This window comes from Squalius cephalus (genome assembly GCF_949319135.1).
Source record: "Squalius cephalus genome assembly, chromosome: 17".
In the NCBI taxonomy this organism is placed as follows: Eukaryota; Metazoa; Chordata; class Actinopteri; order Cypriniformes; family Leuciscidae; genus Squalius; species Squalius cephalus.
The window spans coordinates 25,384,392-25,500,680 of record NC_137138.1 but is presented as its reverse complement, the minus strand read 5'-3'; the positions used below and the strand labels follow the sequence as shown (position 1 = coordinate 25,500,680).

At 38.4% G+C, this 116,289-nt stretch overlaps 4 protein-coding genes across 7 annotated transcripts; 1 reads left to right on the top strand and 3 right to left on the bottom strand.

Annotated features, from left to right (window-relative positions):
* Positions 1–2,269: 2,269 nt before the first annotated feature.
* Positions 2,270–44,536, bottom strand: siah2l (seven in absentia homolog 2-like). 2 transcript variants are annotated; one of them, XM_079847776.1, is made up of 2 exons: positions 44,006–44,536; positions 2,270–7,371 (listed from the first exon to the last, which is right to left on the bottom strand). In XM_079847776.1, exons 1-2 carry the CDS (start codon positions 44,393–44,395, stop codon positions 6,820–6,822), a joined length of 942 nt encoding a protein of 313 aa, XP_079703902.1. In that variant the 5' UTR covers positions 44,396–44,536; the 3' UTR covers positions 2,270–6,819. The 2 variants fall into 2 exon arrangements, with proteins under 2 accessions (XP_079703902.1, XP_079703903.1); XM_079847777.1 differs by lacking the exon at positions 44,006–44,536 and adding an exon at positions 13,302–14,448.
* An 834-nt stretch (positions 44,537–45,370) lies between these two features.
* On the bottom strand, positions 45,371–51,636 carry taf9 (TAF9 RNA polymerase II, TATA box binding protein (TBP)-associated factor). The gene is made up of 7 exons (XM_079846980.1): positions 51,533–51,636; positions 51,029–51,110; positions 50,439–50,575; positions 50,221–50,355; positions 47,480–47,561; positions 47,144–47,254; positions 45,371–45,708 (listed from the first exon to the last, which is right to left on the bottom strand). The coding sequence occupies exons 1-7, from the start codon at positions 51,566–51,568 to the stop codon at positions 45,545–45,547; spliced, it is 747 nt and encodes a 248-aa protein (XP_079703106.1). The 5' UTR covers positions 51,569–51,636; the 3' UTR covers positions 45,371–45,544.
* Positions 51,637–52,308: 672 nt separating this feature from the next.
* Positions 52,309–57,685, top strand: rab24 (RAB24, member RAS oncogene family). 3 transcript variants are annotated; one of them, XM_079846830.1, is made up of 9 exons: positions 52,309–52,757; positions 53,659–53,802; positions 54,064–54,132; positions 54,211–54,289; positions 55,574–55,641; positions 55,717–55,816; positions 55,909–55,959; positions 56,066–56,125; positions 57,343–57,685. In XM_079846830.1, exons 2-9 carry the CDS (start codon positions 53,686–53,688, stop codon positions 57,405–57,407), a joined length of 609 nt encoding a protein of 202 aa, XP_079702956.1. In that variant the 5' UTR covers positions 52,309–52,757; positions 53,659–53,685; the 3' UTR covers positions 57,408–57,685. The 3 variants fall into 3 exon arrangements, with proteins under 3 accessions (XP_079702956.1, XP_079702957.1, XP_079702955.1); XM_079846831.1 differs by having other exon boundaries at positions 52,352–52,757; positions 57,346–57,685; XM_079846829.1 differs by having other exon boundaries at positions 52,364–52,757; positions 54,064–54,289.
* Positions 57,686–59,464: 1,779 nt separating this feature from the next.
* On the bottom strand, positions 59,465–81,665 carry nsd1b (nuclear receptor binding SET domain protein 1b). Its single transcript, XM_079846828.1, has 24 exons — positions 80,448–81,665; positions 80,199–80,329; positions 78,090–78,666; positions 76,821–76,962; positions 76,496–76,668; positions 74,550–76,407; positions 74,358–74,470; positions 73,968–74,250; positions 73,610–73,710; positions 73,408–73,453; positions 72,236–72,417; positions 71,920–72,051; positions 70,392–70,515; positions 70,101–70,301; positions 68,067–68,246; positions 67,710–67,866; positions 67,421–67,626; positions 65,625–65,737; positions 65,263–65,532; positions 64,585–64,701; positions 64,360–64,501; positions 64,159–64,265; positions 63,216–63,414; positions 59,465–62,716 (listed from the first exon to the last, which is right to left on the bottom strand). Exons 3-24 carry the CDS (start codon positions 78,438–78,440, stop codon positions 62,202–62,204), a joined length of 5,712 nt encoding a protein of 1,903 aa, XP_079702954.1. The 5' UTR covers positions 78,441–78,666; positions 80,199–80,329; positions 80,448–81,665; the 3' UTR covers positions 59,465–62,201.
* Between the last annotated feature and the right edge of the window lie 34,624 nt (positions 81,666–116,289).

Here is a 116,289-nt window from a genome sequence, read left to right as displayed (position 1 = left end):
AGAATGGGATGCAGGAGAAGAAATTTCAACACTTCAACACAAACATATGTAATGTTTATGTCAAGTCAAGTCAAGTCATCTTCATTTATATAGTGCTTTTAACAATGTAGATTGTTCCAAAGCAGCTTTACATTGATAATAGGAAATTAAAGTAAAGTGTTTTGGCTTTATAGCAGCTCTAGATTAAAGTTATTGTCCAGCTAAAGTTAGTTTGATTGATTCACTTCCGTCACAATGATCATTAGTTATTAACTTATGGGCCGCTAACACGACACCGTTTTAACAGAAAACTCTTAAGTTCTTTCTGCGCAAACTTCAAAAACACGAACCAGTGAGAACGCTGATGGCGTGCACATGCGTATTACAAGTTCAGTCTACAGGCATGTGCGCTTGAACACATGTGCGCAGGCGTGTAGTCCTTCCCCACAAATCAACCCTCAACATACTACTTGTCTGGCCTTAAAATAAATAATACAGAATTTTTATCGCTTCCGCGTAGCCACGCGAACCGGAATTATCCCGACAACGCTTTATCTATAGATAGGTAAAGGGAAAGTGATTATTACTTTTTAGTATCGTTGAATTGGACCATCAAAGGTCAGCAACAAAGACATTGGTTAATAAAGTGAGATTAAAGGCACACTATGCAAGATTTGTACCTTAATATAACAGCTTTGAAATCATTTCGATGGTAAACGAACTCGTAGTAGGGCGAATCATCCCGATAGCTGCTGGGAAAACCAGCAATGCAGGTTTGAGAGGTGGCGCCCCGACAAATCTCGCGAGAATCACGACTTGCTTTATGGCACGACGTCACATACATCAACAACATATGAAGCAGCCTCTATGGAAGACATTAGCACGCATTTCAGACGTGAATCATGGCAGAGTCGACGAAGAAAACGAAGAAAGCGCGGTCGGAAGAGTGCAGAGACGGCTCTGCGTGAGTGGTATTTACGACAGTAACGTTAAATACAAGTACTCCACAGCGACTCTAGGGGTCGCTGTTTGAGAAAAACGAAAACTGCATAGTGTGCCTTTAAAGGTCCCGTATTATGCCCCTTTTCACAAGATGTAAAATAAGTCTCTGATGTCCCCAGAGTGTGTATGTGAAGTTTCAGCTCAAAATACTCAACAGATCATTTTTTACAGCATGTTTAAATTGTCATTTTTTGGGGCACAGAAAAACGCGCTGTTTTAGTGTGTGCCCTTTAAATGCAAATGAGCTGCTGCTGGACAGCACAGGGGGCGGAGCTTCATGAGCTCGCGCACAGTCTCTCAGGACAATTTCATCTCACGGAATGATGATAATATCAGAAACTCTCAGTAACGGTGTTCATTTCGAGTCGGACAATAATGCCTACAGAGTCAGAGTGCTGTATAGAGATGAAACAGGTATAGTTTAGTAGTTTAATTACGGTTATTATAACGTATTTGTCATCTGCTTGTAGGCTATGTATCCATTATTTATTAATAGCCTACAAGTCTGCTGTCTGAATGATGATCAAACATATACTGATGAGTTTAATAAAGTTTATTGTACATCACACAAAAGATGAAGCGTCAGTTTTACTTCAGAAAATCACCGTAAGAGCTGAGTAAACACAGTAAGTTATAAGAAGTGCGCAAGTAGCCAGTAGAGTTGAGGGAGCATTCCTCTGGGCGGAGGTTAGTCAAAAAACGGTTCTAGTGACATCATTAAAGAAGGAAGTAGAGGGATGTAGTCCAAACGGCCCGTTCAAAGTAGTCGACTTCTGTTAAATAAAATATCTCGCTTGGCATTGAACTTTGAGCTTTAGAATTTTACAGATATTATTTATGGTCTAACAGCAACATTACACACTAACTAAAGTTTGAAACATGGGATCACGAAGAACGGGACCTTTAAATACATCAAGTATATTTGTATAATTTAACATTTAATTATTGCAGATTTGCATAATTTTTTGAATTGGCATTTCACTGTTTTTATTTACAGGAACACTGAATCTGTTTTTGTGCGAGTGAGATGAGTAAATGCTCACATTTATTCTAGAACTGCGATAACCATCATGTTCATCACACACAACGTCTCTGCACCTCCCTTCCGACAGGACAGCTATCAGTCAGTACATGAGAAAATGGAGGTACTTATTTGAAAAGTAACTCAGATATTTTATTATAAATTTGAAAGTAATGTTTTACTTTACTAGTTACTTGAAAAAAGTAATCTGATTACATAACTCGAGTTACTTGTAATGCATTACCCCCAACACAATTGTTTGACAAATAAATAATCTTTATTTGAGTTTAAATGGTACAAAAACCAAAAATGTCTTGATGAACAGTGTCAACTGAATACTCTAAAATCAAGATGATGCAATCAAAGTACACCAATCATTATGGATTCAGTTGTAAAACTATTAAAAGACATTTAGTTAAGGGCGTGAAGTAAAAAAAAAAAAAAAGTATATCAGACCATGCAGGTTTGCACATTATCCATTTATACCTGTTCAACAGGAAACAGCATTTCATCACTAGTATTTCAAATGATCGCTATTGCCACATCAACATATTCAATAACCTAACAAGAGAGGATAAAACAGAACTACACAAATATACTCTGAAGAGATAAACACACCACATTTATTTGTAATGAACAGAGTTGTGAATGTAGGTTGTTGTGGTGAATTTATCTAGCTTGTCTTTGGACATTTTTTTTATGTCCAAAATAATTGATTTCGGTAGCTAAACGCCAGTAAGCACAGCTTTTTATACTGTAAATGAAGAAAATTGGCCTTATATGTAATATCCTTAGTTACTGCGAGCAGTTCAATTCAAGTCAAATATGAACAATCCATTAATTGGCCAATCAGGAGTATTGCAGATGTGACTCCATTAGTCTTGTTCTGTCACAGACACTAAAGATTCTGTCAATACTCAAGGTTAAAGGTCAAATGTTTGTTTGTACTGTCACTCTCATAAGAAGTCCCTCTTTTCATGCTCGCTCACTAGAGTACATCACAAACCCAGGTTTGATGAAGCTATCAAAAAATAAAGAAGAAAAAATGCTTACACCGATTATTAAAAAATAAAGAGCTGCCATACGTCATCAGGTCTTTGGATGTAGCGGTCTTTTGTTGTTGTAAGTGGCCTTATTATTGACATTTTTAGCCAGTCTCACAGTATTTCCCAAACTAAATTATGTGAATTATTCACCATAAGAATGTTCAAATCAATGTAACATAATATTTCAATGAACAGGTCAAGAGCAAAGCATTAGGTTTCTGCAGAAACACCATTCATTGTGGAAAATTACATTTGAACGCAAAATAAAATACACTGTAAAAAAGTTGCTGCCTTAAATTTTTAAGGACAATCAACTTGGATGTTTAATTCATTTCAACTTAAATTACATTAAATTGACTTTAAAAAATTTTTTTTGTTGTTGTTGAAAATTGCTTAACTTATTTTGGTGAGTTAAAGCGATGTAAAAACATGTCATAACTTATTGATCATATCATTTTTTTACAGTGTAGATTTTGGTGGCAAAGCGAGTCTAATATATTGCAGTAACTGTTATTGAAATAGTTGTTGTTTCTGCGACAGTAGTGCCTCCATCCAATCAACAACTGATTTATCGATAGAACGAAAGTCTCTGCCAAACAATTTATTTTCGATAACCCGTTTCACTCGGATGTACGTCACAATAATAATAAAAAAAAAGTCCAGTCGCTACTTCTGTTTCATCTCAACTTTAACCTTACATTTATCTATTCAATATTGTTTTTCCTAGATTAATGCATTTGAAATAACGAGGGTTAGGGTTTGTCAAATGTGATTGACCTGTAAACTCACACGTGCCTAGTATTTGTATCACTGGGTTGGCATAGGAAACGGGAAAAAGCTCATTTCATCGCCATACATGTTAAGTGTTCTAGTGCTTGATGGGAATTTGTTTATTCGCCAGTTCATTAGGATGTGGTGCTCAATATTGATCATGATGGCTTGATTGAGAGGCATGGCACACGGGTCGGGAAACCACCTGGTGGCTTCATTAAAATGTATTTATTCCGTTTTAGGTTCACTTGGGTGTAGGGGAGTCTGAAATACCATGGGAGTTAGACAGATGGCTGGTGGTCTAGTTTGACATGGTATGCTTTGCTACAACAAGCTACAATTGGTGGTTGGTCATATTAGAATTAAGACCGATGAATATATCTGTGTATTATTTGAAAATTCAAACAGATTAGGCTAAATGTGTAAAATAAGTTTTTCCCATTACTATTGTTTTTATAGTCACACCACCCAAGACTCAGGGCTCTGGGCTTCCTTCAGGGCTTGCCATCTACATGCAGGTACTCCATCCTGTTCAACACACATTTGCTATTTTTAAACATAACTTAAAATGATGGAAGTGCTAGTCACCCTCCATTTGGTTTAACAGCATCATTTTTAAAGGTCTTTAGAGGAATGATCCATGTCCTATAGATACCTTGACATATTTACTGATTTTGATCTGTCATCTACAAAACGTGTCAAAATAGGATTTCAGACTAAGAGAATTAAACGAATTTTCTACTTGGAATGAATGAGCTAGATTCCTCATTAGCATATTTAGTTGCCATGACAACTGCTTGTAGAGAGCACAACCATGGGAACGAGAGTCTGTCCGGAGACATTGACCGCACTTTCATCTCCACATATGGGTCTATAAATGTACAAATTCATCAACAAAACAGAATGCATTTGCTCTAGAACAGATTTATAAAACATTTAATTTACATTTTTAAATTATTACTTTCCAGAGAGAATGAAATAGGGTGTGAAGTTGTGCATCAAACTTGGGATCTCTTCACAGAACCAACCACATTCAGGGATATCAATGCTCTTCTCGCACAGACATCTCCAAAGTCTTCAGAGGTATTTGATAAGAGGCTGGGTTCCATACTTGAACAGTGTAAGTGAAATGGTTACTGTGAACACGCCATGTCCTTCCCACACATAATGCCACTTTGTAAATTCTGTAAAAGTCTCTTTCAAGACACTGGAGGTTTGGAGCATAGTGACCTGAACCTGACACACTTTGAGTCCTAGAAGAAGGCAGACTCGAAAAAAGACTAAGTTTGTATACAAGTAAGGCATTGTGGGTTCATTCTCAAGGGTAGAGTGAGGAATTGCTCAAATCATACAGACAAAACTTCAGTCTAGACTAAACAATCATTTTAAAGAGACTTAACAATAACAACAAATATCAACAAAACTAAAATTGTTTATATATTTACAAAAGCTTTCCTTAATCTTATAGATTACCTTGAATATATAGAAAGAAAAAGTACAAAGACAACAAAACCAGTCAAATTCAGACACTTAATCAATGGGAAAATAACAGATGGGGGTTTGTGCGCAGGCTAAATCTTTTACATACGGTCATCGGTGACAAGACAATTTACGCAAAGGTGGAACACCTATATTAAATGAATAGTTCTCTCAAAAATATGTATGATTTCCTCTACCCTATGGGACACATAAGCAGTCATCTAGCTAAATGTGCAAGCTGCTCTTTTTCATACAAGGAAAGTGAAAGGCATGGTTTTCAGTGTTAAACATCTTAAGTTTTAGGCATTCCTCACCTAATGCGATCATATGGCTTGAGAAGACTTGCAATATAGTGCACAAGTTGTATGGACTACATGTATGGTGTATCTTTTGTCCTTTGGTCCCCATCCACGTACATTGCATTGAAAGAGAACAGCTGAGATATTCTGCTAAACTTCTGCTTTGGTGTCCCACAAAAAGTGTTAAAACACAACATGAGGGTGAGTAAATGTTGACAGATGTATCATTGGTAGGTCAACTATCCATTTAAAAATCAAGCATCATGTACAAATATATCTAAGAATATTATTATGTGGCATTAGATCATGGGTAACAGAACATCTGAAAAGGTTGGCTGTAGTTCTGTCATTTCATGTAGCTGATGATCTTGAATCTGTGTTGATTACAAACCAGTTCTCTCCTCTGGATAAGTTAACAGAAGACCACAAATTAACAAACTTATCCTCATCTACATCTTGCAACATTGAAGACAGATATAGTAAACAAAAAACAAAACAAAAAAAAGAGGTAAGAAAAAAAAAAAAAAGAGAGGTTAGATTCTTGCCTTACAAACATGGTGGCTCTGTAGTTATTTTTGCAAGTGAATTTTATTTCCACCATGCACACTGCATCTCCACCATGGGTATTGTTTTATCAAGCCATTATACAACTATGAAATTCAGAGGATTACCATTTACATTGTCATGGTTCCACTCGATATACCGAGAGGAAAACCAAAGTAGTCAGTGCAGTTTTTGTACACATGGGTTTTCTGAGGCAAATGTTACACATTCATGCCTAGAATCTTCCCAATGTAGCATTTGATTCTGTGAAGCTAGATTCACTTGTCAAGTTCCTGTGGATTTTGGGCCGGACATCCCAGACAATTAATGTGGTCATCCACACCTGAACTTTACCGGAAGGTTCCGAATCAGAAGGTTCCGAAGATTGAGGTGTTTGAATCCTTGGGGTGTACAAGGGAAAAATCTCAATTGCACTTCAACTGGCTGCCAAACACCTGCACACTCCCCTCTTTATCTCGAGAAGAACTCCTGCCATCCATCTACCATACTAACCTACAAGTGAATCTGGAAAGTCTGCGTTGTTTTTGCAGGTGACTCTTGAACAGAAATATACACAAATGTATACGTCTCCCAACCGTTGCCTTCAGAATCCGCAGTCTGTTAGGGAGCAGAGGTTGTCAATTGTTTGGATCAATGGAAAAAGCCTAACGCTGCCACCTCAGCACATGGAGATGGTCACGTTAATACCCAGATTGCCGTTGTCTGCAAACAGGTGAGCAATAGAGGTATCAAATACAAGACAGTCACTGTTCATGATGGCTGCCGCTACACCGTCGTGGATTGAGCGTGGCGTGGCCTCCCACGTGAGCCGCCTACGGTTGCCGTTCAACTCGAGGCGGTAGGCGAAGTTCTCCGCTTGCTTTCGCGTGCCAATGAGCAGAACGATTGCAAAGAACTGCTGGTGTCCCTCGTATTTCTCCTGCTTCTCTAGAACCAGCATGAAGTGGTGGCCGAAACACGACTGCATCATGACCCAGTCCACAGCCCCGGGTAGGTTGATATCCGTGGCCAGAAAGACAATGTCCTCGCCCTGTAAGGTGGTGATGGATTTGTGGGCATGCATGAGATGTGGCATGACGGCCTCCAGGGAGCCCTGCCATTTACAGGAGGCCCCCGGGCATGGGCAGGTGTACGGGCGAAACTCACACACTTCTTCATGTTCTGGCTTCTCGCTGTGGTGAAGGGACAGCAGGCATCCAGCCGAGGCATACTGTTGGGAAAAAAAGAAGAAGAAAAGAGACATTAATAAAAAGGCTTCTGGTTCAAAACTGAAAGTGAAGAATGTTTGGATTAAGAGTCCTTGGGTAAGTAATGGGAAAACACTGACAGAATAGCAGGAACGGCGAGTGGGAGGCTGAGAAATGGTGAGAGAACAAGAAAAAATTGAGAAAAAGTAGGATAAGGGGATTTCAGGAGGGCAGGTGAAGGACACAGGAGATTATATATATAGGTAGGGCAAAGAAGGAACTAGGCCACGTGTCGAGATATGGCAGTATCATTTGAAACGCATCCATAAATTACATAGAGTGATCCGTCTGTTCATGTGTGTACTTGCCATAAAAGCGACGTTGCTACTAATCATGTGTCAAGCTGTGACAACCCTCTCATTCTTTTAATGCACGTGTCCATGCAGTTTGGGGAAATGAGCAGGATGGATTGTGTTGCTTGAAGATGAATAGCACAGTAAGGCTCTCTCTTTGATTATCTCAGGAAGGGAATATCAATGAAGGTCAAATATGAATGTTCCCCCCAATCTGCTCACTTTACTAGAAATGTGCACACCGCATGACTTTCATTGCACACTCTAAAACCAACATTTATCTCCCTGAATGGCCTACTGGATTGGACTTGCATCAACAAAAGGTGAAATCCCAAGATAACCTGATAAATGCCCCTTTCAGGGAATTTAATCAGCTTAGCAGAGCTGCAGTAAAGACAAGGTATTCAACTCAAATTATGGGTGAAGGTTTAGATGAGACCATAGACAAAGCAACAAAGAAAGAAAATCCTAGCATGAATGGGCAGGAAAAAGGAGCAACATACTGGCTTTCTGACAAAAAGCAAGCTCAATTATGTCTAGACAGTGAAGAACTAAGACCAAGTCAAAATGTTCAAGCACACAAACTAAAATAAATAATTAGTTTCCCACTCAAAACCATTTTTAAAACATTATTGGATTCTTTCTTCTGAAAATCCATGTCAACTTTATAAATTACTTTTAAATCCTTGCACCACAGTACAATCGGTTTCTATCAAGTTAGTGCAAGGCTGGAGGTGTGGGCGTTCAGCCCACTCAACGCCCCCCAAGGGTGTGCTTCAATATCTGCCAAATTAATTATTAATCTGAGTGGTAAGTCACTGGCTGCCTAGCAAAAATCAATGAGTGACAGCCGTTATCCAGTGGTCCAGAAGACCCCAGAGGCTGTAACTGCCTTAAAACACTGACATTTATTGTCAAAAGCCGTTAAGCAGCAGCTAGGAGAAAGAATCATTATATCTTCTTCACGTTACACTGGGTTTTCCAAACTGTCTTTCATTAGGACATGGCCTGTGTCCAAATACCCTCAAATTCATTTAGCTAATCCTTCCTCATTACCCAGCCTTTCTTTTACGAATCAAACAATCTGACTTCTAGGAGTGTTGAAGGTTTATGTGTCACATCTCTTCCCTCCAAATCAGACAGTTATCCTCTTATCCACCTTTTTAATGAGAGAATGACAGGATTTTGAGCGGTAATCCTAGGGCCGTACGGTGGAGATAAAGCCTTTTTCTGGAGCTAGTTGGAGCTGAGGGTACTGGCGTATCTGGCAGGAAGGGAACCGTATCAAGTGTTTGTTTAGGGTACGCTGTTGTGTGTGTGCGATTTTATGAGCATGTGTGTATTCAGAACCCTCAGTCATCACTATCCACATTATTCCTATGCCCCATGACGCTTTGCGCGAATTATAGGTGTAACTTTCGTTAAGCTGTAAACAATCAGTGAAAAGGCTCGCTCTATGAATGCAATACGTTAAAAAAATGTCATAATGAAATTAAATTAATCTACTCACCCTTCAACCATCGAACATTAAAAAGGAAATTTAAAAGTGTAAAAGCATCAACAAGGTATTTCAACAGACCAAACAACCCCAAAAGCGCGAGTCTTTCCACAGCAATAATGGATGGGTTAACTATCACTGTAGTAATATGTACAGGGATGCACATAAGTGGTGCGCAGGTGCGCATGCGCTACCCAATTAAACAATGCGTACCAGATGAATTGCCGCAACCCTCATTTGCGTACCTAAGATTTGGGGATAGATAGGTGCGCAATCTGTGGTGTTGGATAGGCCTCAGAACTAGAGATGCACGGATGGGCTATTTCATCCGCAACCGCATGGCAAAACTCATCATCCGTCCGCACCAACGTTTTTGACCAATTTTCAAAACCGCACCCGCCCGCCATCCGCTGATTGGGCAATGCAAGGCGTTGCTGATGACAGCCGCGAGACTAGAAAACTCTCTTACCTCAGAATATCAGCAGTGAACTCCGTCTCCGATCGGCGCACATGGACAAAAATAAATAAATAATTTAAATAAATAAATAGCCTAAATTAAACGAACTTCAGCAAACCTGACCGTACAATATTTTCATTGTAGCCTAATAGAAAACGCATTTTGGCACATCATTTAGGATTTTTCGTTGGTGCGCCATCAGCTAGCCTATGCCTACAAAAGACAGATGAAATTTAATATTAATAATTGATCCATGTCGGTATACACAGCCTAATATTTTACACTTAGGCTATAATTAAAAAATAGCCTAAACAATCAAGATAGCCTATTTACTTTTTTTTTTTATTAAAACCAGGAAATTGGTTAATGAAACATGGATTAAAATTAAGATACAATTAATACAAAACGAAATTCGCTTTAAAGAAAGGCTTTGTGCTTTCTGTTTGAGGTCTCTGTGAAAGTTTGAAAGTCTTTTAGTGCCGCTGCGCTTTCAGAGTGGTCGCGTCCGTAATGGAGAACTGTCACTCACGTAAGATTGTTTTTTCCTCATAAATGACAAAATACTTAAAAAAAAAATAAAAAAAAGACAAACCATCAATTAAAAAAAAATATATATATATATATAAAAAAAGGATGGATTTATAGCGTTTTGGGGGAAAAAAATGGATGGATGACCTTCTATTGCCTTTGTTTTTATTTTCTCCTTTTTTGAGTTTGTCACGTAAAGTTACCTCCTTCGCCGGCGTTGCCATCTCTGATAATAACAAGCAGTCTGCATAGACTCGACTAGGCCATATTAGCCTACTGCCTGATAAAAATTTGACTATTTTAAAGTGTGCTCGATTTATTTATTTTTTTTTTAAATTTGGATGTAGGTATAGTCAGATAACAATATTTAACAATATATTATGCATCCCTCTAATTTGTTCCTCCCGTGAGGTGGGTTAAGGAAAAAAATGTGAGGACCAAGCAACAACCCCAGGTTCTCCCCTGAGAACAAGACCAAAAATGTTATGTGCACCCCTGAATATGTATCTGTATTATGTAACTTATGTTGCCTTAATCAAAAATGTTCATTAACTTCAGCATTACTGATACTATTTCAAAGTGATTTCCGTCATTTTGACAGATTATAAATTGCATTTACTAATGAAAACAAACCTGGATGTAAGGATTTGAGGAGTATAACAAGAGATTCTTTGTGCATTCCAGTGAGTTATTATACCGTAAATTAAATTCGGGAGAACAGACCACAAATGTGCAGTATATGTTGTCCTTTTTCATACTTATACAGCGGATTGCAAAGGGAAAAAAGAAAATAATCACGAGGAAAAGAGAGCAGCGACTGAAAAGAGCTCTTGCCATAGATATTCTTGTTATAACATGTCACGTTAAAATACCATGTATAACGTTATTCTCATGATGTCTGAAAATAAATCATGAAGGAAAATTGACAGCTCATCCAGTCAAACTGACGGATCAGCTTTATTTGTAGGGCAACCTTATGATTTGAAATGATTCGTTTCAGCCTTTTTGAATGGAAGTTCCCCAAACCAGAAGTGCCACCCATAATTCAAAACTCAGTAAGGTTGTCAGGAATAAGGTGGATACCTGAATTCAGCTGTGAACTTCTCAAAACAACCCAGTATATCACTAACCTAGCATTGATTAGCCCTTAGAGCAAACAAATTAACATTTCAACAATGCATTTGAACATCTAAACACCAATATGCCCACAATTCCAAAAATCAATTCCGAAAAAAAGAGCGGAGGACCAACATATTTGCCACTGGTTTCCTACTCTCATTCACTTTAATTAAAACTTTGAATCTATCACCAGCATGCATTGCTCTAGAGACCTGATAAAATAACAAATGAAGTGCTCTCTTTCTGGTACACCCTTGACGCTGTGCCAATTTAGCCCTGTGGAGACGCACAGACCCTGGGCTAGGAGCTTAGCTACTGAATTATTTACACAATTCCACATTTAAGTTGCAAATTATATCTTGCCACTTTATCTAAAAGGGGGGGGGGGAGGGGGGGGGATTGTTAATGCGGCATTTTGATATATGACAAGGAATTTTGACAATCTATTAACTAGTTTTGTAGTGTGTTGACATGAAAATGTATTTTAAAAATCAAATTAACGGCAAATCAGAACACAAAATGGGCATGTAAAAGTCACACTTCATTTGTTTTTTGTTGTGTTTTAATTTTACCCTAGGATAAAATGTTCAGTTTTCAAAACAATTTTAAGCACAAGTGCTGTTAAGTTCAAGGGTACCGTTCCTTGTACCAAATGACTGATGCCTTTGCCTACAATCTTGACAGTTGGGAAGCACTGGGTAGCCTCATTTCAAGAAACTATTGATGTCTCCCATTCACCAAATGAATGAGAGGCAGGCTTATCTCGCCTCCATTAACAAGCAGGAGGACCTTGAGTTGCCATCACCGAAGTGTCAGTTGAAAGCGAAGGTGTCTCCGCATTCAGATCCCAAGAGACTGAACCCAGGACAGACAAGATGGCATCATTACCGTCTCTTTTCCCTTCTCTCTCAAGGACAGGGTGAACGTATATGACATGGCAAGAGAAAGCGCTCTTTGACCAAGAAAGGCCACCATCATCTTGGTCCCCTCTTATAAGGCACCATGTCATTGTCTCTGCACATGACCTCATCACTGCTGGGAAGCAGCAAGACCCAGTTCATAATTACAATCATCTCTGTGGGGGCCTTCAAATAACCCAATCGAAAGGCACAGAGAAATCAGATTTCTCCTGATCAGTGGCAAGCCGTCGCACCCACTTCAACCACTGCAATGGAAGCCTGGACACTCGGAATCAATAGCAATTTAGTTAAAAGTTTCAAAGCTGAAATCGGCCCAGTGAAAGCCAGAGTAATTAGGTTAAAGGGGGGAGGGGAGTTCTTGCTTGCAGCCTTCTCGCTCGGTTCTTCAATTACATTTAATGTTTTTACGGAGCAATTAGTGTAATGTGTCTGTATGAACATAGTATAATTGGCATTGAGCTGGAAAGACATGGAAACTGAGCCTTCTGTAATGTAGGATGACATGTAGCCTAAGTGCGAGACTAAAACAAAAAAATCTACAATTTCTAGAATCAAATCGTAATGTTTTGAGGATTTTTGTCAAATCAAAGTTTAATTTAATAATTTCATAACATTTCGTTAAAAAAAACATTGTGATGGTTTTAAGTCTTTTAGCGTTTTTTTTTGTATCTTTGAGGCTATTTTTTTGTAACCGTCATAAAATTATGAATTTAATTTCATGTTTTATGACTTTTTTCTTAAAACTTATCCTAGAAAAAGTATTCTATTAACATCATACTATTATGAAAGTATTTTTAAAGCAATATTTTAAAACTTTATTCCCATAGGCGGCGCAACTTCATTCCCAATTCCTGTAACATTCATATTTTCCTAAAATTGTCCTTTGGTTTACTCTACAAGTAAATGCATGGGCTTAATGCCAGCTGACATATGAAAACAAGTAAAATAAGTGAAGGGGAAAAACCTATAAAATATTCCTGCAGCAAACAGCAAGTGAACAAGTACCATAATACATAATATCTAACAACAACAACAAAAAAAATTATATATATTGAACTATGATCTTCACAATACTCACCTTGCTCCCTGGAAGTGGCTTGGTATGACAAACTGGTCGATTTGTGCCCGTGACACAAACACCTCGTTGTCGTGGCCAACCGAGCAGGCACCGCAACTGGGACAAATCCCTCAGGAGAGGGAAACAGGAGGCCGGGCACAACATCACCTCAATACAATAATACTCCAGTCAAAATCTTTGGAGATCGTTTGCAGTGTCGTTCAAAATTAGGCTAGCCTAATTCTATCTTCAGTATTCACAAATCAACCTGAAGAAATGCTGCTCAACATAAACAAGAAAACTGTTTGGGGTCTTTCCATTCACAGGTGGATAAAATCTAAATCTTAAGAATCTTACAATTAATGCAAAAAAAATGATTTTGAAATTGTGTGGAATGAACCTACTGACCCTACTAAGAGTCAGAGGCAAACTGAACACGCTGTACTCTCTCACTCAAGCGAAAACAACGTTCCCATGAGTGCATCTGTACAAGTCCAAGTGTGTATGGCAGCACAGTGTAATTATATTCAATGTCTCTCCGTTTACCTCAGATTCTGTTTGTGTGTCCTGAAGGACACTGCCAAAACAAGTCTTACGGACCGGTTAGAGCGACGCAGTCCCCTCGTCTGCTGGCTAACACATGCACATAACAGCAGTAAAGCCAAACAAACAATCTATTGATTCAAAACATACACCATGGACTGCATTGTCCCCTCACAGGACCAGAAAGAGACCTGCGCTGTGATTCAGTAGCCGTACAGAAACTGTCAGTGTCAAAACACCTCAATCCCAATTTAAATTCTGCTCTCATTCCATGCAGACGCAAAAAAACAACACCACGCTTTTCTCCCAGTTCCCAATTCTGGATTTTCAGGTCAAATCAGTTCTTTGGAAAAGCTCTCAGGATAAGCCACAAACACATCTACGAACCGCAGCATCCTGTTCAAATTGATCAGCCTCAATTAAAGGCTTTTAAACGCAGTCAGCTGAGATGTTGTACCCGCAGGAAAGCATCATCCTCTTCTCATATTGTGCAAGATCCTACAAATATAGCTGGCTAAATGACTGCGATCTCTGCAAAACAATCTTTCCTCCTTTCTTTCTTTCTTTCTTTCTTTCTTTCTTTCTTTCTTCTCTGCTCTGTTGTTGCTGCGCTCCGGAGGGTGACAACTCAGCAGAGCTGCGGACGCGGAAAAACATTGTGGACTGCAGCACTGGCAGCACGCTTGCACACGACGGGAGGGGGTGGGGGAGGAGGAGGTGGTGGTGTGTGTGTGTGTGTGTGTGTGTGTGTGTGTGTGGAGGGGGGGGGGGGGGGGTTCTCACCTCCCCATTCCTCCGCTCGTGTTTTTTTCCCCTCTCTCATGCCTGTAGCACAGCCATTTGGGGACTTCAAGCAGAACGTAATCTACAGGTCTTTCATGTTAGATTTGGGCTCGTTTCTTCCCTTGCGGCACTTTGAAGGGCAGATATAAAAACATGCGTATACACGAGTGAGTGAGCCATAGGGGAAAAATATATTTATACATGATTTGTGAATATCAAAATAAAGATAGCCTATCTATATTTTTGTTTTATGTTATGAAAGAAGTCTTTAATGCACGGCACGCCAAGGCTAAATTTATTTGATCAAAAATACAGTAAAAAAAAAATATTACAAAATAAAACAACTTCATTTTAATATATATTAAACTAATTTATTCCCGAGATGGCAAAGCTGAATTTTCAGCATCATTACTCCAATCTTCAGTCTCACATGATCCTTCAATGGATAACAAAACTCATGGTTCGGATCATATTACGGTTTTTAGTCACAGATCGGATCATTTTTCAGATCTGCAAGAAAAAATAAAATGGAGGGGTGAGGAGGACAGGGTCAGGAAAAAAGTAAGAAAAAATACACTAATTATAAGCATAGATAAATACAATATAGACAAATAAAGTAAGGTCCAACAGTAGTACTCAGGTACAGAAATGTAATTAGGCCTAAATCTAAAACAACACTATAGTGTTCACTGTATAAATCAAATATGGATTCATATTTGCTGTGTTTTGTTATTTGATTAACATTAATGACATAGACAGCAGCAGGCATTTGTAGGCTGCTGTCACTTTAAGACCTAATCCACGGATCCAATGCAATGATACACATCCGATTTCTTTCTCAACCGTTTACCCCATTGACTTCCATAGTATTTTTTTTTCCTACTATGAAAGTCAATGGGGTCCATCAACTGTTTGGTTACCGACATTATTCAAAATATCTTTTGTGTTCAACAGAAGAAAGAAATTCATACAGGTTTGAAACAACTTGAGGGTGAGTAAATTACGACAGAATTTTCATTTTTAAGTGAAATATTCCTTTTAGACATAACCAACTGGGTTTATAATACTTGCCTAGACGAGTATTTTGACATAATTCTGTGTGTATGTGTCCATTCAAGTGCAAGGAGATACGAAAGAGAAATAAATTCAGTGTTCACGGCTATACGTACAGATAACAGCGCATGAGAACTGAATTGAGTTCTCTTTCGCCTCTTCTTGCGCGGGAATGGTTTAAAATTGCTTGAATGTGTAAAACCTGCCGTGATGCATTTTTTTCACAATTCTTTGACGGAAAGTTTAAAAGTAGAGCATTTATTTGATGTAGAAATCTTTTATAACAAATTTATTTAAAAAATATTCAATGAATCTGTCAATAGATATGAATCTATCTATAATTCAAATTATAAATGGTATTTTTATAAATTTTCCAGTGAGTACAAGATTTACATTTAATAATTAAAATTTAAAAATAATTAATTTCTGTTATAATCCTGTAATCATAATAAAAATCCTGTTATATTTATGAAAAAAAAAAAAGATCTTATTGTCAAGGATTCATTCATGTAAACACATTTTTTTAATCACTCTGGTAATGTACACGCCGGACATATGTACATAAAAAATCCACAACCGACAGATAGATCCAGGTCTCATCCTACATTTTTTTTTCTTTTTCGATAAACCGTTAATATCATATTAATTGTTCATATCAAATTTTTTTTAATGAAATATACTGCAAATAAATTGCCTATCCCTAATCCTGTATATTCCACGTGTGTGTGTGTGTGTGTGTGTGTGTGTGTGTGTGTGTTTGCCTATAATAAAATCACACCATGCATTGGATTTTCTTTACTTAAGCACAGCTGGCTTGCTGACTATGACTTATTCTCACAGCTCCAGCATTTCATTTTTTTTTTTCCCCCATTGTCCATTTTCCTTTTCATCATTCTCTTTCCTTCACGGCCCTCCTTAGGGTTGAGATGCATCAGATGAACCTGGATGTATTCACACCTCTGTGTGCCTGGAAGTCTGTGGATCTAGCAGTCACTGCCAAAGGTTTTATTTACATTCATGCACAAGGAGAGAGACAATCTGTCTCACTGCATTCTACTCATCTTTAGCCTCTTTCACTTTCTGGGTGAGTGCCTTCACACATACACCCACACATTCACACTAGGCTCATACCTCTTGGTTTCCCTGCTTTGGAAAAGGTATTTTTAGACTGATGATGACTGGCAGGACAATCAGGAGGATACAATTATTGGGCTACACGGGAAGGAGGCTGACACTCGCATTCTTATTTCATTTCAATGGCATGCATGAGCATTCTAGGGTGGGTGGTAAGAACATCCCAGTTTGAGTCATTTTTATTTCACAGTCAAAGTATATATCATGATACAGTTTTCCAGGAAATTTAAAGGTGCTCTAAACGATGTCACACGTTTTTTAGGGCGAAACATTTTTTGTCACATACAGCAAACATCTCCTAATTATATGCTAGCTGCCTGTCCCCTGAACACACTGTAAAAAAAATGCGGTCTCTGTAGACAGACCAGGCTCCACAAACGGCAACAAAAACAAACTGACCCAGCCTGGACCACGAAACATAAACAGTGTTCCAGCCAAAAACCGACAAGAATGATTTGGGGGTGGGGGGTTAGTGCGCGTGCACATGAAGGGGGGTGTGGAGAGAGGAGGAGAGTGAGGCATGAAGAGGGAAGTTAGCTAGAGGAGAGATGTCCTTGACAACAACTAACGTTAGAATTATACTCACTTGAATTTTGATATGGCTGACACACGACCAAAAAAGACGACGTTCCGATGAACAAATAGCAAAGAAGAGGGAAAAGGAGAAGGAACGCGCAAAGTCCCGAATTTACATCGGAAAAGCCTGTTTCAGGAAGCACGGAAGGGAGGGGGAGGGGGAGGGGACGGGATGAGGAGGAGGGAGGGTCGAGCTAGCCTCCGCTTTGTTTGACAATACTTCGAACGTTAACAAGAAGTGACGTCACCCAACATCGCTTAGAGCACCTTTAAACTAAAAATGTGTTGAATTTAAATTCTGTCTGATGTGATAAGCCAATTATTCAAGTTATAACTGTTAAATGGCCAATATTTAAATTGTATACCATTTTGTCTCAATAAATTAAAACAAAACACCAAAAAACTAAAATCATTTTAAATGCTACAAGTTAGGGGTGTAACAATATCCTCATGATACGATATTATTGTGATACTCCAAGACATATGGTAAAAGGTTAACAAAAATGTAGTTAACTAAAATGCTAACTTTGATATTACATTGTGGGTGTAAATGAATAGGCTTGGACTTGGTGCTGGAAACCCAACGCACAGGACAATAGTGACACCAGAATATGAAAAATATTCATGATTCTGAAGCTGAAAACACAGGATTGTTTTAGACGAATATGCTTGCACTCTGTCACTGACTAGATATATTCAAAATAATGTAGACCACTTTTTACTGGTAACATTAGACATTTGGCATTATCAGGACCAGCAAATATTCCCCCATTACATTATTATACATTATATTCAACATTATAGTAGCTGAATGTAATACTGACACTAAAAACTCTGTAAACTGGATTTTTTTTTTCTAACACACGTGAACTATAATGTCACTATCCATGATACATATTGTTGCATATTTGTATTGCGATATATTGTTACACTCCTACTACAAGTCAATTCAGGCATCACAACATTATAAATGTACAGTATGTAAAATTAATATTAATTTTGAGATTTGCTAGAGTGTTTTAAACTATTAACTGCATGCACTGCATAACACAAAGGTAAAAAAATTGGGAAATGAGTTTTCACAATTCAACACCCTGGAAGATAACCAATAAGGTACAATTATATTGTGTTTATCATTTTGAGAAATAGAATAAAATGTTTCCTTGGTGGTGTCAGACTTTTTAAATCATGCTGAGGAGTGAGGATATAACGTAGCAGACAGCAGGATCGGGTTTTTGTTGACATTTAATGTTGACGCATGTTATACACTGTCACACCATACAGTCGTAATAAGCATATGGGCACGCACTCATACACACACACACACACACACACACACACACACACACACACACACAGGAGGATGAGTTGGACAAGGTGTACTTCTCCAGCTAAAAAACCTAGTGTTGTTCCATTTGGACCCCATGATGAGAGATAAAGGATACAGAAAGCACTAAACTTGCCTTGGATTCTCAAAACCAGGCAATTCAATTAAGCGATGCTGCTCATGGATTTATGGGGCATGACAGATTGACCCGTGATAGCAGTTTAAATGTAATGTTCGCTGAGCTGGGACAGAGACAGATCGTATTGATACTGGTTCAGTACAATAACATAAGGCTTTTTATTTCGCAGGAGCCAGTAATGTGTTTTCACAGTAAGGCAATGTCATGTGTAATTCCAGGAACTGTTCAGGTAATCTATTCAAAGTAGCTTGAATAAACAGCTCTCTCTTAAAGTCCCCCTGTATTCAATAATTCTATCCCTTGAAACTCATCTTTGATCACCAAAATGACATAAAAAAAAAAAAAAATTATTCTTGCCATAAAATAGCTTGAATATAACTCTACATTCTTGCCTCATTTAGTATACGTGGTTCTATGAATATGCAAATGAGCCCCGCCTCCACTCACTCACAGCAGCTCAGAGATCCACTTGTTGACGATCACACGCTGACCTGATTGGTTACAAGGTAGTTTGTGACGTCAGAAACACCAGCGATTTCAAACCGCGATTTTGAGACTGTCTTTGGTTCACTGCAGTTTTAAAAAATACACAGCAATGGTATTGACTTATGAATTTGCACATGGTTTGTCTTAAAGCATATTAAAAACACCACATAGACATATAAACAACATTAAAAGCTCATTGCTCATTTCAACACATTGGGACTTTAAACACCTTCTGAACCACACTAGTGAAATTTAAGTGTTAAACAGCATATTTGTGAGTGTCGTGCTTTCTACAAGAAAATATGCATTTATTATCAAGTTAAGTGACATTTCAGACACATCATGGTCTGACTGGCACTTTATTTTTTCTTCTGCCAATAAAAAAAAAATTGTTTGGTAAGAATGCTGCAGACCATAGACACCAAACCACAAAAAAAAAAAAAAAATTAAACAAAAACAAAGTACAACATGAAGCATAAAACAAAACTTCAATATATTGTGATTAATGCTCTGTAATTTAAATCTTAACTGATAAACATTAAGAGTGTGAATGTACACGTATTCGGTACGGGTCTTTCAGTTCGTTTTAAACACTGCACATCCAAAACTTCTCTCTGTGAGGACCAAACCCCGAGTTTCCACCCCTAGGACGGGACAATATTATTTATATCGATATACTATGATGTTGTGAACGCATCTGAAAAAAAAGTGCACGATCTAAAAGTGCACGATATAAGGGTGTGTGTTCACACTTGGTTTGGTGTGATTGCTCTGTTAGTGTGGTTCATTTGAATAAGTGTGAACGCTGCCATCCGAACCCTGGTGTGCACCAAACAAACAAACTCTGGTGTGTGGTTCGACTGAAATATGGACGCAACACAGACCAAAGTCATCTAAACGAACCAAAAACACCCAAAACATTTTTTTATTTTTTCTCATCATAGTCGTGATGTTGCCCATCACAGTTTGGTACAGGCATCAGAAACGCCGTCTTCTTGCAACAGATCTGTGTGTGTGTGTGTGTGTGTGTGTGTGTGTGTGTGTGTGTGTGTGTGTGTGTGTGTGTGTGTGTGTGTGTGTGTGTGTGTGTGTGTGTGTGTGTGTGTGTGACAAAGGGATTCCTGCCGCTGTTTGACTCCTTTACACATTTTATAAACTCTTCACGAGTTCTCAGCTGTTCAAAATGCCACCATATGTGCGCATACAATCGCATTTATCCTAAAACACAGCATTGGTTTGAATGCCGAGTTTAGTCGCAAAATAAGGTTTTTTTTTGTATCTTTAAGTTCGGTCTTAAAAATGACAGTGTGAATGCTAAGTGAACCAGGACTAAATGTATTATTTTCACCTTTTGGTCCGGACCAAAAGAACCAAGAGAACCGAAACTACAAGTGTGAACACACCCTAAAGCCCAATTTATACTTCTGCGTCGAACTCATGCCGTAGCTACGTTGTAGGCTGTGTGTAGTACGCATAGCCTACGACGCACCCTGGCACGCACCTCTCCAAAAATTTAACAACGCGTCAATTCTACACAAACCGCAAGCTCTGTGATTGGTCTGCTAGAACCCCTCCCTCTATGGGTAACTGCATAGAACGACACAGAAGTATAACGACACAGAAGTAAATGAAAACCAACGCGTAGCCTGCAGCGTAGAGGATACGGCGTAGGTCCGACGCAGAAGTATAAATTGGGCTTAAGTTATCTTAAACATGAGATGTTCTTTATATTATATTAAGGACTTCAAAATAAATCATAAACCTGCATGGCTTTCACCACCGTCAGACGTGCGTGTTTAATGCGTTTGAGATGCGTTTTCTTCAGCGCACATCCTACGGTTGTAAAAGTAATGGATATATGACTTAAATGCACTACGTGGAGGCAACAACCCTCCGCTTAGCGACGGGTGGTTCTTTGCCTTTACATTAAAATCATTTATTGCACAGCTAGCCGTAGATTTTCCCGTTTATACTAGGGGTGTGCACGAATATTAGAATATTCGGCCGTAAATGCACTATATCCATGATAAATCACAAGCACTAACTCGCAGTTAGAACTAAATGCACTGGGTGGCGCTGTGGAGCGTGTTAAGTTGTTTGTATTTGATCACATAATGTTGTCGTCTGCCTGGCGAAGTTTGGAATTACTTGAATGATGAAAATGATCTTACAAAATGGAATTACTTTTGATCAAATTAATTAATAATTTTAAGAAACAAATGCCCAGCCCTAGTTTATACCATGGTCATTTGCTAGCATTGACAAGTTAAGGCTGTTATTGACGTGTACAATGCAAAATTTAAATGGAAGGGTTAAAATGATGGGTATTTTAGTCAGCTACCACTCATTAGATCTAGCATTTTGCAGATTTTTGTTGTAGAAAAAGTCTAAAATCACTTGAGTCACAGAGTTCCAGATGCTAAAACTCAGATTTTATTGGAGACAAAAAAGCCAAGATGCCTGAAGAATATCTGATCTTCAACCTATCAGTACTCGAAATGAAAAAAATGACAAAAGCCTATTTTCCACCGCCGGGCCGAAGAGTTATATTATAGAAACAATGAAATTCTTATATTAGACTATCATTTCAATAAATATTAGTACTACATCCCAATAAGTAGACTGGAACTAACTGCTATAATATACATTTAAGCACATGGATGTGTATAATATTACAAACATACCCAAACTGAGGGACAGGCTAGACTGCAGTAGTTATCACTCGCCTTACAACAGGCACCAATTTCTGTCATAGCTGTACCCCGAAGAGCTCAACAGAGAGGACCACCTGTCAATCAATCAACTGCAGCCCCCCAACACCAAGTGCTCAAAGAGCCAAGCGAGACAGTGACGGGATGAGATTGGCAGCCTGCCAGTGTGTGCACACTCCAAAACCATTCCAATTTCCATTTCCCGCACACGCACACACAAACACTAGAGAGAATCCCAGCTCTTAACGCAGACATGAGCAGAATGTAAAGAGCTGAGGAACGTGGAAATTTTAGGGTCGACAGAGTGTGAAATGTAAATGATGGAGAGACTATGAAGGGAAGGAAGAGAGAGAGAATGAATTAGGAGAAATGGCTTCCCCTCCCTGACTGGAATTAGCAGCCTAAATGACTTGGATATTTCCATGTCTGGCATTATACAAATTTATATTCTGCCACAAATAATTTAGTGTCAACACTTTTCATTACGCCGCCTGGCATGGCATATATGCCTGGCTATATTACAAACCACTGATGTGATATCTCAGCGCAATAAAACATTCATCCACAGGAGAACTAAAGGCCATGTAAAACTGCCTACATGTACACATGAGCTGTGTTTGAAATCATACATTACTCCACTAATATGGTCCACTTGAGGGAGTGAAAGAAGGAAGCCAGAAGGGCTGAAGCTTTTGTATAGTTTGTTCTTGTTGTTTAATAATTATTTGAAACTTAGCAAACTGGCAGCTCCAGTAGTAAGATGAAAATATTTATCTTGAACTCTGTCATGGAAACTAGCATGTATAACCCTTAATTAAACAATTTAATCAATTAAAAAATATTTATATTTATACTATATGATATTACAATGTAGCCACATTGGACCACTGGTTTGGAAAATGGATGATTCAGTTGCAGGCGCCATGTTCTGGCGAGACACTGGAATTGATTTGCCGCAACTCACAGACAGTGCATTATGGGTATTCTCGAGCCGTTGAGGGTTACATCGGTTGTACACTCATTATTGCGGTGCATTGTGGGATTGAATGAGTGCACTCGGTAACGTCCACTAAGGTTTCGGACACCACTACAAATGGCTGTTCCCTCAAATAGTACCCAATTTAAAGAGCATCTTGCATGTAAAAAAAAAATCTAAATGAATATATAACCGTGTATGAAAATACCATATGAAAAGATAATGCAGGATTTAAAATGTTTTAAAACGACATAAGGACACCAATTTAGTAGATAAAGTTGACTGCTCGTACAAACCGCTTTTTTTCAACATCGCGTCATTTTACGTCACACAAGGGAGATGTGTGCTGTGCTCTGCCTCAGCTCAGTGCAGAGTAGGTTGGTATTCAGTAAGAGCGGTCGTGAGTCAGTGTGTTTTCACTAGTTTTTGTATTTCAATTTATCATCGTCATGGTAAATTTATGTGTTTGTGGAGCTTGCAAAAACTCCAGCCTGTCAGGACATCGAGTCCACCAGTTTCCTAACAAGAAAAAGGACGGTGCTATCTTTCGTGCCTGGGTGCGGTTTGTGCAGGTGAAGAGACGGGATTTCTCTTCCGCGTCGGCTTCGGAAAACGCGGTCGTGTGTAGCGTTCACTTCAGATCGGAGGATTATCGTCCCGGCGATATGATGGAGTTCAACATGGGATCCCGAAGTAAGAACCGGGTGAGACTCAGAGCTGGTGCGGTGCGGTTCCTTCAGTGCACGCATCTTCGGGTTCTCCCGCCGGATGTATCAACTGGCAAACGCAATGTAAGCGGAACGAAACTGAGCTACTCGTTATTGTGTTTGTGTGGACCGTTTATCAGTTTGGACCAGTGCAGCGCGAGCCTGATCAAGCAACACTGTAACTGCGAGATCCAGTAAATAAAGCATGTGAATTCGCCACTGAAGTAATAACATCGCTGAGAGATCTAGTGAGAAATATTCACATTTCTCCGTTATTAACGGATCAAACAGCGCTGACGTGGATACCAGGAATAAACATTGTGCAATGAATGAACGAACTATCCAGTGTCCACAGATCAGCAACATTCACCATGGCTTTACTGTAGTAACACTCACTGCCCAGTATGCATCCACCTCCCTGCAACACTGACTTTCCTCAGCTGTAAACATTGCCTCGCATTTCCCACACAAGCACCTATGGAACAAAAAATGTTTCAGGAATAAATATCTCTCTGTCTCTCGATGAGAAACCGCTAAGTTATATCACGTAACGTTAGTCTGGGCGGATATTAATGAGCATGACAAACGCCTGATCAAAGCTTAGTTTCTGTTATTGTAAGTTCCAATATGTTCTGTCTAACATTAATCCTGGCCTGTCCCTGCTCTCTTGGCAGCCTAGCAGGCTCATAATTGTATGGCTGTGGTCCGTCAACAATTTCCTCAGCGTCCGAAATGTCATTGCGATCCATTTTTCCCTGTTGTTTGAATCGACCGCTCTCCCTCGTGCTACGTCACGCCCATTTTCAGATGCGGAAGTAAAATTTTCTCACAAAAACGACTCCAGAAGCCACTGTAGCGTATTTATAAATTTTTTTTAAAGAAAATCTAGTTCCTACATTATTTTTCTATACATTGACTTGTTGGGTCTTCTAACCTGCAAGTTGCTCTTTAAGGCTATAGGGAGCGATTTTGGACACAGCCATGGTGTAACAACAACAACAACATTTTACTAAACACAATCACAGCCATCAACATATCATCAAATGTAACAGATATTGTCATTAGCCAAAAGATTATGACCAAATGCCTAATATGCAAAACAGCGCCGACCTCCCGAGGCCCTTGAAGGTGTCCTGTGGTCTCTGGCACCAAGACGTTAGAAGCAGTGGCAGTGCCCGGTTGCATAAAGCACCTTAAGTGTAATTTTCCCTAAAGTTCGCCCTTATGTTTCCCTTAAACCTAAGGGTGTTGCAGAAAAAAAGCCTTAAGTGTTACTTAAGGGTTTCTTTAAGTGAAACGTCATAAACACTTAGAATTTCCCTTAAATGATTTTTTTCCACTTAAATAATCCCTTAAAAAGCGTTAAGTGTTGCATAAAACCCCTTAACGGTCATTTCCCTAAGTATAACTTAAGGTTTGGAAATCGTAACCTTAAAGGGATACTTCACCTCTGGGAAGATGAATGTGTATTTAAAATAGGTCATTTAAGTAGAAGAAATGTGAAGAAATTTTTGAATTTGGAGCTTTCTAGACTGAGAAAAGCCAGAAAATGTATTTTTGGCTTATGTGGATGAAAGACAACAACTCCCAGAATGCACTTGCTTCGCTGCCTTAGGAGGCCACGCCTACCGGTAAGAGTGCGCAGTTGAAAACAACAAGGCTTAGCCTACGTGATGAGTTTGCCAGGGATCTCTAGAGATCACCCAGAATGTCCGGGATTCGGCTTTTGCGTTCTACAGTTGCCATTCATCATGTTTACCGTGGCGAGCAGGACGAGGCTGACGGCCGCGGGAGAATGGCGCGAGACCGGTGGCGTCGTTACTGTGACGCGCCGGGTCTCGCATCTCTCACGGAGGTGCGGGAATTTTCTTAGCAAGGGTAAAACGCACATCAAACGATCACTTGTTTAGCGTTCATGTAAACACTACATTCAGATTCACCAATCGGAATGAATTCAGTTAGATTGAAACAAAAGGTGAGCTGCATGTAAACAATGAATGGCGACCGCAGAACGCAAAAGCTGAATCCCGGACATTTTGAACGATCTCGCCCGCCGGACAAGTCCGGGAAAAGGAGGATGGTTTTCCCTACTTACTCAGCTTTCTCCTACTATTCAGCTTTCTCCTCAGAACAAGAGCCTGCAAGCTTAGCTTCCAAAGAAAGACGGCTGACACTGTGTACATTCTGTGAGTGAGATCCCACCCTCTATGGGCGGGCTGAAAACATGCGGAACAACGCCATCTACTGGCTGTAGTCTTTAGCCTCTGGCCAGAAAATCCTCCGATGACGCAAAATGACGATTTTTGCGTCATCGGAGGATTTTTTCCAGACAAAAAATACATAAATCTCTCCTCTCAGGGGGATATGAGGGTGGAAAGTACGGTAATTCGAAAATACTACAGGTTTTCTACTAATACAAAGCTTAATGCTAAATCCTGAAGTAACCCTTTAAGAGTAACGCGGACAAAAATAAGACGACATGGCTGAATTTATGGAACCAGCTGAAGATCATTATGTGCCAAGAAGAATTTTTAGGGATAGGGAGAACCCTTTGGACCATTTTAGCGATGAAAAATTGTTGCAAGAATACCGATTTGATCGACGCGCAATATTTGCGCAATACATCGCTAACAAACCAGAGAGCGACCTTGACCATGTCACACATCACAACCACTCTTTACCTGCGGTGTTACAACTGCTTATAGCACTGCGTTTTTTTGCAACTGGGAGTTTTCAGTAATGGGATATGTTTTACACGTGCATAAATCGGCTACCATTCAATAAATGTAGGCTACAATTAGTGTGTATCGGATTTTCAGGTGATATTCTCAATTCATTCAGTTAACGGACGCTCTGAGGTAAAGTGTTCAGACTGCAGACTTATAGCAACGATTATATTTAATTGTACAGTACAGTCATAACATAACGTACAGACATTATCTTAATTCCATAATGTCCTTAAACATAACAATATTGCTGGCCATAAACTGAGAAAGTGCGCGTCCGGTGTGTGATACAGTAGTCCTAGACGCGAGGCGGCGTGTTAGTGTTTTGCGTATCTATGGCAACAACAGACTTTTATAACGTGAATCCAGGATCGCTGTCGTGAAACACTTAAATGTTTCCCTTACCTAAGAGAACCGTTTAAGAGATTATATGCAACACCCTTAAGTTATTCTCTTAGGTAAGGGGAAATCGCCCCTTAAGAATCATACTTAAGGGAAAAACTTAAGGTGCTTTATGCAACCGGGCACAGATCCTTCAAGTCCTGTAGGTTTCGAGGTGGAGCCACCGTTGATCAAACTTGTTTGTCCAGCACATCCTACAGATGCTCAATCGGATTGAGATCTGGTGAATTTGGAGAGGGGCAACAGCTTGAACTCTTCATCATAGAGTCATGAATCAATCAACCATTCCTGAACAATGAGTGCAGTGTGGCAGTTTCTTTATCCTGCTGAAAGAGGCCACTTCCACCAGTGAAAACCATTGTCCTGAAGGGGTGTACCTGGTCTGCAACAATGTTTACGTAGGTAACACGTCAAATTTACGTCCACATGAATGGTAGGACTCACGGTTTCCCAGCAGAATATTGCCCCTCAGCCGGCTTGTCGTCATCCCACAGTACATTCGGGTTCCATCACTTCCACAGGTAAACGGTGCACACGTACACGGCCTCATCGGACAAGGGGACCCATTTTCTACTGCCTCAAGGTCCAGTTCCAATGCTCACGTGCCCTTTCAATGGTGGACAGGGGTCATCATATGCATTTTAATTGGTCTGTGGCTACGAAGCCCCATATGCAGCAGAGTGTGATGAACTGTGTTGTGACACATTCTTCCCACAACCATCATTAAAATTGTGTGACTTGTGCCACAGTAGATCTTCTGTTGGCTGGATAGCCTTCGTTGCCCTCGTGAATCGATGAGCCTTGGCCGCCCGACACCCTGTGGTCAGTTTGTCCCTCCTCAGACCACTGTTGGTAAAGTCTCACCACTGCTGACCGGGAGCGACCCACAAGCCTTGTCGTTTCAGAGATAACGAGATAATAATTTGGCCCTAGTCAAAGTTCCTTAGATCTTTATTCCTGCCCATTTTTCCTGCACGTTGATAACGAGAACTGGTTGTTTACTTACCATCTAATCTATCTAGACATTAATAACAACTAGGGGTGTAACGGTACGTGTATTCGTACCGAACCGTTTCGGTACAGGGCTTTCGGTTCGGTGCACGTGTGTACCGAATGACTGAATGCAATATTTTGTGTGCGGAACATAGGTACATTTTCGTGTTTCCACACGAACATATTAAGTGGCGGAAGTCTCCGCGTTCAGCGCAAATCCCGCCCTGCAGCTGATTCTAATGTTTTTTCCTATTAGACATTCTCTGGTTTTACCGGTTTTACCCGTGTTTTACCCGTCGTCACTGTAACAATGAAATAGACTGCAAGCTTTTCCGCTTCGTGTGCGCCGCCGCACTCTCCGTTCCGTGGCGTGCGCGCGCGTGTGTGTGTGTGTGTGTCGACGACCCGCTGCGCTCTCTGCTCAATGTTCGAGTCCGTGTTTGCGCTGCGCGTTCTGCTCTGTCGTTAACGGCCCAAACACTCCAATCATGTACCGATCACGCACTGGAAAAGCAAAGTCCGCTCAAATAAGGTGAAATTTCTCAGTAGTAACTTAGATTTCTGTTTGCTGAGCTGGTATAGTCATGCTGGCAACAATGGTAAAATGACCTGCTCTGATCACATGCTCTGGTAATAATAGCTTTGTACTATAGCTTTGGACTATATTTTATTTTGATAATTATTAAAAAAGTGGGAAAAAAAATCGTAAATTGATTGTTGATTGATTATTGAAAAATAATAATACATTAATATATTTGTTTAATATTATTTTAATATAGGGCTATTTTCTGTTCCTGCTGTAATCATAGTTGTAATCAATCCGGCACTGTAATCATAGTTATTTATTTATATTTTTCATTATATTTTATTATGTGATATTGGTTTGAGACTGAGAGTATTTTATTTAGTGGAGAACTTTGCAGCAGTATTTTATTTCTTATTCTTTTTTTATTTTATATCTATTTTATTATATTTTATTAAAAAGTGTTTAAAAAAGTGTAAACAACTTGTTAAAAAAAGTTTATAGTAATAAACAACCTGCAGTTTAATGTTTGCATTTCTTTCCCTTACTGTACCGAAAATAAACCGAACCGTGACTTTAAAACCGAGGTACGTACCGAACCGTGATTTTTGTGTACCGTTACACCCCTAATAACAACACACTTGTGAATAGTCATAATGTTTCGGCTCATCACCACGCATAGGGCACGACATTGACGCATTTTTTGAAGGGGCAAGTGAAAGAGTGTGTCACATGATCCTTCAGAAATCATTTCAAATTGATTGATTTGGTCCTTATTAATCATATTTCTTAGTATTGATTAGAATTAATTTCTTTAAAAAAAAATTAAATCATACAACATTCTACCTCAGCCTGACCAAATATTACATGCCATGACAGGAGACCTACAAATCACTGGTTTGAAAATCTGTCTAGTGGCATGTCCAACCATCAATATCTTCTATTCCTCAAATCCTAATTGGGTAGAACAAGGTTAAATTGCATTTTCATTCAATTTGAGCCCCATTGTATGACAAACTGCGGTGTCCCCTCCAGTTTAGCCTCCTGGGAATCATTCAGTTCAGGCACAATAGTCCAAGCTGCCTGTCTCTCATAGAGCTCTCGTTGCTCCAAATGGCCCCTGATTAAAAGGCTCCGTTAAGTGAATGGCCAAGTTACTAAGGAAGCAGCTGGATGGGGACAGAGACGGGCTGTAGAAGGAGGGCTACAAAGAGAAGATGATTGAAACCGAGACAATTGAGCCATCCCATTAATCTCGCCTGACTTCCTTTAACCATATTCACATTGAGGAACTGATCTGGGGAGGGAAGATATTAAGCTATATATTTACAAAGAGGATTGGAGGGCCCCTTCACTTAGCTTATTTAACTCATCCATGGATTTAAGGTAAGTGTTCGCTAGTTTAATGGGATGAGGAAAGGTCACCCAGTAAGGGATTGATTACGGCTGGCTAAAGAGCTCATTGACTGCGCTATAATGGACATTAAACAAAGCTTAAGCGATGAGGGACGAAGGTTAAACTCAATAAAATTCAGCAAACCGTCCAGATGCATATTTAACTCTACAGTTCAGAAGCTTTTTTTCAAATAAGAAACCATTGTTGAAACCATTTACAAATGGCGAAAAATCCAATCACAATGTTTGACTTAAAGAGTTCACCCAAAAATAAAAATTATGCTATTATTTATGCACCCTCATGTTGTTTCAAAACCATTATGACTGACTGAATTCTACTATTATGAAAAATGTTTCATTCATTTTTCCCACACAATGAAAGTCAATCAAGTCCAAAACAACAATGGTCCCCGACCTCCCTGTTAACTTTTCATTGTATGGAGGGGGGTTTGGAACAACATGAGATGACATTAATAATTACATTATGATTATTAATTACACATTTTAAATAATTTAAATTGTTGTTTTAATAACCTTTTGTCATAATTTAAAGTACACTTATTTTGATGTCACTAACATACTAAAGCACATTTTAAGAACTAGATGATTATTTTAACTGTAGTGTGTTATTTAGCACTACATTTAAAGTCAATATATTCTAAATGTACTAAATTGTAAATCATTACGAATGTGTAAATACAAATTTATGACAAAAGTTTCAATAGAAATTACACTAAAGTATATTTTTGTTTACCATAAATGCTTGCACATTCGGCAGTACACTTGAACCGTTATTTCAACACACAATAGAAGTAATTATGAAATTACATATAAAAATGTACTTATTACCATGCTTGAGTAAAAAACAACAACACTACACATTTAAGTTCAACTTATTGCATGCATATAATAAATTTAAACTATTATGCAATTTAATTTATTTGTAAATGACATGCAATTAGGTGTCCGAAAACTTAATTATATTCTTATTTCCGTAATAAGTATTCTTGTGTGCTTCTTTTTCACAAAGGTTTTAAGAGGCTTTAAAAGTTGTCACAAAGAGTTCAATTAACCTATTAACTTTTAAATGATTAATTGCTTTTTGTGTGGATCGTTATATTCCATTACCCTGTCTGGATTCCACGATGGGCCATTTTCCTTGTGGCCAGTGAGCCATGATCGCTAGAGAGCCACTGGATGGTTGCGCGCTTCGGGCAGAATCGTACACGAGGCAGATGTCGCATCATTAAACAGGCCGAGCAGAATGTGGTCAAGGATCGCTGCGTCCATCATTAATGTGCAGAAGAAGTGAGGAGCGACGCATCAGTGTGCCCACGGGGCTGATACAAAATGCTGCTGACATGGCACCATAGCTCAATACTGTTTTCCATAGGCGTCCTCACACTGTACAGTGAGAGAGCGGGAGGAAGAAGGAGCTTGGGTGCACTGCATTCCACTGCATCAGATAATCCAATTTGAAGACGGATGAAATTGCTCAGCGCGTGATGAAAAGCAATTCCGTTCATATAATAAAGAGCTGCACAGAAATGTAACTACTGTGCTTACGGGAATGTGCTATTACTTTGTTCTTCCTAATAAAGTGGAGGAGGTAAATGCCTGAAACGGCAACCACATAACAAAAACAAAACAAAACATGCTACTAGAACATGCGCTAGCTCCTGTATAAGGTCTCAAGACTAACTTGGCTGGTTTGGGAAGGCCGAAACCAAAAAAAGGAATGATATTATTATAATTCAGTCATATTTTGTTCCATAGAAATGGTTGACAGTAAAGCTTAGAAACTGAGTGTGGGCTGCAGATGAAAATGTACTGATATTAACAGCAATAACATCTGAAAAAGTACGTTTTTATATAACACCAGTAGTGTACAGTAAACTATTTTTACTTTGTTACTGTACAACTTAAAGGGATAGTTCACCCAAAAATGAAAATTATGTCATTAATTATCAGATCCGCAAGACTTTCATTCATCTTCGGAACACAAATTAAGATCTTTTTAATGAAATCTGAGAGCTTTCTGTCCCTCCTTTGACAGCCACTTTCAAGGCCAAGTAAAGACATCATAAATGTAATCCGCGTGACTCCAGTGGTTTAACCTCAGTTTTATGAAGCGACGAGAGTGCTTTCTTTGTGCAAAAAAACATAATTTACCACTTTATTTACAAAATATTAATCTCCAACACCTGTTCATGCAACAATGTCTGCTGTCGCGTTAACACCACCACACACATGCGTCATGGTGCTCTCATGAATGCGTTTTGTTGGAGATTAATATTTTGAAAATAAAGTTGTAAATTATGGGGGGGCTAATTTGGTAAAGTGGTAGTTGTGTAGCTGTCAATGGAGGGGAAAAAAAAGCTCTCATATTTCATTAAAAAAATATCTTCATTTGTGTTCCAAAGATGAACGAAAGTCTTATGGGTTTGGAACGACATGAGGGTGAGTAAATCATGACGGAATATTCATTTTTGGGTGAACTAACCCTTTAAGTATCTGTACTTTATCAAAGTATTTTTATTTTAAGAAACTCTTACTTTTTACTTCTACTTTAACTTTTACAAAGTACTTTTTACTTTCTATTATTTTGGTAATCGAGTAATCTGTCGATTATTTTGACGCTTAATCGAATTATTTTTGTGGTAATAAAAATAGACTTAAGTGAACAATAGCCTTTAAAATTACTTAAAATACATAGGCTATATAATAATGAGACAATAATAATTGGTTCAAATAATGTATCAAAAGCAAGTAATCGTATAGTTTTATTGAACAATATGGATAAAAATATAAAATGTAATATACATAATATAAACAATCAACTCCTCTACATTATGTATTAAAACAAATGCCTGCAGTGGGCATCAACGGCCTGGTGTTGTTTCACTTTACAGCAGATCATATCCTTGTTTAATATTGGCCAAACATTTAATTCAAATGTCCACTTAATCTTTAATATTTGGCCACTTGTTTACGATAGAAATGCTACATCCACTGTAATTTCTTGGACATGTGAGAAGAACATGTGTACATCAATACATGCAAACTCGAGCGAGGGGTTAAACTTCGAAATCGTGACGAATTACAGTTCGCATGTTTAGAAACATATTGATGTTTTCTCCTGTGTTGGCTTAGGTTTATAAATGATTTACGTTACAAATCTGGTGGAATGACGCACGTTGCGTTCCCAGATGAATGTTATAAGCAACCCAAACTTGCAGGATATGCAGAGAGAGACTAAATCTGAAATTGCAACTTCCCTACTGTATAGGGCAAAAAAACAGTATGTCCGAATTTACAATACTGATAAAAGAGTAGGTAAAAAGTACCCGGATGACTCACTACTGAAGTGTGCATATGACAGACACTTTACTATCCCATGAGGCCACAGGAGAGGATTTATGAATGGCAGTGAAGCGACGCAACTGACACTGGTAGGTCACATCACATGATCAACTTGTAGGTCAATGACAACATGGTGAAAGTAGTACGTAATACACACATTCAACAAAGCTGCTGAGACACGCTCCATGCATATAAATGATGCTGTGAAACACAAAGCGCGTCAGATTTTATGCATTTCCAAAGGCACATTATTGGAAACCTAAACAGAAAGCACATGCGGAGACTGAGTTCTTGTGGAGCAGCATTTACTGTGAACGGAAGAAACTCGTAACCTGCGCTCATGTAAATAGTGCTGTGCTTCACTCTAAAACCTGCAGTGCAAGGTTTTGCTGCAAACTCAACACAGTCATGCTGATATTTCAAGACAGCTTTTCACCTCAATGAATCACCTCAAATATCGTCACGTTTTAATATCACACACCCCTACTAATCACTAGTATGACAAGTGCTGGCTAGTATAAATAAATAAATGGTTAAATCGACCAATACTTTTATACACAAGTACATAAAAAAATCAAGTGCTTTTTGTCTTTTACTGATGTAAAATGGAAAAGTAGTAGGCCTACTTAATACTTTTAATTGAGTAATATTTGATTAGGGTATCTATAGTTTTACTCAAGTATTTGATTTGTGTACTTGAGTAAAACACTTAGCCTAGGCTTCACAGACAGGGCTTAGATTAAGCCAGTATTAGGCCTTAGTTTAATTAGGACGTTTAAGTAGCTTTTATAAACGTGCTCTAGAAAAAAAAAAAACATTACTAGTGTGCATCTTGAGACAAAATGTACAAAATCTAAAAATATTTCAGTGCAAGTTGAGTTCATTTAAAACAGCTCAAACATGCATATTAGCCTGGAACTAGACTTAAGCCTTTTTTGTGAAACTAGGGGTTAATGACATCCTTTCACACAAACTTAAGCGCTGCAGGGTCCAAAGTAATTTCACATGCTCATAGCTTAATGTGACCGCAACCAAAGAAACCACTGAATAATCCATACTAATTTTTATTATTTTTTATGATTTCAGTTGTGGCTATTTAATATGACTAATGGATATAATAGTCCAGACAATGTGTGCACTTCAGTGGTGCTGAGAAGTGTTTATATTGTATTCTGCACTGTATGCGATATGACAAGTGACGGTGTGGAGAAAATATCCACTGAATCAGCAAGAAGCAGCAGTGACAATTCGTTTTAGTTTGCTCATTACCATGCATTCTTCAAACAGATCTAAAACAGCTAACTGTGCATTCTTTCAGCGCTTTCCTTAAAATATTGCTGTGCTGTATAATTGTGTAATATAATTGTGTTATTTATTTATGCATATATTATATCATGGCACTTCCCAAAAAAACTGAATAAATGCATATAATTTATGCCATTATCTATACCCCTCCACCCCCACCCTCAAAACACAGCAATTCCAAATAATAATGAAAAAAATGTGCAAATCAGTGCAATTCCACTGTAGTACGGAGTTGCCATAATATGGTCAATGTTCAGTAAAAATATTGCATGCTAGATGGAGATCAGTGTTATCCAGATTGCTTTTTCAGGAGGGCCTTGACAATTGCAGTTTTAAGGGACTTTGGAAAAGTACCAGAAAGAAGTGAGGAGTTTACCACTTCTAGGAGATCTGCTTAACAGTTTAACACACTTTTGAAAAAAGATGTGGGAAGTGCGTCAAGGGCGCAGGCTAGGGCTGGGCGATATGGCTGAAAACTGTATCACGATATAAGTGTTTCATATCGGTCGATATCGATAATTATTGAATTTTTTTATAACCTATTTAAAATAAGGACCAGTCCAGGAGACAAATATATTACATTTAAAGATTTTTTATTTTAAACTTAACCTACCTCTGATTATAATCCCATCAGTTATAAAGGCAGACATGTCAACACGACCATGGAAAACTCAAAAGTCTAAAATCACAATGAACACTTAACAATTATCTCTTAACATTAAGGTGCAAAATTAAAGAATACGTAAGAAATGCTTTATAAAGGGGTGGGCGATATGGCAAAAATATAATATTACGATTTCTTTCTATAAATCTATTTCTTTCTATTTTCTATAAATTATACATTGATACTTATTAAAGCTATTAATAAAGTTATTAGTCAAGAGCAGTGAGTGATTTTCTCTTTACATTTTGTTGTTTTATTAACATTAAAGGGATAGTTCTCCTAAAAATTCTAATTTTCATAATTTACTCTCTCACGTTGTTTTAAACTCGAATAAGTTTCTTTCTTCTGTTGAAAATAAAAGTTATTTGGAAGAATGACCAACAGTTGATGTACCCCAGTGACTTCCATAGTATATTTTTCTCCTATGGAAGTCAATGGGGACCAGCTACTGTTTGGATACCCACATTCTTCAAAATATTAATATTAGAAAATATTAGAAGGCAATTAATACAGGTTTGGAACAACATTAGAGTGCGTAAATAATGAGATAATTTTTATTTTTGGGTGAACTATCCCTTTAAGGACAAGCGGCAGCGTGTTTACTATTACTACTGTCTCTTTAAGAGCTGCGCGCGACGCGTCTATTATACACGCATTTGACAAGCAGATTTTTTTCTCAATTTTCTCAAGTTTGCTTTCACTTTAGACATATCCGACTAGTTTATGTAAACCTTGTGTGTATATAAGGGCAATTCCACGCAAAAATGTCACATCCATAACGCCAACTAAATACCATGGCATTGTGTTGGTGTTATGGATGTGACAGTTTTGCGCGGAATTACCCATAACAGTATTAGCAAAATAAGACTCGAAAGATAACTTAGTATTCAGGCGCTGGTAGACAGGCTTTTAGTGCATGTGAGCTTCACATGTATGCGCTGAGAAACGCACACGCTAGAACAGCGCATCAGCACGCGAATAACAGAGAAACTGACGACGGTCTTGCATAATCTGCAGATGACATTGGTCTGACTACGGTCGGTCAGACTTTAAGTCAGGCGAGCTGACTTTTCCTGTTTTATCTAGTTACTAGAGAGTGAGTGCCTTTGTTCATGCAATCAAACTTGCTTTGCTGGTTTCTTCCGACGAAAAAAAAATAAAAAAAAATTATCGAACGTTTTATCGAACGCATTTTTTATTGATATTGATTACGTGTCTATCGCGATACATATCGTTATCGTTTTATCGCCCAGCCCTAGCGCAGGCTGATGTTTTAAGGTGCTGTACGGTTTCTTCCAAAATTTGCTTTGAAATCATAGTAATTAGAAACTACTTTCTGCTGATGTGGTCTGATCTGTCTGACCTCAGCACAACTCAAGGATGTGCTGATCACCTTTATGATATTATTGATTTTCTTAGAGGAGGAGGAAGCTAACTCACTGCATTTCCTGTCTGAGAGCATTTCACTGGGAATGTGACTTGGGGGGTTTGTTAGTCTCTCTACAGTGGCAAAAAGACATAAAAAAAATATATATATATTGCTCACTGTTATAATCTCTGCTAGTGTGAACTTCCAGTGCAGAAACAGGAGGTATTATGATGCAGGAAATGTCGACAAACAACAATTGTACTTTATCGACCACACAGATCCTTGAAGAGTCCTACATTACCTCTGGCGAATTAATGTACAGATGCCATTAAAAGCACTCTGCGTTAACCTTAACACTTCACTTCTTCGGTCATCCTTTCTGCGTTCGGCCTCCAGAGATACACAAAATCAGTCTTTCATTTCTGTCATTCTTTGCCCTCTTAAGTTCACACGTCAATATGCTGACCGTGTCCCTTCTCAACACATGCAGCTGCAGAGGGGCGAGCGAGTCACCCCGTGAGCAACTCATCTGTGAAATTAATTAGGGGCTGCTCACATTCATTCCTCAGCTCTTACAGTAGGGGGAGGAAACGCGGTGTGCTAAAATGGTCTTTTGATCCACCTCTCAGCACAGCTCATGTGTGAAAACTGCAGATTTCTCATTAATCCTTCCATTTCTTTACTTAATTGACACTGTGAGAGTCTGAGTGCCTGGAGATATCTGTGCATGACTGTGTGTGTGTGTGTGTATTTTGTATAATATTGCATGTGAAATATTTGTCTATGTGTTTTATGATCAGTGGCATGCTTGGGTTTGTGAAAACACAAAAACACAAACCAACACATTCTCACCAATAAAAGGTTATCCCATTTCTTCGGGAATTTAAATCTCAATGGTTTCACAACCAGAAGCTGCATGTTGTGGCATCATGACGACACGTTGACCGTTGCAAGATGACAGGAGCACAGACGTGTCTGAGGCGATGAGTGTGGCATCTACAGATCTATGCTGACAACAGCCAGCCAAGTGGACATTTATAGAACAATACCAAAAATATCAAAATGACTAAACGTCAGCCTGCCTGATGTTGTCTACATTCTCTAGGGTAAACTAGGGTTATGATGAAGATTTTTGCTAAGAATTATGTGAGAATAAATCTTGTAAACAAGAATATAAGAAATCAAAACCATGCACAAACTGATTATCAAGGGCAGCAGAGCCTTTTGTGTCGTGTACACAGATGCTTGGACGAGTATTTCACTCAGTGCTGCAATACACAGTGGCCCGGTGTCACCAGTGTTCGCCACACTGTGGTGCTCTCCTATTTAAACAGGGTTTGATGAGGATCATTACAAACCTCTAATTCGCTTTGCACCCGCCACTATTCATAGTGACATCAGCTTGTGTCTTAAACCCGCAGAACAGGCTGAAAATAGATTCACATGGCAAAATAAATGCCCAAGCCTGAGGGGACTAAGTGTATCCATGTCTAATCCGGCTGCGTATGCCAGCCGGACACAGAGCCTGGCGTGTGAGGAAAGCATCCCATCTCAGTGACAGCTCTGAGGAACTGCTCTCCTCCTGCCAGACTCTCTGGGCCGAGCTCCAAACGGACATCCTACATGAGGTGTGCTGCTAGGACATCTGACGGGACACTACGACTGAGATCCAAGTCTTCCGTTTCCTTTTCCACTTCTCCCGAAGCGCATGTTTCTTATAAACCGAATAAATCATTTTTAGGAATGTGGAAAAGGATATCTGCAGGGTTTTTCAAATCAAATTTAAGGCGTTTAAGACCTTTTTTAAGACCTGCACATTTACAATGAAAGGGGTAGTTATTAATTACTCACCCTCATGTTGTTCCAAACCTGTAAGACTTTCATTCATGTTCGGAACACAAATGAAGATATTTTACATGAAATTGAGAGATTTCAGTTGCGCCAACTACCAGTTTGTCGCTAAAGAATCTATAAAGAATCTCAACCGAACCTGCGTGACTGCTAGACTCGCTCTTGCAGAAGCTCAAACGTGATGCGTAACACGAGAACGAACCTCATTGGTTCTTGCAGAAGCTCAAACGTGATGCGTAACACGAGAACGAACCTCATTGGTTCTTGCAGAAGCTCAAACGTGATGCGCAACACGAGAATGAACCTCATTGGTTCTTGCAGAAGCTCAAACGTGATGCGCAACACGAGAACGAACCTCATTGGTTCTTGCAGAAGCTTAAACGTGATGCGCAACACGAGAATGAACCTCATTGGTTCTTGCAGAAGCTCAAACGTGATGCGCAACACGAGAACGAACCTCATTGGTTCTTGCAGAAGCTCAAACGTGATGCGTAACACGAGAACGAACCTCATTGGTTCTTGCAGAAGCTCAAACGTGATGCGCAACACGAGAATGAACCTCATTGGTTCTTGCAGAAGCTCAAACGTGATGCACAACACAAGAATGAACCTCATTGGTTCTTGCAGAAGCTCAAACGTGATGCGTAACACGAGAATGAACCTCATTGGTTCTTGCAGAAGCTCAAACGTGATGCGTAACATGAGAATGAACCTCATTGGTTCTTGCAGAAGCTCAAACGTGATGCGTAACACGAGAATGAACCTCATTGGTTCTTGCAGAAGCTCAAACGTGATGCGTAACACAAGCATGAACCTCATTGGTTCTTGCAGAAGCTCAAACGTGCTGCGTAACACGAGAACGAACCTCATTGGTTCTTGCAGAAGCTCAAACGTGATGCGTAACACGAGAACGAACCTCATTGGTTCTTGCAGAAGCTCAAACGTGATGCGCAACACGAGAACGAACCTCATTGGTTCTTGCAGAAGCTTAAACGTGATGCGTAACACAAGCATGAACCTCATTGGTTCTTGCAGAAGCTCAAACGTGCTGCGTAACACGAGAACGAACCTCATTGGTTCTTGCAGAAGCTCAAACGTGATGCGTAACACAAGCATGAACCTCATTGGTTCTTGCAGAAGCTCAAACGTGATGCGTAACACGAGAACGAACCTCATTGGTTCTTGCAGAAGCTCAAACGTGATGCGTAACACGAGAACGAACCTCATTGGTTCTTGCAGAAGCTCAAACGTGATGCGCAACACGAGAACGAACCTCATTGGTTCTTGCAGAAGCTCAAACGTGATGCGCAACACGAGAATGAACCTCATTGGTTCTTACAGAAGCTCAAACGTGATGCGTAACACGAGAATGAACCTCATTGGTTCTTGCAGAAGCTCAAACGTGATGCACAACACAAGAATGAACCTCATTGGTTCTTACAGAAGCTCAAACGTGATGCGTAACACGAGAATGAACCTCATTGGTTCTTACAGAAGCTCAAACGTGATGCGTAACACGAGAATGAACCTCATTGGTTCTTGCAGAAGCTCAAACGTGATGCGTAACACGAGAATGAACCTCATTGGTTCTTGCAGAAGCTCAAACGTGATGCACAACACAAGAATGAACCTCATTGGTTCTTACAGAAGCTCAAACGTGATGCGCAACACGAGAATGAACCTCATTGGTTCTTACAGAAGCTCAAACGTGATGCGTAACACGAGAATGAACCTCATTGGTTCTTGCAGAAGCTCAAACGTGATGCACAACACAAGAATGAACCTCATTGGTTCTTACAGAAGCTCAAACGTGATGCACAACACAAGAATGAACCTCATTGGTTCTTACAGAAGCTCAAACGTGATGCGTAACACGAGAATGAACCTCATTGGTTCTTACAGAAGCTCAAACGTGATGCGTAACACGAGAATGAACCTCATTGGTTCTTGCAGAAGCTCAAACGTGATGCACAACACAAGAATGAACCTCATTGGTTCTTACAGAAGCTCAAACGTGATGCGCAACACGAGAATGAACCTCATTGGTTCTTACAGAAGCTCAAACGTGATGCGTAACACGAGAATGAACCTCATTGGTTCTTGCAGAAGCTCAAACGTGATGCACAACACAAGAATGAACCTCATTGGTTCTTGCAGAAGCTCAAACGTGATGCGTAACACGAGAATGAACCTCATTGGTTCTTGCAGAAGCTCAAACGTGATGCGTAACACGAGAATGAACCTCATTGGTTCTTGCAGAAGCTCAAACGTGATGCGTAACATGAGAATGAACCTCATTGGTTCTTGCAGAAGCTCAAACGTGATGCGTAACACGAGAATGAACCTCATTGGTTCTTGCAGAAGCTCAAACGTGATGCACAACACAAGAATGAACCTCATTGGTTCTTGCAGAAGCTCAAACGTGATGCGTAACACGAGAATGAACCTCATTGGTTCTTGCAGAAGCTCAAACGTGATGCGTAACATGAGAATGAACCTCATTGGTTCTTGCAGAAGCTCAAACGTGATGCGTAACACGAGAATGAACCTCATTGGTTCTTGCAGAAGCTCAAACGTGATGCGTAACACAAGCATGAACCTCAATGGTTCTTGCAGAAGCTCAAACGTGATGCGTAACATGAGAACGAACCTCATTGGTTCTTACTGAAGCTCAAAAGACGTGCTGCTGATTATGCCATTTCTTGGATTTGGGTTCCAAATGGGGACGCAAGTTAACAGGTTAAGGTATATAAGTTGTGTTGTTAAAGCTTATTTATAGTACCGGTAAACTTGACACTATTTTCTCTCTCCTACTTATTTCTTAGCAAGTGTCAAAGAAGCCAGAGTCTCAAGTGTTGTATGCAAAGGTGAGATAATTCAATGGCTAAAAAAAAAAAAAGCAAAACACAAAATAAACAAAATAAAATAAACAGCAGCGGTATTGACTGCACATTCTACATTTATATTACATATATATTATACTGCACATTCTTATTTGTCAATTATGCTCAGGATGTGTTACGCCACCATGGCGCCATCGTCCAGTCAGTTACCTCTCCTTAGTCTCATCACATAAGTGAAATCTGACTCATGATGCACTGTGCTATGGAACGCAGCAGACACTTTCAGTTTATAAATGTAGCATCTGTTGTCCAATTGAAATAATGGTTACCCTGGTAACCCCTGTATACAAAGCAGCCATGCTTATTAAAATGGCCAATTTTCATTTAGAATAGCATGCATCAATGCAAAGATAGCCAGGAAATATTAAAAACAGTTCCTAAATATATAAAACAGTACCTTAGTAATTAGCTTATAGCACCTTATTCTGACTTTACTTTTTTTTTTTAACCAAAAAGCAAATTTTGTCATCATTTACTCACCCTCATGCCGTTCTAAACCTGTATGACTTTTATTAGCCCATGTACAACACAAAGGAAGCTTTTTTGAGAAATTCTTTAGTGTTCTTTGTTCATAAAAATCAAGCGCATGGTAACCAAACTCTTCACAATATCTTCTTTTGTCTTCCACAGAAGAAAGTCATATAGTCATACCCCCAAAAGCATCTTAAAGAGGTAAATTCATGAGAAACATTTTTTCTTGACCACTTGAAATAAAAAAGTACTATATAACTTTCAGGTCTCAATGTCCTCCCCAGGCCAAAAATACAATTTATTGACCCCAAAATAAAAATATAAATTATTTATTCCAAGGGCCAAAGAGAGAAAATTGTAATAAAATGAATAGATTGCAATAAAAATGCCAGAACGAGCATTTTCACAACATCCCTCCACAATTTTTTTTTTTCATATATAATGCTGTTAGCACAGAGCATTGAACAACTAACCCGCAAAGCCCTTTGCTGAAACAACAGTGGAGCAAGCTTTACTTTCACCACAAATGTTGAGGCTTACTTTCCTTTACTGATGGCTTGTATCACAGACTCTAAAGACTGCACTACATCACGTACCAGTTGCCATGTCCTGATTATAGCCACTGTAAGGAGGAAACATTACCCCAGGGAACAAGAGTAGTGATCAACTTTCAACCAGTGATAACATAGAGAATACAACTTTAATGTACTGATGATGTAATCAAGGAGTTTCAGGCCAGTCAACAGAAAACTTTAAGCTCAAACTGCCCAGAAGGAAAAAAATGTGAACTGATCTTAGTGTTTAATATATGCTGTATCAAGAGCTAGAACTCATCCAGAGTGAATTCAGATCTTTCTGGTGCAGTTTGATCATCAAATAACAAGCAAAACCAAGTCAAGCAAGGTTTTAATAAGACTTCTTATGTTTAAACAAAGCAATCAAACTTGCTCCAGTAATTACCCAAGCAAAATATGACTGATCCTTGAATTACACCACAAAATCAGTTTTTAATCATATACAGTGAGGCATGCAGCTCTTTATTGCGCAAACAGCTTAACGACTCTCTACTGCAAGTAAAGACAATTTATATGTGTATATCCATAACAATATTTATATATAAAGAAGAGTATAATGGTGGACCTGTGAAACTATGGCTGTGTCCAAAATCCCCCCCTTACCCTTAAATTGGGCACTAGACTATTTGAAGGAACAGCCATTTTTAATGGCGTCCGAAACCATAGTGGACATTATTGCACTCAAAAGAAGTGCACTCATTCAATTCCACAATGCACCGCAATAACGAGTGTACATGATATACACTCAACGACTGGACAATGCCCATAATGCAACTCTGTGAGAGTCGTGCGCCAAATAGATATCCAAGTCAGACCAGATGATGACGCCTTCAACTGAATCATCCATCCATTTTCCAAACTGCTGGTTCAATGTGGCCACAGCGTAATATCATACAAGTATAAGTTTCTTTTTAACTGATTATTAAATTGTTTAACTAAGGTTCACACAGTTTCCATGACAGAGTTCAAAATAAATATTTTCATAACAACTGGAGCTGCCATGATTATTGAACAGCAAGCACAAACTATGCAAAAGCGGCAGCCCGTCCGGTACACTCAGTGTCCGAATGCACTCACTCACTAGTTTTCATTCACTCTCTCAAGTGAACTATTTTAGTGGACTAATGTAGGGAATAGTGAATGAGGGCACAGCCTAAATGACCCCCATCTCAAATTTTAAAGCTAAAGTGTAATTTCTGCGCCCCTAGCGTCACCAAACGGAAATACAAAAAACAACAACAATGAATGTTCTCACACAGGTTTCCGAAACACTCCCCGCCTCCCGGCTTGTCATTAGTTGAACAAAAAGATAACCCCGCCCCCAAACACACGCCATTGGTTGAGACAATGTTGATACGTCGGCTTTGGTAGGGATTGCTCAAAATATACTTTTGAATTTTTTAGTGATATGATATCCATTTACGAAGAACGGAATATTAAGCTAGAATAAAGAATAGATAAAGTATTTTAACAGACAAAATACACACTTCAGCAAGATATGTCACTTCAAATAGGCTATAAGCGAAAGGTGTCTGAAAATATGAATGAAGGAGAAGGGCTGCATGTTCTTGGCTTGATGTAATACACCTGTGGCATCTGAGCTTTAGTTACAGGATATGAGCACACTTTCTAAACTCATGGCTGCCTGTGTGCCATCATCATACAGTACAGAATGAAACAACCTGGCAGGTAACTGGATTGGTTAAGAAAGTTGTGAATGCATTTCACTCGTGTTTCGGGTTGTTCTTACCTTACACGGAAACGGTAGATTAGATGCAACTTTTTCCATTGCCAAGTTTCTTATGCTCGGCGTAAGAGGGCCGCGACAGGTTGGACAACAGCTGAGCTTTTGCCGACACTGGTTACACACCAGATGCCCAGCCTGGCACTGCAATATCGGAGGCAGCACATAGTCGAAACACACCGGGCATTCAAACAGCGCTGTCAGTTCGGCTGACTGTCCCGGTAGGGCAACGGCTGGAAGGGTTACAGCGACCGCGGGCACAGTACCAGAGCCCGGGACAGAGCCAGAGACCCCAGCGGCGGCTGTGGCTGCGGCTGTTCCTCCATGCTTACTTCCTCCTGTTTTACCAGGTCCGAGTCCCCCAGCCGCACCACCCGTCGAGGACGGACGGCTCATGGCGAGGAGTGTAGATCTCTGATGGTGTAAAACCCAGACGAGTTCAAGCCCGAGAGCCTCACCATGTACTCCTAACTGACGAGAGACTCGGTTCCGAGCAGCCTCCAATCCCCCGCGGATACAACATGGCCGCCATAGTTTGAGAGGGAGTAACGAGACTATTGGATGAAGGACGTTTGATTGACACTCCTCTCAGCCAATCACAGAGCTGCCCTTGACGTTTACGTAAGAGTCTACGTGACTGGCTAGTGAAGTAAACAGCAAACAGTTGCACTACGGCACTTCGACACTACAGAAGGATGTTTCATCGTTTTATGCAATCAGAAGACTGACGCATTTTAAAAGATTAAAGCTAAATCATTAGAACTAAACAGATTGAAAACCAAAATGAGATATAAAGTCTTAATAAAAAGTTCTTACTGGACTATAAAATTGAAGCAACATATTTTATTAGCTCTATTAAAACCCCCTCCTATCTGGTTAAAAAAAAAAAAATCACTTCAGTTAACATGCTTGGGATACACATGAAATATGTGCAATGAGAATATTTAAAAAAATACCTTAAAATGAGCTCAGCATTATTTATTTTCAATCGTTCTCAATCTAGAAAAAAACCCACTTCGAAATGCATATTTAATAATAGCTATTGTTTAATGTGTGCACATACGATTTTGTTTCTATGTAAAAATGTTGTTCCGTTCTCGTTTGCTGCCTCTAAATTATATCAGTATAATAGACCATAAGCATATATCAGTGTCAGCATACTGGAGTAAGAGCCCTTGTTTTACTAGCTCCCTCTGCTGGCATTTAATTGATTTCATAAGAACGTTACGTTTTATTTACACCTAATATTGAGTTTAAATTATCTAAATAATTAAATTATTAATTAAACTGGCTCAGGGTGTTCACGATTTTTTTGCACCATAGTAACTCAACCACTAAATGAAGTCTGTGAAACATAAAAACAACAAAACACACAATTTATCATTTTAATTATTTATTTTTTACTTACAAAAATGAACAATAAATGGTAATATGCAATGGTAATATCCTAAACAAGACAATACTACTGAAAGGCAAATTCAGAGTTATCAAATGCTTATTTACATAATCACTTTTGCTTCCATACTAGTAAGAAGCAACAGCAGGTCATAAAGCATCATAGTCATCCTCATCTTCATGCTTCCTCTTAAGAGACGCAGAGTCACTAGATGAATTCTGCGACACCATATTGGTAGTAATGAGGATGTTCTTAGAGCCGATGAGAGAGGGGTTGATGAGGACATTCTGAACCGTGGGAGTGGTAGGAGTAGCTGTGAATGAAAAATTAAATAATTCATAATTCACTCTGTAATTCACTACATGTTCTTAAAGCCTGTCATGTTTTCATTTCTCTTACAGTACCTGTCAAAAGAAAGTGTTTTTGAAAGAAGTCTCTCAGTAATATTGTGAAATATTACAAATTAAAAGAACAGGTTTCTACTTGAATATATTTTAAAATGTAATTTATTCCAGGGATGGCAAAGCTGAATTTTCAGCATCATTACTCTAGTCTTCAGTGTCTCACAATTCTTCAGAAACCATTCTAATATGCTGATTTGGTGCTCAAGAAACATTTGTTATTATTACTATCAATGTTGATTTTTGTGGAAATGGTCATACTTTTTTTAGGATTCTTTGATGAATAGAAAGTTCAATGAGCAGCATTTATTTGACATTTCAGTTCTTCATCATCATGAAAGTTTATTATCTGCATGTGTTTTAAAGCCACATCAGTCTAAACTTCTGATATATGGTTTCCTGAGCGCACAGAAAGCTGGATGTCAGACGGCGCGTCCTGTGAGAATTAAACCAAGTTCTCTTTCACGTCTTATTGCGCTTAAACTGTGTGTTTTTGACATAACCTTGTGTGTATCTAACAAAGTTCACACAGTCGGTTATGTCTGTAAATGTAAACAGCAAGTAAAGAAATCACATGTGTATATTAGATCTGTGTTTTAAAGTGACAGGAGCGTAATATACAGTATCTACTGCTATATATGCTATTAAAATTAATCAAACAACAAAAGAAAAACAGAAAATAACTCACTGCTCTTGATTGAATAACTAGAGCTTTACATTTCTTACTCGAATGCTGCTGTTAAATGCTCTGGCGAGGAGATAAACATGGCGGACTGTGTACAGTTCACTGAGGGCGGAGTCTATGCTAATAGGGCAGATTCTGTAGCCAGTCATGGGCGGAGCCTAAGCATGTGTGATGTCACACTGGAGCACATTCCTGAACGGCTCGTTTTGAGACACCGTTTCAGATTTATGGGGAAAATAACAAACGGAGTGGATGAATTTTTACCACAATAGGGTGATTGTGTACCCATTATTCTGTTCAAAAACAATATAAAAGTGAATTTTGCATATTAGGTCTCTTTCAATGATGAATAAAAGTACTAATTTCTCTCTCTCCTTTTTTGTTTTAAATCTTACCACAAATGTTTGAATGGTATCATTGTTTCCACAAAAAAAACTTTTTTTTTTACTGTATTTTTTATGAAATTCATCATTGTGAGCATAAGAGACAAAAAAAAAAGAAAAAAAAAAGTAATGTTTCCAAACTTTTGCCAGGTACTGTAGCTCAATTATTAGCTTAACTTTTGACCTGCTCACTGATTTGACACAAAATCTTCCACATGGTCCTTAATATACAAGAAGATCATACAAAGAGAACGGCTTGTTCTAAGGTGGAAACTGTACCCGATTTGACAGAGGCAGCCTGTGAGTTGGGGATCTGAACGGTGAAGCGCTGGCCGGTCAGTGACACAGGTGTTCCCACTTTGGTCCCCACTGTCTGCATTGATGGAGTACCTGAAAAACACAACGAGGATCCTGAAAATTGAGTTTTAGATTTTGCTCGTTCACCAAAGAGAACAAAGGAAAACTACTAATAGCTCTTGTGTATTATTATGCATCTACGAATAGCTCAATGAATGTATGCTGAAAATCGTGAGCATGCAAAGTGTCCTGAAAACTCAATGCCTTTAGATGCTAGAGATGTTTTAGTTTATACAGGAAGTATTTGGAATAACTGACCAAGAGTTGGAGTGCTTGGCCTACTGGACACTGCTCCCACGCTCAACCGTGGCACTGTTATCCTGCCCGTGGACGAAGACACCTAAACATGCAAATCAGAACCATATCAGATGGTACATTTTCATTTACATCTGTTAGTTTCATGTGAAGAACCAGGATTTCACACAGTCTAGAAAAACCTGGATATATAGAAACCCAAGTTTTAAAAGTTACTATCAGGTTTATTATAGTCAAACTAAAAACTAAAACCACAAAAATTATTGTCATTACTTGAAACAAAACATTACCTGAAATAAAAATTAATGTGTATTTTTATATATTTGTGTGTGTGTGTGTGTGTGTGTGTGTGTGTATATATACAGTGAGGAAAATAAGTATTTGAACACCCTGCTATTTTGCAAGTTCTCCCACTTGGAAATCATGGAGGGGTCTGAAATTGTCATCGTAGGTGCATGTCCACTGTGAGAGACAATCTAAAAAAAAAAAATCCAGAAATCACAATATATGATTTAACTATTTATTTGTATGATACAGCTGCAAATAAGTATTTGAACACCTGTCTATCAGCTAGAATTCTGACCCTCAAAGACCTGTTAGTCTGCCTTTAAAATGTCCACCTCCACTCCATTTATTATCCTAAATTAGATGCACCTGTTTGAGGTCGTTAGCTGCATACAATCAGTAAGAATCCAACTACTAACATGGTCAAGACCAGAGCTGTCCAAAGACACTAGAGACAAAATTGTACACCTCCACAAGGCTGGAAAGGGCTACGGGGAAATTGCCAAGCAGCTTGGTGAAAAAAGGTCCACTGTTGGAGCAATCATTAGAAAATGGAAGAAGCTAAACATGACTGTCAATCTCCCTTGGACTGGGGCTCCATGCAAGATCTCACCTCGTGGGGTCTCAATGATCCTAAGAAAGGTGAGAAATCAGCCCAGAACTACACGGGAGGAGCTGGTCAATGACCTGAAAAGAGCTGGGACCACCGTTTCCAAGGTTACTGTTGGTAATACACTAAGACGTCATGGTTTGAAATCATGCATGGCACGGAAGGTTCCCCTGCTTAAACCAGCACATGTCAAGGCCCGTCTTAAGTTTGCCAATGACCATTTGGATGATCCAGAGGAGTCATGGGAGAAAGTCATGTGGTCAGATGAGACCAAAATAGAACTTTTTGGTCATAATTCCACTAAACGTGTTTGGAGAAAGAAGAATGATGAGTACCATCCCAAGAACACCATCCCGACTGTGAAGCATGGGGGTGGTAGCATCATGCTTTGGGGGTGTTTTTCTGCACATGGGACAGGGCGACTGCACTGTATTAAGGAGAGGATGACCGGGGCCATATATTGCGAGATTTTGGGGAACAACCTCCTTCCCTCAGTTAGAGCATTGAAGATGGGTCGAGGCTGGGTCTTCCAACATGACAATGACCCGAAGCACACAGCCAGGATAACCAAGGAGTGGCTCTGTAAGAAGCATATCAAGGTTCTGGCGTGGCCTAGCCAGTCTCCAGACCTAAACCCAATAGAGAATCTTTGGAGGGAGCTCAAACTCTGTGTTTCTCAGCGACAGCCCAGAAACCTGACAGATCTAGAGAAGATCTGTGTGGAGGAGTGGGCCAAAATCCCTCCTGCAGTGTGTGCAAACCTGGTGAAAAACTACAGGAAACGTTTGACCTCTGTAATTGCAAACAAAGGCTACTGTACCAAATATTAACATTGATTTTCTCAGGTGTTCAAATACTTATTTGCAGCTGTATCATACAAATAAATAGTTAAAAAATCATACATTGTGATTTCTGAATTTTTTTTTTTTAGATTATGTCTCTCACAGTGGACATGCACCTACGATGACAATTTCAGACCCCTCCATGATTTCTAAGTGGGAGAACTTGCAAAATAGCAGGGTGTTCAAATACATATTTTCCTCACTGCATATATTATATATATATATATATATATATATATATATATATATATATATATATATATATATATATATATATATATATATATTATTTTTTACTATATAGATTTAATTCTTTAAATGCATATGGTATTTTATTAATGTACATGGCCTTTCCAAGTAACCAGCGTTATTTTAGTATCTTTGAAATACTTATTATAGTTTTATTAATATTTAGAATTTGTTTATAAATATATATATATAAATTCATATGATGCAGTCAAAAGTTACCATTTTTCTGTGAATTCCACGTGGAGGTAAAAAAAAAATATTCCCCACAGATTTTGCAATGGGTTTTGCAATCATGTGAATTCTCCGTGTTGGCCAACAAAACTTGCTTGATTTAAAAAGTTACTTCTTTGTGAGCAGTGCTTTCTACATACTCTATGGATGGACCTTTTCCCCCGCAAACTTTCACTGAAAATTGTGACTACACTTTTGTTTATTACTTTGGTGAAAAGAGTTGGGATCCCTGATGAACATTCAGCTTCTAAAACATTTTGGAAACCTTAAATCATGACAATTATATATATATATATATATTTTTTTTTTAATCAACAGAAAATAGATAATCCCATAGATTCAAATAAATTTTGAAAAACAAAACTATGGTTTTGAATATTGGCGTGGATAAAAGGTGGGCCTCTAAGCCAAAAAAGTTAGATACAATAAATGTAGTAAGAAATCTCTATATCCACAGATCACCAAATCCAAAACTTTGACCAGACGGACTAAAACTGCATATTATCACATATCATCTAAAGTAATACCTTTTTCTGCAGGGACTTCAGTCTGTAGTTTGGTGCGGTGAGACAGTAGCGGTCTGGTGGAAGACGTGGACCGGTGTACGGTTTGATCAGTGGTAGAGGGGTTTGGTTCTTCTGCCTTGCAATGTCCAACAGAAACTGAAACCAAGGACAAACAGCACTGTTAATTAATTACCAGAAGTCACATATGAGTTATGAATTAGTCATCAAGAGAGACTTACATCTCGTGGCGGAGGAGATGTGAACGACTGATCCACTCGACACTGGATTGCTAACCTTATGTCATCTGCATCCACACTGGACTTTTTGGCATGGGTGGAATATATTTTTGCATCCTCAATAATAGTGGTTACATATCCTGTAGAAAAACGTTAAAATGTTATTGGACGATTTACTAGTACAGAAAGGTTATTGCTGGAGTGCGTTAACATTTTATCTTAATGCATTTAGCAATATACTTAAAAGTTGGCATGAAGCGGAAGATGCGATAGTCTTTTCTTCCGTACATCTGAGTGAAGTGGCTTCTTGAACAAGAAAAAACGAAGGGCGGGACAGGACTAGATTGGATTGTTGTGGTTTGCCATTGCTGTGATGTGATGTCATGTGAGCGACAGGTTGTCCCGCCCTCGCGCCACTAAACACGTCATCAGAGAAGTGATGTCTTGCAAGTTATTTTGATTAAAGATTAAGAGAGCACATGCATAAAAAAAGAATGACTTGCATGGATGAATCATTCATAATAAATGTTGCAATGTTCAATGAACAAATAAGCATTGTCAATTTTGATTTCATTAAAGGCATCCTGACTTACTGTATGTAAACTCCAGCATTTGATTGATCACTCTAGGCTCGTACTCCGTGACCCCCATGTCTTTAAGAATCTGCATCATAACCTTTAAAAATAATGAAGATAATAATAATAATAATAATAAAATAGGAAAGCAAACAATGCGAAAAGGAAATATTATGCATACTATATTAGCATCAATTCGACTCTGTTGAAGGTTCTTTGCAGCCCGTGCACATCTTACTTTACATTTGTAAATAAATCATAAATGCGAAACCTTCATATTCCCAAAAAATATGGCACATTATAACACAACGTGTTAGAACCGCGCCAAATTGAAACTCAAACCACTGCATTACAGTCAGTGGACCAGTTAGCGTGCTAACGCATGTATGTGCACAAAGAAGACTAAGTAAGATAAATAAAATGCACAGTCGCTCTTTAATCATGCTGCTTTAATCGCTATTGTTAAATAACAATAAATGGTGCACAGCACAGTGATAAAATCGTTTCAAATTCATTATTTACCTGTGCATCTTTAGGCACTGTTTTCGGAGACGCCATTTTCACATGAACTCAGCTTCTCCTCCCCTGAAGACCCGGTTCGGTTGTGTTTCAAACGTACAGAGTCTATGGAGTCGACTACCTAGACCGCATTTTGGCCACCACGGGCGGTGCCTAAGCAAGCGCAGCCACTCGGGATGAAGAAAGAATGAGTGGCGGATGTAAGCAACCAATCACAGAGAGATTCAGCCAACTGTGACGCGCCAAGTGACTCGAGGAACCAATCAGCAGCGGTTTAGACAATCAACGCGCCCAAACTGCAGCACGTGCCTATAGTAATAGGACGTCTGAATCATTTCTGCGACTCGGTTCTTTCGAACAGTTCGTTTCAAGCAATTGATTTTATAAAAATAGCATATTACAAGCGTTAAACGTTACCATAAAGCTATATTATGTTTTTCGATTAGGTATTGTTAACGAGAATTTGTAGAAATTTAATTTGTCCAAGTTCAATTCGTTACAGTCACGATTTAACTTATTAAAATATATTTTGAACCTAAATACAATACGCCTTTACATTAAACAATGCTAGAATTTCGCGTGCGAAATAGTTTTGAACTATAATTAGTTGTAATTCATAAACATAAATTAAGTTGTAAACATATTTCCAGTACTTTTTATTCCAGACAAAAACCCCAGAAACGCTGTAACTGATTCACTCTGACCCGTCAACGAACAGTTCCGACTCTTAAGAACAATTGTTTCCCGATTCATACATAGCCATTTGAGACACAACCACTGACCCTAGTGAAGTCACATCCTCCTCTATATAAACAAAAAAACACACACTAGTTTATTCCAGATAGCTAGACACACTACAGTTCCTCTTCCACCGAACACATCTAACATCTGTCAGACCATTTACTGTAGTTGTCCCTTGTTAACGGGAGAAACATGGCTCGGAAATCTAGCTCTGCTGTATTTAGTGATGTTGAAATCTAAGCTGTTTGTTTTTCTTTCGTTTTAAGGTGAACAAATCACTGAATATTTTAATTTTGACCGTGTCCTCAGTTCGAGGTGTCTTGTGATTCGCTGCTGCTTATGTATTTATTCATCAAGTAGTCTTTAACTGTAGTATTATTAGGAGTTTTCACTGGCACATCAGTGTGGATTGCTAACTGAACCATTAGCCACCCAGTTACAGTACTGTCAGTAAAGTCGCCCTGAAGTCCCGTCAACTGATACACAGGTGAGTGAGAAATATGAGGTCAACAAACCTCTAGTGTGTTTCATATGGATAATATTTTGCTTGATAAACTGAAACTGCGCATTAGCCAAAGCTAGCTCTGATTTCTTCCACTACAACACTTTAAGCATATTAAAAAGCATACTATTTATGTCGAAAGTAATATACATAATGCTATCTGAACGTAATGTTTTCGGACACTTGAAAATGTTGTATAATTAAAATTTATATTAAATACTCTTGAATTTAACCAACTGTGTTTTTGGCATACTTTAGAAGTTTATCTTTATATGTAATTTTGTAATACTTATATTGTCTTTCAAATATGATTAAAGTTTACTGCGTGATGTAACGTTGCTGACAAGCATTTTTTTGGTAAAAACCTTTGTCATTTGTTTAAATTCCTTTATAATTGCACATTTGTAATAATGATGTTGTAAATTTACTATATTTAAAATTAACTTTAAATGTAAATCGAATAATAATCGGATAACATTAAGTACTTTACATGTCAAATGTGCTTTACCATCTTAGTCAACACATCAACATAAGAATACTATATAAACACAGCGAAACATTTCAAATGTAGCCTACCTCCAAGAAAAACTTTTTATTTGACATTATTGCAAAGTGTACTTTTTAAAGGTGTACTTAAACGTATTAAGAAACAGTCATGTAAGTTTACTCTCTTTAAGTACACTTAAGTGGCCTTTTATTCATTAATATTATATTACTGCAAGTACATTTTCTTTTAAATATACCTTCAAGATTTGAAGTACACTACAAATGCACATTCAAAACAATTAAGCACACTTCATTCACAATTGATATCCTGTATATTTTTACAGTGTATATATAAATGTCTACACGATGGACCCATGTTTTTTTTTTGTTGTTTTTTTAGTGTCTTTTTCTACAAACCAAAATAATCATGACTGCCATGCGAGTGGACGCTAAGGTGGTCATGCTTGGCAAGGAGAGTGTGGGTAAAACCAGTCTGGTGGAGAGATACGTACATCGCCGCTTTCTTGTTGGACCTTATCAAAATGTAAGCAAGCGTTTGCATAGAAACCTGAAGAAGTAAATAGTTATGGCCATTAGGGCCATAACTAATACATCTTCTGAGATTGTTTGTTCTCAGTAAAGACATTTTTGTGTAAGATGTACATTTGCCTGGGTATCAGCTATCTCTAATCATGTGTCACATAAACCAGCTGCACAGGTAAAGCCACCATTCCTTCCACTGATGTCAATGATCTGATATGATGTGGCTAGGCTTGACGTGTTCATTTGTTTTTGTCTCATTAAGACTATAGGGGCTGCGTTTGTTGCAAAAGCCCTCAATGTCGGTGACAAAGTGATTACACTGGGAATATGGGTAAGTGTTGTTACTAGGGTCTTCATATACGCTTGTCGACCACTTATTAGTGACTTCATGTGTTTTCTTTCTTCTCAGGACACTGCTGGGTCTGAACGTTACGAGGCCATGAGCAGAATCTATTACAGAGGAGCCCGTGCTGCCATCGTCTGCTATGGTATATCCCTCTCTCACAGTTTGACACGGAAAGTGGCTTTTTTGTGGAAAGAATGCAGGATGTGGCAGCTAGTCTAGCAGTCAGGTGACGGTGAGCAAGTAAACGGCTCATACTTGCTCACTCTGTGTCTGTTTTACAGTAGTTACCAGTCCTGCAAGGCAGTTCATGTGTTTGGTTCAAACAAGTTAATCAGGGCTACTTAAAAGTTTGGGAAACAAAAAAAAAGGCTTTGGGCTGTCAAAGTTAAAATGTGTTAATATAACGAAATATTACGAAATATGTTCAATTAATTTATATATATATGGATTTCTATTTTAATATCCTTTAAAATATAATTTATTTTTGTGATCCAAAGCTTAATTTTTCATTAGCCTTTCATCTTTCAGAAATCATTGTAACATGCTTATTTATTATCAATGTTGGATACAGTTGTGTGGCTTATTATTTTTAGGAACCTGTGATACTTTTTTCAGGATTCATTGATTAATAAAAAGTTGAAAAGAACAGCATTTATTCAAAATAGAAATCTTTTTTGACAACATAAATCTTTACTATCACTTTTTTAATTTCAACAAAAAAAGAAAGAAAGAAAAAAATGACTGACCCCAAAGTTTTGAACGGTAGTGTATATTGTTACAAAATATTTCTATTTTAATTAAATGCTAGGTTTTTTTTGTTTTTTTTTACTTTTTATTCATCAAAGTATCCTGAAAAAAACTATCACAGGTTATAAAAAAAATATTAAGCAGCACAACTGTTTCCAACATTGATAATAAATCAGCATATTAGAATGATTTCTGAAAGATCATCTGACACTGAAGACTGTTGTAATGATGCTGATAGAAAACCTTTATTTTAAATTGTAATAATATTTCACAACATTTCTGTATGTTTGATCAAATAAATGCAGGCTTCATGAGCATTTCTCATACATTATAAATTAGTTTGTATTTCAAAATTACAATTTTTTTTAAAATGTTTTTAGAAGAAGCTCAACAAGGCTGCATTTATTTAATTAAACATACAGTAAAAAAATTATAATAATAATATAATAATATTGTGAAATATTATTATGATTTAAAATAACAGATATTTTAAAATGCAATTCATTACGTCAGTTTGATGCGTCCTTGCTGAATGAAAAAATAAATAAATCCAACTCCAAGCTTTTGTACGGTAGTGTACATGGAAATAATCATAAGAAAATGAGTCCCTTGCAAGAGAAAAGTTGGAAAACATTAAATTTTTATCTTAAATATGTGGTTGTCTGACTTTTGCACTTAGATCTGACTGACAGCAGCAGTTTTAAAAGGGCCAGGTTCTGGGTGAAGGAGTTACAGAACTGTGAAGAGGTAAAATATACCCACGTCTCACAACAACATTAGCACTTTATTCAGCACTTCACTGACGCATTATTTTAATTTCAGCACTGCAAGATATATTTGTGTGGTACCAAGAGTGACCTCATTGAAGCCGATCGAAGTGTGCGGCAAATAGACTACCATGATGTTCAAGACTTTGCAGATGGTAAGCATGAATTTAGTTGCTTGTCGTTTTTTTTTTTTTTTTCATGTAACCATTGCAAAACAATTAGAAAAAAAACAAACTTTTCTTTGCAGAAATAGGTGCTCAACATTTCGAGACCTCCAGCAAAACAGGAAAAAATGTTGGTAAGTTATACTTCAGTGTATCTGCTCTGTCGAGCACTACTTATGTGGAACACGCTATTACCGACCGAGAAGTTTCACTTCTTGATTTTTTTTTATTCCCGTACAGATGAGGTGTTTCAGAAGGTGGCTGATGATTTCAGTAGCTGTGCTTTAGAGTTCATGCAAGGTGGGAATGTTTTTCTCAAAATAAATCTTTAAAAAACACATTTATTTTTTACACTATACACCTGGTCCTGTGTGCTTCAGCTTTCATGCTAACTAATGTAGCAATCTGTCAGTTACTTGATGATTAGCATAGGCATGAAAAAGCACAGAAACTTCACTACAATGACCTTGGTAAACTGCTTGTCTGTGGGGAAACACATTCATGATATCTTAATGTATGTGCAAAGATTTGCAGGCTTTGATATACCCGCCTAACCTACGTGGGCTTAGATGCCGAAAGACCTATTCACACCAAGAACGATAACTACCGAGTGTGAGTGTGTGTATATATATATATATATATATATATATATATATATCATGTATAAACATGATTATAAAATAGTATAAAAAATTTTCCCTTCAAAAAAAGAACAAAATAGTAACATCACGTGAACAAAAAATGAAAATAAATTAATTGAACATATTTCATTATGTCCCGTCCTTTCACTCAGCGTCTGTGAAGTGGAGCTGAACGACGTACCACCAGTCCTTGTTTCGGACTTGTTACGATGCAGGGAGAGGAATTTTTACTGCATGATAAGTATAAGCATCACGGCACAACGGTTCATATGCTCATTTTCTCCAAATTATGACCAGAAATGGATAAATATTAAGTCTGCTGTTTAAAACAAATAAAGAGCCAATGTAGGAGAATGGTTATAAATGCGCAAACAGCGGGAAACTGTAAATTTGTGCAGCGTGCGCACGTCAAAAAATATATTCCGATTTGTAGCTTGTGACATATAAACGCACATATCAACCCGATTTCATGTAAACACTATATTCAGATTCATCAATCGGAATGAATTCAGTCCGATCGAAACAAAAGTTGTGCATGTAAACATAGTGTTTTCATCGTTCATTAGCTGGAAAAAAATTGCTCTGAAAGTGATTCCAACGATATCCTCTAATAGTTATTGTCCTTGGTGTGAACGGGCCTTAATGCTTATTTTATAACAGAATCTAATTCATATACAGATGTACACCAATGTTCTTGTAAATGTTCTACATTATCGATTGACGCTGCAATTTCCAAAGCTTTTGATGCATCAAATTCTGAATGCATTTAATAATAATTTTATTTACGAATTCCATTAAAGCAAGTAAATAATAATAGGGATAGAATTGCTCAAATAATGTGATTTTATTTATTTATTTGGTGTTGTATCCTCACAGAAGAGAAGGGGGTGGATCTCGGGCAAAAGAAGGACTCTTATTTTGACAACTGCTGCCATAACTGACCTATCACAGGAAAAACTGCTGTATCATATGATCTATTCTGGGATGACTGGAGGCTCTCTGTCTTTTACACTCCTCAAAGCATCCACTGGAGTGTTTTGCTTTTTCTTTTTTCTTTTTTGCTGTGCAGTATGTTGAGATTGGGCTTTTGAAAACGAAGAAGGTGAAGGATTCTTCCTTTTCTATTGACTGAAGCAAATATCAACAGTGCATGGCAATCCATTTTACCAAAAAGAAAAAGACACCAAGCAAGCTTTAGGGAGAGATGCCATCGCATGGAGATGATCGTTGCCAGTTTTCACAAACTATGCCTTGAGTGATTCATCACTTTTTATCATTTAAAGTGTCTCCATTTTATAGATCTTTTGAGGATCGTAATGTTTACACCCTTCATTTGTCACGCTGTACTGATGTATGAACAGTTTTGTTGCATACGCCCACACTAAACTGAAGCTATTTAAGTTGCAGTTTTCACAGATCTGAAACCAGTTCAAACATTTTCTCACGATAATGGTTCGGATGTTCATTGGGTGGAAAATCACAGAGGAAAAGGCAGTTTCCCATTATTATATTCTTGGATCATAATGATGCTGTCAAAATGGTAAAGGCTAATAATTATATCTATGGTCACTGGAACAGTTTAATATCACGGTGCATTTGATATCTGGAAATATTACTGTTTGAAAATCAAGCCCAAGGTTTCCTGTATCATGTTGCCCATTATTTGCAGTCTACTGTTTGACATAATAGATCTATCCTTGCGTTCCAAAAGTGAGTTGATGTGCAGCATTTGATGAATGTGATGTTAATGTTTACAGCTATTTCTATTAGTATTTAATTTGACTGAATGGGTACGATATTGTAAACTGGGACACTAACTGTTATGGACATGTTTGTGTGAACTTTACAGCCTTATTTCGCTCTCAGTTCATATTGTGAATGTATTAAATTCTGTTCAGAGGCCAAAAAAATAAGTTTTTTGTGAAAGAGATCCTGATATTGTGCCATTTTCACTGGGCATCCTACAGGAAAGAAGGACCCAATACTAATTTACTATGTTACATTTTACTGTGAGATTACGTGAAGATTGTCACTTAAAAAAACTAAAGCATGTGATCTTAAACACCTCATGCATATACGGACCATCTTTACCAATATGTAACCCAAGTCATTACAAACGATCAGAATCAGATATTGTAATAATAAAATATTCAGTGTGCGGTTAGCATGTTCGTGTCAATACTGTAAATTAATCTTTTAACTTTGAGCAGTAATCACCTAAATTCAACATGGAAAATATTTTTTTATCAACATATCATATTCATCCTTTGCTGCCTATTCCTGCTGCACTCACATATGTAAGTTATTTATTTATTTTTGTTTAAGATATACTCTCACCAAAATAATATATTCATTGAATATTCTGTATGTATGTATGTATATATATATATACACACATGTATATTGAACATTATAAAACAGCTTCACCCCAGTTTTAATAAGAATTAAAGTGAAGGTTGAAATGAAATTAGCTGCCAGAGTTTTGCGTTGTGACATTATTGTCATGACAATTGTCCTGCTAAAATGATCATTACTGTAATACAGAAATTAAATCATCCTGTCTGGACAATTTAAAAAAAAAGTTGTATTATTATAATCAGTATATATAAAGTAACAGTATAACAAAGTCTACCATTATGTATACTTGGTTTACAATGTAAATAGAATAGTTTTGTGTTACAGTAATGAGAATTTTTTTTTTTTCCCGCATTATTGTTGGCTAATAATTGCATGTGGAAATGTGCTTAATTGTCATGAAATAAATGCTGCAATCCGAAACACGTCAATCATCCTAAAACATGTTTCATAATCTTTATGTGAAATAGAATTTATTTTTATTTGGGGGTGAAATATGACCCAAGCATTTTTTGTGAGATTTAATAGTTTCAATTCCCCACCCATTTGATTACTGACAATTAATGATTGGCAAATGCAATAAATAAATGAAATACAATTTAGATCAAACTATATACAGGGAGGTAATAAAAACAGCAGCAAGAAGTGTGTACTGTTGTTTATTCTGTACAAAGCACTACAGCACAATTAAAATCTCTGACAAGGCAACACATTTTTTTCCCCCTTTTGCTTGATAATTTGTCTGAAATATACTGAAGTGGAATGACTCTAGGAGCAGCATGAAAACTATTAAGTTAACAATTCTATACAGGAATACAGTAAAAAAAAAAAAGAAGTTTAAATGCTGTTCAACATGAAGAAAACTTGATCAGTTAGACGGGGGTCAGGAAAATCAGAAGAGGGAATTCAGGAGTGTAGACAAGTAACAGGCCAAAATCATTTGTCCTATACATTAGCTTCACAAATGACGATAGAGGACTAGAAATATGAGCAGTCTCAGATCAAATTGTATGTTGATTTAACATGAAGTCACCAAATGCCAAAGACTTGACTGGGAGTGTTTACTTATCCTGATTGCAAAGTCTGTTACTTTCTTTCATATAGCTTAAATGTATAAAAACATATACAACATGATAAAACAGCTCATCTATTTTCTTATCTAACTAGACCTCATAGTTGCGCTTTTATAAGATTGCCCTGGTGTGAGTTGGGACAGGACTTCCTGTTTGTTTGAGCGTTTTGTAACTGTTGGATGTCGCAAGCGTTTCAAAAATCACACAGTTCACCTTTAAATTCACAGCACAATTTACACCAGAGGATTGTGGGAATATCTGTCTCTTCGGTTGATATGATCAATTAAAACAGAGGAACACTTCCTTTATAAATTGCATCAAGCTCTTATGGATTTTGAAGATTAATTCGAAGACATTTCTGGGGAAATTTCCTAAATTATCTCAAATAAATTACAAGAATTCTTGTAATGTTCTTTGTTTTAGCATGTGTTAGCAGGCAAATTTTGGATTATTATACAAAAGTGCTTTACCAAAATGATAGTCTGGAAGTCTAAAGAAATTTAAACGGCTGGCTATAATACAATGTGGAAAATACAGGATCAAGACACTGATATTTTAATTGTATTAAAGTGCCCCTATTATGCTATTTTAAAGGTTCCTAATTTTGTTTTGGAAGTCTCCTACAACATGCATCAAAGGTCAAAAAAGTTTCATAATATACATTGCACGTCACCACATTTTTCAATGATTCTCAAACGACTCGTCCGATGATTCAGTCTCTCTATAAAATCCCTCCTTTCCGTAAGCTACTCTGCTGTGATTGGCCAAATGGTCCCATTGGTCTACCGCTAACAGCGTGTGTCGGAATTGGCGTTGATTTTACCATATCAATCCGAGCACGAGTCCTAAGATGAAATATTAGAAGAACTAGTTATTCAACCCGAACCTCGATCGCAAGGACGATTTGAGCAGGACGTTTCTCAGTGATACGCTACTTAGTCATACATTATGAGGTGTTGCAACTGTAATTCCTCACCATCAGCAATAACAACTGTATGTTCATCAACAAACCGATGTGTATATTTTAAATTTATTGCAGTGCACATGCAGGAACTGTATCTATAACAATCAATAATGGTGCATACGTTAGCCGAGCGTGAATGACGGATGTAACATTAAAGTTTGTTAAAACAATTTCGCTCCATCCTTTAGTAAGAACAATAGACAATCTGCATTAATGGACACAATTTTGCAAAAAAATATACTAAACAGCTATATTACACACTGCATGAAAGGTAATATCTGAAAAAGCATAATAGGGGCACCTTAATTACCGTCAACAAAGTATATTTCAGTTTTGATACAAATGCTTAGTATATGCGTACAGTCAAACACATAGCCTTTCAAAGTATAATCAATTTGATAGCATATGCTAACATAGGTGCACTAGAAATGTTCACCTTTGTCTAATGTCCGTGCTATTTTTCCCTAGACCTTAACCTCTTCACACAATTGCTCATCAAGTTGCTTCAGAAGTTTGTTGTTCCATCTCTTAAGTTTCCTTTTTTTTTTCCAAACAGTTCGTCCCAGAGTTGACACCTTGTGTACAAGATTATTAGTGTAAATAAAGTGCACACGGTTACAAAAGTCGGGCTGCATGTGTACAGTACGTGTACTATGCTGAAGACGAAATGTACACCACACGCACTTGTATGCATATAGCATTCGCATAAAAACCAAAGTATACTTTGGGCTTGAATACATCAACAACCTTTTCAATAGTAAAATTGAACCTTAGCTTATGTTCTGTACTATTTGCTCACAGAGCAATATACAGAACAAATGAGTTTTGGTAACAGTACGTATTATTTATAGTCATTATTATTTGACTCGATGAAGAAGGCAATGGCATTTCCATGGAAAAATATATTCCCTTCCCTCAATACTGTATCTTTATTCTCTCCATTGTTGCTTTTTTGTGATGCTCAACATCTTTCATAGTGCCAGATGTAGCAAGAAATAATAAGATGGCCGAAATCTCATGACGTCCCATGATGTTGTAACTGTTGATGGCGTTATATGAAGTGGATACTGTTCAATCATTGTTTGAATCTTTTTTTCGTAAGCATTGTCATCTTCCTCAGTGCAGTTCGAATCAACCTCATAAAATCAGCAAGAGATTACAGAAGGAGATGCAAACCGTTTTGAGTCCCATCTTCAAGTATGTTGTAGTGATTGGAATTCAAAGTACACCAGATACCCTCAGTGAAAGTTAGTGTGAGAAAACAAGAACATGGCAGAAAAGAGGTCTGTTTGGGAAATTTACACCCCGGGTTAGTTTGCTTCGATAGTCAATAGATTAAACCTTCATACTTCGGTTTTCTTCTTTATCCTCAACCGTTCCGAATTATCTTGAGATACACTCTTCTCACCATCCATTTCTAAGTGCATCAAACTCTCTTCCTCTTCTTCGTTTTCTTCTCCATAGGGAGAGATGGGTGAATATGCACAGTTTAAAGAGATGTTAAGTGGTGGAGGGCTTCTGGGGGGGCTAAAGGAGACCTGAGGGGCTACATCAGGGGGAGAGGGAGCCTGCGGGACATCCATAGTGTTTCGGGTTGTGGTTTTGGTTTTGGCATCTCTGATGACGCTTATAGGGTACGGTGTGGCGAGTTCCCCGGGGCATTCCCGGATCTCGCCAGGCTCCAGGGGCTCGGGGCCGCAGGGGTCGTGCTCGCTGCATGACAATCGCCCATCCAGTTTGGATATGAAAAGCATGCCGTCCCGATGTTCGACACAATAGGAACTAGGGCACATCTCACAGAAGGAAGCTGCTTCCTGTCCACACAGGTCACACTGATGCCAAGGACACTCCCAACGGCCTGAAACGCAAAACAAGTTTCTCACTGAATCTCTGAAAATGTCTTGGTTACGTATGTAACTCTCGTTCCCTGAAGGAGGGAACGGAGACGGCATATATGGAACGTCTCGGTTATGCATGTAACCCTCGTTCCCTGAAGGAGGGAACGGAGACGACTGTTAGGGAACGTCTCGATTATATATGTAATCCTCGTTCCCTGAAGGAGGGAACGGAGATGGGGATCCCAAGACGTCGGTGACGTCGATGTAACGTCGAATGTGACCGACTGAAAGGGAACTCTGCAACATTGACATTATTGAACTCCACTGAATCAACATTGAACTGACTAGAGCTGAATAACAACACTATTGAGTTGCTTACAGCTGAATTAAGCTTGTTTCATAATTTGATCAACTTTGCACTATTATTGAACTAAACTGAATCAACACTGAGCTGACCTGAGCTGAATGACTTTATGGTCAGTGAGTGGCCTGTTTGAGAATACTTCATGAAAGACTGACCTGCAGGTCTCTTGGTGAGATTGAGGCAGTCGGCATGGTAAACCTTAGGGCAGCCTGGCCTCTTGCAGGACACAATCTGTCCTCCATCTCCACAGCTAAAGCACTCATCCTCCCGTTCCTTGATTACTTGCTGGGATTTGCGCTTCATCTGGGACCTCTTCTTCAGTTTACGGCCTTTATCATCTGATGGGGGGTTGTTCTGATAGACACAGAGTTGATGTCTAACCTCAATCACTTATCAAAGCAGAAAGGACCACTGAATTTGTAAGAATGCTTTGGATACTAAAAACTTCATTGCGAAGATCGGACAGATTTACATTAGAAAATGAATAGGCACCTCTCCAGAGTCCATCCTTAAATTCATTGAAAGTCTTTGGGATGTGCTGGAGAAGACTTTGCAAGAGTGCTTGACTCTTGCATTGTAAATACATGATCTTGACCAAAATACATGTTGTGATGTCATTTCCATCAAGAGTTGCATCGGTTGGTCAAGATCTTGCATTGACAATGCAAGAGTCGAGCACTCTGTAAAGTCTTCTCCAGCACATCCCAAAGACTTTCAATGAATTTAAGGTCTGGACTCAGAGGTGCAAATTCATGTGTGAAAATGATTCTTCATGCTCTCTGCCAATCATTCTTTCACAATTTGAGCCTGATGAATCTTGACACTGTCATCCTGGAATATGGCCTTGATGCATTTTCCTACATGGTTGTTTAAGAAATGAAAAGCTACACACTCCATCAATTAGGGTTAGAAGAACTGTTGCCAGACATATAACATGATAGAAACATAATAATCACTGCAATAATGATCCAGTCTACACATTTGCCTATCCAAACAGCGACTTTTTGTTTTGGCCCGGCAGTGTATATTATTGTATCAGACAAATCAATGATCAATCTATAACATTCCGTTATACTATATAAAAGATAATCTGCTTACTTTTGGCCTCACTCCCAGGAATCCACTGCAATTCGATGCACCACACTTGCACACTGTCTTCCCATTGCCCAGACACTCAAGGTTATAGTTGAATGTTAACTCTGTGCCTTTAAAGAAAATGCACATCAATGTTTTTGCAAAAAGCGGTATAAATGTGAGCCTTTACCACAGAGTCTTCTATATAAAAAGAATTTGACTTACCAGCAGGGATATCAGTGAGCGCAAAGAGCCCAACACGTGTGTCTCCGTTGACTGTCCATTTTTGGGTCTCGCAGTTTGGCTGGCAACTGTGGTTCATAAAACGGGCTTCATTTCCCTTGGGCCCGGCATCAATAATTCGATCCTTCCAGAAACCACAAAGCAATTTGTTCAGCTTCTATAACAGAAATCTTAGGAGACACTAGTGTTGTAGTTTTAGAACCTCACTTTGTCCAACGTAAGCATGTAGAAATTGCCGATATTGTTCTCCTGAGCGTGTTTAATCCGGGCACGGCATTCTTCCTCGTCAATCACCTCTCCAACATATTCGTTAACAAATCCTCCCTTGGGTCAAGCGTTAAAAACAAAGACTTGTTTAGAAAGCAGACTGGACACGCTAAAGCTAATTATATCCACATCCATATTGGCTCTCTGTAGAGACATTATAAGGGGGAGGACTGAGATGGACTAATTGTGAAATATCTTTGGAAAAATTCTAATGCTCAATATTTTAAAAAAGTCGCTTTTTGAAAGTTTGTTTACTCTAAAACCGAACACAGTTTTTGGTGTGATTACAAAAAGAGAAGCAAAATGATGATATTGTTGATTTGGAGCAATGAGTTTAGCAACATGTTAAGCGTTATACAACTGTGAGGTATATTATGTTTTCTGCATTCAACTCCATCTTGCGCACAGTTGAGCATGCAAATCCCTTCAGAGTATACTTCATTTATTGTGAGTGTGAATGGATACACTACGTAGTGGACCTTTGTTTTTGAGCAATTGCATTATGCGGACAGTTCTGGAACACGAACAAAGTAAGTATACTTTCGGGCTTTTGATTGTGTGGTCTGCATGAATGATGTTTGAGACACTGCCCATGAAGAACATTCGAAATCAGCTCACCTTTTTGATGTCGTGCACACAGCGCAGTCCCCAGCCGCGAGACAGTGTCCTGAAGATCTCCACCTGGCAGTACTGCCGTTTGGTGAAGCACTGGTTCTGGCAGCGCTCGCCTGCGGGACAAACCTGTGGGTGACATTCGTACAGCAGCATGCGGTTGATGCACTCTGAGTCCATACCGCAGGGGTTCTCGTCTGTCGCTTTGCAGTTGCAGCGAGGAATCTCCGAAAGGTCTGCTGAGATGATCAGCACTTTGCCAATTGGTTTGTTCACCTATTGGATTTAACCAAGATACGATTACAACATACCATCGTAACATAAAGCTAGAGATCAATCTCATAGTGTGTCTTGTAATGGTCATGTACCTTAATATGTTTGTATGGTGGGGGTTTCTTGTAAATTTGTCGGTCCTCCTGGAGCTGCCGTAGTTCTTTCTCTGCCTGCAGTTCTTTGAACCTTAGAGCAGCTTCTTCCAAAGCTACAACAAATTGAACATTTTGATTTCAGACATTTTCATTTGATCACTGATTTCAGCTACACCAAGAATCATGTAAGACAACTAGGTTTTTACATGAGTTGTGTGTGCAAATGTCGCCTTCACGATTGCTAGGGTGTTGTGGATGGTTGCTAAGGCATTGCTACGAAGTCGTTAAGGAGTCACACGTGTTTTTAGCCTATCAGCCTATATTAAAGATTTTTATAATTTATGGGTATCGGTCAATATTGTATTGTATTTGTATGTATTTGTACATTTCCCTATTTATGAATTTAAATGACCTTTTCCGTCATCTAACACTCACTTTATACTGTATAGTATTTAAAAAAAAAAAAATTTTGACTATAAAATGACATTCTTTAAAATATCTTTTTTTGTGTTCCACAGAAAAGTCAAACAGGTTTGGAATGACATTAGGCAGATTTCATTCGGATAATGACAGAACTTTAATTTTGGGAGAACTATTCCTTTAAAGTTAAGGTCCCGTCCGGCTTGTTGGACTCTGGATCTGATCAGTTCTCTGACCCCTAAAAGGTTTGTCTTGCTCATTGTTATAGCAGCTCACAGCACGACTCCCTGCTGTTGTCTGACTTGAACTGGTCCCTCAAGAGTCACTCTAAACCTATCCGTCTATAAAGCCTTCAGAAAGATAGGTAGTCTATAAACAGTCTTCATGTATTTCACAACACTTTGTTCTGCTTGTGATTCTTATTTAGTGTGCCGTGGGTCATATTTCAGGATTCTTTACCATAGAAAAGTCTCTGAGATCCTGACACCTTGTACTTACTTGCAGTACTAATGCAATACATGAAGACTGTTTATAGACAACATATCTGTCTATAAGGCCTATAAAAAAAAAAAGTCTTCGTGTATTTCACAACACTTCAGCTTGTGATTTGTATTAAGTGTGGGTCATGTTTCAGGATTCTTTACCATAGCAAAGTCTCAGAGATCCTGACACCTTGTACTTCTGGACTCCATGTAGGTTGCAGTTTTGGAAAATGGTGGCACTGGAGTCTAAAGGGTTCCTGATGGTTTCACACCTAATTATTCACCTTAATTCCAATTTCTTTTGCAATTAACGTTTATTTATTATTTAAATTAACGTTAATTAATCTTTTTCTTGGCCTGTTTTTCTATGACCCTGCTGAACCAATGAGCGTTTTGCTGTCCATTGGTCACACCTTAATTTAGCTATTTCTATTATTGCATTAGTATTGCATCCTTCTCATGAGCATTTAATCATTTTTGACTTTTCAGTGCGAGTTAAATCTCTTTTTTGGCCTATTCTAACTATAAAAGAAAACCTGCTTAATAATTAAGGCGTTTTTCACTTCCAGCCTTCCTTAACAATTATATATCTCTTATAAATGATTAAATACGAAATAAATAGAAGTTATTCAGATTATTGTGGTTTGGAATTGGTCAAATGTGCTTGGAAAAAAAAAAGTGATCAGAATATTAACTAGCATAATAATTATGCACGCGCAATATTTTACATATATTTTATAGTTTTATTTTACATTTGTTTTGCTTTAATATAGATGTTAACACCCGTTTTATCATTCACTTAGCTAAAAATGTTAATCTGATTGCTAAGAAAACGATAGGGCATTAGAAATAGTACCAAAAGCAAGCAACAATAATTAGTTGCAGAAGATATACCTTTCTTATAGGTAGAGTCAACTCCCTTTCCCATTTTCTCTTTACTGTTGGCATCACCCTCCATGTAAGGGAAAACACGGGCTTGGTAAGTCCACAGGTAGTCATTAGAGCCGAAGAAAAGCACTGGGAACTCTCCGACATCGTGTCTCATGCGTAGGATATTCTCAGGAATGTTTTGGGGATTGCTAACTTCTGCCGGCCACCATCTAACAAAGAGTAGAGCAGAAACTGTTGTGTACACTGACTCTACAAAACAGGAATGATAAGGGTCGGCTGTGTGCATGCTGACCTGTAGCGGCCCACTTTTACCCACACTACCTCCTTGTAGTGTGGTTTCTTTCCAGCACGACAGTCGTTGCAGTACCAGCTGCCTTCTGGCATGTCGATGTTGAGACACTCTCGGTGAAATGCCGCAGGACATGACTCACAACACAGCAGACTACCACCTGTAGAGGGAAGTGATACAGATACAAAGAAGAAGTCTTTCTGATAGGGTTTAATAAAGTGAGCTTCTTAGGGAAGTTCTTTTAAGCTGAATTGAATGAATTATCAAGGATTACTAAAGGCATTAATATAATGTAAATGATTTAGTGCACACACTAAAATCAGAGGTGCAAATTGTGTTTCAGCAAACAGCTGAATGAACCTTCTGAGCAGACGAAGCACCAGCTGACGTTGACATGCTCGTGGTTGCGGCAGCCTTTTCTTGGTGTGAAGTGGTTGGGACACACTATGTTGCTGTGGGTGAGTGTGACACTCCCAGCAGGAACGCAGTTATCGTTGGCGTGATACGCCACAGGGCATCTGATACAGCGGGTTAGCTGGCCTAGACACAAAATACAGAGAATTTCATAATAAAAGCACCCACTTTTGAAAAATATGTGTTTTAGATGGTGAACACTAAAGGCCCTGATATACTCACAAGTTTGAAATACGTGACCAGCGATATACTTTTAGCGAACATCTGACGCCGCCCACACTTCTAAGCGACGGTTAGATGAATATGTAAATATGTGCAGCTCGCTTTCTTCTCAATTACAAAATAAAGCATTAGAAAAGCATCTGATCATAGCAACGTGGATATGTTTGTATTCGGCTCTAGATTTTGACGTGAAAGAAGGTGGAGACTCCGCGCACACCTGCCTATAGAGTGGTTCAGGTATGACGTCACTTTATAGGCCAACCGGCAGTTAGCATCACGCTGGTTCCCTCGACAAAAACTCAATAGGATGTTCCCATAGGTTTTTGGATTATCGCTATTAAAAACAAGCTCTGTGACCAACAAAAGTATGATACTTGCATGTTTTGTCCATCAAGATTATTATCACAGATGAACACAACTTTTATGATTTTTGAAGCCTAAATGCAGTCGGCAGAAGTAAAAAGCTAAAGGTAGTGTATAAACGAACTATACCACGGTCCCACGAATTCAACGTCATCATCATTAAGCTTCTGAAAACTCTTTCAGTTTTTATCTAAAACCATTTCCCAGAACGTTTGAGTTAGAATAGATTTTAAGAGCATAGTGAGCATATAAGCATAATGAGGCTGTAAAAGCGGAATGAGTTTACCTGTTCTCCTCGACAGCCTCTGTACTCACATTTAGCCACTTGTTAGCAACTGCCTTTTTCATGACACGTAACAGCTTAAAAAAACCACAAGTGGGGTAATATTGATGTATTTTATGTCGTAGAATAAAACATGAAAGTGTCTTGAGCTTGTGTTCTCCACAGACCTTATTTCAGCCATTTAACCAAAATCCCATTCAAAAAACCCATTGACTCCGGGACGATGGAACCGGAAGTGCTAAAATGCTAAAACCCGTGTTTTGGCCTACAAAGTGATGTCATACCTGCACCACTCTATTACGTAATCGCCACGGACCAATGATAGTACTAAGGTGTTTTCCAGCTGGTGTAAACTTTTCTGGAAAGTTCGCTTTGGCAAGCTGTTTCGAACTCCCTAAATGAACTTCGTTTTGGCCTGAATTTGTTCGAAATGACGTCACAGCAGTAGTCATTTTCGCTTGAAGTATTTTGGAGCCTTACCATGGAGTAATTTTTTTTGTGTGTGTGTGTCAGGTGAAATTAGATATTTAAATGTACATGCTAATTTCCTTTAGTTTTTCAATTTAGATTACCTTTGCCACTCACTTGAAGTGAATCTTTAAAAAAACACTAAAAAATACTGTTAAATGTAATACTTAGCAAATCTCAAAATGAATATTAATTTTTCATACTGTACATTATAATGTTGTGATGCACAAATTCACCAAATTCAAATTATTGAGTATTCAATTTAATTTTAGTATTTAATTTTAAAATGATTTGGACAAAATAGCATAGAATTTTCCTATCAGCCACAACATGAAATAATCATGGGCGTATCTGTATTGTTAATATTCTGGTCAATACAGCCCATGATTATTTCATGTTATAATAATATCGGTATACCTAGTTTGCAAGTTTTGCACTGGTCCAACAAACACAGCATCCAAAAATTGTTGCCATGATGATGAGATAACTCACCTAATTAAAAATAACAACTTAATTGTACCCACACTTTATGGACTGAATCTTACATATGTAAAGATATTGCTGTTCCCAGGTGGAATTGTTTTGTTTTTTAAGGCAGGGGTCATCACCTGATCTAGCACCTAACTGCTCGAAGCAAAACAAACCTTTAGATATGGACGGATTGGTAGGGTTTGTGATGAAACACGACAGGCAGACGTGGAGAGGGCAACGAAAGGCCCGGTTCAGAGGTACAGTGGGTGCATGGCTGGCAGCGCATTCCCCATGGTAGAACTTCCCACATCCAGGAAGCATACAGCGCCTGACGTCCTCACCCAGGCTCTTACAAGCAAAGCATGAGTGTATACCTATTCAAATATTCACAAAACCAGCTGTTAAAAGCTGTAAAATTATTTCAAGTCAAATTGTTTTTTGTGAATTATGAAGCAGGCACTCACCAGACGTGCACTCCTGACATAAAAATGTTCCTGTGGGAGGCTCGTTCAGACCAGTGCATTGTGGGTGGAATGCCCCACAGCATTGCCCTTCGCACAGAAGGAGATCTCCCTGCTTCTCACAGGCCTTCAGAAACAGCAGAGGAGGAGGTCATTGAGGGATTGTCTAATATAATATAGCTATCGACAACTGAATTTAGTGAATTCATATTTCAAATGATAAAGATCAAGATCAAGATCACTTCTTTGAAACATCTTAAAGGATAGTTCACCCAAAAGTGAAAATTAGCCCATGATTTACTCACCCTCAAATCATCGTAGGTGTATATGACATTCTTCTTTCAGACGAATACAATCAGAGTTATATTAAAAATGTCCTGGCTCTTCCATGCTTTATAATGGCAGTGAATGGCTGTTTCTGTTTTGAAGTCCATAAAAGTGCATTTATCCATCATAAAAGTGCATCTAGCATCTATCCATCATAAAAGTGCTCCACACGGCTCTGAGGGGGTTAATAAAGGCCCTCTGAAGCAAAGCGATGAGTTTGAGTAAGAAAAATATTCATATTTAAAACTTTATAAAGTAAAATTATAGCTTCAGGCCAAACGGCCATACGCAGTCTACTTGCGCCTAAAGCGCAACTTACGCAACTTTTAACGTCGGAAGTAGTGTAGTGCGTCATGGCGTAGTGTAAATATCAGCAGTACTTCACATTACTCACATAAGTTGTGCTTTAGACTTAAGTGGAATCTGTATGTTCGTTTGGATATTGGGTATATGGATATATATGGATATTTTTCATATAACGCATCGCTTCAGAAGGTGACAATTTTCATTTTTGGGTGAACTATCCCTTTAGTCTGAAATATAGTTATAATTTTTTCTGATTGATAATGTCATTTCATTTGACACTGTCATTTGTTTATGATTAAATCTTATGGGCTGCGTCCGAAAAATTAAGGCGGCTGACTTGTTGCCTAATCAGACAAGGACTTTATAGGAAGCGTTTGCGCATCACAAAACTCATTTCGGACAGACTTCTGAGACAGTGAAAAGCACAGGATTGTGGGATATCAAAGACAGTGAAGGATACATCTATGCTGCCTTCAAAAATCGATCAGATGAAGGTATCTCAGGAGAGAGGAAGTTAAGCTAACATTGGATTCGGACGTGCCTTGATGCCTTCCTACCCTGGAATGCATCCTCCGAAAGCAGCATTTTTAAGTTTTCGGATGGAGCCATGGTGAATCAACAGACTTCTGTCTCCGTGACATTTGCTGCACTTCACCAATCAATTAGCCCGCTTAAACCACACCCCTTTCTTAGGGAAAAGGAACAATATCACTGAAATACTTTCAGAGTGATTTGTTGGACAATTAACGATAAATAAACCTTGCCAGCCAATCAGAATTCACCTGACTTTAAAGAGCTTGAGTATTTAACGCAGCAGACGACATAACTGTTATTGACCCTCGGTGTGGACACTAATATAGTTATAATTCTTGATGTAAACGGGCCTCAACACACCTACCTGACACACATTTTCCTTGAGTAAGATGCTGCCACCGTTCTCCTCTGAGAGTCGTTTATTATCCAAGAGTCCTTCATCAGATTGTGGATTTTCTTCTTTTTCAGAACACAAGCCATAACTAGATTCAAACATCTGAACGAAATGCCAGATATTCCGGTTAATTAATTAAATGAGCATTTAAAAAGATTGATTTACATAATTTTCATTGAATTCTCTGGCTGAATGAATTGGCTGATTAGAAGCAGTTGTATAGGTGTACCCAATCAAGTGAACATTAAGAAATAATAAACTGTTTTCAAGAGTTCTTTTTACTGACCTCTGAACTTGAGCATCTGAGAGCATCTGAGTCATCCGCTGTTGATTCTGGGTCAACTGTATGAGGCATTGCAGGGGCAACTTTTATCTCCATCTCTGTGCTTTTTAGTATTGGGTCAGTTGGTTTGTCGATGGACTCGGAAGGCAGCTTGTTCTTACTTTTAGATGATTGTTGTCCAATTCCTTCATTTACAATACAATTACTTTGTACAATTAGATTGTAAAACAAAAGACAACTAAGGCACCAAATAAACGTATAAAAAATAATAAAGTTCAGTGGCAGCATATGCCAGATCTTCTAGATCTTAAACCATAATTTTCCACTAGATTAGATTATTGTTGAAAATGTAACTGATGGACATACATCTTTTAGTGCAAAATTAAATGACCTGGGGTGCGTTTCCCAAAAGAATCGTTAGCCAACTATGGTCGCAAGTTCCGTCGTTATCAGTATAGTTCAACGAGTCTGTGTTTCCCGAAACCATGGTTCCGACGAACATTCGCAAACGGCATCAAAAAGTGGTGTGGTTAGAACGACAGCTCCGACCTCTTGTTTGCATGTCGTATGGACTTAATAAACCCTTATGTGGAGCAAAATAAGCAAGATGACATTCAGTACAATCTATATGTTTTATTTTGAATACATACAAATGTCATTTACATCTTTTATTTTGTCAAAAGATTTAAAGCACCGTTTCTGAAGAGTGTGCATGTGCATATGTGCTCTAGTACGTAAGAACGAGCCTATGATTGAATCTGGAAATAAAGCAAAATAACTGAGAAAATTTTTAAATAGTCCTCAGATGCCATGTCCGTAATTTATAGCAAAAAATCTAGCATTAATTCGATTTCAAACGGATTCATTTAAATAAGTTATCACTCCATCACCAGCGTGACATCATTAACCAATGTTGTTGAACGGCAAATTTGCGTCAATAAGCTTTCGGGAAAGTATTAACTAGCTAGTTTTTCTTCGGCAATGCATCGTACTATGGTAGTTAAGCATCGAGTTACGTCATTGTACGGGAAACGCACCCCAGGGATGCATGTTCGGAAAACGTGGCCCCTTGAATTGTCTCTGATTGTTGGCTATGTCCCTAGAATAATGAAGTTGTCCAATATAATAATATTATGATTTTAAATAAAATAACAGAGCTTTGAAAGCAGTCAAACCTGATCTTGTAGATTGTCCAGATGAGCACATCTTCTGTGACTTCACCTGTGAATGATAATGCTATTAGCCCAATTTCCCTTTGTCCTTATGTCATTAGACTAAGCTAACTAGACTAAAATCACAAATAGTTTTTTTTTTTATGTATAACAATTATTCTTTATCTAGTTATCTTTCAAAGTGAACTGTTTTTTTTAATAGTACCTTTCTTTTAGGCATGAGAATTGGTTCAGCTTCAATGGAGCTTTCTAGAATCTTTTTGGTTGGTTTCCGTTGTCTCTTTGTGCTTAGACACACACCATCACCTATTCAAAATTATGAACAATCATTTCTTTTTGATTTTGTTCTGATAAAAAGTCATGAATATAGTCAGCCCTAAAACAATAAATAAACTAAAACGTAGGGGAAAAAAGTTTTCCTGGCTTGCACTAGGGTCTAACCATTGCATATGGTAAAACAATGTGATGGAATTGTTTGAAAAATATTACAGTATTTTTCCAAACAGTCATAAAATTTGTGAATTTCTTCATAATTATGTAAACCTTCAGAAAAAGCTACTCACCAATAGCCAAAGCATTTTGTCTTTGAAGCTGCTCCTTATGGCAAAGTTCTGCACATGGTGATGGGATTGTTTCTGGAGGTGGAGTTAGCGTGTCAACAGACAACACTTGACTCTCTTGACATGGCGTGGTATTTATTGAAGGAGTGCTCCGAGACATGTCTTCTGGAGGAGGGGTCTGTAATTCTGGCAGGGGCCTCGACACACCTAGTTCTGTTACCTGAGGATTCTGTATACTTTCGCCAGATGTTTTCTCCACTGGACCACTGCAATTGTGGTTTTCGACCTATTCAGAAGTTTAAAAAAATTGTCAGAATGTTAAAGCGAATTACACAATACAGGATAACTTACACATCCAACTTGAACTTGATTGGCTAGCATAAACTTAGCTACCTTAGTAAACGACTCAGGTTTCTTTTTTGCTTTCTTCTTAGTAGAAAACAATTGATCGTATTCCTCTGTCCATTCTATGAGTCTTTTGCTAGGTTTCCGAATACGTTTACATTCTGTAAAATGCACAAACATTTTTGAGCCCACTTAAAAATTGACTCAATCTTTAGATGATATTAGTATTGTCTACCTTACCTGTAGGGGTGTCATTTTTTTGAGAGTTGGCTTGAGTATTTTCTAATGCATTGATGGAAGTTGCCTTCTCGGGCACAAAAGAAAAAGACTTATCTATGCCACCCACCAAAACTTCACTTTCATTTTCTGAGGGTAATCGTTTTGTCTCTTGAATACAACCTCCTTCATCTGCATTTAACGCTTTGTTATTGACTTGGTCAAACTTTTGCCAACGCTTTTTGGGCACATTAGCAGAGAACTTAGCTGAGGTCTCTGGTTCCTCTGAGGGCAGGTGAAGCTCAGATATCAGTTTGTCAAATGAATCTTTGGAGTGGATGTTTGATGTGACCACAGTGGTCTTCTTTTTCGAACTAATTTTTTTACTGTGTCTTTGAGCATTTTTTGAAACTGTAGGGTTTAGATGATTTTCCGGGATACTATTTGTCCCAGACTTCAGCTTCATCTTCTTCCGTTTGGATGTGATTTTGCCTAATTGACATTTTTCTGTAACTACTGTGTTCACTATGGTCAGCTCATCCTTCACATTCGGAATCAGTGATGGCTCCTCTTTAATAAGTTCATTTTTGGGTAACGGTTCTATTATCAATGCTGTTCCATCGTTTTCCCGGCTATCGTGCATATCCTTGAGCATCATTAGGAATGTGCTAAACTTATAGTTTGCATCAGGATGAAACGACAGAGGCTGGCCACTGTGTTCATTCGCTAGAGATTTGAAGGTTAATTCTTTCATGTTCTCCATATCTTCCATATTTAAGCACAAAGATGGAGTAGAACTAGAAGATAAATCAGAAATGTGACTCTCTTGTTTGAATTTGGATGAATGAAAAGCAACAGGTGCTTGAGATATCAAAGAAGTTTCATCTTCAGATTTGACTGAATGCTCATTGTCTTTACAACTTTCAAGATCAGATGATAGCTGGGTGCGTGTGCTAAAGTTTGAGTCTTCTTTCTGATCACAGCATGCGGTAGTTGGAATCTTCTGTGAAGGGCCACTGTTGTCTACATCTGTTGTTTCATGTAATGTAAAGTCAAAAGAAGACACACAATTCCCTATTTCAACATTTGAGGTTGACTCTTGGTTTACCAGTTGTTTTTTCATCCACTCTTCCTCCTCCATTGCCTTCAGTGCTCTCGTCATCAGGCGACTACTTGCCGGAAGGCACTTGACTCTCCTACCAAGAGCTTTCCTGGCTTCGGTTGATAGATGTTCAAGTCCGGTGATTTGATTGTCCTTGGATTTCATGCTTGCTGAATCTGGCATCTTAATTTTACAAGATACCTTCCCAAAAGAACAATTCACAGATTTAATTCCAGCACGACCGAGTCCCCCATTGACTTGACCTTTCCCTGTTTTACTGAACCAAAGGCCACCCTGGTTCTCCACATTCTTTTTGATTTCTTTGTCATTTGTAATGGGAAGCTGACTTGGGGTTGAGTTTGATTGTTTGATATTTGATATTCGCTCAGAGCTTTTGGGACATCTGCGGATCTGTGGTACCGAATCAATGTCAGAGTAGGGACTGTCCATCCCTTCCATAATCTTATCCTTCTCATAATGAAATTCCTCAGAAGGTTTCAAATGTGTTGACGACTTTCTTTGTTTCTTTTTGTTTTTAGACCCCTGATTATGTGGTAAGGTGTTCAGGTGGTCTTTCTGTGTAACTGTCCCATTGCTCAGAAGACTAATGTTGGGTAAGTCCACTGGCACAGACACTTTGTTTTCTGTGTTATTTGTGGTTCCTTCAGAGATTGTTTTGAAGAAGTCTGAGCATGGAGTGGTGACCCTTGGTTTCTCCAGGAGAAGTGCTTCTGCTTCAACCACACTAGCTCTCCAAGAGTTCAGAAAACGCTTGGATATCTGCAAAGTAACCCAAGAGTAACAATTTCACAAGGGTTTTAAAAAGGTCACAATATCCATTTTACTGAAAGGATGTTTCAGAAATTACAGAGTGTCTGACGTTTTCATCTTGTTGGCGTCCACTTCCTTTCACAAAAGGGAGATTGTTAAACTGATATCCACCCACAAATATATGAGTAGATCGCTCAGGAACCCATGCTTGTTCTTCAGGTTCCCCAAATGTCTTGAGGAAATACTGACGATTGGTCCTATCTGGTGGCTCTGAAACACAATCGCACAAAGCAATTCAAGGAAGGACAATACACATTCTTGTGGGTGGATTGTGTGGAAAAAAGCGACTGAAAAGTTATGAATCTGGTTCATGAAATGATGAATGGACATCTACAGTATGGCTTCTGTGGTTGTGTACTTACCTTTAATTCTGTGGTAAACTCCCTCAAATGGGTGAACAGTCACCTGACAGGGCCACCATGGTCTACGGTTGAATTTAGCCCATATAACTTCACCCTCCAAATATTTCACTGGTGGTAGAGCCTTTCGTTTCGGTTTTTTTGTCTGCTGGTAGACATCATATATAAATTCGGTTAATTATGTTAAAATAATATGTAAGAACATAAAATAATATAGGCCTACAAGAAAAAAAAAATGTTATCCATGCCATACCACAGTATTTTAAATCCATTCTCTGATCGTTTCTTTTTTAGTCTTTTTTTTTACTATTGGTTACATTTTTATACTCATTGTTAGCCTATGTGTTTGTTTTAACTTTTCCCTTTTCATGTATCTCTTTACCTAATTAACATTCTATATTATTTATTTTAATATTTAAAGTGCCATATGTTTTTTTTTAAATCCCATATATACCCGACAATCATGCAAATAAAGTTTTGACTTGATGACTGTATTTCTGTAGGCTTAGGCTCCGCCAGTGTGTGGCGATAAATGAGACATAAATAGACACAACTAATTACATGTTTATAATTATGCCTATTTACTAATAGTCTAGTAATTACTAGCCGAAAATAATAAATATTATAGCCTAATATGTTAAATAACCGTAAAGTGAACTTCATATAATCCCCTTAAGTGTGCCTAGAAAAATAGTCATATGCTAAGTAGCCTATATCAATCCATCACACAGAAATGGATATAATTTCAATTACTATAAGCCTAATAGGCCTATAATAGGCTACAATAATAGAATATAATATATTAATATATATTCATGACGCATTAAATATTAATGCATATAAATATTAACGCATATAATATTAATGCCGCATTGTCTGTCATTTTTAATTCAAAATAAAATGTTTATTAATAATATCTGTTCACAGGTTCGTTTACACATTAAACTCGTGGCCACAAGAAATATATGTCGTTCCTTCAACATAAGAAGTCGTGGTCACAAGAAAAATATGTTGTTCCCTCATCATAGGATCTCGAGGCCGGTCACCATACAAAAATATTTAATAGGATTCATTCAATTTTTTAGCATATACATTTTATGACCATATTTTTTATAAATTATCAACTATATTATTTTATGAATAATTAAACGTATTAATAACTAACATTATATATATTGACATGGTCCTAATTTTAAAAGTTTGCAGAACAGCTGATCTCTTCGTATGACGAGATATCTAATAATATTGGTGGTGGTTTGATGGTGAACTTGCCATTACAATCCTGGCAGGCCTGCTCACATGAGAAGAAAGCCCACAATCACTTTTAGACTTGTCTTCAAGGACGACTTCTTTCCCCAAGGAGGAGCGAGCCTTTGAAATTTTGCTTCTAGGCTTGACATCCAATTTTGTCTTTAAATTTGTATTTGTTGTATGTTCTCTTGTTGAGCCACACGAGGCTCGTTCCAGCCGAGACACTGTCTCTGGATCCATAACTTCATCCTCGTCCTCATCTTCAAACAGAATTGACTCAAAGTGCAGTCCATTTGCAAATGGACTGGATGAGTCCAGACTAAAATCAGGGCTGGGTGGGGACGTGCAGCTGTCAGTCACAGCTGCATCCATTTTGAGACAGATGTGTTAATAACTCAGTCTGGCTACAACACACCAATCTGAGTTATTTGTGCACACATAGTTCCATAAGCCTCCAAGGCTTTCTAGCGACAAATATGAGTAAACTACTTAAGTTTTTAACCCATGGACAGGTGAGACAGGAAGGGCCAGGGTCAAAGCCAAGTGTCTGTCTGCCAATGGGTGAAGTTTTCCATATACTGTCAAGCAGATCCAGCACCTGTGAACAAGTACACCAATGTGTTGAATTACTGAGAGTAAGCATATGTGACCGAATCATACCGGCACTGCTCCATTATCAGAAAAACAAATTTGTATATGCATATACTGTAAGCATTCACTTCATCATCACTTCCTCTGTAAGAGTAAAAATCTTAAAATGAAATAAGTAGACAAATATAAATTGTGCTTCTGTGTGGATTCGCTAAAAAGAAAAAAAGAATGATAGTAATAGTAAAGCAAAGCTGGCAACAAGTGCCCAGCACTGTTGTTTGCAAGTTTATGAACCTTTAGGAAATTTTGCAAAAAATGTTGGCCTAAATTTGCGTCACATCTTCATCTAAACCTTTTAACTACCTAAAAGGAGTTATGTATTATATATTTTTATATAATTGCATCTTTTCACTTGTTTATTAAGCCTAATCCAGTGTTTGGTTTTCTCCAACCGTAATGGTTCATTAACACTAAAAGGCTCTTTTTTTGGCTCATCTGTCCACAAAACATACTTCCATTAGTCTCATCCACGTGGACTTTGTCAAATTTTAGACTAAAATGTGTCTTGCTGCCCTGTCTCTCTAGTCTAGCTGATGGTGGACTCACAAACACTAACCGGAAGATCTCTAGATGTTACTCTGAGGTTTCTCCTTGAATATTATATGTCCTGCTTTTGGAGTGATTTTTGCAGATGATATTTTTTTCTTGGTAGAGTAAGAGAGTCCATTTGTATTCTCTATAGAAATAGTTTTGCAACCTTTTCCAGCCTAGTAAGCATCAACAACTTTTTTTGACAGGAGACCCAGGTTCATGTTCATTCAGTAATTTGAGGCTGTCAAACTCGACACTTGATTTTTACCCAATTATTTAAAACACCTTCTTCATTTACCCCTATTATTATATGAACTATTGAATTATTATAATATAATTTTAGATGTTCCTTTCTCCAAAAAAAAAAGGATATTTTCACCTGCATCATTTTGCTCAACAAACAAGTGAAATATACTAAATAAGTGAGTATAAATATGTATGAATCATTCATTTAATTGGATTCTCCTAGTTGAGATATAGGAGGACTTAAACGGAGGTTTGTTTACATTATAGAATTTCATGTAAAATTCTTAAGCGTTTACAAAGTTTTTAGCGCGACTGAACGTTCGGAACGGATTAATTACGTACTGCTTAGTGCTTACTATTCCGAGTAGGGGAAGTATGGTGTTCCATTTCGAACATTCTCCATAACACAGGAACGCAGGAATGATAGCGGGCGCACATATATAACAGAGCGAAGAGTGAACTCTGACACATGATTCACATAAAGAAGTATTATATGAAGAGATACAATAGTGACATGCATGTAAAAACTGGCAGCGCTGTGCTCATTGTCACGCGTGCTAATCTCATTAATATTTATGAGCTATTATTTTAATAATATCTCTCTCCCGAACAAACATCAGAGTTCACAGAGTTGCACCGGATATTTCGTTATTTTAAAACATATAAAACGTGATGCCTAAGGAAACACCGATGGAATCTTACCATTTAAATGTTGGCCAGTGTTATTCATATTGACAACTCTTCGTTTGCGCGCGTGAAATGACCTTTTTTCCCAAATTGTGAAAGTGGATCAAGAAAATCCCAGCCGCAGCTGCAGTAGTAGGCCAGAGAACCTGAGAACACATTCATGCTATCATCATCACTCTACCCCTTCAATATAAAAACACATGCACTATAACACTCACACCGAGAGGAACCTTCCCAGTGCGCGATGTCTGAGTCACAACGTACCTCTGCGTTACGATGCGGACGTTGTACTTTTCATTTTCAATGATTATGGTTTCCTTGCTGTCGACCTGCCCCTGGTTCTGTTTCAAGCCCGTGACTGTATGTGTCTAAGAACAGCAGCCAATCGGCACGGCAACCCAACCCCTTGCGAGAGGAGCTCTTCTCAACTCCTGTGCTTCACTTTATCCCAAAACACAATTAAACATTTCAAAACGCTCAAATGCACGCTTAATCGAACATTTGGCGTCCTTTTAATATTTTTTTTATATGTTAAGATATATACTGTGCTTTTGTAACGGACATTTCTACCCTTAAGTGGTAGGCTTTCCTTTAAGTGACATAAAATCCTATTCTGAAATAAACACAAATTTAACACAAACACTCGGAAGCGTATGCAAATACGCGATTATGTTTAAGTTTCAGCGCTCTTGATCATTCAAGATGGAGTCTGGTGTGTGCTGGCACAGGCCACAAAGTGTTAAATTTCGATTTGAAGTAAGGCTTTTATACATTCAAGAAGTTGTGACTCGTCTTCAAACGACGTTTTTTTAACATTAGAGTTGATAAAATGACAGTGCGCGTGAAGACGCACGTGCGTTCAGCAATGCTGCGCTATAAAAATGGCTTATTTGTACATATATATAGTAGGTAGTCTACTAAGATTTTGTGTAATAAACAAGATACACATAAATATCGCTGTCAACGCATCACAACGCATTTCTCTAACATATGGAAACGACACCGAAACCGTGTTGATCCTTATGTTTGGACGTGTGAATATATAAACAGCGCATTTGTTTTTCTCTGCCGTGTATTTATTTATTTAATTTTGTCTGAGGAGAGAGAAAATGGAGGAGTCCGACATCATCTCATCGACTGTGGCCGAGTTTAATGTCGTGTGAATGTGACACTAGAGCGCTTTAATACGACGAGCATTGAGCTTTAGATCACGTTTCAATAAACGTACATATGATACACTGCTTAGCAACACGTCTATTATTCCAAATACTGCATAACTCAAAACCTGTACTGTAATAGTCCCGTGAGGTTATTATAAGGGCAGGGCGTGTTTGGGGCTTGGGAACCCGTATCATGTCGATTGGCGACGTCGTTAAAGATGTTTTTCGCTGGCACCTCAGAAGTAAATTAGCGAAAGATGTCAAAATTGGTGTTGAGCTGAGAGTTCGTGTTTCAGCAGCGCTGTCTGTGGGCCTGTTGACTGCTTTTGACTGAACAGCGCCTCGACTGGCAGAAAATACAGCAGGAAACTTTACCATAACCGATTCATACTCTTAATAAGTCTGTCTCTATTCTGTTTCTCAGTCAAATATGACAGGCTGTCCATTTAGCCTACATTTGTACTTTGCTAATTCAACACACAATGGCATCTGAAATATTGCACACTGATTAACTGTAATTAATGATTACTAGTTGATAGGGGTGAATTCAGGTTGATTGGGAAACTTTTTTGAGATGACTGAGGAAAAGTATCCTAATCAACCTGAATTCATCCCTATTAATTGAAAGGGGAGGGAGGGGTGGGGGTGAAATTAAATAGCCTATTGATTAAAAAATTGTGTGTGTGTTTATGAGTATTATCCTCCACACTTGGCAACTTGACACCAATAGGCCTATACCTAACTACACTAACGTGTTAAGTCTAGTTAAGTTTTGGTTTTTGTTGTCATGTAAGAAGAACATTCAAAAGGGCCTTTTACACCGGGGCCTTTAGCCCCATTGTTCCCTTGAACACTATGTGTGAGGGGTTAAATCTTCAAGAAAAATGTCTGAAAATGTCAAAAATCTATTTCTGGTCAAATTTGATTTACAACAACAAAACTATTTAAAGCTGCATAACATGTAAAAAGGCCAAAGAAGAGATGCCCTGTAAAGGCTACACTTTTTGTAAAGGTATTTTTATCAAAATAGTTTTATTTTAAAAATAGAAACATTAAATTGAAAATGAAAAAATAAATTTGAAACTGTAATAAAACTATAAATTGCATATGTATAATACTAAAATATTTAATGCTTTTACATTAATATTATAATATATTACTAATTTGCTTATAATGTAATTTTTGATTTTAGTTAATCGTCTTATTGTTTATATTGTTCATTTTGCCTGTTTAATATTTCTCAAGCCTTCTTTCTTACGCCCCCTGGTGGTCAGTCAGTTCTGTCTTGACCTATTACCCTTCAACAATCGTTCAGCAGAGCATTTGTCTTTTTTTGTGTGTGAATGTGTGATTTAGATTGTGGGACTTTGGTGATCAGTTAGACTCAGTGAACAATATTCACTGGATATTGCACTTTGATGCATGTAAATTAAGTTTAATAGTTTTCCTCTAACATATACAAGAAAAGGTTCATCTGAGAACCGATTTTAATATCAATATATCATTATTAATTTTAAGGAAGCAATATTATACATTATACTTTAATTGAAGGCCTATACTTGTACTTGACAAGACCCCCTGTGGTGAAAAGCTTTTGATCAAGCTTTTAATGTTGTTTATGTCTATGTGGTGTTTTTAATATGCTTTAAGACAAACCAAAATTCATAAGTCAACACCATTGCTGAGTATTTTCTCCTTAAAACTGCAGTGAATCAAAGACAGTCTCAAAAACGTGGTTTGAAATCGCTGGTGTTTCTGACGTCACAAACTCCCTTGCAACCAATCAGGTCAACATGTGATCGTCAACGAGTGAATCTCTGAGTTGCTGTGAGTGAGTGGAGGCGGGGTTAATTTGCATATTCATAGAACCGCGTATACTAAATGAAGCAATGGTGTAGAGTTACATTCAAGTTATTTTGAAGCATGAAGAATTTTTTTTTCAAGGAATATCTATATTATTTTTTTCATATTTAAATTTTTAACAAATATTTTTTTTTTCTATGTCATTTTGGGTATCAAAGACGAGTTTTAGGGGTACAATTATTGACCTAGGGGGACTTTAACAAACCATCAAATGTATTAACAAATATTACTGGCAGAGGGCAGCACAACTCAACGAAAGATTTTAAGAAGCCCCCTTCCATGGACCCTGTTCCAAATTATACACTTGATGTGGATTTGCATTTGCTCATGCATGTCCATGCAGGTCTACAGCACCGTATTGATACATTCATCATTTTATGATTCTTTTTCTCTTTTTGTGAAGTCTGGACTGAAGCATCGGACTACTTCCCAACAGTCTATGTGGCATTGCCACCACATTTATGGAGTGGCATTTAGGACAGGGCCATTAGGTGTCCTCATGTTGATGAGTAGAGGCTATCCTGTGCGTTACGCTATACCGTACACCAGCTGATCTGCTAAAGGTGTCTGGTTGTACCCATCCATCTCTTAAAGAGAGTTCCGGAGGCCCGTGTGCCTGAGTCTGTGTGTCTTTTCCTGTTGAGATTCCACTGTCCACCCCCGTTGTTTTCCTCCTTAACCTCTGTGCCCCGCCATGCATCCCAGCTGACAGCTGTCTTCATTTGTGACAGCTCTCTCCTGCTTTATATCTGTCTCACTGCTTCCCTTCTTTTCCACATCCTCCCTTACTCAACTTTTTAAACAGCCTAGCGTCTTAAATGATAGCACGAATTGGCAAGTAAAACCATGAGTGGTTGAGAAACATAAATGAGTCACTCAAAGTTTTATTGGGCATCCTGTGTAAACGAAGACTGTAGATTTACAGCACAAAGACTTACACAAACTAAATGCACTGCAAACTCCTCTCTTCTTGTCAGAGGAACGTAAATTATACAATAATACAGTTAACATTTCATGTTTGGACTTGTAATTTGACTTCATGTGAATGAGGAAATTATATTTTGCATGCTACACTTGATCCAACTGACTGTAACAAATGACGTCTTAAGCTCTTGAGTAGGGTTACGTCCTGTCTTGTGTTGGGTTATGATTTCGAGTGAGTTTCAAATGGACTCACATTCAGGCAGAGAGTCATTCTCTCCTCTAGATGGAGTCAATCGCTCTTTCATAGACGAAATACCTGCAGGCCGCACTACAATGATTCTGGAGTGAAGACTGTTACTTATAAGAACTTGCATGGTCTGCATATATTGATGTATATTCATAGAATTTGTTTAATTTTCTTGCGATCTCCTTACAGGGAGTTACCACTTCTTCGCTAAGATCTACTTTTATCTTATCAGTTTATGTTAAACCACATTGTTCATACTGTTTAAACATACTCTTTCAACACTTAGCATTGAGCTGATATGATTGTAAGCCACAAAGAAATAAAAACATAACTGTTCTTGACTGCGTCCCGCTCGCACTACACTCTTGTTCTCCTCACCCAATCACTCACCCGTCAATAAAACAGCCTGTAGCTGAATGCCAAGCAAGGCACAAAACCTCAGAACTGTCCTGATGAACCAACTCCCGCTTCCTATCATGGGAGACCGTTAAAAAAAATGTAATTTCAATTACCCCTATTCTGTGCTATCCAGAGCCCGGGCCTTTCATTACGGACACTGACTTGCGCACATGCACACACATAAAAAATGTGGTGAAAAGAAGAGGAAGTCTTGAGGACTTTCAAAGCACCATTGGCGGGGAAAGCCTCTTGTGCCTGGAGAATGGGAGCGAGATGAATAACACACACAGGGAAACAGCCGCCCGACACAAAGTGGACTGGAGTAGTCCATTCTAGTCGGGCAAGAGGGTCGACTTCTTGAGGGAGCAGGGGGTGCGGAGGGGAACCCGGGGGTCCTCAGGAGCCCAGGACCTGCTCTTAATGAGAAATTCCTGGGGATTTGGAGGGGCGCAGAGGTCTTCATTTTCTCACTGCGCCCACAGGCTCCTGGAAATGGGAGGTGTGGGCTCCTTTTGAGTATCTGTGGGGTGAAGGAGGGGAGCGCTATTGAAATGAAGATGGGTGGAGGGGGGGTGGAGGTATGTGGCGAGATTATGTATATGAGCTTGGGGCTCACATGCGGACCGCCACCTCTCTGAGCATGCAGGGTTTTTTGAGAAGGTGGAGGTGTCCCTCGGAGAGCTACTTCTCAGATTGTCTAATTAAAAGAATGAGCACGAAAGATGAGGAACCTCATGCGCAGCTGGGCCGTCAGGAGCTCAACGAAGAGGCCCCCGGGGCTCCTTACTTACCATACGACGCTGAGGGCATCTTGGCCCGAGCCCCGAATCGGCGGGGCCGGACATTGTGTAAGGAGAAATGCGGAGCTCCTGCTCGGAGCGAGTACAAACAAACCCCACTGGGCAGATGACGGCTGTTGGAGGCTAGGGATGGAGTCCCCCTCTGGGACGCTGGCCCTGAAGGACCTCTGCATGTGGGATGGAGCCAAGCAGTTAGAGCCAGGACACAAAGCCCAACATGGGGCACGCCACAAAAATTAGCTGGAGACTAGCGGCTCTGGTGATTCACATCTTTACAGAAATCTCATCATAGAGCGCAATGGCAGATTTTAGTCGAGTTTAGCGCTGTAGGTGGTGAAAAATGCAGGGCTAATGACTATTTGTTGGATTTTAAGATGCATAGCCACTTATAAAAACTCTGTATTCTATATGTCCAGTCTGGACTGTTGACATTCACATCTTAGTCCCTGTACTTTAGCAAAACCGCTAACTCTGAGAAAAGGTCCAGGAAAACCAGAGATTAGATGTTCTCAGTCTTGGTCCTCTTTTAGCTTTGTACGCAGATGAAGGGTATCCGAAGCATTCCCTTTCCATGTTTAACTATCCGTCTCTGAGTCTTTGTGCACGTCATGCAAAAACGTATAATTTAGAACCCCTCATTTAAAGGGTTTGTTTGTCCAAAAGTGAAACATCTTTCATCATTTACTCATCCTCATGTCATTCCAAACTCATAACTGCAGAACACAAAAGAAGATATTTTGAAGAATGTTTCAGCTTATGGCCATTTTATTAAAGTCAATAGGATCCAAAACCTTCAAGCTGAAAAAATGACATAAATGTAGCAGAAACTACCTGGTGTATTGTCTTCTGGATTGATATGATCACTCAAGTTGAGCGAGAACCAATGAGGTTTCCTAGTTGAGTTTTGGTGCACGCATACACAGACACATTTGATGTTCATCACTGTTCAGAATTGATATGAGCTTTAAAGCTTGAAATTTTTGGACCCCATTAATTGGTCCAATAATTTCAAATGGGCAAAACAACTGAAACGTTTTTCAAAGTATCTAGTGTAAAGTATTTAGTCCAAATGATTTTGGGATGACAAGAGCAGCTAAATGATGGCAGAGTTTTCATTTCTGGATGCCTTAAAACAGATTGGATTTGGGTTGTAGAACGTTACACACCTGCATCAATCATAATATATTTTCTGAGATTCTGTGTGGATGAAGTGAACCGACAATACTCAACACGGCCGAACAAGGCTGACAAGAAAGCTGACCAGAGCAGGTCAATGGTGTGAGTCAATGCAAATGCCTATTGATATCTCTAATCACTCTTTTTTGGACATGCACTTTGCTCTCTCTCAGATCTTAGCTGACCTGGTTTGCCTGAGCTCGGCCCATCTCCAATGTCTGCTCTCCAGGCCAGAGCAAAGGGCAGGCCTGCAGGGCAAGACACGATGAAAGTGTCTCTGCAACGGTCTGCCTGGCTGGATGGGTCTGTTCAACCCCTCTTATGTAGACAAAAGCCAGAGGTCTCAGTTTGGCCTCTGTACAAAGACACTGAGCTACTCTTGGCAGAACTATAAACATCCTTTCCTTTATGTGGGACACTTGCCGTTGCTTAAGGAAGCACTGGAATAAACAGCGCCAAGATGTTCTTCCTCTCCTAAATCTCATATGTCCAATTAATTAGTTTATTAAGGTGGGGAAAAAGTGTGCGCCTCCTCTCGATTGTTTCCAGACAGGTTTAATGTGCATTTAAGGCCGGACAATGGGCCGCTCATTCATATGCAAAAATGAGGTATATGGAGCAAGCCAGTTTTTGTGGGCAATGACTCAGACACCGATTGAGGGGCAGTGGGGCATGACGAGAGGCCCTCCCTGTATCTGCCCGTCGTAGCTCTCTCTCTCTCTCTCTCTCTGAAAGAGAAAGGGCTGGTCTCTACCCGGTGGGGTGGAGTGGGGGGTAGAGGACAAAGAGCACAGCCGTGAAATGGCGCTTGTAAAAGACTGGCACCGGCCCCCTCATTGAGATGTCAATCTGAATCGTGGTTCTGTGGGATGAGGCCTGTCATATAGCTGTTGATGAGAGGGTTTAGGACTCCTTGCTGGTGTGGGTGGACCGGGACGGGTCACGATCTGATGCTGTTGAGAGCCTCTTCCTTCCCACCCATTAATCCAAATATATACTTTTATATTTCATTTTGTTTGGTAAGTTGTCCTCTTTAGTAATAAAAGCAGCGCTCAAGCTGCATGAACTTGAGGCCGTTCACACCAAGGACGATAACGATAAAGATATAGTTCTAAAAATCGGTCTCAGTATTAAAGAATAGCAGAGTTCACACCACAGCTATAACTATAATGGCACAGAGAAATGATAACATTGGAAATTTGGAATCACTTTCAGAACGATTTTATCCAGCTGATGAACCTAAAACATTGACAGCCAATCAGAATCCATCCTACTTTAACACACTCGAGCATTTAAAGTGACAGACAAAGCACCCGCATGTATTATTCTACAATTACAGATTCTTTCAATTAGCTAAACTAATTATTATATGAGTAAATTTACATGATTTAATTTGGAATCCTACATTTTCAATATAGTCTCTCAGACTTTTGGAGCTCAACTGTATGTTTAATATATATCTCCTTTAAAATATTTCTCACATTTCATCATATTATTTTTGTACCTATTGTTTTTTTTTTTTTGTATAAACTGTGCTAAAATGTGAAAAAAGGTTAAAAAGCTAGAAAACTGGGCAACATTTAGGAAACTATAACTGTTTTTTAGACTCTGTTATATAATTCTTAATTAATGTAATTATTTTCAGCTTGTTGATTGTCTATTACACTGATTTAGTCATGAAGCCCAAATAGGAAAAGTGATTAATATGAGCTCTAAGACAGTTTTATTGCAGCTGGTTCCTTGAAATCACTAGAGTGTGACAGACGTGTGTGTGTGTGTGTGTGCACGCATGTGTGTGTGTGTGTGTGTGTGTGTGTGTGTGTGTGTGTGTGTGTGTGTGTGTGTGTGTATTTGAGAGAGACATAGATGTCAGTACCATTTGCTTCAGAATTGAACCTGATGGACAGAGAGACAAAGAGACTGTGTGTGCGTGATTGAGACGGAAAGACAATATAGATGTTCCTCAAGGCTATAGGAGCGGAAGCGGGCCGACAGGAGGTGGTAAGAATGTTAGACAGAAACAAAAGGAAAAGAGGCCTCAGAAAACCTGAAGAAACAAAGCAAGATTTCATTAGCCTAGCTTTATGTAAATGTCTTTATTTGTTCAACTTAAAATGCTGCCATTTGCATGCAAATATGTGCTTTGTGCAGACCGAGAAAGACAGAGATAAAATTACATGTATAATAACTCATAATGAATGAAAAAGGAAGATGAAAGTGAAAAAGTTCCATCATCATTGTCAAACATGTTTTATGCCAAATATAAACATACATTAATATGACAGTGACAGTTTTGCTTATTGTTAGTTTGTTTAATTTCTTCTAATAAAGTGGAGTGAGTAATTCCTGCATCACCAAACGAAACAAAAAAACTAGTTTTTTCGAACATTCCCCCGTCTGCCATTGGCCATTGGTCATTAGTCCCGCCCCAAAATCACACCGTTGGTTGTTGATTCAGGCTGCTCAGGACGCTTAAACAAACATTTTCAGCACTGCAAAGTTGGTGTTTTCAGAAAAATCATCATTATTAAGCAAAAAATCACACAAATTTTGTAACTGTGGGTTTTAATATTTCCTCCAATTCATAAGTGGGCAGCAGTGTGTTTACGGACAGCACTGTGGGGGAAAGTTACTTTTAAAAGTTCTTAATTACAATTTGCAAAAAGTACTTCTGGAAAGTGATTCGTTATGTTACCTTTGCATTACTTTTTCTCATCTGGGCTGGGCTTAAATGTAAAGGCCCTTTCACATCAAAAGTGAAATAAATAAGCCTCAGGCTGGAGGAAATGCAAGTTCTCGTCTGTACAAAAGAGGGCGCACCTCAAACAAACCTTTTAGCTGTGCTGCCATTTTGAATCGCAGAAGAATAGGATGCAAAAGAAGAAAGTACAACACTCTTGCTTCAGCAAGAAAACAAAGTAATTTGCATTTAAATTTGTTATAAGTAATGTGAAAATTTTCTAATTACATGAAAAAGTAATCTCATTACACACCTCGGATTACTTGTAATGTGTTACCCCCAAGACTGGACAGTAGTATGTTTTTTTGCGAAATTAATGTCAGTAACAATAGCCGCGTGTTTCCATTACCCTTCAAATTGCGCAAACTGAAATTGTGAATTGAAAATACACCCAATGGAAACACGTCATTAAGTTTTTACGTTCGCATGAGGTGGTTTTTCAGGCAATTTGAAAAAGAAGTATTTTGCAAAACTGCAATGGAAACGTTTATTTTTCCCGCATTTACAAGTCACCTTGCATACGTAACAGTCGATCATTCCTTAAAGAAGGCGCGGTATGTTTGGACAGAAGACGAGACAGAGAGTTCTTTATTAAACTCGTAAAAGACAAAGGAGGATTCTAATCAACAAAGAAATGCCACAATTTATCAAGATCTTGACTATTCGATAGAGAAAAGAAAAATGTTTTTGTTGCTTAACATCGGTCAATGGAAACGCCGTCATTTTAGAATTTAGAAAATATCGCAAAAGTTTTGCGCAAATCTGTAATGGAAAAGCCGCCAATGTCAGTAATGCTCAGCTTAGCTTTTGTTGTTTTTCGTCAACAAAATTTGAAATCCTTGTATAAAGACATTCTTTCAATGAAGTCTACTTAAATGGTGAAGACCGCATTAGGTGAGCTTGGTGAACAAGATATTACTGAATCCCTTAAAAGCAATTCATTTACTCAAATTATGGGTTTCCCTTTGCCTGCTGATCTGAAAACAGTTTTGCAGCTGGTCTTCTGATGGTCAAAGTTTTTATGATGGGAAGATCATGTTCTAGGCCTGCACAAAAGGGCAATGTCAATCTCACCATTCTCACAACCTTACCCTTGAAGAATGACACTATTGGTCATGATGACACTATTCATCATGTCACTCATAAGGTTTGTTTCAGGTCATTGTCTCCACTAAAAACAGGGACGGTTCATTGGCTTCCCCCCTCTTGTCTCTCCTTTCAGGGTCTGCAGTCAGCAATCAGAGGGTATTTAACCACAGTTATTGCCCCTTTGTGCAAAACTGCCTCAGGGTTTGGTTTAATGATATCACTAAGAAATATGACCAATATTGTATTTTCCCAAGTATAATATAATATAAAACAATTTAGAACTAAAATAAAAAAACAGAATGAAAATCTTACAAAAGTCGCAAGGGCAATTATACCTTTCACTTCAATTGTATGAAAGTTGTTTTTGCCTTAGTGTCTATTAATACATAATACGTCTTGCTTCTCTTGTGTTGGCTCTTTTGTTTGCGAGTTAAACTGAAGTCATTGCGGTTGCCTGTTTTAGCACTCACTCTATGAGAAATTAGTTTGTTTTTCAAAGTTGTGAATGCATTCATTTTTTCCAGATGGGCTATAAAACCATTTCAGTTTCTCCTTTTAAATGAAATTTGCCACCATCTTGGCATAATAACCCAAATGGGAGGAAATGTTAAGAATTTTTGAGAGGAAAAAAAAAATCTAGTAAACACTTTTTAATGTGCATTGAATTTCGGTGGCCTTACCTTTTGTGGCCACACCAACTTTACATAGCGAGTCTTTCTCTTCAGTTCAGCATCATCCGAGGTGAACATCTCCATACAAAATGTGGCAAGTGACAAGAGTTTAGAAACTGGGACATGTGGAACAACTTTGGTTGTGGGCACGGAAACAAAGAATATGTGTTCCTGCTTTTAAAAATGGAAGGCCTATATTTTAGGGTAGGGTTTGGGCCTTCGAGAGCAGCTTGTTTGTTTAGACTGGAGGTCGTAATGTGGTAGAGGGAAACCAGGGAGACATGCGAGGAATGCAGCCAAAGCCTGACTTGGCCCCATCAAAGCCGAGGCCTGCTGCCCAGGACACTGCTGCCCTTCTCAGAGCTGTCCTCTACCAATGCACCCCTCCATCCACACAGAAAGAGCCTCTCTGACGGCCCTCTGTGGAGCCTAATGGCCTCTCAGAGCCTGAACAATGAGGGACAGTGTGGCTGGATTGAGACCGTTTGCCTCCCGCTATCTGTTCATGTTTCGCTTCAGGCTGAGGAGGGTCTCTGAAAATTATGAAGCTGTGTGTGTTTCTAGTTTATAAGGTGCACAAAAATAATATATATATATATATATATATATATTTACAAAATGTAAATATAAATGTATATTTGCACATAATTCTATCCCTTAAAACTCATCTTTGATCACCAAAATTACATATTTACATATTTAAATAGAAGATAAATTTCTTCATGCCTTAAAATAGCTTGAAACTAATAACTCTACACCCTTGCCTCATTTAGTATACGCGGTTCAATGGATATGCAAATGAGCCCCGCCTCCACTCACTCACACCGGCTCAGAGATCCACTAGTTGATGATCACACGTTGACGTGATTGGTTACAAGGTAGTTTGTGACGTCAGAAACGCCAGCGATTTCAAGCCGCTTTCAAAAAGCTACAATGTGTAATTTTCTTCACCGCTAGGGGTCACTAACCTCTTACAATAACAAAGGCGTAGGTTGATGACGCTAAGCAGAATTATGGAACTTGTCGTAATGCCGATGGATCTAATAATGCTTATGGATGAGTGAATACATTTATGTTTTTAACATGACTGTGGTATGAAGCAGGTCGCGATTGCAAATGAGAGACAGATATCAGCGCCACACGTGAGTCCCGCAGATATAAAGGAATGAGGACATTTCATTCTACCGAACTACCCGCAAGTGCTGAATTACTTCACACACAGGTCAGTGTATTAGACGAATTAAACTTGTGAGGTAAGCTCTCGGCATCTCGAAAACGCCATGCCGATATTGATCCTCGTTTTATTTCTCCTTTTGTCCCAAAGTTTGCTGGCCATAGTCCATTATATTTGAACGAAACAACAACAGTGTGAGCATGCCGCTAGACTTAATGCAGTTGTCCGCGTCTGTTGCCATGGTTACTATGGCAGTACAAGCGGAAACCAGGGATAACGCGGATATTATGCCATTGACAGGCGACAATGACCAGGGACGAGCCATTATTTAAAATTGGAATTTCTCTGAAATTAAAAATCTTTGGGAACTTTTCGGATATTGTGAGTACACAACTGCAGGAAATATATCACACTGTGCAAGTGATTTTTGGATATTTTATTACAAAAATCTTACATATTGTACCTTTAAAGCATATTAAAAACACCACATTGACATAAACAACATTAAAAGCTTGATTTTCACCACAAGGGGGACTTTAACATAACTCTAAATGTGAAAGTTTAAAATTTAAACTGTTTAATATAAAACACCCTGACAATATATAACTTTTGTTGAAAAGTTGGTGTACACTGCTGTGAATAGGGGATCAATTGAATCTTTATGAACCAAGCCATATCAAACCATCTGAATAATCTGATTCAGTAAACCAGTGAAAAGAGAAAGTACATTCTTGGAGAGTAGTGGCCGTAGGGAAAAAAAAATTGTTGCACCAATTATTTTTGAACCGTCTAAATGAACCCAGTCACTAAAGAGAAAAGATATTCTAGGAGAGTTGTGAACATAAGGACTCAGGAAAATACTTGACAAATAGCAATGTAGCCTTTTTCACACTAGTTAAGGGTGTAATACACTACAACCACTTTTGACTTTTGAATTTGCAGTCTGGAGGAGTCAATGCTAGTTGCTGAAAGTAATAGACTGTCTGCAGATTTTGGACATCAGAGTCGACTGAGTGTAGTTAATGATGGATGATTCAGGTTAGAATTCATGTTATTAAATGTAGGCTTCCTGTTCTTTGCATACAAGTTAACAAACGTACATGGTAGCCAACATACATGATCTTTTTGCAACATGCATTTTCTTAGCAAACTGTTCGCACATTCATATCAAACGTTGGCAAACATACACGTTCTTAGCATTCATGTTAGTCAACATACATGTTCTTAGCATTCATGTTAATAAATGTGCTTGTTCATCGCAAACTGTTATCACATGTTCCTAACAAACATTAGCAAACATACATGTTCTTAGCAATCATGTTACTAAACGTGCATGTTCTTAGCATTCATGTTAATAAATGTGCTTGTTCTTAGCAAACTATTAGCAAATATACATAGTTTTTGCAAACATGTAAGCAAACATACGTGTTCTTAACATCCATATTAGCAAATGTGCATGTTCTGTAGGTTATCACTGTGGAAACAGTGAAAATGGACAAAGACTTTTTTTTTTTAGCTTGTGAGAGCATATGCTTGTGTTATAATCTAGTGTTGAAGAAGCTGACACAATCTGTTAGCATCTCCAGCTAGCCTATAGACAAAATTGGCCCAGACAGTTGCCAGTGCCAGCCACGCTGTCACCCTGCCAACCGTCCAGCTGAACCTAGGTGGTGAACAGGTTGAGTGCATCTCTGGAAGATTTCAACCTTCCCCCTTCAACAAAAGCCATGGCTTTCTTGCAGAGTGTGAGAAAATAAGATTACTGTTGAACCAAAGGCTGAGCAAACACATCTTAAGGTGAAGACACGGTTTCTGTCTGAGCATTTAAGCAAACATACTGTGTGCTGTCTCATGTGAATCTGACAGTCTAGCATGTCCTCACGATCACTAGCCCAACTGTCACCTCTCGTTGTAGCGCCGGCAACCGACATCATGCTCGAGAGCACCACACTTGATGGCGTTTGTTTGGCTCAGGCTAAAAAAGCATTGGCAGTTTGTTTTAATTACCCCCATGCTGGCTCTCCTCACTGGGCTCCGTATGTGAAAGCTGGCCCTCACCCATCACCCTGCCAAACGGGGGTCAGCATCATATGATTGAACTTTCTGCACCTGAGGAAAAAGAAATCAGCAGATGAACCATGAACCATGCCTTTTCAGTTCATGCTAATGCCATTAGCACTTATAGGAAAACCATTTGTAATGCAGGTATATTACATTATGCACTTCCTCTCAATTCCGCAGGTCACATGTTGTTTATTATGGACAATATAACCTTTATACATCCGCACTGTAGACCTATTCACATTTGTATCCTGTAATTAATAACTTCCATGACACAGAGATGTAGTTATAAAGCCTTAAACCTGAGAATAATAACAGTGTCTCATGGCTGTAGATGAAAATGCATGTAAGTCTTGCCTTCTGGCTCCAAATTGCAGGGGTGGGCAGTAGCTTTGATATTTGTGATGATGTTTGAGGATCAAACAAAACCTTGTGTGCACCTCATTCGACAAGCTTATCTGACCTCTTTGAAACTCGAGGCTCCTCTCATATGCTACGCTAAAGTGGCAGCGCCTGGCTTTACCGCTCAACAGTTGCAGACCGAATAGTACAGACCGAAATAGTACAGACCGAAATCCAGAATGCACATACTAAAATGAGCAGTGATGGCTTACTTACCTCAAATTTCAGTGTAATAAATACTTTGCAAGGTTTTAAAGAAGCTGGCAATACAAGTTAGCATTATGTTATTAAACGTGCCTCTTCTTGCGTAACAAACGTACATGGCAGCCAACATACATGTTCTCAGCAAACTGTTAGCACATGTTCATTAAACGATAGCAAATATAGCAAACTGTGGGTAAATAGACATATTTATTGCAAACATACATGTTCTTAGCATTCATGTTAGCAAATGTGCATGTTCTGTAGGTTATCCCTGTGTGGAAACGGCATTCACTGATCCCAAAAATGTATACTGTATTGAAGGGCCGGGTCTAAGGTGGGGTTGGAGCCTCAATGCCCCCCAGAGGAAACCTGTGCTAACCACCCCCCCTTAAAACCACGTTTTAAAACATAATATAATCTAATTGCAAGTACTTAATTTTTGGAATCTGATTATGTAATCCAGAACCCATATAATCAGTTACCAAGCACAGCCAACAATTGCAGTATAGGCTAATGTTGCCTTTCCAAGTTTTTTTTTCGTAATGCTGCCCCCACCCCCACCCCAGTCACACTATCCTGGAACCGTTCCTGCTGTATTGTTTACATCCGCACAGTTGAAGTGTTTTCTACCCAGAAGTCATGCTTTCCATAATACTACACAGAAGCCAGAGGGACCCCGGGGGCCATTTGAGAATCATTGATAGGTTATAATTGAGACACAGTTCAAAGCTCAGGCTTGGGTTTTATTAAAACCCTCACAGGCACTAAAGCCCTTATCATATCCTGTCATTTGACCTCCTTTAAATCCATTTTAACGCTCACGACGCAGGCCAGGGCCGGGCACTGCGGTTACACCAGCAGGAAAACACAAAACCCCGGGTAAAAGCAGCTTCCTGTCCGGTAATTACACGCTGGTCTCCGAGACCGCAGTTTGGAAATTCAAGTTGTCCGTCAACTTCCCCAGAACAGCCCGTTGCAGTTGGGAAAACAGGACCGTTTCCTGTCCTGGGCCAGACGCGTGCGAGTCCTAATGCACATGTCCGGTTTACTGTAACGCCACTCATTAAGACTTGCAGGTACGCAAAGGAAACAGGACATGGGCTCGTCTCTCTGCATTATATTTGTTTAGCACAATCTGCTGCACTTCAGCCACTCAAAGAGAGAGAGTGAATGTGTGTGTGTGTGTGTGTGTGTGTGTGTGTGTTGAAGAAAGAAAAAACTGTTTCCTGGTTTTAAGCGAATGTGACTATTACTGAGGTATTAATGCCTGCAGATTGCATGCTTGTTCCTGCCCCCGCATCCGCCCGCACTTCTCTATCCACAGCCGTGAAATTGGGACCATGTGTTCTGTGTGCACCGCTCCAGTCCGGCAACAAGACACAGGGCTGTTTTTCTTTCTCGATCCTTCTGCCGGAACTGAGGGCTCGGGGAAAAAGCTGCGCTGAACACACACACATACCTCACGCTTCCAATACATAACACACGTTCGGTGTCGTCATGTTATCCGCGGGGAGATCTCAGTGGACGAATTTTTTCCTGTAATTCGTGTCAAAAAGTGCCCTTATTTATGTTTGGGTGTTATTACGCTAGTTATTATGGAGGACGTTCATCATTATCTTACCTCGTCCTCCCTAATTGTAAAACCGTGGTTGTGCCTTGAACTCCACACTCGTGCTAAATATATCAACTGCTTGGAAGGGGTTGGAACAACACGTGTATCAATAGATCTGGGATTGTTTGGCATTTAAATGCCGAATCTTTGCGATGATATCACGTTTAAGATCTTTCTCAGTTCTGATAGTATCAACTTCAAAGAGGGTTTACGGGATTGTTCCTAGAAATTCTAAATGTTAGCCATGTTTTCTTATATTAAGAGCTCTCAACGGGGGGTTGAAGGTGCATTTTTGGGCGCTGTTGTTGAGCGTGCAAGGTTGAAACTTGACCTAAGAGAAGATTAGAATATGCATATCACAGACTGAGATTTCAAAGCTGCTTAGAGAGGAGATATTTGTCCTTTAAGCAGCTGTGGACGCATCAGGTCTTGTGCTGAGAGCTCAGATTGATGAGTTAATAATCTGGAATGGGAGTGCTGGTGTATTTGTCTTCGGTCACAGTCTGTAGACTTTGATAGTGCTGACTTGTCTTGTCCAGCGTTGGTTTTCTTGGGGGAGTGTGGGAAGACCTCGGTTTCCCAGCATGCCAGGCAGTGATGCACACATGGACTCACATACGCTGGATTGATGAATTTCGTAAGTGCACCGTCACCCCAACCTCTCACCTCTCTCAGGTCACCCTCTCTCTCTCTCTCTCTCTCTCTCTCTCTCCCTGCCTCCATTTCTCTCTCGCTCTCCATGTCTTCTGGTTCAGGCATCAAGTGCAGTGATTAAAATAGAAACAGATTTGAGCTTAAATCAGTCTCCTCCCACTGTGATAATGCTTGAGGAATGTGTGAGGATTTAGTAGTTAATAATGCTGTTGCATTCAGCTAAAATACCCAGAAACCACAATAATATTGTTATTTTAAAAAAGTGACATCATTACTGAATGAGGCTGAATCTTTTTTTAAATGGAATATTTGAAATTTACATTAAAATGTTTGTTTTGTCAATTTACCTGAAACTTTATGATAACAGCTGACTATATTCAACCATATAAAACCCCTAAACCCTAAATAAAACACTGTAAAAAAATATATGATCAATAAGTTATAACAACATGTTTGACTTTTTACATTGCTTCAGCTCAGCAAAATAAGCATTTTTCAACTTTTTTTTATGTTATAAGATATTCAACTCATTTTTCAAGTCAGTTTAATGATATTTAAGTTGAAATGACTTAACATTCAAGTTGAATGTACTTAAAACTTTAAGGCAGCATTTTTTGTTAATTTTTTTTTTTTACTTAGGCTACTTTAAATAAAATATTACCAAATGTCATGTGTCACTCAGACTACTGGGAATGCACTTTTACTGTTTTCTTTTAGTGTAAATTATACTTACTCACTTTTAACTGAAACATTTTAACAATTTTAATGTAAAAGTACTCATACTCTCTTTTTAAATATATATATATATATATATATATATATATATATATATATATATATATATATATATATATATATATATATAAAACCTAATTTATCTATTTTTTTTACATTATTTACAGTAAAATTATATGTACTTGTCCAATCTAATATGTTTTTTCATGCTACAGTGGTACAAGGTATAATTAACACATTCTGACATAGGCATTTTTACATTACATTTTTTTTTTAAATTCAAGTTACAAACACAGAAATATCAGTATAGCAAGTATAGCTCATTAAGTTCTATACTTAAAATATTTGGTTACACTTTTATTTGGGTAACACTTTATTTTACAGTGTCCTGTATGTATGTAACATGTACTTGCCATACTGTAGTAATAACAATAAATGATGCATAATTACATGCAACTAACCCTCAACCAAACCCTAACCCTAATCCTACCCTAACCCTATAGTAAGTACATTTAGTTCATTAATATTACTCAGTACTTAAATATATAATTAGATCTAAAATAAAGTGTAACCTTTATTTGTAAGTTGGCATAGTTACATTGTACTTACTATAGAGTTATGGTTACGGTTTGGTTTAGGGTTAGTTACTTGTAATTATGCATAATTTACTGTTATTGCTATAGTAAGCACATGTTGTAACGTGTAATTTTGTCACCTTAAAATAAAGTGTTACCAAATATTTTTATTTACAGTTACATATGTAAATTGTAAGTCTCAGGAACATAGCTTAAAATGCTCTTAAAGACGATCAGCACAGACGAGGACGGAGACGAGCCAGAACTTTGATATCTTCAAGCAAATGGCCTCTCTGATACGACCCTTTCACTAGATAAGAGCGAGGTCACGAGAGAGAGCATCTCTCGGGAATCATCCGCCTAGGAGGGAGATAGATAGACAGAAAGATAGATGAATGAGAAAGTGAGAGATTGACCGGGCATCCACTCCCTGAAGCCCAGCGGAGATCTGACCCCTCCACCTGGGTAAACATTCAGCGCTGATCAGGGGGATGAAGAATGCAGCAACCGAGAGGCGGCGTATTCGGGAGGTCACTTCTCCACGGGAACAGCTAGCTATCTGAAGGGTCAAGTTTATTTTTCCTGTTTGGCTGGGTGAGGGGTAACGGGATTTTAAGAGGGGCGAAGGGGGCAAAAGGTTGGTCAAGGGTTGAGAGAGAGGATTGGAATACGCGGGCCGGTGAGGACAGGAGATCAGACATAAAAGTGGAACAGCGTTGGATCATCTGGTCCGAGACAGGATGTAGCCAAACAGGAAATACAACAAGTGCTTCGTACTTAACACATGTCCTGGCTCTTGAACTTATCTCGCTGACTGACGCAAAGCTCATCTTGAACAATGATGAAAGAGACTGAGTTACTCTGGAAGTGTTTATAATGCTCTGAAAAAGTGAAATGCTATACTTGTTTTTTTGTTCTATAAACCCATATAGATCATGCAAGAACAAGACTTGGTCTATATCAAACTGTAGTATTTTGTAACACACTGGAACCAACTTTGAGGAAGTTTGACACATTTAACGGTAAAAAGATTTCTTAAATGCTTCTTTTGCACTATGGACATCATTAAAAGTTTACAGCGCTTCACTGACTGTACGAGACCAATACTACTAAAACAATAAACATATATAATCATAATCCATGTCCAAAAACAGGAAGGGTTCTAATGATGATTGGCAAACTAAATTCTTTGAATGATTTACTTAAAGGGATATCATGTCATAATTTACTCACGTCTTTACTAACCAGTATGGCTTTATTTCTTCTGTGGAACATAAAGAAGACATTTTGATGAATTTTGGTAAGAGTTTTGGTTCCCTTTGGTTACCAGCTGCCATCATTCTTCAAAATATCATCCTATGCTCCACAGAAGATAGAAAATCATACAGGTTTGGAACGACTTTCATATGACTTTCATCTTAGCGGCCCCTAATTTAATAACAAATGATCATTGCGACGGAAGCAAATCAATCAAAACTAACTTTAGATGGAAATAACTTAACTCTGCTGTAAAGCCGAAACAATCTCTGTTACCTTAAATTATACGCTTATCTCTGTAAAGCTGCTTTGAAACAATCTACATTGTTAAAAGCGCTATATAAATGAAGATGACTTGACTTGACTTGACATGAGTAAATGATGACAGAATTGACATTTTTGGGTAAAGTAACCATTTAACAAAGAGTTCTGTCATCATTTACTCACCCTCATGTTGTTCCAAACCTGTATGCTTTTCTTTCTTCTGTTGAACACAAAAAATCTATATATTTTAACCCTCAAGGGTTCTTCGGGACAAATGTGGGCAAAATTTTATTTTGTTTTTTTTAAATAGTTTCTTTAATCTGAGTGGTACAAGACTTGGCTAATTTTCCAAAGTTTTCCACCTGAACACAATACACACAGAAACAATTTTGACTCGATTCAACAATGTTACGAGGTTGAAAAAAAAAAACTCCTTAATTGGTCCTTCAAGGGCAAAATTGGGCACCCATAGGAAATGAATCGGAAATACTATAATTTAGCAATTTTTTAAATATGTCCAATAAAAATACATACACATAAATAAAGAGGTGAGCCTACAACATTCTCAAGGACACTTGAGGGTTGTTAAATGATGTTTAAACCAGACAGTTGACGGGAGCCATTGACTTCCATAGTATTGTTTTTTTCTACTATGGAAGTCAATGGCTACCATCAACTGTCTGGTTTAAACATTCTTCAAAATATCTTCTTTTGTGCTCAGCATAAGAAAGAAACTCATATAGGTTTATAACAACTTGAGGGTGAGTAAATAATGCCAACATTTTCATTTTTGGGTGAACTATCTGAATTTTCGAAATTGTAAATAAAACAAAGATGATTGAATTTTACAAGAAAATAATATTTCCAGTCTTTATTTAAAAATCTCATGTTTAATTCAATGAGTTGCTTGCAATTCCTTCTAGCCACAATCAGCAAACTGAGACCTGATTTAGATACAGTTCAGGTCATGGGAACGCAGGACTTTTATCTTTAGGAGTCTGGCTGATTGACAACGGCAAAACCCAGTGAAGGATATAAGGGCTCCTTTTGTAAGACTCTCATTAAACCACACCGCCTCCCCAGTGTTGTTTTATCCTCCTCATCTCCTGTTTATCTAACATCCTATCCCACTGCTATGGATAACACTGTCCCAAAAGCCTTAATCCGATTCTCCTTTGCCATAGTAATGACATTGGCAGATAAAAGCAGAGGCCTATCTCCGCTGGGTACCGTGTAGGGCCAGGTCATAGATAGCTCAATCTAGGACAGTGTGAAGGTTGTCTTCCAGGCCTTGAGATAGCGCTTTCTGCACTGTAACAGGGCGGTTGTAGTGTACTTTGCATCATCGACAGGGCTTTGACTGTTTCTTTGTTCGGCGGCGGTTCATATCACAGTTGTGTTTCTAATTAAACTGGAGAGATGGAGACAGACAGGCTGCCGGTTGCCTCCGACACTCTGGTGTGGCGCTGCTGTAAAACATGCTCTCCCCACACCTCTTAGCCTACACACAGTCTGTGACCCCAATCTTTCATTCCTGTGCTGGAATTCGGCTTGAGCTCTTAGCGCTGTTAGTTGTCATACTTAATTGTTTAAATAGGATGGCAATGCATGTGGACTTAGTAAAATATATATTTACTGTGCAATATATATATATAAATAGTTATGTGAGTGTGTGTGTGTGTGTGTGTGTGTGTGTGTGTGTGTGTGTGTGTGTGTGTGTGTGTGTGTGTGTGTGTGTGTGTGTGTGTGTGTGTAATTAACATAGCCTAATTGTAAATATCTTTATCAAGTTATTAAATCAAACAATTTCATTATATACACATAAATATAGTTTTATATGTATTCGTACATTATATATATATATATATATATATATATATATATATATATATATATATATATATATATATATATATATAGTTATAGTTATAGTTATATATAGATTATATTTGTGTATAATCAATAATTGGAAATATCTTTTAAATATTGTGAAATATTTAAAAGTAAAGATTATTAATTTTATATTTATATTTATTCATATATATATATATATATATATATATATATATATATATATATATATATATATATATATATATATATATATATATATATATATATATATATATATATAATTTACAATATATAATAAGTTATAATAAATATATGTAAATATAGTTATATATACTTTATATGCGTGTGTATATATAATCAATATAATTGGAAATATCTTTGAAATATTTTAAATTATTTCAAATGAAATATTATTAAATCAATTATTAAATATATATATATTATGCATGAACTGCAGCTGTCTAATGGTCCTGGAATAATGGTTGCCTAATAAATGTCTAATGGTTTTGGAATAAGCACTATTTTTTTCTATATGGTGAGATCATATTAGGTAGAATTAGTTCATACTTAATATGACCAATAAAACTAAAATCTGAATCCAAAATGCCACCAAAGCTGTGGTTCCAGGGCATTCAAAAGTTAGCAGATTAAGTCACATGATGCTCTCATTAGAAAAGGTAATTAGGAACAGTTCATCTGTGAAATCAAAGTTACCTGAATTATGCTAATCATCTGGCTGTATATAGTCTAGAGAGAACTTTACAGTGGCATTTACTCCGACACCGAAAGGCTATTCCGCAAACTTAATTAAAAGATTAGAGGTCTTCTTTTTCTCATCCTGTCTTTCTGCCCTCCTACCCTGTCCTCTCCCCCTTTCATGCATCAAAGAGCCCCTTATCTGCCCCCCTGAGGTTGTGCCACAGGGAAGAAGGTGAGTGGACACACCGCAGCTTATCTTGTGGAGAAGGCCACAGCCATAAGGCTCAGCTCTCCCACCCATCTGGCCAGTTTCATGCTGACCCCTGATTCAGTCTGTGTCACCCATTAAAAGAAGAATTAAGATTAGATCAGACCGCAAAGTATGCAGTCAGATTTCCCTCTCAGCCACTTCAAGAATAGAAAAGAAAAGAAAGAATAAATAAATAAACAAATAAATGAATAAATTAAAATTACTTTTATGTTCTAAGACTTTCTTAAAATATAAAAATGAACCCTAATTTATTATTATTATTATTATTATTATTATTGGTCATTTCCACCACAGCAAACAATTTTGACACTAATATGATTGTTATTGTATCAAATATCGTACTTGTGTCATTTCCAAAAAACAGAAACTCTTTACTTTCTTCCAAGTCAATTTCATTTCCTTCATTGTCATCAAACCCTGAGCTGTTTTTGCAGTTTACTTAAATAGTCCTGTAGTGTGAAAAATACATTTTTAATTATACAGTGAAACTAAACTATAAACTTTTTTTTTTTTTTTTAAACTACATGGCTAATAATAAAAACAACGCAAATAAAAGTTGTTGGTGATATATTGCATGTCACATTGCAGGATACTGAAGTCAACTGCCCATTTTGTTATAATCCAGTCTTGGTATGGTTATATTTTCGTAGTTTTCTTTCTACATTACAGTACGCACCGCCAATCCTTATTTTGATGTTAAAACAGGAAACAACACCCAATGCTAACCGATAATCTATTTCAGTGCTGGTTTCCCATAAGAGAGGTGTCTTTGTCCCACACACAGTCTAAAACCTTCTGGACCACTCCTCTGCAGGACTATCTCTGCTGATATGGCTCCATGAGATCAGGCCTAGCACTTGGAGCCAAGCCGTCCCACACCGACTCCCCTCCACCCCAGCAGTCCTGATAAAACAGAGCGCGGGACAGCAGTGATAATGCCCCGAGGGGAGAGATCACAGGAACACATGCCCCCTTTGATAAAACACGCTGTACTACTGGAGAGCATCACTTACCAGGTTCACACATCATACAGTCCTGGCCGCTGAAAATGACCCGTGACATAATGGCTACACTGAACTATTAGCATCCTGCTGAGGAATGTACAGTAGATTAGATTTTTTGTGTGTTTTACCGCTTTTAAACCAGTGGATATATATATACTGTATATATATATACGTATATATATACTACCAGTCAAAAGTTTTTAATGTTTTTAAAATGAGTCTCTTCTGGTCATCAAGGCTGCATTTATTTGATAAAAAATAGTAATATTGTGAAATATTATTACAATTTAAAATAAATGTTTTCTATTTTAATATATTTAAAAATGTAATTTATTCCTGTGATCGAAGCTGAATTTTCAGCATCATTACTCATGTGTTGAAAACAGTTGTGTATTTTTTTTACTTCAGGATTCTTTGATGAATATAGAAAGTTCAAAAGAACAGCATTTATTTGAAATAGAATCTTTTGTAACATTATACATGTTTTACTGTAACTTTTGATCAATTTAATTCATACTTGATGAATAAAAGTATTGATTTATTTTATTTCTTTCAACCAAAAAATTAAATAAATATTCTTACTGACCCCAAACTTTTGAACGGTAGTGTTTAATGTTACAAAAGCTTTCTATTTCATATAAATGCTGTTCTTTTGAACTTTCTATTCTATATAACTTTCTATATTCACATAGAAAACAGCTGTTTTAAATTGGAATAATATTTGACAATATATATATATAAATATATATATATATATATATATATATATTTATCAAATAAATGCAGCCTTGGTGAGCAGAAGAGACTTCTTTTAAAAACATTAAAAATCTTAACGATCCAAAACTTTTGACCGGTAGTGTATCTTATACTGAAAGATGGATATAAGGGCTTTAAACTTAGCTGAAGCCAATTTCCTATTAATCTCAACTTGTAAAACAATTAGATGATGACATTTATGCACAGAAACAGGGTTATTCGGCTATGGGGAGAGTTGCTCTTAGAAGCTAATAGATTGGGCGGTTTGGAACTAATACAGGTCATTTTTAAAATTAATTTCTTGTTTTGTGCAGATCAGTTATTTCTTTGACAGTATGAATAGTTTTATGATGAAAAAAAATGTGTTTTTGAATCTTGCCAAAAGTGATGTGATGCAGGTTTACGAGCGTTCTAGGATTGTGAAAAATCCCAGTTATTAGGATAAAAATACAATACAAATATGTGACTACATGACACATCTTCAGTTTGTTTTCGTGGGCGAAAACAGATGTGCCATCGAATACCCCTGAGCTACAGATTTTGGTTCACTCAATGACCAAAATAGCTCATTTATTGCGAGTAGAGTTCAAAACTGTTAAAGCCCCACCCATGTTTTATAGAGTCGAAAGGGTGCTGTATTTTATTTGAGAGCTAACAATAACAGAACATGAATTCTGCCTTAACATGCTACCAGTAAACTCAGACATTGGTGCTATGTGGGCACAAAATAGCTTTTTGGGGGGGATGCTATGAGTCTTTTGGTAGGCCAAGAAAAAAATATCTGAAATGCTTTCTGGCACACCAAAAAAACCACACAGCTGGGACTCTTAGATTACAATTTCTGTGCTGTACTAGAGCTGTGTTCGGGATCTCTGAACATATCCTCGGTCGTAGGCCTTCCCTATTGAGTGTCTTTTCAGTAGTGGGTCCACATTAAATACCTTAGCCCATACAAACTGACATTGAAGTGAGATGGCCTTAGCTGAGCCTTGTATCCACGAGTGAGAAATGCCTGGTGTGAGTAGATGCGATATCATTGTACATCGCCCTCTTCCTACCTCGTCCAACCTACCGGTTACTCTAAACATAAAGCTCCCTCTTGTTGTGTCTAAAAGCTACAAAACACTCGTTGTGCAGCACCCTCTCTTTCACCGTTCTGCCCACATCACAATCTTCCCCAAATGTCTGTACCAAAAATAACCCTGAAGAGATTCCTGTGTGTTTTAGCGATTCTTTGAGATGTTCTGAGTCCAACAACTGAATCAGTGTTAAAGCTACTCAAGTAGTTTCTTCTGCACTGACAACAACAGTCATCATTTACTTTCATGATATTACAAATCACTGACTGATTCTTAGGACTAAAAAACAATGCACATACAGTACATAGAGCACATTAAATATGGAAAATGGAAGCTCAAACATGCTTGACTGACATGTGAGATCTAAGCACATTTGAGTTTCTGTTTACAATATGTTTATATGTGAATAAAAGCTTAAATCTGTTCATATAAAGTGATTGTGTCTCTTTTGTGAGACAGATCTTTATTTGTGTTTGTGATGAACAAAAGTCTTATGTAGTTGCAATGACTTTAGGGTTAGTAGATGATGACAGAATTTTCATTTTTGGGTGTACTATCCCTTTAATATCAAGTAACTTATGTTTCAGACGAATATTAGCCAGTTAATTTGTATATTCCTCAGTATTGGAGGCAAAATTACACAATTCACTCTGCTTTCAATCTCCACACATACTCTCACATACTCTGCAGAATGCCATGAACACAAACGGGTGGAGTGATACAAACAGTCATAGTAAATATCAGTATAAATCTTGATGACTGGGTCTAGCTTCTGAATAATAATATCATTTATAATGTAATCAGAGGCATATTTTCATAATTATGAACAGTTGTATTTAATTAAATATTAGAGACTCAATTTGGTGAATCGTTTAGAGTAGTATATGAACATCTGAATGAACCAATTCAATAAAATAAATCAAACTATCCAATTCCACCTATGAGAGACAGAATAGTTTAAGCGACCGTTTACATGACAGTTTTTAACAAAAAATGGAAAACTTTTTATGCATTTTGGCTGTTCGTTTACACGACAATTGCATTTTGGGGGCCTGAAAATTAAAACTTTTGAAAATGGGTTTCAAAGTGCAAGTTTTTGAAAACGATACCGTTATCGTCTCAGTGAAAACTACGAAAACGCAAATTTGTGAAACCGGTGACGGCATGCGCATGCGTATTACGTGTTTAATCTATAGGCGTGTAGTGTTTCTTTACAAAGTGACATCGCCAACTGTCCTGACAGCAGAATACAGCATTTTAAATAGTTTTCACTGGGGGGAATTTTTGACACTGTTGTCGTCTGTACGTGAAAAACGAAAAGGAAAAACGTTTCTGTTTTTAGTACATCGTTGTCTTGTAAACGCACCCTAAGAAAGCGCTTTTGAATTTATCCACATTTATCCCCACTCACACCAGTCAAAAGTGGAGCGTTTGCAGTATGCAACAGTGCTTTTCTGTTGAAGGTGAAATAGTGTGCTTATTCAGGATTCAGGCGAGGGAGTATGGAATATTATGATTTATTACGCCAAATAAATGTCCGGATGCAGTTAATGTCTGCTTGTGTAGTTTTGCACTTTCTGTTTACTAAGGCTACTGGAATATTGTCCAGCTAATAAATGAAAAGATGACGTTCACTGAATGTAGGGGGTTTCCAAAGATCCCCCCCCCCCCAAAAAAAAAAAAACCAGCATGCAGTGTATTCAATCTCCTCTGCTAACTCAAGCTCACCCTAGTGGTCAGTTAGGAGATGTGTCAACCCCTGACAAAGCCTGATTGTTTGAATAAAGTGTTAATGACATTCACAAAGGTCACAATAATCTGTCAAAGCAAATGATTGACTCTCTTTCTCATATCCATCTTTCACCCGCTCTTTTTCTCTGGGTTTCTTGTGCACAAAGAAGCCTTTGAGCCTGGAGGGTTCTGTCTCTACTGCACCCTTAAACTTGGGGAGAGGTTCAGGAACTATGAGGACTTTGTGGAGAAGCTAGGGAGGGTGAGAGGAAAGGAAGCGGGGAGGGAGAAGGAGGAAGCCGTCTGACTGTAATTTACAGCCCTAATAAATCCCCTCTCTTTAGCCTCTAACCCCCATATCTGCCCGCCAGCTCCCTAAAAACTTAATCACTCCCTTGCTGCCCCATCGGTAGTCCTTGACGAGGTCTACGCTGTCCTTGTGCCCCGCTGCATGGGGCCCACATCGGCCCTACTGTAAAAGCAGACAGCCTCCTCATTATCACCTGTCTGTGCCGCCACACCAGCCAAGAACTACGGCCCACCCCTGAGTGATTCAACCAGATGTGGATGCTACCACCACTGGGGGTTTAGTTAGTCAGAGTTTGAAATTAACACCCGTCAACCCGCCAAATGCGAGTAAAAATCAACTGTGGCGGGTAACGCTGTCAAATCACTAGCCAATTTGGCGTGTTACTTATTATGTTTACTCACTTTGCTGGGGAAGTTTGTGTAAGCCAAATCTGTGCAGATTTAGCGCAAATACTCAACTCGTGTAGCCTGGCTAACGTCAGACCTCTTCTCATTGAGACGTGGTCTGGGAAACACATGTTCATTTTCTCGTATTTGTTTATTGGGCGCTACGAATGTCTATCAAATGCGCCTGTACGTAGCTCATAGCCAATCGTTTCAATTATACCAGATGACGTATGTAGAGCGACAGAAATTCGACGAGGAAGAAGACGAAATAAACTTGCGTTCTAAACTACTTAGAACACTATCTAAGGCTGCATCGAAAGGTAACTTCGCGTCTGATGCCATGTTGGATCCATAGATATAAACAAACTGCTTCGGTGTGTCGCATAGACGTCGTCATCGTCTTGCTGCTCCCTCCCCGTTCTGTGATTGGTTCCCTTTTTGAGGGGAAAATCTGGTCCATGGTGTCCAGGCTGCCTAGCAGCGTGAATAAAATCACGCTGCGCGCAAGACAGCATGTGGAAACCCAGGCTACAACTCGTGAGTCATCATGAAATATTAATCTGAATCTGCACATTTCTGTCAGGATTGGCGGCTGTATGGTTCTGTTCTGGGCAAGAGCAGCAATAACCCCCCTTAGGGGAAACAGAACAGAACCAATATGAATGTATTGCAGATATCATTAATTCAAGATTTTAAAGTACAACATAATTCGAGAATTTATTCTGATTCAAGGGGGAATCAAAATGCCAAATCCTGACTGGACGAGAGGAGGAGCTGGGGAAGGAGGAGGGTAATTAGGTCCTGAGAAACGCGATAGCTGTTGATAATACTGAAGGAGCTTATATATGTATACAGTGATAGGTGTTGTATTCCTAGGTAGACATGGATCAGCTGAGAGTCACTGATGCTAGCTTGACTAACGTGACCTGCCAGAACCGACGCTATACTTACTTGAACATGTACGTCACTACGCAACAAATGGCGGTTAACAGAAAAGACATTGTTATTTTCCAACATCCTACATTTTTTTTATGTTCTTTGTACTGTATTGATCTGTCCACCTAACACACATATTTGATGAAAAGAATGTGGATAAAAGAGGAAGGGAGGAAATGGCTGGATGACCGGATTTTGTTTGAATAAGAAATTAATGTATGATATATATATATATATATATATATATATATATATATATACTGTATATATATATATATATATATATATATATATATATATATTTATTTTATTTTTTTTGCTAGTAGAAGTTCTGAATGGCCGGTAACTTAAAAATGTAGTAGCCAAATTGGCCGGTGAGTGAAAAAGTTTCTTTCAAACCCTGGTTATAGTTATAGTGATAGTTAAGAATCAGTTTGATTTATTTGAATATTGTCACAGCTTTTCTCTTAATGGCAAAGCTCAAACGACAGACAAGATCCCTGTTCCACAAAGTGGAAGAGTAAATCTGAGAGGGCGAGATAGGGAGTTTGGCACTGTCTCTATCCTTCTCGAGTTCCGCTTTTTTATCTATGAGCTGTTAAACGGAGAGGGAAGGTTTTCATTAGCGTCTGGCCGCGTTTGGGAGTTCTACTGGGAAGCAATGATGACCCAACCTCAGCCTCAATTCTCCCATCTCCAGGCCGGAGAAAATACAAAAAACCGCAAATAACATTTACCCCTCATCCTGATTACGGAAACGATTACAGAATTACAAAAAAACAACGTGTTTTTTTTTTTTCATTAGAAATTCATTGACATGCTCTGCAAATGTCCTGTGGTTTACAAGTTTATCGGCAGAACTTTCTCAACTCTGATTGGAGTGAAAAGTTTCATAAATGATTCACCAAGCTGAGAGTGTTCATTATTGTGTCTGTACATAGGCAGAAAGACGAGACAAAACAAAGAGGTTTGTGGGTACGCCATAGTAATAAAAAAACAAAAAACAAAACAAAAGAATAGGAGAACAAAGCCAGTTTACTTTGTGGTTACTGGGAGACACTTAACTGTGTGGAAACTCAGCTACCGGGACAAAGAAGAAGTGGAACATAAATCACCTTAAGTGTCGCATTCACACTGCATTTCACAGCCCTGCAAACTATCGAAGACAAACCGCAGTTTATAAAATGCGCCAAAGTCTAATTTAAAGTGCGGTTTAGGGGGTGATTACTTATTTCTTGACATCAGAATTTCATCTAACATGTACATTTAAAATTCTCTGTGGGATCTGAGGTCTGTAATTGTTTGAAAGCGCATCATGGAGAAATTATTCAGTTGCATGCAATTTTGCTCATACTACGTCAATGGCACTTATATTCAGATATCCAAACCCAGAATTTTCCTTCATTCTTTTTCTTAACGAGGGTCTCGTGGGCATTTTACACACAGACTAACGTCTCCTTTAATTAGGCGAAATACAGGGTTCAGAAGTTTCCGTGTAAACTATCTGCAATACTGTCTCAGCGCTGCAGTTTGAGTCTCTGAAGACCTAAAGCCGGTCCAGTCACATCAATCAAGATTGTAGAATCAGAATCATCCAAATGTACTGAGTACTCACTCACATGCTGACTCACTGGACTCGATGGATTCTTCCTGTTCTGAACGCCAGATGACACTGCACTGAACTGTTCTGGTGTACGTTCAAGTAACGTAAGATGCACAGTCCATATAGCACATCCCAGAACTTTTAATTCATACTTGGGTGTACAACTTGATCATGGACTTGGCCAATTGGCCAAAAAGCCGGCAACGGGGTCTGATTCATGCCGACGGTGCAGAACTCACTGCAAAAACTGAGCTGACGCCGATGACCGACCATTGGCTTGGTGTATCACAGTGTTTTAACTTTGTCAGTTATGACACATTGACTGCTTATTCTAAATAGACGCATCTTACCCGCATGCCCCCAGTGCCAAACCAAGACAGTATGAGACGCATATTTGAGAACCAGATGCGAAAACATGCTTCAAAGCACTTGAAGGACAAACAAACACTTTAGTGACCTGAGATGAGCAAGGTCAAAGTATTTGGTGCTGTGCACAATTAGCAATCATCACCCTCACTGTTACTCATAATAATGAATAGTGATTTAAATGAACCCCTAACCCTAAGTATTAAACTTTGATGCCAAACTTAGGTAACACTTTATTTTAAGTTGATGTAGTTACACGTTACTACATGTACTTACTTTAGTAATGGCTGTAAATTATGCATAATTACAAGTATCTAACCCTAAACCAAACCCTAACCATAACTCTTTAGTAAGTACAATAATTAATATTACTCAGTACTTATTTGAGTAAGTACAATGTAACTACGTCACCTTAAAATAAACTGTAACCCAAACTTGTCCCACACTGGTTGTGCTACAAACATGAATGAAACCTGAAGATGTGCTACTAATGATTTGTGAGTTGTTACTTTGTAAGTGAACAAACTTAAGATTTTCATAGGTCTGACCTATAGAAGTCACATAGACTAATGGGTCTTGAGCTATATCTAGAGACCAGAGAGTTTCGAGAATTAACATCACCTTTCACCCCATTAACTAGCAGTGGCCCAGACACTGGCAACAACCAAAACCACCCTAGAAAACACTACTGTAACGCACACCCTAGCATCATGATAGTGAGTTGGTATACAGACCAGCTTACGTTTTCTTGGAAAAATGTAAGAAGCGATTCAGTGGAAATGTAGCCTATAGAATGCAACTGTGTCTATCTACTTTTTCAGCGATATTGGCTCCAGAAGTATTTCTCCCCATTCATTTGTCACAAAGGGATTTAAAAAAAATCATTTTATGCAAATTTACAGTTGAAAATCGGACAAAAAGACTTTTAGACAGCTATTGAGGGAAAGAACTACAATCTCATGAAGCGTTGCAAATGACATATTCAGTAAAAACAATGGAGAAATATAAAACTATATGTTTTTCCATTAGGAATCACTGAACTAACTAACAAACCACATCTTTCCATTGTCTGAGTATATTATTTCTGATTGAACACGTTGACAGACTGTTGCTACAATTGATAAAATTAACTGAAAATTTTTAAGTTGGAGAGGTCTGAAATTTTTTATCGTAATTTTATTAAAGTTACCGTTCGAATCCAAGTCTCCTCTGGAGAAAATGAATGGGATTTTCACTCCCAGAGCCTGACTATTGCGCTGTATAGAATGCAAAAAGAGGAATGAAATTAAACCAAGAGTCATTTTTATTCAGCCAATGCTTGGCGGTTGCTTCTCAACTGATTCTCTGGTCAGGAGGAATTCGAGCTGTAAGGGCCACATGTGTAGGGTCGCCGTCAGTCTGTCTCCCTCGCAGAACGAAGTAACCACAAGCCCCCACCGAACACGACATGAGGCACGGAGACCACAAACACACACTGAACATGTACATTCTTCTCTCTTGTCTCTCTCTTCGTCCCATTCTGATGCTTTGTTCTCTTGAGGGAAAGATCTCTCTATCCTTTTTAACCTTTCATTGCCCTGTGGTTCTGTAACTTTGTAGATGTTTGTGGATATTCAAAACAAGAGTCTATGAAATCAAAATATATTCCTGACAACCTTTTTTTCTTTCCCGCTCTCCCTTCCCAAATTTTACTGGAAGGAAGGGCAGAGAAATAAAATGATATTTTACCCTTGGTTAGATGGAAGAGGAGGACAGGAAGTTATGGAACCTGAGCCAGTGGAGGCTATTCAGGGTCGGATCTTGGTGTTCTGTGGGTTTGTGTGTGTGTGTGTGTGTGTGTGTGTGTGTGTGTGTGTACATATATATATATATATATATATATATATATATACATACATAAGGGAGTCAGGATCCTCCTGTAGCCGGTTAATTCCTCCCTTCATTCTCCACACAGATTCCACAAACAGCTGGCACTGCTCTTAAATGTCACCAGCATTTATTGGAGAACGTATCTGCTTATTAGTGTCAAACGGGAGCGATTCAATGTGGTCTGCTTCACTTCCCTGGACTCGCCGTCTCTCTCCTCCAAGTCTTAGGCGAGATAAATATGGGCCCTTATGGTTGAACTGGAAATCATGCAGAAACCACATCATGTAGCCTATTATTTTTCATTTATTTTGCAACATATGCATTTTGAACTGTATTTAATAAATAGCTTTAGATCATGAGTGGTGGTTGCCCACACAATGTGGAGACACTGCTAAGATGTTGGCTAAGGTGTTCTGAGTTGCTAGGTCATTGCAGGTGTGTTTTGGACGGTTGCTTGCTATTTTGCAGAACCCGATTTAACCTAGTACAACATTGTGTCGAGCAGGATGAGCCCGAGGGCCGTGGGAGTGATTGATAATGAGCGATACGGTCTCGTATCTCTCACGATCGTCGCTCCTCCTTTTATGCTTCCGCTCCTCCGTGAGAGATACGAGACCAGTGCGTCGCGCAGGTGTCGCTCATTATCAATCACGCCACCGGCCTCACGCCGTTCTCCCATGGCCCTCAGCCTCGTCCTGCTCACCACAAACATGTTCCTGGGTCAACATTCCAATCAACCAATCAGATTTGAGGGACAAGTTTACAGTTTATTTCAAGTTTAGGCTTACAAACCAGGGTTAGGTGATTCTACATTGGTTTTATTCACCTGATTTCCTTCTGATTTTAGGGATAACTTATGGGTAGGTTTAGGGACCACTTTTTCGCACAGGAATGTTGTTTCAGGATCAACAAAATATGCTGATATTTTGGTCTCTGTATATGGTTTAGGTCCTTCCTCCGATGTAATTCTGAGGGATTGTTCACTTGTTTTATGTGACAAACTGCAATGTCAAAAGTTAAAAGGGTTAGGGGTTTGTTTAACTATAGTTTATTGGTTGTTTCTTTCAATATACTAGTACTGTTTTTGTCCAATTGTATTAATTGAAATCTGTGTTTTAGTTCTAGTTTTTATTACAGTTATCATCTTTTATGTGCGTTTCTATAATTTTTCTTACAGAGTTTCTTACCATTACATTTCAATATTGCTTACTAACCCCTGAACTGTGCTAATGGCACTGCATCTCTCTGATGTGGTTTAATTTTAGAATATCTTGTATTTAAAACTCATTTTCTTTCAAATCCATAAATTACAGAATGGATGTGTGGGCCACTCTGGCTGGTTCCAGCAAAGCTTTGTTCTGCCAATGTGCAAAAATAAAGACGTGTTCAAAGAGCAGCCAATGAGGCTTTGATTATGTCGCCTGCAGAAACGCGAGGCTGTTTTCATTACCTCTTTTTAACAAGACGAATACAAGCGTCAAAAGAATACAAGCGTTAAATATGTGAGGGCGCCGCTGAACACATGTAAAGATCGGTTTGATCTCTTCTTACCATTTTTCCATGTGCAATTAAGAAAATTCCGGAAAAAGAAGAGAACAGTTTGTTTACAATTGCCACTTTCCCTTCCGATTCCGTGTTTGTTTTCTTAGCCAGCACGAAAATGAGGTTTGCTTTCTCGGAAGCACTCTTTCACACACTTCTAATCCACAGCCTAGTTCCGTTGTGAAATATCCTGGATGAAAAAGCCACAAAGAGTGACTCATTCAGTCAGTATGACTACTGGATGACCACTGACTGGCCGTATGTCATGATGATGCGGAAACATCTGTCTCATTCAATACACATTGTGTACAAGCCGTGTCAGTCCGTATGTCTTCCTCTGTTAAATATGTCAGCAGTTTGGCATGATTAGTGTTATCGTAAGCTTTTGACCATTTAAAAAGAATAGTTCACCCAAAAATGTAATTCATGTCATCATTTATTCAGATTTCAAACCCATATGCTGGTTGTTTTTTTCTGTGCAAGACATTTTTGAATGGTTAAGCAGGCTTTTTAAAAACATAAAAGTGGTCAAAAAAATCTATTAAAAAAGTTCATACTACTAAAAAGAAAATAATAATTGTGTGCTATATTAGAAGTCTTCTGAAGCCATACAGTAACTTTTTTTGATGAACAGCCAAAAATCATTTCATTTCATTTAAGATAGTGAAATACTTGCGTCTATCTCCCATTTGTGACTATAATTTAAAGAAAAAAAATGTATTTGCCCGCAATTACGTCAGCATTTTTTGCGGCTGTTTACTGGACAAGTCGACAAGTCGTTAACAAGTCGTTCATAGGAAACATGAGTTGTATGGACTAAAACAAAATCTGGACTTGAAGCGGGCCTAGCCTATTGTCAGGGTATGTTAGTTTAATTTGTGTTTTGGTTTTGTTTCCCCTGTTCCTGTTTGCCAGTGTTATAATTTCTTGTTTGTTGCTATGGTTTCAGATTTGAGTTATGCACCTGTTCCATGTTATGTTGATTAGTCCATGTGTGAATTTAAAGGCCCACTGCACTGCCATTGGAATGCGCAGCTTTGTTTGATGCATTGACGTAATTTCCACTGAAACAGGAAGCTAAGGCGGGATATATTGAATGGCTCCTCCCCCTTTTCAAATAGCCAATAGCATTTTGTTTACCTCACAGACTGCAAGTCATACTTGACAGCACCATGGAAGCGAATCAGAGCGCTGATGATACGTTGGATTCAATAGTAGAGGTGTGAATAAATTCTACCCAATTCATTCTGAACCAACGTACAGTTGGAAAACGGAAAAAAACTCGAGCGTTTGAGCAACCGAACACACAACTCCAACTCATATTGCTCTGTGACGTGTCAACTGTTGCTTTGGCCAGGTGGTATTTATAGCATAGGGGGCGGAGCTTTAGATTCTAGAGAGCATTTGATTGGACAGAAGATGTGATGAGAAGCTGAAGTGTCAAATGTCAAGTGGTGATGTCATAAAAATCTGTGATCCATTTTGAGACACTGTAAGTTTTGAGTGCTTATATCTCCTAAATGCGAATTTTGTCATTGTTTTCGGAACACACCAGTTTATTCATAAACTTAAGGCTAACATATTTATACGAAAAGCTAAAAAACGTACATTTTGATTTCAGGGAGCCTTTAAGCCCCTTAGTTCATTGTTCTTTGTTCAGTGCTGTTTGCTATGCTTATTATCCCTGTGATCT

Excerpts from the sequence above, each read along its gene's own strand:
- siah2l (XM_079847776.1), bottom strand. The coding sequence starts at position 44,395 with ATGAGCCGTCCGTCCTCGACGGGTGGTGCGGCTGGGGGACTCGGACCT. Across the intron at positions 7,372-44,005 it reads ATCTACCGTTTCCGTGTAAG|TATGCCTCGGCTGGATGCCT; the intron begins GTAAGAACAACC and ends TTTTCCCAACAG.
- taf9 (XM_079846980.1), bottom strand. The coding sequence starts at position 51,568 with ATGGCGTCTCCGAAAACAGTGCCTAAAGATGCACAG. Across the intron at positions 50,576-51,028 it reads AATGCTGGAGTTTACATACA|GATATGTAACCACTATTATT; the intron begins GTAAGTCAGGAT and ends GTTTTTCTACAG. Across the intron at positions 45,709-47,143 it reads GGCTGCCTCTGTCAAATCGG|CTACTCCTACCACTCCCACG; the intron begins GTACAGTTTCCA and ends TTTCATTCACAG.
- rab24 (XM_079846829.1), top strand. The coding sequence starts at position 53,686 with ATGACTGCCATGCGAGTGGACGCTAAGGTGGTCATGCTTGGCAAGGAG. Across the intron at positions 55,642-55,716 it reads AGTTACAGAACTGTGAAGAG|CACTGCAAGATATATTTGTG; the intron begins GTAAAATATACC and ends TTTTAATTTCAG. Across the intron at positions 55,817-55,908 it reads TGTTCAAGACTTTGCAGATG|AAATAGGTGCTCAACATTTC; the intron begins GTAAGCATGAAT and ends TTTTCTTTGCAG.
- nsd1b (XM_079846828.1), bottom strand. The coding sequence starts at position 78,440 with ATGGATGCAGCTGTGACTGACAGCTGCACGTCCCCACCCAGCCCTGAT. Across the intron at positions 74,471-74,549 it reads AAAAAATGACACCCCTACAG|AATGTAAACGTATTCGGAAA; the intron begins GTAAGGTAGACA and ends TGCATTTTACAG. Across the intron at positions 65,738-67,420 it reads TGACTCTACCTATAAGAAAG|CTTTGGAAGAAGCTGCTCTA; the intron begins GTATATCTTCTG and ends AATTTGTTGTAG.